At 50.7% G+C, this 140,205-nt stretch overlaps 6 protein-coding genes across 9 annotated transcripts; 4 read left to right on the top strand and 2 right to left on the bottom strand.

The window, feature by feature from the left end:
- Window positions 1-50,830: 50,830 nt before the first annotated feature.
- Homer3 (homer scaffold protein 3) lies at window positions 50,831-61,348 on the top strand. 2 transcript variants are annotated; one of them, XM_052752658.1, is made up of 10 exons: window positions 50,831-51,195; window positions 53,370-53,451; window positions 53,540-53,696; window positions 54,175-54,306; window positions 57,742-57,849; window positions 58,440-58,561; window positions 59,076-59,232; window positions 59,377-59,487; window positions 59,575-59,661; window positions 60,977-61,348. In XM_052752658.1, exons 2-10 carry the CDS (start codon window positions 53,438-53,440, stop codon window positions 61,166-61,168), a joined length of 1,080 nt encoding a protein of 359 aa, XP_052608618.1. In that variant the 5' UTR covers window positions 50,831-51,195; window positions 53,370-53,437; the 3' UTR covers window positions 61,169-61,348. The 2 variants fall into 2 exon arrangements, with proteins under 2 accessions (XP_052608618.1, XP_052608619.1); XM_052752659.1 differs by lacking the exon at window positions 50,831-51,195 and adding an exon at window positions 51,499-51,613.
- A 116-nt stretch (window positions 61,349-61,464) lies between these two features.
- Window positions 61,465-69,896, bottom strand: Ddx49 (DEAD-box helicase 49). Of its 3 annotated transcripts, none has more exons than XM_052752655.1 (13): window positions 69,644-69,896; window positions 68,060-68,183; window positions 65,898-65,983; window positions 65,694-65,815; window positions 64,856-65,043; window positions 64,625-64,765; window positions 64,062-64,137; window positions 63,447-63,565; window positions 63,204-63,301; window positions 62,560-62,634; window positions 61,924-62,012; window positions 61,772-61,843; window positions 61,465-61,631 (listed from the first exon to the last, which is right to left on the bottom strand). In XM_052752655.1, the coding sequence occupies exons 1-13, from the start codon at window positions 69,756-69,758 to the stop codon at window positions 61,482-61,484; spliced, it is 1,455 nt and encodes a 484-aa protein (XP_052608615.1). In that variant the 5' UTR covers window positions 69,759-69,896; the 3' UTR covers window positions 61,465-61,481. The 3 variants fall into 3 exon arrangements, with proteins under 3 accessions (XP_052608615.1, XP_052608616.1, XP_052608617.1); XM_052752656.1 differs by having other exon boundaries at window positions 63,447-63,523; XM_052752657.1 differs by having other exon boundaries at window positions 68,060-68,112; window positions 69,644-69,758.
- Window positions 69,897-70,016: 120 nt separating this feature from the next.
- Cope (COPI coat complex subunit epsilon) lies at window positions 70,017-81,931 on the top strand. The gene is made up of 10 exons (XM_052752660.1): window positions 70,017-70,191; window positions 73,673-73,735; window positions 74,901-75,001; window positions 75,747-75,899; window positions 76,750-76,803; window positions 77,239-77,320; window positions 79,168-79,323; window positions 80,709-80,777; window positions 81,638-81,712; window positions 81,803-81,931. The coding sequence occupies exons 1-10, from the start codon at window positions 70,066-70,068 to the stop codon at window positions 81,848-81,850; spliced, it is 927 nt and encodes a 308-aa protein (XP_052608620.1). The 5' UTR covers window positions 70,017-70,065; the 3' UTR covers window positions 81,851-81,931.
- Window positions 81,932-84,540: 2,609 nt separating this feature from the next.
- Window positions 84,541-97,959, top strand: Cers1 (ceramide synthase 1). Its single transcript, XM_052752653.1, has 7 exons — window positions 84,541-84,875; window positions 86,923-87,082; window positions 90,515-90,695; window positions 91,819-91,980; window positions 92,532-92,679; window positions 92,762-92,871; window positions 97,845-97,959. The coding sequence occupies exons 1-7, from the start codon at window positions 84,627-84,629 to the stop codon at window positions 97,885-97,887; spliced, it is 1,053 nt and encodes a 350-aa protein (XP_052608613.1). The 5' UTR covers window positions 84,541-84,626; the 3' UTR covers window positions 97,888-97,959.
- Window positions 97,960-98,267: 308 nt separating this feature from the next.
- Window positions 98,268-99,896, top strand: Gdf1 (growth differentiation factor 1). Its single transcript, XM_052752652.1, has 2 exons — window positions 98,268-98,568; window positions 99,013-99,896. Exons 1-2 carry the CDS (start codon window positions 98,268-98,270, stop codon window positions 99,789-99,791), a joined length of 1,080 nt encoding a protein of 359 aa, XP_052608612.1. The 3' UTR covers window positions 99,792-99,896.
- Window positions 99,897-100,858: 962 nt separating this feature from the next.
- On the bottom strand, window positions 100,859-123,214 carry Upf1 (UPF1 RNA helicase and ATPase). The gene is given in 26 exon segments (XM_052752654.1): window positions 100,859-100,885; window positions 100,887-100,979; window positions 101,188-101,405; window positions 101,492-101,653; window positions 102,171-102,252; window positions 102,350-102,524; window positions 102,906-103,048; window positions 103,821-103,977; window positions 104,182-104,299; window positions 106,394-106,607; window positions 106,889-107,032; window positions 107,581-107,695; window positions 107,771-107,935; window positions 108,236-108,354; window positions 108,434-108,593; window positions 108,691-108,761; window positions 108,763-108,800; window positions 109,129-109,210; window positions 109,212-109,228; window positions 109,403-109,487; window positions 109,973-110,134; window positions 110,907-111,081; window positions 111,432-111,599; window positions 112,908-112,997; window positions 113,915-114,054; window positions 122,722-123,214. Coding segments are annotated over 26 exon segments (3,336 nt in total). The 5' UTR covers window positions 122,938-123,214.
- Between the last annotated feature and the right edge of the window lie 16,991 nt (window positions 123,215-140,205).

Here is a 140,205-nt window from a genome sequence, read left to right as displayed (position 1 = left end):
CGGGCGGTGGTGAAGCACACCTTTAATCCCAGCACTCCGGAGGCAGAGCCAGGCGGATCTCTGTGAGTTCGAGGCCAGCCTGGGCTACAGAGTGAGTTCCAGGACAGGCACCAAAACTACACAGAGAATCCCTGTCTTGAAAAAAAAATCCAGAGTATGTATCAATGGTATGGTGAGTAAATTTTTACTTTCCAAATTTTGTTAGGAAACACATCTATTAGTCAAATTTTATTTTTCTGTGTACCTTTAGGATTAGTTCCTATAGATAAAGGAACTTGATTATACAAAGAACAAGTAGGACAGTTTTGGGTTTTTTATTATTATTTTCTTAGCTTGTTGCCAGGTAATGGTGAAAGGTTTAAATTCCTATATTGGGACACCCTAGTGTTTATTAAACTTGATATACTGGCCACAGTCCAGCAGAGGCAGGGATTCCAGAAGGGGGCAGAGATGCATAAGCTCCCTCAGTAAGCCTGGAAGGGCAAGAGTTCCCAGGAGTCTATGCCAAGGGTCTGTGCCCATCAGAAATATGTGGTGACATTTCTCCTGTCTTCAGAACAGGGATTCTTGATCTTGGGTGCCTATTAGTTCACAGTTGGACAGAACACATAGTCTGCATTTTTGCAGATGAAACTGAATGTCAGGGAAGCTTTATAAACTACCCAAGAGATTTCAGAGTTCCTCCAAGGTGAGCACATAGGTCTAGAGCAATGCTTGCCTAAGCAAAGTTCCAAAACCTCAGCACTGGCATCACCTGGAAAGTGTGAGGTCTCCCCAAATGCATGCTGGGAACCCACGCACTGCTGCCTCAATCCCTGAGTTGTGTGACTCAGGCCATAGGCTCTGGATTTCAAATGGAGGAAGCAGAATGGTCTGAGTCCCCATCTCACTCCTGCCCAGGCATCAGGCTTTGCCTCTGGGAAGCACTGAGAGACGCGCCATTGGAAACAGGGACAACCTGTAGGTGCAGCCTCCTAGATCCCAAGATCTTAGAGGGATGAAGCTGTGGGTGACATTATGGACCCAAGACAGTCATCGTGGAGTTTGAAACAATGAATACCTACTGCCCAAGGCTCCTCCTTCAGTGATGAAGATCAGGTGATCTCAGGGCTCACTTCACTGGTCATCAACTGCAGCTGTGTGCTCAGCTTCTCCACTTTCTTCTTCACCTGCTTCTTGCCGAGGCTGATTGGGGTGGATGGTGACTCCCCAGAAGTCCCTGCAGGAAAATGAACACAGATGAACTTGCATAGTAACAAGGCATAGAGCATGGACAGAGCACCCTTAGTCCTAAACAGATGTTTGAGAAACCATTCATAGCTGTGACCCAGTGACATCCGAAAGGATTTTATCCTGTTGTGTGATATTTTGTTTTTTTGTACTGACAAACTAAGTTTCCTTGGAATCAGAGGGTGGAGTTAGCCACTATTAACTGTAGAAGTCTGGAGGACTCTGCAGAGAGGTGACAGGAAGTGATAAGGCAGGGTGGAGACAGTATCTCAGACCTTTAGGTCAGAGAAACCAGAGAGGTAGGAGGCAACTGTCGCTGCTCCCCTGCTTCTCTGAGCTTTCAGGCTTTTCCCCAATCTCTGACTCCTGTTTTTTATTGATAAGATTAATTAGATTCATGCTTCATCTGGTGTCCAACTTTTGGGGCATGAATCCATGAAAAAGCCACTTGGCAGTAGCTTTGCAGCCACTGGTACATGCCAGAGTTGCACATGGGAATTGCACCTGATGGAGACACTGGGCCACCAGCTGACTTTTCCTTTACTTCCCCAAGCCCTCTGAACAAGTCTGGGATTTTTCTTTTTTTTTTTAAAGATGTATTTATTTATTATGTATACAGTGTTCTGTCTGCATGTATCCCTGCATGCCAGAAGAGGGAGTCAGATCTCATTACAGATGCTTGTGAGCCACCATGTGGTTGCTGGGAATTGAACTCAGGACCTCTGGAAGAACAGCCAGTGCTCTTAACCTCTGAGCCATCTCTCCAGCCCCAAGTCTGGGATTTTTCAGTTGCAGCCTCTCTATAGCAAACTCCACAGTGCTTGGGCTCCAAATGCTGCTGGAGTTAACCCCTCACCACTGGCCAGCTCTGCCTCTGGCAGCTCTGTGCTTTCTCTTCCCACTGGTCACACATGATGCTTTAGCACATTCCCCCGTGCAGACAGCTGGCTCTTTGGCTCCTTTTCCCACGTGGGTTATGGGCTTTCCCTGGACCCCCTCCTCAGGCTGCTGATATGCAATCAATGGCAGCTGTCCTCAGCCAGGCTGTGACTCCCTGTGTTATCCACTCAGATGTGCTACACAGCAGCAGTCAGCCTCACACTTCACCATCATCATCAGTAGATTTGGTGAGACAACTGGGAATTCTTAAAGGGTGGAATTAATTTTAAAAAGAGAGGGGGAGTTTTTTCCCACATTAAAAAAAAATTGGGCCAGGTGGCAGTGGCACATGCCTTTAGTCCCAGAACTGGGAGGCAGAGGCAGGCAGATCTCTGTGAGTTCAGGGCCAGCCTGGTCTACAGAGTGAGATCCAGGACAGGCACCAAAAATTACATAGAGAAACCCTGTCTCAAAAAACAAAACAAAACAAAAAGAAAGAAAGAAAAAGGGGCTGGAGAGATGACTCAGGGGTTAAGAGCACTGGCTGCTCTTCCAGAGATCCTGAGTTCAATAACCAGCAACCACATAGTGACTTACCATCATCTGTAATGAGATCTGGTGCCCTCGTGTGGCCTGCAGGGATACATGCAGGCAGAACACTATATGAAATAAATAAATGTTTTTTAAAAATTGGAAACACTGCCGGGCGGTGGTGGCGCACGCCTTTAATCCCAGCACTCGGGAGGCAGAGCCAGGCGGATCTCTGTGAGTTCGAGGCCAGCCTGGTCTCCAAAGCGAGTTCCAGGAAAGGCGCAAAGCTACACAGAGAAACCCTGTCTCGAAAAAAACCAAAAAAAAAAAAAAAAATTGGAAACACTATTACAATGGAGGGAGTTAGGTCTCTGAATGATTATACAATGGATAGTTTAAAAATGGAACAATTAAATGAGGGGATAATCAACTTATCTGGGATTGACATGTTAATTATCATTTTGATAATTCTTGTTTTATCCCTAAAGAAGTTGATTGATATGAATGCCATGATACAGACCTTAGAAAAAGTTACTAGAGAAAATATTGCCATTTTGACTGATAAGTTATAAGCCTTAGAAAAATGTACTAACACAGATAATAGAGATATTCAGACAAAGACAGAGGAATTTGAAGGAGAACCAACCTCATCATTACATTATAAAATAAGATAGGAACAGCCCAAGGTTATCAAACAACCAACCTTAATTTATCCAGTCTCCTTATGGGAACAACTGCCAAATGACAGGCATCCCCAAGGCTATGTAAGAGCTGACTGGATTCCTATGGAAATGTTAGATTTGAGGAAATTTAAGGAAGCAATAGTCTCACATGGCATGCATTCATCAGCAACAGAATTGTCCCACAAGACTGGAAAGACTTGGTTTCAGCAGTGTTGGAACCTAGTCAATTACAGTGGAGGACCTAGTGGAAAGATGAAGCTAGGACCATTGAACCATGAAGTTGAGCCAGAGGTATTGAAATTTCCCAAGATCAACTTCTTAGAGAAGGCAATTATGCTGATATACAAAAACAGTCTCTATATGATGACCACACCCTGGCCTCATGCTGTGTAGCAGCTTTGAATGCATGGGACAGAATTAAAGAAGTCACAAAAAGAACTGGATCATTAACTAAAGTTATACGGGGTCCAAAAGACACTTTCACTGATTTTTTTTCACAAAGATTGACTTCAGCTGTAAATAGAATGATACCAAATTTGGAAGCTATACAAATAATAATTGAATCTCTGGCTTTTGAAAACACTAATTCACAATGCAAAAGGGTAATTTGGCCTTTAAAGGTAAAGGATAGAGGAATGGATCTGAGATACAGGCAATATTAAATCTTATAACTATGATGATGCTTGGATAGGAGAGGTGATTTCCAGAGGCTTGAGGAAAAATCAAAATGTGCCACAAAATTTAATTGTGGCAAACAAGGTCACCTAAAAAGGGATTGTAGACAGGGCATTCCTAAAAACAACATTTTTTCTAGGCATAATCTAAACAGAAGGCCCCTGCTTCTAGAGTATGCAGCAGGTGCAGCAAAGGTCAACACTGGACCAATGAATGCAGATCAACAGGGGTGGACAGGTGACCCTTTGCCATCTGGAAATGCCTTGCCGGGGCTCTTACAGGCCCCCATGTCAAATTTGGTTCACAGATTCCCTATTACCATGAGGGAAACTCCTCCCCAGAGCAATTAAAGTAACTAATGCCTATTGTAAAAAACCATGCTGCTCTGGATGTTATATTATTTGAAAAAATAAACCAAAAATTTCAGGAGAAATCACAAAGCAAATATTTTGGTAAACTTCTATAAACGATCAAAGACCAAAGCTAAAAATATGAATAAATGATATTGTAACTGAAGGTTTTGTAGACACTGGGGCAGATATAACAATAATTGCATCAGAATCTTGGCATCCAAAATGGCCTCTTCAGGAGATAAATACTCACCTTTTAGGGATTGGAAATTTATCTCAGGTCAAATAAAGCATGTGTTGGGTCAAATGCATAGGGCCAGAAGTCCAGAGAGGACATTTAAAGCCATATATGGCTAAGATAGCAATGAATTTATGGGGACATAATTTGCTACAGCAATGGAATACCCAGATGAACATTCCTCCAATCTCAGAAACAAACCATAAACTAATGCATGTTTCTGGGAAAAATATTGAAAAGTATGATAAAGAACAGTCACCAAGCATTCAGATTGTATAAAAGCAGGACACAATAGCTGTTAATCTTTCGAAGATACTGACAGCTCTACCTTTAAAATGGTTAAATGACAAACCAGTCTGGGTGGAACAATGGCCTTTGACATCAGAAAAATTACAGGCACTAGAACAGCTGGTACAGTAGCAGCTAAATGCTCAACATAATGAGGAATTTACCAGTCCTTGGAATTCTCCTATATTTGTTATTAAAAAGAAACTGGAAAGCTGAGAATGGAAACAGATCTAAGAGCAAATAATAAGGTGATTCGGCCAATAGGGTCTTTACAGCCTGGAATTCCCCTGCCTTCTCTATTACCTAAAGGATGATCTATTATAGTTATTGATTTAAAAGTTTGTTTCTTCATTATACCTTTACAAGAAAAGGATACAGGAAAGTTTACCTTCACAGTGCCTACTTATAATAATTCTCAGCCTGTTAAGAGTTATCAATGGAAGGTTCTCCCACATGGGATGTTAAAAAACTCCACCCTATCCTATAATATTTTGAACAACATCCATTGAAAATGATTTGTGTACAGTTTCTTTGATCTATAATTTACCATTATATGGATGATATATTATTAACTGATTCAAATGTAGATACTTTAGAGAAATTTTTTGAAGAAGTAAAGAAATTTTTGCCTTGTTGGGGATTACAAATTGCTCCTGAAATAATATAAAGTGGAGATTCTATTAATTACCTAGATTGTTAAATAGGTTTACAAAAATTTCAGGAGAAATCAATTGCAGATTCTAAATGACTTTCAAAATTTGCTGGGAGACATTAGCTGGCAATGGCCCACAATTTGATTAACAATTCAAGAACTGAATAATTTGTTTCAAAACTTACAAGGTGTCAAGGACTTAAATAGTCCAAGAAAATTATCAGCTGAAGCTGAGAGAGAATTGACTTTGGTAGAAAAGAAATTACAGGATGCACATGTGTATCATTTTGAATCCAGAGCTTGATTGCATTCTGGTCATTGTACATTCTGTGTATTCCCCTACAGGGTTTTTAATGCAGAGAGAAGATAATATCTTAGAATGGATATTATTACCCCATAAAGAGAGTAAAAATTAAAGATCTAAGTAGAAATGTTTTCTGAAAATTGAGACTTCGTCAATTAGCAGGAATAGACCCAGGAGAAATTGTAGTGTCTTTTACTAATTCTGAAATTTCCTCTTTAAGGTCAGAAAATGAACATTAGCAACGAGCTAGCAATAATTTCTAGGAGAGATTAACAACAAATATTTCAAAAGCAAGAGATTTCAGAATATAAAGAGAAATAATTGGATCCTTCCTCACATTGTATTGGAAACACCAACTTCTGAAGCACCTACATTGTATACTGATGCAAATAATCAGGAAAGGCAAGTTACAAATCAGGAAATTTTAATAAAGTAGATCAAAGCCCTTATGATTCTGTTCAAAAGTCAGAATTACATGCTATTCTCATGATATTTTATATTTTCCAGAACCTCTTAATATAGTTATTGACTCTCAATATGTGGAAAGAGTCTAAATGACCATTAAGATCATGACAAAATTTTAAATATATTTTTATATATATATAAATTTTATAAATTTTGAAATAAAATTCATACCTTAAGAAGAATTTTTAAAGATTCAAAATAAAACCACCAAATTATGAGATTAATGGCAATAGAATAGTCCCTGAATTTTGGTTTTCTTCTGCCCCATATCAGAAGACGGCTCTTTCCTCTGACATGACACAGAGATTTTTGCATTTTCCTTTTAACAAACATACTGGGGTTTAGAGAAGGAGAGAGCCATTCTCCAACTCCAAAGCCAAATTTAATTTTTAATAGAACTGGAACTACATAAAGACCATTTGTGTTAAGTGTCTGTAGAGAACAGCAGAAGCAAACATTAGGAAGACTTATGAAAATGTATATGTGATATACCAATAGGCCAATTTACTCCTTTTGTTGGGACACTTTTTCTGGATGATTTGTCCCTTTTCTTCAGATGTCTCATTTGTCTGGTCTTCTTCAGATTCCTTAGCCTTCATTCTCCTGAAAGACAGAAAAATTCTCCCCCAAGTCTAACTTTGGGGAGGTTCCCTTTTGACAAGTTATATCTGATTAAATGAAAAGCATTTGTCAGTGGTATAAGTTAGTTTAAATTGGATGGTCATGCTGGTTGATGAACCTCTTCTAATTAAGAGGTCTCTCTCTTGTTCAAATCAAACCTTTATCAATTTTGATGGTATACATAGCTTTTCTTCTCCTGTAGAAAAAAAGCAAAACCTCATCCCCAACATAACACATATCCTGGTTTCCATTCTGAGGTCAACACATCTTTAAAGTATACAGGCTTATTTAATTCTGTAGTATTTTCTATTATCCAATGTCTCTCTGCAGCTGTTGTTCCTTTCTCATTAGCACTGAGAAAATTGAAAGTTCATAGAGAATTATGTAACCTATTTGGGGGGGGTGTTACCCTTTTCTGTTTATTTAGCATATCCTTTAGAGTTCTGTTTCATCTTTCTATGACTGTTTGGCCTGTAGGATTATGTGGTATACCTGTAATATGCTTTATATTGTAATAAGCAAAAACTGTTTCATTTTACCAGAGACATATGCTAGAGCATTGTCAGTTTTAATTTGTGCAGGTATACCCATGATGGCCATAACTTCTAGCAAATATGTGATAACAGAATCACCTTTTTCAGAACCCAAAACAGTTGCCCATTGAAATCCTGAATAAATATCAATGTTGTGGTGTACACATTTCAGTTTTCCAAATTCTGCAAAGTGAAATACGCCCATCTGCCAGATTTCATTCCTCTGAGTGCTTTTTGGGTTACATCCTGCTAGTAATGGATTCTGATCGTAAAAAGAACAAGTAGGACATTTCCTTACAATTTCCTTGGCTTGTTGCCAGGTTATGGAAAAATCCTTTTTTAAACCTTTACTATTGACATGATGCTTTTTATGAAATTCTGAGGCCTCCAGCACATTTCCTATCAATAATTTATCAATCTCATCATTACCTTGTACTAGAGGGCCTGGAAGACCCATATGGGATCAGATGTGAGTTATATATAAGGGATGCTTCCTATACCTGATTATATCTTGTGAAGTTATAAATAGTGAAGTTAATTCTGACTCATCAGGTATAAACTCTGCAGTCTCAATATGTAAGACCACTCTTTCAGCATACTGAGAGTCAGTAACTATGTTGAAAGGTTCAGAAAAATCCATGAATACCAACAGAATAGCATACAATTCCGATTTTTGAACTGAAGTATAAGGACTTTGAACCACTTTATTTAAATTTTCTGACTTGTAACCTGCCTTTCCTTGTTTGTTTGCATCTGTATAAAATGTTCGAGCTCCAGATATTGGTGTTTTCCATACAATGTGAGGCAAAATCCAATCAGCTCTCTTTATAAGTTCAATTCTATTGCTTTTGGGATATCTGCTCTTAATCTCTCCCAAAAAATTACTGCAAGCTCTTTGCCAAGGTTCACTTTCTGCCCATAATTTGTCAATGTCCTCCTTTGTTAAAGGTAGGACAATTTCTGCTGGGTCTATTCCTGTTAATTGATGAAGTTTCAATTTTCCTTTTAAAATAAACTCAGGGATCTTTTCCATAAAAGTTTTTAATTTTTAGCCGGGTGATGGTGGTGCACACCTTTAACCCCAGCTCTTGGGAGCAGCCTGGTTTATTACAATAGGCATTTGGTTATTTAATTGTTCTGAGAGGGGTTTATTCTATGATGGCAGGAAAGGTCTGAGCTGAATTTACTGTGGGGGCCTGCATGAGACCCCTCTGGGAGTTTCTCAAGGGCAGAAGCCTAGGATTACCTTGTCTGCTCCTTGTTGATCTACATTCGTTGGCCTGATATTTACCCTTACCACGCCTTCTGCATAATCCAGAAGGGAGGGGCATTCTGTTTCCATTGTTCCTCGAATAAACATTCTTTCTAGGAATGCCCTGTTTACACTCCCTTTTCAATGACCTTGTTTACCACAACCAAAACATCTGACATTTTTCCTCAAAGCTTTTGATATAAACTCTCCTATCCACATCTCATCATGGTCATGAGACTAAATATTAATTGTGTCCTGATCCAATTCTCCAAGGGTGCCAATCTTGCCTTTAACAGCCTAATTATTCTTTTGCATGCTGCATTCGAATTCTCAAAAGCCAAAGATTCCATTATTATCTGTCTAGCTTCTGAATTTGGTATCATTCTATTTACTGCTGAAGACAGCCTTTGTAAGAAATCAGTGAAGGATTCTCTGGGGACTTGTATAACTTTTGTGAATGATTCTATTTTTTCCTGCTTCCTCAATTCTGTCCCATGGATTCATGGCTGCCATGTGGCATAGAATTAAGGTTTCATTATCATATAAACATTGTCTTTGTATATCAGTGTATTCGCCTTTTCCAAGAAGCTGATCCTGGGAAATTTCCACACCTCTACTTCTACATTGGTGTTCCATTGTTTTAGCCTCCTCCTTAAGCCATGTTCTCCACTGTAATTGTGCTCTAGACTCCAGGACAGCTGTTACCAATTCTTTCCAGTCCTGAGGAATAATCCTATTACAAGTTGACCACAAGTTTAACATTTGCTTTACAAATGGAGAATGTATCCCATATGATACTACAACTTCCTTAAATCTCCTTAAATCTAACATTTCCACTGGAGGCTAATTAGTTTGTACACACCCTTGAGCAGGGCGTTCCTGTAAGGTTACCAGATAGATTAAGTTTTGTTGTTTGAAAACAGGCTGTCTTTGTGTAGCCATATAATTCAATCCTGAAATAATTTCACCTTTAAATTCTTCTGTCTGGGTCTGAATTTCTCTATAAGTCATTTTAACAGGTTTTTCTAAAGTCAATCCTGAGTTAGTTTCACCTTTGAACTTTTCTGTTTGGGTCTGAATTTCTCCATGATTCATTTTAACAGGTTTTTCTAAAGCTTTTATCTTGGCACTTAAATTGACCAACCTTTTTAATACTAAAATAAGGATGATTAAACAAATAATATTCATAATTGATGTTATATACATCCCATCTACATTAATTATCCTCTTATTTAATTGTTCCATTTTCAGACTACCTAATGTATTACCAAACAAAGACCAATTCCTTCCATTGCAAAAATGTTTCCCATTTTTTAATGTGGGAAAAAATCTCTTTTAACTAGTTTCTCCCTTTAAGATATCTTAATTGACTTACTAAATCTGCATAGAACAGTAGAAGTTCAAGGGAATTTCAAAACAGCTATCTAGTGTGGTAGCAGTCTGAGTGTGGTAGAAGTCTGAAATGGGAATCCAGAGAGGGAGAGAGAGAGAGAGAGAGAGAGAGGAGAGGGAGAGGGAGAGGGAGAGGGAGAGGGAGAGGGAGAGGGAGAGGGAGAGGGAGAGGGAGAGGGAGAGGAGAGAGAGAGAGAGAGAGAGAGAGAGAGAGAGAGAGAGAGAGAGAGAGCATATCTATGTACCAGGAGAAAAAAAAGCTAAAAGCTAAAGTAAGTCCAGCCACATGCTCAGGCCTGAGCCAGGGGCTCTGTAAACCCACAAGCAGTCCAGCCACTTGCCACTATGGCTGCTTGCAGCTAACATATGGCCCCTTGCAGCTCCAGCTGAGTGCAGCTCTAGCCATGTGTTCCGGCCGAGCTGGGGCCCTGCAAGGCCACAGCCAAGTGACTTTTTTATGAATTCCTGCCCCACAGTTGGATGCCAAATATAGATGAATTTCTAAGCAGTCTTATTAAATAAAAAAAAAATGGAGCCAAATATAGGGGTGAAAGCCTTAGAGGTCAAAGAAATAGTGAGAGCCACCAACCAACCTTACCTTACCACCTAGTATATAGTTTCCTTCTCCATCATCTTAAATTATTTTGGTTGTAGTCTATTTTTTAGATATTAAAGTGGTTACACCAGCTATCTTCTTAGGTCCATTTTCTTGGAATATCTTTTTCCAACCTTTTACCCTGAGGCAATGTCTATCCTTAATGTTGGGGTGTGTTTCTTGGATGCAACAGAAGTATGGATCCTGTTTTTTTATCCATTCTGCTAATCTACGTCTTTTTTTTTAAGGGAATTGAGATCATTAATATTAGGATATATCAATGACCAGTGATTGTTGATTCCTGTCCTTTGTTGTTGTAGTTGGTGGTGTGTGTGTGTTTGCGTGTGTAAATGTGTCTTTTGGTTTTGCTGGTGTGAGATTATTTATTCCCTGTGTTTTCATGGGTATTGTTAACCTCCTTAGGTTTGGGTTTTCCTTCTAGCACCTTCTGTAGGGCAGAATTTATAGATAGATATTGTCTTTATCATAAAATATCTTATTTTCTCCATCTAATGAAATTCTTGCTAAGAATATTAGTCTGGGCTGGCATCTTTTGTCTCTTAAGATCTGCAGGACATCTGTCCAGGCCCTTCTGGCTTTTAGAGACTCCATTGAGAATTCAAGTACAATTCTAATAAGTCTTCCCTTATATGGTACTTGGTTTCTTCCCTTGTAACTTGTAATATTCTGTCTTTGCTTGGTATATTTAGTGTTTTGATTATTGTATGGCAATCTATATGGTGTTCTATATGCTGCTTGTACCCTTATAAGCATCTCCTCCTTTACATTAGGAAAATTTTCTTCTATGATTTTTTTTGAAAATATTTTCTAGGTCTTTGACCTGGGATTCTTCTCCATCCTCTATTCCTATTGTTCTTTGGTTTGGTCTTTTCATAGTGTTCCATATTTCCTGGATGTTTTGTGTCAGGAATATGTTAGGTTTAACATTTTCTTTGACTGGTCTATCCATTTCTTATATTGTATCTTCAATGTTTGAGATTCCCTCTTCCATCTCTTGTATTCTGTTGGTAGTTCCTGTTCAAATACCTAAAAATTTCATTTCTAGAATTCTCTGTTTGTGTTTTATTTATTGCTTCTATTTTCATTTTCAGGTCTTGAACAGTTTTATATTTTTTTTCTTTAAGTGTTTTTTTTTTTTTTATTTTTCCCTGGTTTTCTTTAGGGGATTTATTCTTGTCTTCCAATTGTTTGCATTTTCCTAGATTTCTTTAAAGGCTTCATTCATTTACTCTTTAAGGACCTCTGTCATCTTCATATGGTTACTTGCAAGGTCTTTATCTTGTGCTTCAGTTATGTTGGAATATTCAGTGCCCGCTGTGGTAGGATAGCTGAGCTCTAGTGGGGATATATTACCCTGGCTGTTATTGAACATGTTCTAATGCTAACATCTAGGCATCTGGGTTTGGGATGATTATAGGTCTAGGTGTTGATTTCTGGGTTTGTCAATTGGGTGGGTATTATGTTGTTGGTTTTTTGTTTCTTTTCTGGGTTTTCCTATGGTGTGAAAGCTGTGTATTGCCTGTTTTACTGGCCTGTTCAGCTGGTGTATTCACAGGAAATGGCTGCTGGTATTGGATGCTGGAATGCAATGATGAGTTGGGGGGAGTGAGGTTAGTAGGAGATGGTCTGCGGGTTCCACAGGAGAGGTGGGCTGGGAGGAAAGGAGGCTGTAATTGGTGATCTGTTGATGCTCTGGAGAAGAGACTGAGTGATTGGATCTAGAAGAACAGAGAGAGAGAGAGAGAGAGAGAGAGAGAGAGAGAGAGAGAGAGAGAGAGAGAGAGAGCTGAGAAGGTCTGTGAGCAGCCTAGCTGGTTTTCTGGCAGGTGTGGCCTGTATCTCAATAGGAGGCACCTGCTTAAGTTGAGGATTGGGGTACAATGAATTGGGGAGGGATGTTAGGAGTGGATAGTCTATGGGATCCACAGAAGATGTAGATGGGGTGGGGTGGAAGGATGAGAGACTTGAGCTGGTTCTCTTGTATCACTAAGGATGAGACTGAGCCAGGTGGTGGTGGTGCACGCCTTTAATCCCAGCACTCGGGAGGCAGAGCCAGGCGGATCTCTGTGGGTTTGAGGCCAGCCTGGGCTACCAAGTGAGTTCCAGGAAAGGCGCAAAGCTACACAGAGAAACCCTGTCTCGAAAAACCAAAAAAAAATAGGATGAGACTGAAGGATTTGGTCTGGGGGAACAAAGAGAGCAGGAAAGGTCTGCAGGTGGCCTACCCGGTCATTATAAAATATAGTTTTCTTTTATATTTGAAGTGGATATGGATAACAATATTGAACAGAAGTCTTTATCCAGGTAAGACTATATAAATTAGAAATACATGAAGTAGCCGGGCGGTGGTGGTGCACGCCTTTAATCCCAGCACTCGGGAGGCAGAGCCAGGTGGATCTCTGTGAGTTTGAGGCCAGCCTGGACTACCAAGTGAGTTCCAGGAAAGGCGCAAAGCTACACAGAGAAACCCTGTCTCGAAAAACCAAAAAAAAAAAAAAAAAAGAAAAAGAAATACATGAAGTAATTGGTGAGTCCAAAGATAAGGAAGTATTGTTATTGAGTGTACCTTGAGATAGACACAATACTATGTGTTCAATGCTTGCTGTGTCCACAGTCAGTTTGCAAAGTATCTATGTTACTAAACCCTCTTTAGAACTGCTTAGACAACTGCTGCCCTGATTATTTGGTCTATGGTCCTGGCTCTGCAATGCATCTCTTGCCCTTCTGTACAGATCAAAGTGCAGAACCACCTCATATCAATTCAGAAAGTTAAGTTGTGTGACTTGGTTGTGGTCTATCCTCAGAAGCTAGGTTATATAGCCAGACAGCCTGTGTGAATAGTTTTGACAACTGCAGTTGGATCTCACGCTAATGTTTTATCACTGAAGTTTTTTAAGGCAGATCTCAGATGTGGCAGATATCCATAGCTTTTACATGGGAAGAATCAGGTGACCTTTGTCAAACCGCAGGAAAACATAATGGAATTCAGCTACTATCACAAAAGCTACTACTTAGAAAAGTCAAGGACTTATCTGAAGGTCAAGCCATGGCTTAAGAAGTCTTGATGATATTTTAGCTTTTGTATGTATATTAGCTGGTTCCTGCAGTGATTTTCTTGTAATGCTATGCATGCTTCCTAGAACTCCTAACAGTGTATTTATCTAAAATACCTATAAGCATCCAAGGCCAAACAAAATAACACCTGTTTCCTAGGTCAGGAGGATAGCTTTATTTCTTGTGCAATTTAGGGTGAGACCCTCCTTTCTTATACAACCTTACTAATAGACCCCTAACTTCTTACCTAACCACTTCTAGGAATGTAGACTGAGCACATAGATCCCCTTCTTGATATACTAACTGATCATTAGCACTCTATTGACCTCCTCCTTTACCATTCCCATTTTGGGTTGTAAAAGAAAGCCTGGTGGTCACTGCTTAAGTAAAATTCTTACCTGCCTTTATGACCCCATAAGAATTCAAGCCTGGTGACCTTGCTCTGCCAGAGGATTGCTATTGCTTGGCATTATAACTGGATTCCTGAGAGATTTAGAATGGAGAGAATAAGGAGAGAGAGAGAGAGAGGAAAAAGAGAACGGAAAAACTAGATGGGTAAGAACTGGAGAGGAATGGACTAGATGGAGAAGAACTAGATTGAAGGGCTAAAATAGAATACTAGAGGAACAAGATGGAAGATGGGGAAGAACAAGATGAGAAAGAAGGAGATGGGAGAGGAGCTAAGATGGGAAAGAACTAGATGGATGAGAACCTAGACAGGGGCAGAACTGAGATGAGAGAATTAAGTTAGAACTTAGAGGGGACAGCAGATAAATGTAGATAGAAATCAGGCAAGAAAGGAGCTAGGCATGAGAGCAGAATAGAAGCTGTCTATAGAGAGAACTGACACAGAACAATAAAGTGTATGGACTAAGGAGTTTCCTGTACATAGATTCATTTCTTTTCATCAAAGATTAAATTATCAGCTAGTTGTAGATTCTTCCCAGACCCTAGGAGGGAATTATCAAGGGGCCAGACCCCTCTAGTCCCCAATATCTGGCACCTGAACAGGATACTCATAGGACCAGGGTTTTAGCTATGTTGCGGATCTCGCCAAGGGTGATACAGACCCGGGTATTTTCATACCTCGTGAGTGGTGAGTAAAACTGCATAGATAGGATTGGCTTAGAAGAATAAAGTAAATGGACTAGAGAAAGCTATATAGAAAGAATTGACTGAGAAGAGTGAAGTGAATGCACTAAAGAACTCCATGTGCTTAGATTCATTTGGTATCCCTCAGATTAGTATCCTTAGCTGCATGTAGCATCTGTTCTGGACCCTGATAGAAATCTCCTCAAGGTAGCACTTGGGGGAAATTCAATACTTTGTAGATGAATGAAGAGTATCAATATGTAGATTATATGTAGATCTACCTAGGCCATGTAGATCATGGCCTATGAATACTAGTTAGCATTAGCTTAGAGGAGTTGTTTTTGTTTTTGTTTTTAAGAGAAAGAGGGTCCTCTAAATATCCCTAGATGGCCTAGAACTCACTTTGTGACCAAGGATGGACTCAAAAACCATAGAAATACACTATCTTCTGCCTTCTGAGTTCTGGGATTAAAGGCATTAAGTACTAACTTTTGACTTAAAGGATATTTGTAATTGATTACTTACTAATGTTGTAGATTTCTGTTTCTAGAACCACACCCTTCCTTGATTTTTTTAAAAAGCATTTTTCTTTTCTATTTTTTCATTTTTGAAAATTAAATATTCATTTTCATCAGTACACAGATTAAAAGCATCTAGAATTTCAGGATTTTAAGGACTCTTAGAATACGTGTTAGTATTTCTTGTGTTTCATTTCCTTCCCAAGTGATGCTTCCATTGGGGAGGCCTGAAGTTCAAACATGAAAGTAATTTATGTCGACAGAGCACATGTCACAAACGAGATTTTACTCTAGCTTCTGAGTTGTAAAGCTGGTAGTCTGAAAACCCACCTGGTAGTCTCCTCACTTATCTACAGGTATGTGAGTGTTTAGTAATAAAATGGGAGAGCACAGGAAATGAAACCCATGGAGGAGGTAAGTGTGGGCTTAGCAGGTTAACCTCCTAAAGGAGGATGGGACTGAGTTTACAGTGGAAAGTGGAGCTTGAAGAACATTAGTTTGGGTAGCAGCGAGGGTTCTAGAAAAGCGGTGAAAACAATGGGGTGTGTAGCAGATGTGACAAGGATAACAGGGAAACTCAAGTTAAGAGACACTAAAATGATCACAAAAGCACATTAAAACTGGGAATTGAAGAGAGTCCTGAAAATGTGTTGCTGTTTAGACTGCCTAGTTGGAGGACCTGAAAATGTCAAGGTGTCTGTTGAAAGGTCCCAGTTTGGGACTGGGGAGACAGCCCTGTCAGTGGAGTGCATCTTCTGTAAACATGAGACACTGATTCAAGCACACAAATAAAAGCCCAGGCATGATTGCACACGCTTGTCCATCCATCACTGGGGAGACTTACAGTTATTCCGATTGCTTGCTGAAAACCAAATAGAATAATGGATTTGTTTTCTTGTGCAGTGAGACACCTGTGTATGGTGGATGGTACCCGAGGAGGAAGCACACTGATGTCCACTGTCCTCCACACACACACAAACACCAGCACATGTATCTATACACATGTGCAAACACACACACACAAAGATGTGAATGTGATTTGAACCCCTTAAAGAGGTCTCTGTAGCAGATATGCTTTCGGTACCCAATACTCTTTATCAGTTTACATAAATAATTAGTCTTCGCCCAGGTGTAGACAATGGACAGGGCATAGAGTGCTTAGTCTTCAACCAGAGTCAGCCATTGGGGAAGGTGCCGACAACCTTCTGTCTTGTTTTAGCAGTGGATTCATTTCAGTTCAGGTAGCAAATGTATGTACTCGTTAGGGGAATTATCAGCTCCAACTTTAAGAGAGGCAATTTGTACAGGCAAAAGTCAATACATTGGTGATTGACTCTCTCTCTCTCTCTCTCTCTCTCTCTCTCCTCTCTCTCTCTCTCTCTCTCTCTCTCTCTCTCTGTGTGTGTGTGTGTGTGTGTGTGTGTGTGTGTGTGTGTGTGTGTGTGTGTGTTGCATATGTCTGTGTGCAGGCTTAGAGGTAAGAGGAGGATATTGGTATCTTGCTCTATCATTCTCTATCTTTTCCACTTGATATAAGGTCTCTCAAGAACATGGAGCTAGACTTGCAGCCAACAAGCCCCCATGATGCCCTGTCTCTGTCACCCACAGTCCTGGGGCTGCAAGTACATGCCCAGTTTTTTCTGTGTATGATGTAGATTTAAACCCAGGCCATTTCTGAGCCTTCTCCTAAGCTGCTGACTTTTTTAAAAGACTGGGACTATCAGTGAGTCTTTGTTGAATGGTTTATAGTTTGAAGTAAGTTAAAGCTCACAAAGTCAACCAAAAGTTTTAAAACATAGGATGACTTTGAATTACATAAATGTAGAAATGTCACTTAATATATTAGTACTGGATCTTTTCTCCAGAGTTTCTCAGATGACCAAATCCTGCCATTATTGCATGTTTTTTTCCTAAAGGCTCTCTGACAAACCTGATCCTGATGTCCCTGGGACTACAATAGAAGACAATGACAGTACCTCTGTTGTTAAGGTAAAAGGCACCTTAGTGAAATTTATTTTTTTATGATTTTTGTTCAAATGCAGCAGTAGTCTACCTATCACAGTTTCATATAGAAAGTTGGTCTGGGTTGGCATCCATTTTATATGTATGAAAGTTCCTTTCCTTAACCTTCAAGTAAGCAGCAAGTCCCTTCAGGTAGTGGTGGCCAATGAAGAGAATGGCCTGGAAACACATAGTGGTAGAAGATTGAGTGCTGGTCTCCGATAGTAGAAGATGTTTGATGTTTGCCCGAGGATTGTTTGCAGAAATAAATGAACATTGGAGTGATTTTAAAACACAGCTCTGGCAATACACCTAAATACATAATGGTTCCGGTTAGTGATTTCAGTGATCTGGGAGTCTCCCAGTTGCCTTTACTTTTAGCATAAATGCAGGTAGGTTCTATTTTCCCTTGGATCTCCTATTTTATGACCATATATGAGAGCATCTCCTATATTTCTGTTTTTGCTTCTGTATTCAGACTAACAAGAAATTGTGGAAATTTAGACATGTGTAATCTGTTCATCAAAATTTGCATTATGGAGAGCTTGCACCGTGTTTTCATTTGATTCCATTAAGAATATATTTTGCCGGGCGGTGGTGGCGCACGCCTTTAATCCCAGCACTCGGGAGGCAGAGCCAGGCGGATCTCTGTGAGTTCGAGGCCAGCCTGGTCTACAGAGCAAGATCCAGGAAAAGGTGCAAAGCTACACAGAGAAACCCTGTCTCAAAAAACCAAAAAAAAAAAGAATATATTTAAAACTCTTCATCTAGTTAAAAAATATGTGATTTTCTCCAATTAGCCACCAGTTTTGGAAATAATGATTCATACTATATAATTATATTTTAAGTTTTGATTTTTTGTTTTTCATTTTAAAATAATATATACTTACATTCTAGGATTTGAAATAGAAGAAGGCTTTTACTTAAATATATAATATTCATGTTAAAACTACTTCATAACCATGAGCTCCTAGAGGTATGTGTAACCTGGAGCCCTAGAGTGAGGGTTTGTGTGAATCATAAGTTGCATTTTAATTGAGTGTGAATAATGGACAAATGAGTTTCTAAAGCAGTTTCACAGCTACCTTGATAAGGATCGCACTAGTAATTAAATCAGTGTTTCCTTCTAAAGAAAAATAGAAATGGAAAATAATGTACATTTCACTTCCCAACCATCAAAGAAGAGAAAGATTGATGAAAGTAGGGTGATTAATATTAATAATCAATCATCTTATACAGAATTTGGAAGGTCTGAAAGCATAGTGAATTAAGTTTAGTTTGAACCACAATGGACAAAAAAAAAAAAGCACGGTGGTGGTGGTGGCGCACGCCTTTAATCCCAGCACTCGGGAGGCAGAGCCAGGTGGATCTCTGTGAGTTCGAGGCCAGTCTGGTCTACAGAGTGAGTTCCAGGACAGCCAAGGCTACACAGAGAAACCCTGTCTCAAAAAAACAAAACAAAACAAAAAAACCCACAATGGAAAGGACAAGATTCTTAGTTCATGATTTTCTCATAATCCAGGCTAGCATAAATATTTTTACTTGATAATGATGTCCTAGTAATTTGTGAAAAGGTAAATGTGTTTGAAGATATTTCATTGTTAAATATTAGTTTCTGTTCTTTATGTGTCAATACTCCATGAGTACTAAAGAATAAAGTAGTTTTGAAAACATGCCCCTTAAAACAACAAAAGTTAATTTCAGAACCAAACCAAGAAGTTAATCCTCTACCTTTCCATGGCAGGAAATATGTGAAGATGCAGAAGTGATGATAAATGGCATAGACTATATCCACAAGGAAACTTCATCACAGTTTTTACGTCAGAACAGACAAGCCAGAAGAAGTGTGAAGAAGAGCATTTGGAAACTTTTAGGAAGATGTGTTGTTTGTTCTCAGGGAGAGCCACTAGATAATACCTCTGAAGGACAAATAAAGGTAATTCCCACTCATTTGAAAAGTAAAATATTTGCTTGTCAGGGGAAAGATGCATCTGTGTGCTATGTCTGCAGTTTCACAGATGGTGTCAGAAAAGAGGAGCCTAGCCTCAAACATGTTCTGCACCTCCTTCACATCCTCATTCCCAGGAACACCATGCCAGTCACCTTCTAAGGTATAAGTGAAAATAAGTTAGACTACGGAAATAAAAAATCAGAAAGTGAACATGCTTTTAACACAAGTCAGGAGAACTCATCAAAATACAGAGAATAAATAATAAAGACTCCTGGATTAGTTACAGTCAATATGAAAGCAACCAACATGTTTGTGTGCTTTAGATTTGTTTATTTTATGTATATGAACGTTTTGTCAGCATTCTGTCTGTGCACTGTGTGTGTGTGTGTGTGTGTGTGTGTGTGTGTGTGTGTGTGTGTGTGTGTGCTGCCCGTGGAGGTCAAAAGAGGGCATTTGGTCCCCTGGAACAGGATTTACAGATGGTTGTTGGCTACTGTGTGGATGCTGTGAATTGAACCTAGTCCTCTGCAAGAGTAACAAATATTCTAAACTGATGCTCCATCTCCAGCCCCAGAACCAATGTTTGATATACAAATAATTAGAGTATAAGCCAAGATATCCTAAGTGGAAACAAGTAGTCAGTCTCAAGACGTTTGCTAACTTCCTGGAGCCCAGATATCATCATCCTGCCAGTTTTACACACTGACATCCAGAGAACATATGGGCAGAAAGAACAGCAATAGGAGGCTGGGCATGTTGGCACATGACTTTAATCCCAGCACTGAGGAGGCAGAGGCAGACAGGTCTCTGTGAGTACAAGGACAGCTTGGTCTCAGTTTATTTGGGGGAAGAGGGAAGGCAAAGAACATGTGTGCCATAGCAGAGGTATGGAGGTAAAAGGATAACTTGTGGAAGTCAGTTCTCTCCTCATACCATGTCAGTCTCGGGGTGTAGTGGGTAGCCATTCCAGCTTTGATCTGGAAGTTCCAACCCCCACTGAGACTTCGGCAACTGTCACGCCTACAAGGCGGGGCCAAGGGAGGCGCCTGGGGACCCTAGATCTGGATCAGGGAGCGTGCACTCGGTTGCGGGACCCTGTATGGTGGAGGTGGCCCAAGCAGAGCTCCAGAGAACACTGCTGGACTGTGATGCACTTTCCCCAGACCCTGCGACCTACCTATCCCTTAATTTGTAAGTTACGCCATTAAATAAATCTCCTTTTAACTACATGGAGTGGCCTTAATAATTTCACCAATATCGGGGATCAAATTCAGTTGTCAGTCTTGCTTAGTCATCTCATGGTCCTCTGATTTACAATTTGACTAAAACTATGTTAGCATTAACACACACACAGAGGCTCATGTATTTGAACACTTGGTTACTGTTTGGGGAAATTGTTTAACCTTTGGGATATGGCCTGGCTAGCAGAAGAAGGTGGCCTGTGAAGGGTCTTAATGGTCATCACTAATTCTGGTACCAGTTCGGAGTTGTGTAATTCCTGGTCTACCAAAATATAAGAAGCAACAGAGCACCGCCACAGACCAAGGCACCCTGTTTGTCTTCCGTACTGTATTGGACTGAAATTCCTGGCAGCCTTCCTACTGTTGGACCCCAAAGGTTTAGGGTCTCGAGTGGGTGCCCCAAGAACCCAGACTCCAGTCCAGTTGATGCAACAGCACGAGGTTTTTATTGAAGCGACTGTACAGACGGGCAAACTCTGCTCCTAAGAGCAAGAGTCGCATCTTACTGCAACTACATGGGGCTTTTAAAGGAAAAACCCACAAAAGCCATAAGATTACAATTCCCATACAGTTTCGTTTCACAAGATCATGGTCTGATCACAGAGTGGGTACAGTTATGTCAGTGTGCACATTTTTCCCGAAACCTCAAGGGGGGTATCAGGGCGGGAGTGGAGTTTACACAAAGGTCACAGTGGTCCTTCCTGGAACACTTGCAACTATCCCAGTCACAGTTGAGCACATCTCTTAACAGAAATCTTTTTTCACTGTTACATTGTTACAGGTTGAATAATGGCTGAGTCAGGTTGCCCTTGGAACTAGTTTTCTTTTTAGCTCCTTATTTCCTGGGGCTTGAGGGTGTAAGCCTGAAGGGTTCAGGTCTTTCACTACATTAAGTAATTTCTGTTAGATTTTTGTCAAAACAACTAGAAAATTAACAGCCCTCTTCTCAGTTTTAATACCCCACTCAAAAGATATAAATCAAGAAGAAAGATAGCTCTTTTTGCAGACCTCACTTATATGAAATGCTCATCTCTATGCAACAAGTTAATTGCCTTGAAGCATCTAACTTCAACATTAGAAAAGAGGCTGATTAGATATAATCATTACACTTAATGAAACCATTATTCACTGTGACTTTAATATGGTCAGAAATCAAACTCAAATGTTCTTTCTTTTAAGCCTAATTCAATTTGGTTTCCAAATTAACAATAACTTCCACATGTGTGGTTGCTTGAAAGAAAATGGACCTGATAGACTCATAGGGAGTGGCACTATTAGGAGGTGTGGCATTGTTAGGCTAGGTGTGGCCTTGTTAGAGGAAGTGTGTCACTTTAGGGGGCTTTGAGGTTTAAGAAGCTCAAATGAGGCCCAATGTCTCTTTCTCTTCCTACTGCCTGCCAATCCAGATATAGAATTCTCAGCTACCTCTCCAGTACCATGTCTGCCTGAGTGATACCATGCTTCCTGCCAACAAGGGAATAAACCTCTGAGCCTCTCAGCTGACCCCAATTAAATGCTTTCCTTTATAAAAGTTGCCATGACCATGGTATCTCATCATAGCAATAAAACCCTAACTAAGACAATACTTGATCAAATTCAGTAATTTTTGGTCAAGAGAGGACTTAGCAGGGCGATAGATCTCAAGTACTTTTAATAAGAAAAGAAATCAGCAACACCGTCTGAACCAATGATATCTTAGGTAAGACAGAATGAATGATCTGTCTGTGGACAGGCATGCTGTCCTTGATCCTTGAGGACAGAAGAAGGAAATTTTAGAATCTATGTAGGTTATTTAAAGACTCTAATGAGGAGCTGGAGTGAGTGCTCAGAGGGTCAGAGCACATACTGCTCCTGTAGAGGAGCCAAGTTCTGTTTTCACCACCCATGTCAGGTGACTCATAACTGCCTGGAATTCCAGGTTCAAAGAATGCAACACCCCAGGCCTCCATAGGCACATGTACTCATTTACACGTACCCACACACATCAAAAAAATCAATCTTAAAAATGGAAGTGAACATTGAAGACGTATTTTTGTTTCATTTTCACCTTTAAAACCAAAGTTGACATTTATCTCAAATTTCCAAAAAATTTAAATTCAAGATTTTTTTCATTTTAGGTTTAAAAAAAGCTCTATATCATAGAAACATTTGATAATCATAAACTATGTTTATCTCTGGTAACTTCAAGGCAAATTCTATTTTCAGAAACATCTTCATACTCATGGTCAATTTCTTTTCCTGAATAGACTTTCTGTGTTCATGTGTATAAGTTCCTGATAAGATGAAGGTGTGATGAACTTTGAGACATGAATTAGGTGATTAAAGTTATGAGCAGTGTGACACTGATGGCCAGTGGGTTAGATCTGAGGAAGAGGAGTTCCTTCCTGCTTCCTTAAATCTGTAATTCCATGTTGTGAGTGACTCCTAAGTTCAGAGAGCTACTTCTGCCCTGTAGTTCTAATTGTCTTAAGTTTTAAGTCAGTTTTCAACATTTCAGATAGAGTGGGGTAAAATCTTTTAATGCAAGGATTGCTTTCCCAAGTTAAAATAATCTAATTTTTTCAAACTTAATGTATATTTAGGTGTGTTTATTCCAATCCCACTAAGTTATGTTTGTTGGTTTTGTGGTTTGTTGGTGTTTTGCTCCTCTATAAAATATTCTGACTTCTAAATGAAAGACTTGTGTGAATAGCAAAGCATATACAGAGATATTTAACTGTTAAATACTAATTTGCTTCTATTTTTGTTTTGAGCATACCTCATGACTCTGAAGGATTAAGTCATCTTGAAGACAAGTACTCTTAAACAAAAACAACAAAAAGTTTGGCAATGAAATCAAGAAAACTAATCATCCACCTTCTCACCTGCAGAATATATCTACAGATCCAGAACTAAAAATACTTGATAGAGAATCTGTACCTCCAGGACTTCCTCCTGAGGACAGGAGTGAGGATATGTTGATGGGGCAAAAGTATACACAGGGTGACAGCCCCATCAAAACAGAAACACCCAAGGTAGATTGTAGGCTTCCTGGAAAAACCGAAGTTAGTGTCCTTGTAGAAGAGCCCCTACCTAGTGCCTCCGAAGGACAAACACACTACACAGTAATCCCCACTGATTTGAAGAATACTATGTAATACTAATTCTGTGTAAAGAAACACAAATATTTAGAAAGTAGTTTGAGAACATGTCCATTTAGCAAGACAACACTATTAACTTCCTCCCTACAGCCTATGACTTCACCAAGCCATGGGTTATAGTACCAGGCATGAATTCCCACCTACGGAACAGGACTCAGATGCAATCCAAAACTGGCTGGTTATGTATGTCCTTAACCTTTGGGGCACTTTTATACCAATGTGTATTTTTGGTGTCTTGGTTGAATAGCATGTGGCTTTAGTTGCATGCCTTATATCCAGGTTCTCTATTCTGTTCTCTGAGTTTGCTTCTGTGCCAGTATCATGCTGGTTTTATTACTATGGCTCTGCAGCATACCTTGAAATCATATATGGTGACACCCCAGACTGGTCTTTTTACTTGCAATGATTTTGGCTATCCAGGTTCTTGTGTTCTTCTGTTGAAAATTCTTTCCTCCATTTCTGTGAAGAATAACATTGGAATTTCAACTGGAATTGCATTGACTCTCTAGACTGCTTCTGGTTAAAAAAAAAAGCCATTTCTCGCAATATTGAATTCTTCTAATCCATAACCATGAAAAATATTTGCAACTTCTAGTATCTTCTTCAAATTTTTTCTTTGGTGTCTTAACATTTTCATTAACAAGGCCTCTTTGACATCCTTGGTTAGGTTTATTCCTAGGTATGGTTTTTGAAGCTATTTTGAACGGGAATGTTCCCAGGATATCCTTTTCAGGATGCTTGTTAGTGCTATATGAAAATGCTACTCCTTTTCTAAGATTATTATTTACTGTATTTGTATTATTTTATTACATTTCTGAAATTTTATTTTTTGTGCATATTTTCCTGGATTTTAGTATTTGACTACTACTGGCTTCACAAAAGGAGTCTGGAAGAGTTTCTTCCGTTTCTGGTTTGTTTGTTTTTTTAATAATTTAAGGATTGACTGTAAATCTTTGAAAGTGTGGTGGGATTCTGATGTGAATCCATCTGGGCCTGGGCTTTTTTTTTTTTTTAGTCAGAAAGATTTTTATTACTTCTTTTAATTTTCTCATTTGTTATGGGTCTGTTTAGGTTGTTGATCTCATTCTGGATTAATATTTTTGGTGGTTTAGATGAACCTGAAAATTAGTGCATTTCTTTTAGAATTTCCAATTTTATAGAGGACAGGTTTTTAAAATAATTTTGACCACCTCATTTCTTAGTATTTTTATGTGCATGGGTCTTTTGCCTGTATGTGTATCTGTGCACTATGTGCATACAATATCCATGGAGGCCAGGAGAGGGCACTAAAGCCCCTGGGACTGGAATCACGGACTGCTATGAGCTACCATGCAGGTGCTGGGAATTGAACCCCAGAACTTCTGGAATAGCAACAGGTGCTCTTAACTTCTGAGCCACCTCTCTATTCTCAGAACAAAGGCTGTGAAAGCATTCCTTTATTATGTTCTGAATTTCTTGGTGTGTGCTGTAACGACTCCCTGTTTACCTCTTTCCTTCTATCAGTTTGTTGGACAAAGGACTGTTGATTTCTCTTCTTAAAGAACCAGCTCTTAGATTCATTGCTTCTTTCTATGGTTTTATTTGCTTCTATTCCATTAATCTCTGGGCAGATGGACTTCCTTCTTTGGTTGTGTGTCTGATGTCAGATTTTAGCCTGCCTTAGATAAGGCCAGTGCCAGAGCTGTGTGGCCAGTTAGGCCAGCAAAGCTGGTGCATGAGCTACTTGACTGGACCTTCATCAGGCAAAGCTAATGTGAGCCATGGTCTGGAGCTATGCCTATGAGTGTGGGTATGGTAGGGGTGGGAGGTGGGAGTAAGGGAGGTACTCACCAGCTGAAGTCAGAGCCTGAGGGTCCAGAGTAGGTCTTTGGGTGCTGAGATGGCAGCTGTGGGTGTGGCTATGGCAGAGGGAGAGGTAGGATTTATAAATAAAGTCAGAGACTGAGGTCCAGAGTAGGTCTTTGAGTGCTGAGATGGCAGCTGTGTGGGTGGATGTGACTATTTTCACTTCTTAATGATAGGCCAGTAATTGTGAGTAGCTAAGCATTTATAAGGACATACAATTATTAAATGATTAGTAGTGTCTATTTTTTTCTGTGTCAATATCTGATGACTACTAAGAGAAAAAGAGTTGTTTGAAGACATACATCTCAAAACAAAAAATATGAGCAAATGTATGTTCCATCTTTCCTATATGCAGAAAATAACTCAAGACCAAGAAAAAACTAAATGTGACAGTGAATATAAAACTGTCCATCTTCAGCCTCCCTCTGAGGACTCAGATGAAGAAAAATGGGTACGGCTAGTTGCAACACAGTATTCATTTCTTAACCAGTACCTCAGAGAAAGATCAAAGGAGATGATGAGAGAAGGTATTGAAAAAACTGAATCTGTAATTCTCCTTCTTTGTTGCATCTTTGTGTGGTTTGGGTATCAGGGTGACTGTAGCCTCATAAAAGGAATTTGGTAGTGTTCCTTCTGTTCTATTGTGTGGAACAATTTGAAGAGTATTGGTATTAGCTCTTCTTTGAAAATCTGGTAGAATTCTGTACTGAAACCATCTGGTCCTGGGTTTTTTTTTTTTGGTTGGGAGACTTTTAATGACCATTTCTATTTCCTTAGGGGTTATTGGTCTATTTAAACAGTTTATCTGGTCTTGATATAACTTTGGTATGTGGTACCTATCCAAAAAATCATCCATTTCTTTCAGATTTTCCAATTTTGTGGAGTACAGGTTTTTGAAGTATGACCTGATGATTCTCTGGATTTCCTCATTGTCTGTTGTTATGTCTCCCTTTTCATTTCCTATTTTGTTAATTTGGATGTGTTCTCTCTGCCTATTGGTTAATTTGTATAAGAGCTTTTCTATCTTGTTGATTTTTTTCAAAGAAGCAACTCTTTGTTTCATTGATTCTTTGTATTGTTCTCTTTATTTCTATTTCATTGATTTCAGCCCTCAATTTGATTATTTCCTGGTGTCTATTTCTCCTGGGTGAGTTTGCTTCTTCTTGTTCTAGAGCTTCCAGGTGTGCTGTTAAGTCATTAGTGTGAGATTTCTCCAACTTCTTTATGTGTGCATTTAGAGCTATGAATTTTCCTCTTAGCACTGCTTTCACAGTGTCCCATAAGTTTCAGTATGTTGTACATTCATTTTCATTGAATTCTAGGAAATCTTTAATTTCTTTCTTTAATTCTTCCTTGACACATTGGTGATTCATTTGGGCATTATTCAGTTTCCATGAGACTGTAGGCTTTCTGTTATTTTTGTTGTTGTTGAAATCTAACTTTAAGCTATGGTGGTCCAATAAGATACAGGAGGTTATTTCACTTTTTTTTGTATTTGTTGAGATTTTTTGTGAACAAGCATGTGGTCGATTTTGGAGAGGGTTCCATGGGGTGCTGAAAGGAAGGTATATTCTTTTGTGTTAGGGTGGAATATTCTGCAGATATCTATTAAGTCCATTTGAGTCATAGTGTCTGTTAGTTCCCTTATTTCTCTGTTAAGTTTCTGTCTGGCAGACTTGTCCATTGGTTAGAGTGGGGTGTTGAAGTCTCCCACTACTAGTGTATGAGGTTTGATGTATGATTTAAGCTTTAGTAATGTTTCTTTTATGAATGTAGGTGCCCTTGTATTTGGGGCATGAATATTCAGAATTGAAACTTCTTCTTGTCGGATTTCCCTGTGATAAATATGTAATGTCCTTCCCAATCTCTTTCAGTTGATTTTAGTTTGAAGTCTATTTTGTTGGATATTAGGATAGCTACACCAGCTTCCTTTTTAAATCCGTTTGATTTGAAGGTCTTTTCCCAGCCTTTTATTCTGAGGTAGTGTCTGTCTTTGAAGTTAAGGTGTGTTTATTGTATGCAGCAAATAGATGGATCTTGTTTTCGTATCCATTCTGTTAGCCTGTGTCTTTTTATAGGTGAATTGAGACCATTGATATCAATGGATATTAATGACCAGTGATTGTTAATTCCTGTTATTTTTTAGTGGTAGTGTTGCATGTTTCCCTTCTTTGGTATGGGACTATCTCTTGCCTGTGTTTTCATAGGTGCATCTAACTTCCTTAGGTTGGATTTTTCCTTCAAGTGCTTTCTGTAGGGCTGGATTTGTGGAGAGATATTGTTTAAATCTGGCTTTATCATGGAATATTTTGTTTACTCCATCTATGTTGATTGAGAGTTTTGCTGGGTTGGCATCCATGGTCTCTTGGTGTCTGCATAACATCTGTTCAGGACCTTCTGGCTTTTAGAGTCTCCATTGAGAAGTCAGGTGTTATTCTTTATATGTTATGGGTCTGCCTTTATATGTAACTTGGCCTTTTTCCTTTGCAGCTCTTAATATTTTTTCTTTATTCTGTATGTTTAGCGGTTTGATTATTATGTGGCAAGGGGAGGGTTTTTTTTGTTTTTTGTGGTTTTTTTGGGGGGGAATCCAGTAGATTTGGTGTTCTGTAACCTTCTTGTATCTTTTTTTTTTTTTTTTTTTTTTGGTTTTTTGAGACAGGGTTTCTCTGTGTAGCTTTGCGCCTTTCCTGGAACTCACCCTGTAGACCAGGCTGGCCTCGAACTCGCAGAGATCCACCTGGCTCTGCCTCCCGAGTGCTGGGACTAAAGGCGGGCGCCACCACCGCCTGGCCTTCTTGTATCTTTATAGGCATTTCCTTCTTTAGGTTGGGAAAGTTTTCTTCTATGATTTTGTTGAATATACTTTCTGTGCCTTTGAGTTGGTATTCTTCTCCTTCTTCTATCTCTATTATTCTTAGGTTTAGTCTTTTAGTGGTGTCTCAAATTTCCTGGACATTTTGGGTCATGACTTTGGTGGCTTTAGTGTTTTCTTTGACTGATGAATCTATTTCCTCTAACGTATCTTCAACACCAGAGATCCGCTCTTCCATCTCTTGCATTCTGTTGGTTATGCTTGCATCTGTAGTTCCTGTTCATTTACTCAGATTTTCCACTTCCAGCATTACCTCAGTTTGTGTCTTCTTTATTGTATCAATTTCAGATTTCAAATCCTGAACTGTTTCCCTCAGTTGTTTGGTTTCTCTTGGTTTTCAAGGGATTTACTGATTTCTTCCCATTTTTGTTTGACTTTTCCTCGATTTCTTTAAGGGAATTTTTCATTTCCTCTTTCAAGATCTCCCTCATGAACATTGATGAAAAAATACTCAATAAAATACTGGCTAACCGAATCCAGGAACACATCAAAAACTATGATCATCTCGTTAGATGCTGACAAAGTCTTTGACAAAATCCAACACCCCTTCATGATAAAGGTTCTAGAGAGATCAGGAATACAGGGAACATACCTAAACATAATAAAGGCAATTTACAGCAAACTGACAGCCAACAACAAATTAAACAGAGAGAAACTCAAAATGATTCCACTAAAATCAGGAACAAGACAAGGCTGTCCACTCTCCCCATATCTATTCAATATAGTACTAGAAGTTCTAGCTAGAGCAATAAGACAACATAAGGAGATCAAGAGGATACAAATTGGAAAGGAAGAAGTCAAACTTTCACTATTTGCAGATGATATGATAGTATACATAGGTGACCCCAAAAATTCTACCAGGGAACTCCTACAGCTGATAAACTCCTTCAGTAATGTGGCAGGATACAAGATTAACTCAAATCAGTAGCCCTCCTGTATACAAATGATAAATGGGCTGAGAAAGAAATCAGAGAAGCATCACCCTTTACAATAGCCACAAATAATATAAAAATACCATGGGGTAACTCTAACTAAGCAAGTGAAAGACTTCTATGATTAAAAACTTTAAGTCTCTGAAGAAAGAAATCAAAGAAGATATCAGAAAATGGAAAGATCTCCCATGCTCATGGGTAGATAGAATTAACATAGTAAAAATGGCAATCTTACCAAAAGCAATCTACAGATTCAATGCAATCCCCATCAAAATCCCAAGACAATTCTTCACAGACTTGGAAAGAACAATACTTAACTTTATATGGAAAAACAAAAAACCCAGGATAGCTAAAAGAATCCTGTACAATAAAGCAACCTCTGGAGGCATTACGATCCCTGACCTCAAGCTTTACTATAGAGCTATAGTAATAAAAACAGCTTGATCCTGGCATGAAAACTGACATGTGGATCAATGGAATCAAATTGAAGACCTTGACATTAATTCACACACCTATGATCATCTGATTTTCGACAAAGAAGCCAAAACTGTACCATGGAAAAAAAGAAAGCATCTTCAACAAATGGTGCTGGCATAACTGGATGTCAACAATGTAGAAGATTGCAAATAGATCCATATCTGTCACCATGCACCAAACTCAAGTCCAAGTGGATCAAAGACCTCAACATAAATCCAGTTACACTGAACTTGATAGGAGAGAAAGTAGGAAGTAGTCTTCAACACATTGGCACAGGAGATCACTTCCTAAACATAACACCAGTAGCACAGACACTGAGAACAACAATTAATAAATGGGACTTCCTGAAACTGAGAAGCTTTTGTAGGGCAAAGGACATGGTCAACAAGACAAAATGACAGCCTACAGAATGGGAAAAGATCTTCACCAACCGCACATCTGACAGAGGGCTGATCTCCAAAATATATAAAGAACACAAAAAGTTAAACATCAAAACACTGAACAATCCAATTAAAAAATGGGCTACAAAGCTAAATAGAGAATTCTCAAAAGAAGAATCTCAAATGGCTGAAAGACATTTAAGGAATTGCTCAACATCCTTAGTCATCAGAGAGATGCAAATCAAAACAACTCTGAGATACCATCTTACACCTGTCAGAATGGCTATGATCAAAAACATTGAAGACAGCTTATGTTGGAAAGGATGTGGAGCAAGGGGAACACTCCTCCACTGTTGGTGGGAATGTCAACTTGTACAGCCACTCTGGATATCAGTATGGCAGTTTCTCAGAAAATTGGGAATCAATCTACCTCAGGACCTAGCTTTATCACTCTTGGACATATACCCAAGGAATGCTCAATCTTACCACAAGGACACATGCTCAACGATGTTCATAGCAGCATTATTTGTAATAGCCAGAACATGGAAACAACCTAGATGCCCCTCAACTGAAGAATGGATAAAGAAAGTGTGGCACATATACACAATGGAGTACTACTCAGCAGTAAAAAAGCAATGATATCATGAAATTTGCAGGCAAATGGATGGAACTAGAAAATATCATCCTGAGTGAGGTAAAGCAGACTCAGAAGGACAAACATGGTATGTACTCACTTACTAGTAGATACTAGATGTAAGGCAAAGGATAATCAGACTACAACTCACAGCTCCAGAGAAGCTAGCTAACAAGAAGGACCCTAAGAGGGACACATAGATAGCCCAGCGAAAGAAAAATAGATGAGATCTACATGAGCAAACTGGGAGTGGGAAGGTAATGGAGGGCAAAGAATGGGGGATGAGAACATAAGGAAATGGGAGGGTCAAACTGGAACAGGGACAGAGTGGGAGAGCAAGGAAAGAGATACCATGATAAATGAAGACATCATGGGAATAGGAAGAGGCAGCGTGCCAGGGAAGTTCCCAGGAATCCACAAGGATGACCCCACCTTGGACTACTGGCAATGGTCGAGAAGGTGCCTGAACTGGTCTACTCTGGTGACCAGGCTAGTGAATACTCTGTCATCATAGAGCCTTCATCCAGTCACTGATGGAAGCAGATGCAGAGATCCATGGCTGGGCACCAGGCTGAGCTCTGGGAATCCAAACAATAAGAGAAAGGAGGGATCATAATGGGAAAATGTGCAGAGATGACCGGCCAAACTAGTGGTAGCCCATGAACTGTGGACTAATAGCTGTGGAGTCCCCATAGGACTAGACTAGGCCCTCTGGATACAGGAGACAATTGTTTAGCTTGAAGTGTTTGGGGGTCCCCAGGCAGGGGGATTGGGATCTGTCCCTGGTACATGGGCAGGCTTTTTGAAGCCAGTGTCTAGGGTGTGACACCTTGCACAGCCTTGGTGCAGGGGGGAGGTGCTTTGACCTGCCTCAGCTGAGTGTGCCAGGATCTGCTGAGTCCCTGTGGGAGAACTTGACTTGGAAAATGTGGGGATGGGGGGCTTGGTTGGGGGGGAAAGCTGGGAGTTGGGAAGAAGGAAGAAGGGGGGACCTGTGATTGGTATGTAAAGTGAATAGAAAATTTCTTAATAATTGAAAGAGAGAGAGAGAGAGAGAGAGAGAGAGAGAGAGAGAGAGAGAGAGAGAACCATCACCAGTCAGTCAGCAGGATAGACCACTGAGCTAACTCCTGATATCTGAGTTCCCACTGGAAATAATTTATCCTAGGTGAATTCATAGGCCCCTAGGGTAGGGAGACTCATGGGAGCCTCCCTCACAAAGAATGTCACCTAGAACAGCCTTGTGCTATAGACTTCTATGCTTCTTTCACTGTGGTAGTCAAGCCTGAGAGCAAAGGGCACAGAGCCAAGCTCACTGCAGGTCTCAGAGTAGAAGATTAACACAGGAGGTCCAGTGAGGCATCATCCAGATACTAAAAATGATGACATAATCAGGGTAGTCTGTATGTCTAGCTGCTTGCTTTTTCACATGGTAGTTGCAGTATTCATTCACATAAAGTGTGCTGCAGCCTAGCCCACTGCCTGTAAGATGAATTGCTAAACAGTCTCATTAATAAAAAACCTGGAGCCAGATATTGGGGTAAAAAACTGAGAGATCAGGGAAGCAGAAAGAAGCCAGCCATGTTCTTACCACTAGAAATCATCATCCAAAAAGAGAGAGACCTGCTTCCTGTATACCCATGCCTATATGCTTTTCTGTCCCTGCCCTCTTACTTCCTCTCTCCACCCAGTTACATCACTTCTGTCTGTCTGTACAGACCTCCAGACCTCCATGGTTAGTGCTGGGATTAAAGGCATGTGCCACCATACCTGGCTCTGTTCCCAGTGTGGCCTTGAACTCACAGAGATCCGGATGGATATCTGCCTCCCAAATGCTAGGATTAAAGGTGTATGCTACCATTGCATGACCTCTGTGTTTATTATAGTGGCTGGCTTTTCCCTCTGATCTTCAGATAAGTTTTATTGGGGTGCACAAATAAAATATCACCATATTTCCCCTTTTTGTCTAAAATAAAAAAAGTTATAAGAAAAACTATATACAATAAGTACAATAACTATATACAATATATACAGGCAATAAATACATCAACAATGTCTAGTTCATTTGCATTTGACAAATTCAGCAAAAACATTTCATTATCCATCCTACTTTAGTGAGTACAAAATGTACCTAATTCACTTTCTATCCTAACTTCTATTACCAACTGAAAACTATCTTTTGATGTCTTTCAAACTTCAACACTTTGCACCTATTTAGTGAGTTTCTTTTCTGAAATTGTTACCAAGGAAAACTATATCTAATCTTCAACTCCCTCAGAGACCTGAGAAAGAAATAATATTACCTAGTAAAACAGGAAGTGCAAACAAGCAACTTCCAACAAATGTGAGTTATGACAGAAACAGCCAGCTTCCTGGACAGTCACCCAAGGTTTCTCTACAAAATTGGGGCATCCATTCTTCAACCTACAGTCTTAGCATATCTGACAGACTCATCTGTGAAACAGGATTTTCAAAAGAGCCTTCCTACCTTGTCTTGGCAAGGTTTGGCAGTCCTTTCTTTCGTGTCCATTTTGGACAGCATACTGTCAGCATCAATTTGAGGGCACTTTCTTGCCCTATGGCTAACTTTACAACAATGAAAGTAAACTCCATATGGAGTTTCTTCAATGCCCATCATCTTCTCTGAAGTGGATTGGTGCTGCAAGAGCAGACATGTCTCATAGTCATAAAAAAAAAAAAAAAAAGAATCAGAGCAGACGCCGGGCGGTGGTGGCGCATGCCTTTAATCCCAGCACTCGGGAGGCAGAGCCAGGTGGATCTCTGTGAGTTCGAGGCCAGCCTGGGCTACCAAGTGAGTCCCAGGAAAGGCGCAAAGCTGCACAGAGAAACCCTGTCTCGAAAAACCAAAAAAAAAAAAAGAATCAGAGCAGACATGTCTCATAGTCATAAAAAAAAGAATCTATGTTATTAAAACATCTTAAATGTCATATTCTACAGATATCTGAAGTGTTTGAAGATGATCTATCTAAAATATATCTCTGACCTTGGAAACATACCTAATATGACTAGAAGTTCAACTGTAATGACTACTAACTTTCATTTCTTTATATTCTAATTAGTTGATATAATAACTTTCAAGGGCTAGCAAATTGCATTACATTGTTAAATGAACTGTATAGGTACAATACCTTGAACAAGATTAGAAATATATGTACAGTATTTTCAAATAAAATCAATCTCAAATTTGTATCAATATGCAAAATTTGTATAAAATATACAAAAATCCAATCCAATGTAAAACATTTAAAACTAGTAGTTGCCTTCTAAAAGTAGATTCAATAATCTAGATTTATATCTTAGTATATCCATATTCTTTTTTCTTTTCAGAATAGATTCAATAAACTACCCTTTATTCTATCATTTCTATGTCTTTTTTTTCAGAGTAAGATTCAATAATCTACCTCTTATCTATATCCTCCTCTTTTTTCAAACAAGAACCCTGAATCTAATTTCCTTTGTTTAACTTTTTTCCTGACCATTAACAATTAACAACTTAAACCATTTTAAACAATGACAATTATCTGAAACCCATTGAAAGACCAAGAACCACCCACCTATGGTGATATTTTATTTGTATTAAAATGTTATTTGTATGTTAATAAATAAAGTTGCCCGGGGGTCAGAGCTATTAGCAAACCATAGGAAAGCAGGGCAGTGGTGGTGTACGCTTGTAATTCCAGCACTTGGTAGGCAGAGCTGGGTAAGTCTCTGTGTGTTCAGGGATACAGCCATTATTGGATACACATGCCTTTAATCTTAATACCAATCATGGAAAACCTAGAGGCCTATACAGACAGGCCGTGAGGAGGCGGTCATGTGGTTGGGTTTACAACCAATGAGAAGGCAGGACAGGAACTCTATATAAAGACTTTAACACAGGGGTAGCTCTGGTTCGGAGAGGTAGGACCACCGCAGGAGGAAGGGTAAGGTTTTAGCTCTTAGCTCTGACCTCTTGGCTTTCTTCTTTGCATTGGTTCTGTGTTTCTTATTTAATAAGAAGGTTGAATACATCTACAATTGGCGCCCAACGTGGGGCAAGAGTTTCCACCTAAAAACTGAGAAAAAAGATTCTAAAATGGAGCTAAAACAGTTCCTAATTGTCTCTCTCAAATGAGCAGCAGCTGCCGGTTTGAGCTACTTGTGGGTTCCTAGCATACACCCTGTGGCGGGAATGAGACCTCTGCAAGTGGCACATTAAGCTGCATGGTGGATTTAGACTTTGCTAGTACAAAAAAAAAAAAAAAAAAGAGGTTTCTGGGCTACACGCTGCTTGGCTAAAAGCATAGACCCATGATAGCTCCCAGAGCTGGCGGTAAACCACCGCCATGTTGGGAAGCTGAGGTGGGCGGAGCCAGCAGCCACAGCTGCTGCAGTTTAAAGCAATAGATTCACAATAAGACAGATTCAGATGTAATAGTTTACAATGTGTGTAAAATATACGTAGGCTTAAAAGAGACAAAAAAGGTGATATATACAGTTATAGAAACAAATACAAAGTTTTAAAAAATAAAGTCTTTAAAGAGACAGTAAAATTAATATAAAAAATAAGCCACGTGAAGATGAATATTACACTGAGAATCTGGATTGTGTTGTCTTTGGGATTTTTAACTGCAGAAAAACATTTGATTGTAAAAGCTGTTGAGTTATGCCAAAACGTATATTTTAAAGATACCTTGACTTCAAAATTTGGATGTAAGGATGTGTTACTTTGGAAAGGAGACTCTGCTTTTGTTCCCACAGAAAGCCAGAGGCTATGGATTTGTTCCAGATTAAGATACATCAGGTTTGACCAGCCAAGACCCCCTGAAAGGTCTCCGATGACACCATGGCCCAGATGATCCAACATCCAGAATGGTTTCAAGGCAACTAGCTCAGACAATACAGCCTCATGGACTATTCCATAATCCTAAAATTTTCTTTGTTTCCCCATAAGATACAGCGCCCCCCTCCAGTAGGAAGTAGTAAGAGAAGCTATGCCCAAATTCCCAAATTATATGTAATTTTACTTTGTTAAGGTTAAAACCTTCCTTTTTGAAAAAAAAAAGGGGGGGGAAGTGCTGTGGGATGTTCTGTATGGCAAATGTGTTGCTGATAGGTCAATAAATAAATCACTGATTGGCCATTGGCTAGGCAGGAAGTGTAGGCGGGACAAGGAGGAGAATAAAGCTGGGAAGTGGAAGGCTGAGTCAGAGAGACACTGCCAGTCGCCAGGATGGCAAACAGCATGTGAAGATGCCGGTAAGCCACAGCCATGTGGCAAGGTATAGATTATTGGAAATGGATTAATTTAAGATATAAGAACAGTTAGCAAGAAGCCTGCCATGGCCATACAGTTTGTAAGCAATATAAGTCTCTGTGTTTACTTGGTCAGGTCTGAGCGGCTGTGGGACTGGCAGGTGAGAGAGATTTGTCCTGACTGTGGGCCAGGCAGGAAAACTCAAGCTACACCCACCCCACCTCTTAGGAATATGGGCATTGTATTCTTAAAATTACTTCCTGCTGTCTAGGGATGAAGGCATCTTTAAGGGATCCTGAAAAGAAAATTTTTTGGATTAATTGTCAAGTTCTGGGAGAAGTAGCTGTATCATTTGTTGTCCAGTCTCTACATAATATGAAAGTGCAGGACTTGTCTCAAGTCCTTGCCAGAATAGTCTGTGAGACTGGATCATCTCAGCTAGTCATCTCAAAATTGTCCTGAGCAGTTTGTAGTCCAAAGCCAGTCTTTGGGTGATGTTTGTCAGCTTAGTGGTTTTATCATTGTCCTGATGGAATTGTCATTGTGGGGGGACATCATCTTTTTGGAGACTTCAAATTTGCTGTTAGGCCTGATATTGATTCCCTGCAGAAAACTGATAGAGACTCAAACACAAAAACATGTAGAGGCAGCTAAATGAAGCCTTTTTTCTAGAATAAGTTAGTACTCTATATGACCATTAATATCATGACAAAAGTTTAAAAATATATACATATAAATCTTATAAATTTTGATATAAAATTCATACCTTAAAAGTTTTAAAGAATCAAAATAGAACCAAAGAATTGAGGTTAATGGCAATAAAATAGTCTCTTAAATTTTTGGTTTTCTTTTGTCCCATATCAGAAGATGTCTCTTTCTTCTGACATGATACAGAGATTTTGCATTTTCCTTTTAACAAACATACTTGGGTTTAGAGAAGGAGAGAGCCATTCTCCAACTCCAAAGCCAAATTTAATTTTTAATAGAACTGGAACTACATAAAGACCATTTGTGTTAAGTGTCTGCAGAGAAGAGCAGAAGCAAACATTTAGGAAGACTTATGAAATTTTATATGTGATATACCAATAGGCAAATTTACTCTTTTTCTTGGGACATATATTTCTGTGTGATTTGTCATTTTTCTTCAGATGTCTCATTTGTCCAGTGTTCTTCAGATTCTTTAGCTGGATGCCTTCATTTTCCTGAAAGACAAAAACAAAAACCCTTCCCCAAGCCTAACTTTGGGGAGGTTCCCTTTTGGCAAGTTATATCTGATTAAATGAAAAGGCATGTGTTAATGGTATAAGTTAGTTTAAAGTGGATGGTTATTCTGGTTGATGAACTATCACCTCCTCTAATTAAGAGGTCTCTCTTGTTTAAATAGAACCTTTATCAATTTTGATGGTATCCATAGCTTTTCTTCTCCTGTAGAAACAAAAGCAAAACCTCATCCCCAACGTAATATATATCCTGGTTTCCATTCTGAGGTCAACACATCCTTAAAGTATATAGGCTGATTTAATTCTGTAGTTTTTTCTATTATCCAATGTCTCTCTGCAGCTGTTGTTCCTTTCTCATTGGCATTAAGAAAATTCAAAGTTAATAGAGCATTATGTAACCTATTTGGGGGGGGGGTGTTACCCTTTTCTGTTTATTTAACATATCCTTTAGAGTTCTGTTTGATCTTTCTATAACTGCTTGGCCTGTAGGATTATGTGGTATACCTGTAATATGCTTTATATTGTAATAAGCAAAAAACTGTTACATTTTACCAGAGACATATGCTAGAGCATTGTCAGTTTTAATTTGTGCAGGTATACCCATGATGGCCATAACTTCTAGCAAATGTGTGATTACAGAATCAGCCTTTTCCAAACTCAGAACAGTTGCCCATTGAAATCCTGAATAGTTATCAATGGTGTGGTGTACATATTTCAATTTTCCAAATTCTGCACAATGAAACACATCCATCTGCCAGATTTCATTCCTCTGAGTACCCTTTGGGTTACATCCTGCTGGTAGTGGGGCTTGGTTATAAAAGGAACCAGGAGGACATTTCCTTACAATTTCCTTGGCTTATTGTCAGGTTATAGGAAATTCTTTTTTATATAATAGAAAAACCTTTTTTATTCTTCTCTTATATATTACATACAGACCACAGTTTCCCCTCCCTTCTCTCCTCCCAACCACTTCTCCCACCTCTCCAAACTGAGAGATTAGGGAAGCAAAAAGAAGCCAGCCACGTTCTTACTGCTAGAAATTCTCAGCCAAAAAGTGATGGGGGAGTGAGTGATGGGGGAGTGAGTGATGGGGAGTGATGGGAAGTGATGGGGAGTGATGGGGAGTGATGGGTGAGTGATGGGTGAGTAAATGATGGGGAGTGATGGGGGAGTGAGTGATGGGGAGTGAATGAGTGAGTGATGGGGAGTGAATGAGTGAGTGATGGGGGAGTGATGGGGAGTGATGGGGGAGTGATGGGGAGTGATGGGGGAGTGATGGGGAGTGATGGGGAGTGATGGTGAGTGAATAAGTGATGGTGAGTGAGTGATGGGGAGTGAATGAGTGATGGGTGAGTGAATGATGCGGGGGTGAGTGATGACTGGGTGAGTGAATGAGCGATGGGCTGGCAGAAGCCAGGACCTCCATATCCTCATCTGTTGACTCATGTGGACACTTCCCATTCTGGAAAACTTCAGATGCTTTGAGAACCTGCAGTCAGAGCCAAACAGACAGCCCAGGCCTGTGGGTGCTGAGGCTATAGTGAGGGGATAAGTACGCTGGCTGTTGAAGGGTGAATAGGAGTTGGTTGGATTCAGAGAACAGAAGCTGAAAGCAGGGAACCATTAGGCAGTCAGGGACCACAGAGGCCCTCCCTCTGCCTCAGACACACTCAGCCCATCCAGTGCCAGAGGTGGAGCTCACACTTCAAGAGCGTTCTGAATGGGTTTGCAGCTTCTGCTAGAGGCTCTTGCTTCAGGGGTAGGACCCAACATCCATCGTCACCCAGGGTTTCCCAGGGCAGAATGGCCCAGATGGCTTCATTCAGTTTCGTGGAGTGGGTGAGCCTAACCAGGGGTCCCCAGCACAAGAGCTTTGGAGGTTGACTGTGAGACGAGTGGACTTGCTCCCAAGGTAAAAGGTTCCCAAGGGAGTGGCACTGTTAGGAGGTGTGGTCTTGTTGGAGGAGGTGTGGTCTTTTTGGAGGAGGTGTGGTCTTGTTGGAGGAGGTGTCACTGTGCGGTTTAAGGTCCCATTTATGCTCAAGTCATGCCCAGTGACACAGACCACTTCCAGTTGCCTTTGGGATCAAGATGTAGAACACTCAGCTACTTCTCCAACACCGTGTCTGCACCATGTCCTTCCATGATGATAGTGGACTGAACTTCTGAAACTGTAAATCACCCAATGAAATGTTTTCCTTTATAAAAGTTTCCGTCGGGCAATGGAGGCGCACGCCTATAATCCCAGCACTCGGGAGGCAAAGGCAAGCGGATCTCTGTGAGTTCGAGGCCAGCCTGGTCTACAGAGTGAGATCCAGGACAGGCTCCAAAGCTACACAGAGAAATCCTGTCTCATAGTTAGTTGGAGGCCAGCCTGGGCTACATGAAACCCTGACCAAAAAAGGAAAGGATAATATTCTGATACCCCAGCCATGTCGGGGATGGACCCTGGGTGGATCACCATCCTCTCTGTGCCTTGGCTGTACCTCCTCATCCAGTTTTTCAGTGTTTGATTTGAAACACAAAACAAGGGCTGGCCCGGCTGGCAGAGTGCTGTGCTCACACACTAGGCCCTGGGTTCCATCTCACCTGGAGCAAACCTCACTGTGACCAGGGAGCATTTCCCAGGGATATCTCAGTGGGTCTGGGTGTGTACAGGGAGAGGTAAGGACCCAGTCCAAGGTTACTGGGTCCCAGGTGGTGCCCAGTTGGTCTGGAACACAGTCCTTGCCCCGCCCCCGCCCCCATATCACACAGCCAGTATTTGTTAACACAAAAATACAACTCTCACTTCAAAGGGGATAAGGAAGTTTGTTCTGGAGCCAAATGTGTGGCCATGACCCAGGAACACAGATACAGGCCACCCTGAATTCCATGTCCAACGTGGTGACAGCAGCGAAGTTTTTATAGTAACAGGACAGAGACAATCATTAATCAAGACACTTTTCAAACACATCGGTGGAAGCACCCGCCAGGTGGGTCACAGCAGTGAGAGTTCTGAGATGCAGGTCGGATGCTCTCACGCATGGGTGGGAATTGGTGGTCTGCTGAGTTAGTTCACTCTAAAACGTTTGTCTGATAATTAATGGCTCATACTGGGATGCGATTAGGCGCTAAAGGTTCAGTCAGTTCCGCAGTCTTGCAGAAGGTTCACTGACAGGTGTAGCCTCTTTCCAGAACCTTCCTTCACAGATGCCAGCCCACGTCTTTCCAACTCAGCCCATGTGGTCAGGACTCCGCCTGCCTCCACGGGTCCTCAGTACCCTCAAGGCTGGCTGAGGGACTTTGCTTAGTCAGCAAAACTGAGCGTGGCTGCCCTCCTTCCTGCAGCTCTGACCCAGCCTTCAGGGGCAAGGTCACCTTGTCCAGCTGGAATGTTCCGGAGAGGAGTCAGCTGGGCTGTGGAGTGCACAGGCTAACGCCCCCACCCCTCCAAATCTCCCAGATCAGTGCCCAGAAAATCCGCTCTCCCTAAACTCCTCCCTCAGCCTCTAGAACATTCTTCCACTTGACTAGCCTCCCATGCCCGCCCCCCCAGTGAGCCAGCTCACTCTTGGCATCCTTGACAGCACCGAGTATAGTACCTTCTTCCTGTGGCAGGTGCGGGGAACATTCCAGAATTTTCAAGCCTGTCTGTCTTACTGTTCTATTGCTGTGAAGAGACACCATGACCAAAGCAACTCATAAACAAAGCGTGGTAAGTGGGCTTACGGTGGTGGTGGGGAGCGGCTTCAGGACCGGGCTGGAGCTGAGAGCTCACACCCAATTCAACACAAGCTGGAGGCAGGGGTCGGGGAAACTGAGACTTTTGAAACCTCAAAGCCCACCCCAGTGACACACCTCCTCCAACATGGTCACACCTCCTAATCCTTCCCAAACAGTTCCACCAACTGGAGAGCAAGCATCACATGAGCCTGTGAGACGGTTCTCATTCAAACGGCCACACCCTCCAAACTCACCTGTGGCTTCCAGAATAGAGCTGGCAGTCTCCTTCAGGCAGCAACCCCAGGACCCTCATCTGGGCTTCAACTCCACCTCCTCAATATTCTTGGCACACAAAGCGACTTCCTGCCTCAGGACCTTTGCACATGCCCTGACCTCCACCTGGGGAGTGCTTGGTTCCTGTGTACCTGGCTTTTCGTCTGCCAGCTCTCAGCTCAAATGTCACTCCAGTGCCCGTGCCCATGCCAGACACAGTAGCTCCCCACCCGAGCTCTTCCCGCCAGCTACACTCACTTCCTGTTTGAATTCCTTCTCTAACAGACCATGCAAACTCTCCTATTTATTTTAAATTACATGTGTGTGCAAGTGTGTAGGTGTGTACAGAGGTCAGAGGCACATCAGCTGTCTTCATCAATCACTTTCCACCTTGTTTTCGTTTATTTTTCCCTTTATTTTTATTTTATGTCTGTAGATGTTTTTACCTGCGTGTATATCTGTACAGCACATGCATGCAGTGCCCACAGCAGCCAGAAGAGGGCGTTGGGTCTCCCTGGGACTGGAGTTCCAATGGTTGGAAGCTGCTGCATGGGTGCTGAGAATTGAGCTCAGCTTCTCTGCAGGAGCAGCCAGTGCTCCTAACCACCCACCTGTCTCTCCAGCCCCGAAACCCTAATTTCTGGAGTCTTCAGGGGATGACAGGAAACCTGAGTTTTAACAGCTTCCATCCCAACTCTACCCTCTATCAGGCCACAACCTGGAGATTCCCATCAGACCCTCTGCTGCTGGGCAGACCTACACCTCATAGCCAGCCTCAGTTTCCCCAGCTGTAAGACGCATCCCATCTCATAGCAGGATTCTGAACTTACTCTTAGTTTTTAGTATTTGGATGGCAATTTACTCTGTTTTGGTTTCATTTTTGTTTTGGTTTGGGTTTTTTTGTTTTGTTTTGTTTTTTATTTGTTTGTTGTTGCTGGGTTTGTTTGTTTGTTTGTTTGTTTGTTTGTTTGTTTGTTTTTTTGAGACAGGGTTTCTCTGTGCAGCCCTGGCTGTCCTGAAGAGGTAACATGTGAGCAGTGGCTTCCAGGCACGCTCTCTCAGTTTAGTTATGTCTAACCCAACCGCTGGGCCAGAGCAAAACTGTCTCTTTCTGGGGGTTCAGTACCTCTCCCCAGCTCCTGTCCGGCCTCCAGCACATTTAATGTGTGGCTTGGTCACCTTTCCCTCTTACCAGGCTTGTCCCAGCACCTAGAACAAGCCCAACCAGGCACAGATCCCTTCCCAGAAAACGGGTCTCCTGACCCCAGACTTGCTCTGTAGACCAGGCTGGCCTCGAACTAAGAGACCCACCTGCCTCTGCTTCCTGAGTGCTGGGATTAAAGGCACCACCATCTGGCTGACAATTTACTCTTAATATTTTTTCTGTTTGGTGTTGGGAGGGAACCTAGGCCCACACATGCTCAGCAGGTGCTAGGACTCTGAGTCACACCGTGGGTGAATATTCATTCATTCATTCGTTCATTCGTTCATTGAGACAGGGTCTCATTATGTAGCTCAAGAGGGCCTGAAATCACTGTACCTCAAACTAGTACAGACCTGTTGTTCAAATCTAGATGGTCTTATAATAAAAATCCAAGAGCCAGATATCAGGGTGAAAGCTGAAAGATCAGAGAAGCAGAAGAGCCAGCCACTAGTTCAACCTCTATGAAATTCTCAGTCTAAAGAGAGTGAGTTCCTGTTTCCTCACTCCTTGTATACCTTTCTCTGCCCTGCCACATCACTTCCTGGGATTAAAGGCGTGTGTGCTTCCCAAGCAAAGGCTTGGGAGATCTCAAGTGCTGGGATTAAGGGTGTGTGCCACCACTGCCTGACCTCTGTGTCTAATCTAGTGGCTGGCTCTGCCTCTGATGCTCAGGCAAGTTTATTAGGGTACACAGTGTATCACCACATAGACCTGCCCTCCACTGTGTCCCAAGTGCTGGGATTAAAGGGCCTAGTTATTTAAGACAAAGTTTCGTGTACTCCAGGCTGACCTCAAACTTGGTTAGTACCCAAGGCTAGCCCTTGAACTCCTGACCCTCCTGCACAGTCTCCTGGGTGCTAGAATGACAGATGTGTGCCCCTGTACCCGCACCCTGCTTCTAAAACACCCATTTGAGTATCTACCTGTCACCAAACCCAAGGCCCCTGGAGCACCCTCCCAGGAAGCTCTCGGGCTGGCAGAACATACGCTCTCCCAGCCCCCACCCCTGCCAAGCACCTAGCCAGATCTCAGAGGATGAGTCAAACCCAGGCCCCTGGCGATGACAGGTGTCTCCTTGTGCAAACAGTAGGCACCTAATGTGGGGATCACTTTTCTCCTCCCTTCAGTGGTCCTGCTGCCGCCATGCAGGGACCGGCACCCTCAGGCTGGGGTGCCCTTCTGCTCCCGGAAACAGGTGTTTTTCCTGCTCCTGTGGCTGGGACTGAGTGATAAGACCCAAGGGTCTCTTGGAGAGAGGAAGACAGGGACAGGAAGAGAGCTCCAGGGATGGACTTCCTTCCCCGGGTGGGAGGGAAGTGAGCTCAGGGCTCATCCCTGAAGAGGACAGCACAGAGGGTCAGCCCTCATCTTCTGCCCCAGGCCTTGGGCTGCTCCATCCCCAGCTGTGGAAACAAAAAAGGAAGGAAGCAGGGTGTGGTGGGCGCTGTCACCCCACTCAGGAATGGCGGAGGCAGGAGGATCAATTCTCAGCCAGCCTGGGCTACATGAGACCCTGTCTCCAAACAATCTCCAAAGAAAGGGGCGTGAAGCATCTTCCTTGGGCATGTGCTGTGCCTGAGGATTCTGAGCTGAACATGGAAAGGTAGATGGGCCTCCTCTTCTGCTCAGGGGCCTTCAAGGGCTCCCCAGGGCCTCCTGGACCGTATGGTTTTCAGTCACTCACTCTGATGTGGCCAAACAATGTCCTCAGCTCCTGTGTCTGAGCACTTCCCACCTCAGGACTGTGGCCCTTGCACTGGCCTGCACACACACACACACACCATACAGACACACATCCACATCATACACACATAGACACCATACAGATGCACACATACACACACACATAATACAGATGTACACACACACCATACAGTCTTTCCACACACATCATATAGATGTACACACACACACACACACCATACAGATGTACACACACCATAGACACCCACACACCATACAGATGTACACACACACACACACCATACAGATGTACACACACACACACACCATACAGATGTACACACACACACACACACCATACAGATGTACACACACCATAGACACCCACACACCATACAGATGTACACACACACACACACACCATACAGATGTACACACACCATAGACACCCACACACCATACAGATGTACACACACACACCCCACACACACCATACAGATGTACACACACACACACACACCATACAGATGTACACACACACACACACACCATACAGATGTACACACACACACACACACACACACATACCATACAGATGTACACACACCCCACATACACCATACAGATGCACACATACACACACACATAATACAGATGTACACACACACCATAGACACCCACACACACCATACAGATGTACACACACACACACACACCATACAGATGTACACACACATCCCACACACACCATACAGATGTACACACACCCCACACACACACACACACCATACAGATGTACACACACCCCACATACACCATACAGATGTACACACACACATCCCACACACATACCATACAGACGTACACACACACACCCCACACACCATACAGACACCCGCACACACCATACAGATGTACACACACCCCAAACACACACACCATACAGATGTACACACACATCCCACACACACACCATACAGACACCTGCACACACACCATACAGATGTACACACACACATCCCACACACACCATACAGATGTACACACACACACCCCACACACACACACCATACAGACACCCGCACACGCACCATACAGATGTACACACACACACACACACACTCCACACACACTTCTTTCTTCCCCTCCTCTTCATTTTCCTTTTTCCTCTTTCTCCCTTGGTGGCCAACTTCAGCCATGCCTGGTGGCGCACACTGTCATCCGTGTGCCTGAGACAGGAGGCTGAGACAGGAGGATCACGAGTTGCGGGCGGCCTGGCTGCAGACTGAGACTTTCACAAACACCAACCATGGGAGCCAGCCACAACAACCAACCGTCAGGAGAGGTGGCTGAGGGCCGGGCGCTGGGGCGCTGGGGACACTCCGTGGGGGACGTGGCTTGGGGCGGTCTTCTAGTCTTGCTTGGACCACAAACAGCTTAGTCCCCTCTTTGAGGCCCGGGGAAACCTTGGAACATTCTGGAGCAGAAGAACTGGAAGAGGGGTCCCCTGGGAGCGGCTGGTCCGAGGAAGCCCCTGCAGACTACCGGGTCACCAGCCCTGCTTGGGGCCAAGGAGGAGCTGGGCCGGCCGGCCTCCCTCCGCAGACTGGAGCAGGAGGCTGCGCCGCTGAGTCACCAGGCTGCTGGGGGAACATTCGGCGCCCAGAGGCCCCGCGTGGGCTGCCACGCAAAGGAACGCAGCCCCGGAGCCCCTCCAAGCCGCCTTCCCCACTCGCTGTTCCCACAGCTGCTCCGCAGAAGGATCGTGGGAGGTGGGAGGCAGGCGAGAGCAGAGGCAAGGCCAGCAGCCCCCGGGTTCCAGCAAGGTGCAGCCTCTGTGTATCTGGGGACTCTGTCCAGAGTAGAGAAACTGAGGCTCTGGGAAAGGCAGGGTCTGTTCTCATTCTCCACATCCAGAGTTGAAATCCTGCCTCCCTCTTTCTCTGCTCTAAATTCTCCCATGACTCCCCAGCACCCTCAGAACAAACCCACACACACCCCCTCCCCGTGTTCCCCAAGACCCTGCTCAGCTCCTGCAACTTCACCTGAGGGTTCACCCCCACCTCATGGTTCCCTGGGCTTATTCACCTCTGGCCACCCCAGCTTCCACATTGGTCTTTTAGTAAAACCAGTCCGTCCGTTCCTCAGGACCTTTGCACGTGCTGTGTTCCCTCTGCTCCTAGTCCATCTCTCAAAGAGACAATTTTAGAAATCATGGATGGTCATGCGGAGAGCTACCTGGGAGTCAGGATTCGAACCCAGGTCCATCTGAGACTCTTACCTTTCCAAAGTACCCTGCAAGGCAATGTCATAGTTTGGGTTTGGTTTAATTATTTTATTTTATTTTATTTTTTATTTTTTGGGTGGGTTTCGAGACAGGGTTTCTCTCTGTAGCTTTGGAGCCTGTCCTGGAACTCACTCTGTAGACCAGGCTGGCCTAGAACTCAGAGATATGCCTTCCTCTGCCTCCCGAGTCCTGGGATTAAAGACTTGTGCCACCACTGCCCGGCTATTTATTTTCAGGATATCTCTATGTAGCTCAGACTGGCCCTGAATTCACAGCAATCCCCCTGCCTCAGCCTCATGAGTGCTAGGATGAGGGTTGTGAACAAGGCCACGTTTGAAGTTCTCTTTCAGGTCCACTGCCCAATGAAGCTGGCTGACCCCCAGATTCTGAAGTTGCCTTGCCTAGGTGCCAAAGACCCTTGGGGCCCCTCCTTCCCAAGCTCCTCCTCCCATTCCTGCTCCCTAGAGTCCCTCCCAATGTGGCCACAATTCCTCGGCCCACTTTCTGCCCTTCACAGGCCTGGATGCTGGAGCCTACAAGGAGTATTAGCCAAAAATAATCCTTCGACCTACCTCCTGAAAATGGGCCAGCCCCACCCGGCCACCTGGCAGCCAGGAGGCAATTAGCGCACGTGGTAAATGAGGGTAATTAGATCTGCGGGAACTCACTGCCACCCAGATCCCAGCACCATCCCCTGCTCTGCTGCACAGCAGGGCAGCCCCTTGTGCCAACACGTGAGCAACCTGAGTTCCACTGCTTCCAGGATCCTCTCACCAACCAAAATTTTCCTGGGAGAGAAACCCAGGTCTGCAAAATCACCAACACGCTCCACCTTCTCCTTGCCCCCAGGGCCCACCATGTGCTACTGAGGCACACTCAGACCGAGGGAGTCAGGAACTGGACACAAACACGTTCAGTCTCCTGGGGTCAGACCTGAGACAGATGAGAAAGGACTCCTTGGAAAAGAGGGTGTTGGAGGTAGACTTCTGAGGAATGGAGAGGGGACGGCTGAGGACGGCTAGAGGGGGCTGCCTGAGGGGAGGGGAGTTGGTGAGGATCACACCACGTTGGACCCTTTTTTTTTTTTTTTTTTAATGTGATACAGAGTCTCACTATGCAGTTTTGACTATTCTGGAACCATGTAGTCCAGGCTGGCCTCAAACTCACAGAGATCCCCCTGCCTCTGCCTCCTGAGTGCTGAGATTAAAGGTATATGCCACTGCCACCCAGCTAAGAAATTATTTTTATTTAAAAAATTAATTAAGACCAGGCAGTGGTGCCTTTAATCTCAGCACTCAGGAAGCAGAGGCAGGTGGCCAGTTCGAGGCCAGCCTGGTCTACAGAGCAAGTCTGGGGTCAGGAGACCCGTTTTCTGGGAAGGGATCTGTGCCTGGTTGGGCTTGTTCTAGGTGCTGGGACAAGCCTGGTAAGAGGGAAAGGTGACCAAGCCACACATTAAATGTGCTGGAGGCCGGACAGGAGCTGGGGAGAGGTACTGAACCCCCAGAAAGAGACAGTTTTGCTCTGGCCCAGCGGTTGGGTTAGACATAACTAAACTGAGAGAGCGTGCCTGGAAGCCACTGCTCACATGTTACCTCAGTGCTCAGTGAGCTGACCTGGCCCCTGCTTGGTTTCTCCTGTGGACAGGAGGCTCATTCCTTCACTGTTCCTCAGCCACAAGGACAGGAGCCACACTCAGTCAAGTAAGGACATCTGAGATCCTTCGAAGAGAGTCCTTAGGGTTCCCTACAGCCTGTCACTCAGGGGACAGAAGGCTGTGGGTGCTGCCTGGGTTCTCCATCCCCTCACCTTGCCTCAGTCCATTGTCCAAGTGAGAAAGAAAACCCTGCCACATGGAGGAAGCCACACCCCTGGGCTTGCTCCAGGCTAGCCCTGTTCTAGCCCCAGCTAAGAGGCCAATACCAGGTTCAGGTGAGGAACCCTTGTTTGTTTTTGAGACAGGGTCTCTTTGAAGACCTGGAACTTGCTGTGTAGACCTTGCTGGCCTTGAACAAACAGAGATCCACCTGCCTCTGCTTCCTGATTGTCCGTCTCTGTTTTTGAGAAGTGTCTTACGTAGCCCAGGCTGCCTTTGAACTCACATTGTAGCTGAGGACGATCTTGATCTCCTCCCATCTCCACCTTCCTCCTGGGAAGACAGACACCTACCATGCCTGGTTTCGGGAGAACTCTCAACTCTCAAATTCTTTCTTGTGCCCACACATAGTACAAAGCCTGCCTGGGCCCTCAGCCACTGCACCCAACCCCCTCTGCCGAATAACCACATGTCTCGGTTCTGCAACCAGCCAGCCAGTGCCTGACAGACCAGCAGGGACTTCCAGCCTGTTGCCCCAAACTCAGATACTTAAAAAAAAAAAAAAAAAAAAAAAAAGGTCGTTGGTAATAAGGAAAAAGTCACTCTGAACACAGCAGACGGTATTTTCTTTGTTCCCAGTGTTCACACGTTCTGTGGCTCCGGGCCTGAGAAAGAAGAAGCCAAATCCTTCGCCTGTACATACGCCTCTCGATGTGAGAGCAGTCGGAGGGGCCTGTTTCCTCCAGCTGGGAATGAGTTGTGTCAAGGAGTCTGGGGGCTCAGGGAGGGGTCACCACCACTGCCTGTGACTCAGAAATAAATGGAAATATATCCACATGTACTAAATATATCCAGAGCATCAGTGGCCAGCGGGCCAGGGAGAGGCTAGGAGCCCCATACGCTCCCAGTTTGGGCTGTTGAGGCTTTGGGGAGGGCAAGGAATGACAGAGACCCCTGGAGAGGGCATTCCTGGGAGGACAGAGAAGGAGACTCACCTCCTGGCCAGAGAATGTCCCCCCTGAGAGTTAGCAGCTTGCTCAGATGCCCATACCAGGGAGCAGACACAGAGGCCTTGAGACGAGGAAGAATGTCTGACATAGGAATTTCAAAGCCAAGAGCTCCAGGGAATCACAAGCTGTCCACTTGTCCCCAGAGCACTGAAGCCCTTGCAGAACTTTCTAGAAAAGGGCAGAAGGGGATTTGCAAGGGGGACCTTCACAGGGCTGGGGACCTACAGGCAGATAGGGTTCCCTAAAGGACCCTTGGCTGGCTGCTGTGGGCAGACAGGCTCCCAGGGCCAAGTGGCAGGTCAGCCTACAGAGCTGCAGGGGGCTGGCCCATTCCACGGGAAGAGGACATTAATGTCCCCAACACTTGGGTCCTGAGACCCTAAAACGATTAAAAACCCAGTTACTCCCAGCAATTTTTTTTTTCAATCAAGGTCTCACTATGCAGCCCTGGATGGCCTAGAATTCACTGTGTAGTCCAGGTGAGCCTAGAATTCAGAGATCTGCCTGCCTGTTCCGCTCAAATGCTGGGATTAAAGGTGTGCACCACTCTGACCAACCGATGGTGCTGGGATGGAGGCCAGGGCTCCATGGAAGCTTGGCAAGGGGGCTACTCCCTGAGTGGCAGCCCCACCCCCTCCTGCATTTGGGGGGCTGGGTGCAAGTTGTTTTCCTGCCTCAGTTGCTAAGGGTCCGGGAAATTTTTATCTTTCCGTTTTGAGGGACAAGGTCTCAGTGTGTGACGCAGCCTGGTCTCAGTAAGGCAGTCCTGCCCCAGGCCCCGGGTGCTGGAATGTCACAATGAGACATCCAGCTAGGCCTGGACCCTGCTTCCAGACTCTGGCAATTGAGCCCCTACTGTATGCAGCCCACGAGCATCCACATGCTCTCCTCCTCAGCCTCACCGCCCAGCCCCACAGCGGCAGTGGCCAGACTCCAGTCAGCCAGGAAGCCACCTGAAGGCTCAGGGCCACCCTTGGCACGAGGCAGGAAGGCGAGGGGTCATTGTCCACCCGTTTTCCGTCTCTCTGGCTCATCCAGGATGTCTGCTTCTGTCCACACACCCTAGCCCACTACACCAACACCCACCCTGTCCTCTCAGCCCATCACCCTGGGCTCGGCCCCACGGCCCTTGCAGACAGCCTCTCCCGCGCCCTTCCTCCTCCACCCCTTTTCCCACCCCTGCTACCTTCTGCCTCTTCCCTGGTATCCCAGAAGCTCCGCCTTATCTTCGGCCCCTGCCTCTAATCCCTTCTGTTCCAACCCCCTGACTCCATGGGTCCCTCCCCTTCTTCCAAAGGCCCAGCCCTCCCTATGACTTCTGCTCCCTCCCACAGGGCTCCCCCGCTTCGGTCCCCCCTCCTGGACCTTGACTTTCCGGCCCCTCCCTCTCTCCCCTACCCGCCTCAGCCCTCCTTGTCAGTCCCCTCCCTCACTTTGCCTTGCCTTCCCGACTCCCTCCCAACCCCACCCTCCCTCCCTTGACCATCTCACCCGCCTCCTTCTTCCTTCTGTTTCCTCCCTCTGCCCCCCCAGGAGTCCCTCCTCCTGACCTCCTGGTGCCCTCCCCTTCCTCTGCCCCTTCACCCCGCCCCATTCCCCTCTTTCCCCTCTGCTCTGTTCCCCAGCTGTTCTTGTCCCCGCCCCCAGCCCCTCGGCAGACTCCCGCTGGAGCTCCCCTCCCCCCAAGTCCGCCCTCCCCTTCTTCCTTCTCCGGGTCGCCTCCCCCCTCCCCGCCCTCACTCGCTAGCCGGCAGGGGGCGCTGGGCAGAGGCGGGGCGGCGCGGGGACTGGCCGCGATGGGACCGGAGGCGGCGCAGACAAAGGCGCGGGCGGCGCGGGGCGCGCGGAGGGCGCGGGCCGAAGGCAGCGGCGGCGGCGGCGGCGACGCGGGGTGAGCCGGGCGGGGGGACCCCAGCTCCCGAGACGCGATCGGAGCGCGGGGGGCTTAGGGGGCACGGGGGGCGCAGACGGTTCCCAAAGTTGCAGACTGTGCGGCCGGGGCGGGGTGCTGTGGGTTGCAGGCTGAGGGGCTGGGGTCCTGGGGTGAGGGCTGGGGTCCTGGGGCGCGAAGCGCAGCTGCACTGGGTCCCCCAGCCCCGGGTCCGGGTGTTGGAGGCGCCGGATCGCGAGGCTCCGCTGCTTGGAAAGTTGCTGATCGGCGGCTCCCGGAGTTGGGGCGCACGGGCTGTCCCGGCGCGGGTGGGGACCGGTCCCAAGTGGGATTCGGGTGCGAGGCTTCTGGAAGGAGCCCCGCCGCGCAATCGTGATCCCCTGCCCTGCGCCGCCGCTCCGAGGCGCGTGACTACTTGGTGAGTAACTTTTCCCGATCTCAGCAAGTCCGGGCAGGAGAGGCCGGACCGGAAGGGCCTGGGTTCGGGGACTCCTTTTCCCCAATCTCCGCCAGTCCTAATCGCGTCCCCGACTCGAGTCGAGTCGCTCCTCCCCGGCGTGGGGGCTCCGGTTTCAGACCCGATGACTGCGACAGCAGCTGCCCAGGACAGCATGGGGGGGCTGACCTCAGGAGCCTGGTCCTGTTCTCCCGCATCCGCAGTACCCTCCTCCAGTCCCTTCGGATGCAGATGTGGGGATTCAGGAGGGTACCCAAAACTCCCGGGTGATGGGTACAGACACCCACAGGAGGCTGGGCAGCCCCCTTCTCCAAGTCTTGTTCCCTGCTCACGTGGTGGGAACTGGGATGAGCCGCTTGTCAACTGTGGGGGTGCGCGTGCATTGCGTGTGTGTGTGTGTGTGTGTGTGTGTGTGTGTGTGTGTGTGCGCGCGCGCGCGCGCGCGCGCGTGCGTGTTAAGGTCCCAGGTTAGCCTCAGAGTCTCAACAATCTTGCCTCATCCTCCCCAGTGCTGGAATGACAGACATGTGCCACCATGCCAAACTTTTGTTTTGTCCTTTTTATATATATATATAAAAAAAAGTTTATTTAACGTATATGAGTGACCTGTCTTCAGGGACACCAGAAGAGGGAATCAGATCCCATTATAGATGGTTGTGAGCATGTGGTTGCTGGGAATTGAACTCAGGACCTCTGGAAGAGCAGCCAGTGCTCTTAACCACTGAGCCATCTCTCCAGCCCCTTGTTTTGTCCTTTTAAATAGGCTAGGGCTCCCTGGAGACTCGACTTGGACTCCAAGGTGTAGCCTTGCCTTCGAGGTGTGTGCTAAGCAGTCCTTTTGTGGAAGCAGAGAGGTCCTGAGTTCTCTGCCCTCAGGTGTGTGCTAAGTGGTCCTTTTGTGGGAGCAGAGAGGTCCTGAGTTCCCTGCCCTCGGGGTGTGTGCTAAGTGGTCCTTTTGTGGGAGCCGAGTCCTGAGTTCCCTATTAGGCCCCGGAAGCATTCCACTTTTGTTCTCTGACATGGGGATCTGGCGAAGATATCCCAGGTGGCCTTGAACTCCTTGGCCTTCTGAGTAGATGGGACCGCTGGTTCTCACCACTGATCCAGCTTTGTCCCACTTTTTGTTGCAAGGCCTTCTGCGGGGCTGCTGGATGGGAGGGGGTGGATAAGATGTCCCACTCACTTGATCTTGGCCTCATGCCCAGTTCCTGTGGGAAGACACTTTCCCCATGGCTGGTAACCTGGAGTGTGAGTGTGACTTTGGCATGCCAAGGACCACTTGGCTGTTCTTGGGCAATGTGGTAGTGCTCTGTCACCTCTCTGATGGCACTAGAGCCCTAGAGACCCCTCAGCCCGGGTGTGGGGGCTTCTCCTCAAACGGAGACAAGCAGGGTCTGTGGGCTGGGGTACAGCTCCATTGGTGGAGGGCTCACCTGGCACACAGGAAGCTCTGAGCTCCACCCCCAGCACCATGTGAACTGAGCATGATGGTGCATGCCTGTCACCCCAGCACTTGGGAAGCAGAGGCCAGAGGATCAGGACTTCAAGTTCATTCTTGGCTACATAGTGATTTCAAGGCCAGCCTGGGCCGAGACTGGTGTGGCTGTAGGACATGCTACTGTCCCTTTCCTTCCTTGCTGCTCTTGTGGAGGAAGTCGCCTGGATGACCCGCTTCAGCACCCCCGGATCCTTGCTCTCAAGCCCTTTCTCTCCCCAGAGACCAAACGAGTGGTTCCTGTCACCTCTCTGGGTACCCCTTAGACTCCATCCCGCCCAGCCTGACCAATGTCCACAGCCAGGTGAGCGCCCACCCACTCTGGTCGGGTCTAGCCCTCTGGGTGGCCAGCCTCCTGAAGAGAACAGCCCCCCTGTTCTGTGCCCCTGCAGGGAACAGCCAATCTTCAGCACCCGTGCACACGTGTTCCAGATCGACCCCACTACCAAGAGGAACTGGATCCCAGCCGGCAAGCACGCACTTACTGTGTCCTATTTCTACGATGCCACCCGAAATGTGTACCGCATCATCAGCATCGGGGGTGCCAAGGTCTGGGCGGGGACCTGGGGGCAGGTGTTGGCACCAGGATGTGAAGCCACAGGCCATGCTGGGTGACTTGTGAAATGGGGATCAGTGAGTCTCTCTGGGACCTAGCTTCTTCCAGAAATAGCTCAGGCTGGGATCTCAGAGAGGGGCTAATCTGTTCAGACCTTCATCATTATTGTCAAGATAGGGGTACTAGACCTCAGTGGGCCAAGAATGCTATACTAGCCTCTCACTGGGATATCCTAGGCAGGGGCTCCACTCATAAGCCATGCCTCAGGGGGATTCTGGGTAGGGATCTACTACTGAGACAGGTGCCTAGAATTATTTTTTTAATCCACTATGTAGTCTAAGGCTGGACCTAAACTTTGATACTCCTCCTCAGGCTGCGGGCTGGCGGGCTGGCGGGCTGGCGGGCTGGCGGGCTGGCGGGATGATCACTGTCATTCCTGCAGATCTTAAATCTTGCTCTCCCCACCCCCAGGCTATCATCAACAGCACAGTCACCCCCAACATGACCTTCACCAAAACCTCTCAGAAGTTCGGGCAGTGGGCAGACAGTCGAGCCAACACTGTGTATGGCCTAGGCTTTGCCTCTGAACAGCAGCTGACCCAGGTGGGCAGGGGCACGGGCAGTGATTGGCATCTGCGGTCCTTGGGGTGGGTTCACAGACAGTAAGACCCCTTGAGTGCCCTGGGTAGTGTGGTCCTTTGCCACCTTACTCCAACTTTGCACACTCCTTGTGCCTCTTAAGGGCATCGAATGGAAGCCTGGACTGGGCACACCCCTGCCCAGCAGCGCCTCTCTCCAGTTCTGCCATGGGTCCATTCTTTTTTCCAGACTTATTTTTGTTTATGTGTCTGTGTGTATTTGTGTGTGCTGGTGCCTGCAAGAGGTAAGGAGATGGCATTAGATTCCCTGGAGCTGGAGTTACAGGAAGTTGTTGAGGTGTCCGATACAGCTGATGGGAACTGAACTGTCTTTTGGAAGCACTCTTAATTGCTGAGCCATCTTTAACCCCCTCAATTTTGTTTTATTTTGTTTGGTTTGGTTTGGTTTTTGTTTTTTGGTTTTCTGAGACAGGGTTTCTCTGTGTAGTTTTGGTGCCTGTCCTGGATCTCAATCTATAGACCAGGCTGGCCTCAAACTCACAGAGATCCGTCTGCCTCTGCCTCCTGAGTGCTGGGATTAAAGGCGTGCGCCACCACCACCCTGGCCCTGCCTCAATTTTTTTAAGAAAAAAAAAATTATTACTTTTTTTTAAGATTTATTTATTTATTTTGTATACAGTGTTCTGCCAGCATGTATGCCTACAGGCCAGAAGAGGGCACCAGATCTCACTACAGATGGTTGTGAGCCACCATGTGGTTGCTGGGAATTGAACTCAGGACCTCTGGAAGAGCAGCCAGTGCTCTTAACTGTTGAGCCATGTCTCCAGCCCAAATTGTTACTTTTTTATTTGCTTTGGGTGTGAATGTGTGGGCACACCTACAGAGGGCAGATAAAAACATCAGGAATCAGTTCCCTTCACCCACCGTGTGGGTTCTGGAACGATCTGCAGGCTTGGCAGCAAGCACCTTTGTGGTCACTGAACCATATTGATTTTTTTGTTTATGTTTTGGTTTTTTTGGTTTTGGGTTTTTTTGAGACGCAACAGCCCTGGCTGTCCTGGAACTCACTCTGTAGACCAGGCTGATCTTGAACTGATGGAGATCTGCTGCCTCTGCCTCCTGAGTGCTGGGGCTAAAGATGAGTACCACCACCACCTGGCCCATGAGCCATACTGCAACCTCGAATTTTGTTTTGTTTTGTTGTTTGTTTTTTGAGTCAGGGTTACCTCCATGTATCCCTGCCTGTCCTGGAACTCGCTCTGTAGACCAGGCTGGCCTTGAACTCAGAGATCCACCTGTCTCTGCCTCCCAAGCTCCGAGATTAAAGGTGTGTGCCACCATAACTAAACTTTTTTGAGTTTTATGGCAAGGTCTCACTCTGTAGCCCAAGCTGTCCTTAAACTCTCAGCCATCTTTCTGCCTCTAGAGTGCTGGGATCTCGGGTGTGTACCACCACACCGGCCTTGTTTGTTTAGCGGCTCTCTGTCTCCAGCAATCCTTCCTCAGCCTTCTTAGTGGTGAGGATTAGTCCTGGGGCCTGGTTTAAAAACACTGGCTGCTCTTGCAGAGGACCCAGGTTCAGTTTGCAGCAGCCACATGGCAGCTCGTGACCATCTGTAACTCCAGTTCCGGAGAATTTGATAGTTGGCCTTCGGGGCACCAGGCACACATGTGGTGCCCAGATGTACATGCAGGAAAAACACTGATACACGTAAAATAAAATAAATATGTCTTTAAAAAATTATTTTCTTCCTTTATTTTTATTTTTTGTGGGTATTAGGGTCTCACTATATGTATGTAACCCTGGCTGGTCTGGAACTTGCTATGTAGACAAAGCTGGTCTCAAACTCACATTATAGCTAAGGCTAACCTTGAACTCCTAATCTGCCTGCCAGCACCTCTCACATGCTTAGACAACAGGAATGCACCACAGAGTGCAGTTTAAACATTATTAGGGGGTGGGAGATGTCTCGGTGGTTAGGAGCATTAGCTGCTCTTGCTCAGCACCCATATGGCAGCTCACAACCTTCTGTAACTCCATGGAGGGTAACTTGAGGCCTCTAGTTTGGGGGGGGGGGGGGCACTTACACATATGTACATATAATTAAAAGTAATAAAAATAAATTAAAAACAAAGTTTTCTTTTAAAGGTTTTTTATTACATTTATTATTTCTGTGTTGTGTGACTGTGTGTGCATGTGTGCTGTGGAAATCAAAGGACAGCCTGTGGGAGTCAGTTCCCTCCTGTGCATGTCCCTCAGACCAAACTTAGGTCATCAGGCTTGACACAAACTTAGGGAGCCAGATCACTAGCCTCACATTTTTTATAATTACCGGGCGGTGGTGGCGCACGCCTTTAATCCCAGCACTCAGGAGGCAGAGCCAGGCGGATCTCTGTGAGTTCAAAGCCAGCCTGCTCTGCAGAGCGAGATCCAGGACAGACACCAGAACTACACAGAGAAACTCTGTCTTGAAAGAAACCAAACTTTTTATAATTAATTAATTAATTATCTTTTCTTTTTGAGACAGGGTTTCTCTGTGTAGCCCTGGCTGTCCTGGAACTTGCTCTGTAGACCAGGTTGACCTCGAACTCACAGAGATCCACCTGCCTCCCGAGTGTTGGGATTAAAGGCGTGCGCCACCACAGCCTGGCTTTTTCTTTTTTAAGAAATGTATGTGTAGTTGTGTTTATGCATGTGTGTGGATGCCCCCAAGAGGCCAGCAGCGGGCACTGCATCCCCTGGAGTCACAGCAGTTGTGAGTTCGTTGCCTGAGGTAGTGTGTGACCTGTCACGGTTTCCCTGTGACAGGAGCCTTCCCTCCTAGACACTGAGTCATTGCTCAGGTCTGCACAGATTAGTTCTGATAAATGAAAATTAATTTAATTTAATTTTATGTGCATTGGTATTTTATTTGCATTCATGTCTGTGTGAGGGTGTCAGATCCCCTGGAACGGGGGTCACAGACAGTTGGAGCTGCCATGTGGTTGCTGGGAATTGAACCCGGGTCCTCTGGAAGACCAGCCTGTCTTCTTAACCATTGAGCCATCTCTCCAGCCCCTGTGGAAAGTATTTTAAAGTGAAAAGAAAATGCATTATCATAGCCCCAGAAGCAGCGTTAGTTGTCAGGTGACCCACTTAGGAGGAGGAGTGACAGGAGGCCCACTCTCACTGTGGATGCCCTTCCCTGTGCTGTCGATACTGGCAAGTGTGAAGGACAGATGGGCGCCAGCCTCAGGCTGTCCATCTAAGCCATCCTGACAGGAACAGGGAGTCCCTTTCCATGTGGCTCACAACCTTAATGTCACCTCTGTGGTACACCACACCCCCTCCATGTGTGGTCACAGGGTTAACCTTTTACAACCTCCCCCGAAGGCTCCAGGGTGACAGGACAGGTGATGAGGGAAATGCTTTCTGACTGTCCCCCTGCCTCACCCCCAGTTTGCTGAGAAGTTTCAGGAGGTGAAGGAAGCTGCCAGGCTGGCTCGGGAGAAATCTCAAGATGGTGGAGAATTCACTAGTCCTGCCCTGGCCCTGGCCTCCCACCAGGTAGGACTGCACTCCATGTCTACTGGGCCCCATGCCTACCACACTCCCGAGGCAGCTGTAATATGCTTCTCATGTCAGGGGTCATGGCATTGTGCTGGGGTCTAAGGCTAGCTGATGGCTTTACTACATTTATGCATGTGTGTGCACACACATGTGCATGTGCCTGGATGCACATGTGGAGGTCCAAGGACAATTTGTGGGAGTCAGTGGTGTCCTTTCAGCAGGGCATCAGGCTTGGTGACCACCTCCTTTACTGAGCCATCTCCACAGCCCATGCCTCAGTTTTAAGTGTGATGCTTGATGCCTTTGTACCCAGGGGAAAACTGTTAGTAGAGAACAGTTGAAAGTGTTCAGATCCCTGTTTGAGGGGTTAGTGAAGACTGGGGGGGGGGGGGTCCCCATCCAGGAGCCTGGGGAGCTATGGAGGGTGAGGAGGAGAGCCACACTGGGCTTCATGGGTCAGTTCGAACTCCCTGATCTTAATCAACACCCCAGTGACCCCAGTCCTGGACTCAATCAACCTTAGCTCCTACTGCGACCTTGACTGAGGCAAGCGCTCACCGTGACCCAGTCCCGCCTCCTATACACAGGTTCCCCCGAGCCCCTTGGTCAGCACCAACGGTCCGGGAGAGGAAAAGCTGTTCCGCAGCCAGAGTGCAGATGCCCCTGGCCCCACCGAGCGGGAGCGGCTGAAGAAGATGCTGTCAGAAGGGTGAGGGGTGGGGCTTTCAGGACAGGTGTGATGGGCAGAACCTGCTTGAAGCCATGATGGGCGTGGCTGGGGCCTAAGGGGTGTATTGGAACTACGACTGAGCTTTAGGGTGGCAGGCGTGATATTGCTGGGGGCAGTGCCTTGACTGGCACTAACGGGCACGGCTGGCACCAGGGGTGTGCCAGGGAATCCCCAGGACAGACCTTTAGGATGCAAGGGACTTGGTGTTGCTGGGGTCAGGGTCCTGACTGGGATTAAGGGGCATGGGTTTTGGAAGTAGGCTCTTGCTGTGTATCCCAGTCTGGCCTGGAACTCATTATGTAGCCTAGACTGACATCGATCTTAAGGGGATCCTCCTGTCTCAGTTCATGAGCTACAACTCCCTACTCCACATACCATGGTCTCCACTCCCCAGCTTAGTTCTGCTTTGGCCCTGCTCCTAGCCCAGGAGGTCCTTCACCAAATGCCACCCGCTCTTACCACGCACACCCCTAGCCTGGTGTCTTCCCCGCAGCTCCGTGGGTGAGGTCCAGTGGGAGGCCGAGTTCTTCGCACTCCAGGACAGCAACCAGAGGCTGGCAGGGGCCCTTCGCGAGGCCAACGCAGCCGCCGCGCAATGGAGGCAGCAGCTGGAGGCCCAGCGTGCAGAGGCTGAGCGCCTGCGGCAGCGGGTGAGGACCCCCACATCCCTTCTGCCCCGTGTCAGTCTCCAGAGAATTGTTTCTCACTGTAAAAAGACTTGAGACCATAAGAGCCTCACAGGGGTCATCAGGCCCTCCATGTCCCAGAAGGACCGCTGAGCTGTGTGTGTGCAGGTGGCGGAGCTGGAGGCCCAGGCGGCTGCAGAGCCGGTCCCGACGGGCGAGAAGGAGGCAACCAGCCAGTCCGTGGAGCAACTGGAGGCTCAGGTGCAGACCAAGGACCAGGTGAGCCAGGGGCAGGCTCCAGGGTCTTGCCCTTGTCTTCCTGGGACTCCAGGCCCTCTGAGCAGACCCAGGGCCCTTTCTCTCTAGGAGATCCAGACTTTGAAGAATCAGAGCTTGGGGACACGTGAAGCTCCTGACACCACTGAGCGGGAGGAGACACAGCAGAAGGTTCAGGTTGGCTGTGGGATGTGGCATGTGACCGTGGCCCCTGAGGTAGAATGGGTTCCGTCTGCCTGTGAGCAGGATGGTAATGCCTACCCAAAGTTATGAAGCCTTAGCACATATTAGCCTCATACCTAGTCCTCCCACACCTGAGCAGTCTGTGACCCAAGGGAGCTCTCAGAGACCTCACCCAAGAAAGTACCTGGAGTGAGTGTCCCCAAGATTCCTGGGGAGAAAGTTGGGGAGATGACTGCTGTCCTTGGGGATGGGTGGAGCTTGTGTAAAGGTCTAGAGGTCAGGACCCCAGAATTGGTGTACTGCCTGGGGGACAGTGAGAGGATCTGCAGGAAGATGGTGTGCGCGTGTGCACACACAGGTGCTCCCATGTGGATGCGGGCTCACGGACATGAGGCAGCCAGAGGCGGGGGCCCGTCTGCCGCTTCGTCTCGCCTCATCCTTTGAGACAATCTGTCACTGAGGGTGACGCTCAGATCATCTAGGCTGGGTGCTGAGGCAGAGCAGCAGGGATTTGCTCCCCTACCCTCGGGGTTACAGCAGCTAGCAAGCAGTACGTGGGGCACCGGATTTTACATGGGTGGAGGGACCGAAATTCAGGCCCCTCAGGTTAGAGCCAGGTACTTTACAATCTCTTTAGCTGTAGACTACTCACCTGGTTAAAAATGTTCCTATGTCTTTGATATTTTTCCTGAGTTTGCAACTGGAGGAGTCAGTTCCCTCCTTCCACCATGTGCACACTGGTGATTAAACTTTCATCTGGGTATTTTTGTTTTTGATGCTGTGTCTTTAGCTGCAGTTGGTCAGTAACTCACAGAGATCCACCTGCCTCTACCTCCCAGTGCTGGGATCACAGGTGTGTGCCACTACACTTGGCCCAGGTTTTAACATTTAATTGTGTGTATGTGTGTGGGTTAGTTACACTTGTGCAGATTCCCTCCAAGGTGTTGGATCCCCAAGGAGTCACATATGGTTGAGTCGCCCCATGTGGGTGCTTGGAAGCGAATCCAGGAAGTTCATACTCTTAAGCACTGAATCATGTCCCCAGCCTTTCATCTTGCTCTTAGAAACAGCCTGGGAAAGGCTTAGGTCGGCCAGTGTGCTCCAGGGAATCCTGTCTCCCAAGCACTGGAATGCTTAGCTTATGTGGCTGTTGGGCTCTGAACTCACATCGGGCACCTCAGACTTTAAGACTTTACTGTTACAGTCTTACTGTGTCCCAGCCTGTGGGAGCCATGGACCACACCCAGCAGGAAGGGCAACCAGAAGCGTCATAGTTTGCCCCACCCCACGCTCCTTTCTCCCCCTGTAGGATCTGGAAACACGGAATGCCGAACTGGAGCAGCAGCTGCGGGCAATGGAGTGCAGCCTGGAGGAGGCGCGGGCGGAACGCGAGCGCGCGCGGGCAGAGGTGGGCCGGGCCGCACAACTGCTGGACGTGCGGCTGTTCGAGCTGAGTGAGCTGCGCGAGGGCCTGGCGCGCCTGGCAGAGGCGGCGCCCTAGTTGGCCCCGTGGGTCTGTGACCCCAAGGTGCCCTGGCCGGGGACCAGGGCTGCCCCTGAGCTTTGCACTGTGTAGAGTTTCCTAGAATCCATGGGTGGCGCTGATACCCGGATTACATTTCTACGTGGCTGTACAAGTGCGTGGCGTTGCTGGCACCTGCTGTCGCTGGCTGCTGCCACCCTGCGTCCCAGGGATGCGAAGGAGGGCCTCAGTGGTCATCCCCATGGGGCAGCAGAGGCTTTGGGGACCAGAGACCCGCAGCCCTGCACCCATCCCGCCTCATTCTCAAGTCAGACTGACAGGTTCAGAGTGTTTACTGAGGTCCTCTGAGGCCCACCCCTCGGCCGGCGCTCCCTGCTTTCTGTCGCCGCCGAAGCGTCTGCCCCACCTTCTCCTTGAAACGGCGGTTCTGTTGCTTGATCTTGGCCAGCTCCGCCTTGCGCTTAGCCTCCAGGTCCGGGTCCTGAGGAAGGGAGCGTGGCTGAGAAAGGAGCAGGGTAGCTTCCCAGGAAGCAGCTCCTGTCCCCAAGCCCAGCCCACCCTTACTGGCCACACCCCCATGCCTGGCCCTGCCCACCGAGCCCTCCCCACCCCTAGGTCCACCTTCCCCTCCAGAATCAGCTGCTTCCGCTTGTTGATCTCCTTCTTTTCATCAAAATGCGAGGCCTCCAGTTTCTAACAGGAGAGAGCACAGGTCAGGACAGGCCTGCAGGGAGCCCCGCCCCACACCCCCCTACACCCGAGGCCACACTCACGATCTCGCACTCTCTGCGCACCACGTTGACCTGCGTGAGGATGTTCAGGACCTCGGCCTCCTCCACCGCCAGCTCCTCCAGCTGCTTCTCTGCGGAGCGGGGTGGGAGAACCAGACAGCAGCATAAGTGGGGCTGTAGGTGCCATTGGCCCTCCCTCTGCGCCCCCACTTCTGATGTCTGCGTCCAACCATATGTGGACTGATGACATTCAAAAGAAGCAAAATTGTGCCTGTTATCACAACACTGGGAAGGCAGAGGCAGGGGGATCACTGTGAGTTCCAGGCCAGCTCTGTAGAGCAAGGATCTCTGTCAAATAAATGAATGAATAAAGGACGGAGTGAATGAGGTGAGATCCAGGCGCCCGTGATCCCAGGACTTTTGGGCCACTGTGGCTAAACGGAGAAAGCTCAGGAAAGCGTGCTGCAGGGTCCAGATAGTGTGTCTCAGGGGCTCTCGTCCTGGCCCACCTCCTACCACAGATGCACCTCCGGGGTTGGTGGCCCTGTGCACAGCAGGCTTTTTTGTAGTGCGGGCTGGGCACCAGGAACACAGCACTCTGCAGGTCTAGGATGGCCCAGGCGGGCCAAGCGAGCTCCCAGCCTTGGGCAGGTTCCACCCATAGACCCTCCCACTTACTGATCTGCTCCTCGATGGCATGCAGCAGGTGGATGTCATACTGCGTCACCAGTGTGATGGCCCGTCCCTGCCGCCCTGTGGGGACACAACCAAGTGGCTCGTCTCAGCTGGTCAGCTCAGAGGACCAGGCTCTACCCAGGGCAGGGCCTGGATATGGGAGCTGGAGGATGGTGGGCAGCTCTGCTAAGCCGGCCTTCTGTGAGGGCTGGCAGCATGCTGCTTCCCCTCTAGCTGGGCCGCCAGGAAGCCAGGGCTCAGCCCTGCTCTGCTGTCCTTTCTCCAGTCAGTGAGCAAGCTGATGCACGATGGGCTGACGGGGCCAAGACCCACGGCAGCCGCAGACAGGCTCCTCGGTGCTTATTATTTGTTAAGGCGGGGCCCCTCAGAATTCCCTAAAGCCACAGGATCAGACTGCCAGCCCCGTCCAGCCCAGCAACCCTGTCTCTCCTGCTTATAGGCATGAGGGAGTATCAAAGCAGATGTCCCCCTGGTTCCTGGGTCAGCATGCCAGTGAGGTGCCAGGCTGGGGATGGATGCCAGGCCGAGAGTGCACTGGGTGTCTCCCCGAGTCTTTGATTCTGAAGACCTGAGATCCCCAGTGTCTCTCCCTGCAGCTGGAACCTCCTATACCTGGCTCGGCTCACCTGCACGAGCTGTTCGGCCAACTCGGTGGATGTAGATCTTGGGGAGCCCAGGGGTGTTGTGGTTGATGACCACCTGCACAGTGGGGATGTCCAGGCCCCTGGAGGAACAGAGCACTCAGCTGGGGAGTCCATGTTGGGAGACCAAAGCTGACACTCAGCCATCCGCATGCCTGAGTCCAGCTTCCTGGTCTCATGGTGGCTCAGGCCACCGGAGGAAAAGCATGCTGCACTGGGCCGACTCACCTCGAGGCCACATCAGTGGCAATAAGAATCCGGTAGACGCTGGACTTGAACTTGGCCAGGGCTGCGAAGCGCTCTTTCTGTACCACAGGTGGAGGAGGGTTAGTGAGCCGACCCAGGGGCTGGGATGGGGCAGAGACCAGGGAGGAGGCAGTCGCAGAACCAGAAGGCTCTCTGAGAGTTTGAGACCAGTAAGAGTTCCAAGACAGGACTACATAGAGAGACTTTGTCTCAAAATACCAAAAAAAAAGTCCCCATTAGCCTAGGCTGGCTTTGACCTCCAGAACTTCCTGCCCCACCTCCCGAGTGCTGTGTCAAGGGGTGTGTGTGTGTGTGTGTGTGTGTGTGTGTGTGTGTGTGTGTGTACACACACACAGAACAGGCATATAAACTATGCATCCAGGTATATATAGAGAGAGATATAGATATAGGACAGGCATATAAACTATGCGTCCAGTAGACATATACGGAACAGGCATCCAAACTCTACCCAGTTTATATGGCTGAGGATGGAACCCAGGGCCCCATACATGCTGGGCAAGCACTCTACCAAGTGCGCCCCGTCCCCAGGCTGAGCGGTGGCATGTGAGACTGGAGACTGTGGCCACGACCCATCACCTGCTTCATCATGGAGTGCAGCGACACTGTGGGGAAATTGAACTTCCGAAGCATCATGCAAAGGATTTGGCAGGTCCTGGTGGGAAAAGGGTGGTTGTAGGTGTCCTGTCCAACCCACCAGGATGTCACACAAGGGACCTAGGAGTCGTAGAAAGGCTAGGTCTGATGCTGCTGTGCTTCTCAAAGCCTGAACCAACAAGGACCGGCCCTGACCTGGTACTGACTTCCAGAATAGTCTCTCAAGTCCTGGGTGCTGCTGTGCCTGACGGCTATGCCACTCCACAGCCAACACTTCCTCCTCTGCGGACAGACACCCACCCTCCTGTCTCTGCCCTCTAATTGACACAGCCAACAGCTATTTTGAGACTCTGGTTTGGTTTGAGTCAGGGTCTCACTATGTAGCTCTGGCTGGCCTGGAACTTGCTATATAGACCAGGCTAGCCTCAAATTCACAGATCTGCCTGCCTCCTGGGTGCACCAGCAGGCCAGGCCTAGCAGCTCACCTTCCCATGAGGGAAGCTGGCCCGTGCTTCTGGCACAGGTGGCAGAAGCCTCTCACTCACTTGCAGGTGTTGGTGAAGATGATAATGGAGCAGTCCTCCAGCTGGTCTTGGAAGGTCTGGACCAAGTGCACCAGGTAGGCATCCTTCACCTTCTCCGGCACCAGCAGGTAGTGCTGGTCAAGCTGCTCCACTGTGCGCACCCTGGCGGTGGAAGGGCAGAGCAGCACACCTCAGTTTCTCATTCTGCCTGAACCCTCTGGTCTGACCCTCACCCATAGCTTTGGAACTCACGGGGCCTGCGCCTCCCAGAAGAAGGGCTGGTTGGTGGCCAGGCCCTGCAGCTCCTTGAGTGTGTCGGTCAGTGTGGCACTGAACAGCAGCGTTTGCCTGCGTGCTGGAACGGAGGCCAGGATTGTCTCCAGGTCTGTGGTGAAGTCGGTGCAACCCTGCTCCAGTAGCCGGTCCGCCTCGTCCATCACCTGCATCAGAGGGGTGGGACAGGGGGCTGGGCCAGTGCAAGAGCAGAAAACACCGCGCAGGACCTGCCCCAAGCTCAGCACACCTGCTTTTCAGGGACTATGCAATGGGCTCCTCAACACTGTCCCCAGCCTCAGGCCATGTCACCCACTCTGCAGGCCCTCTAGGGAGCCCCCCTTCTATATGCTGTGTCTCTACTGGGCTTTTTGTTTGTATGAGGCAGGGTCTCGCTGTGTACTCCTGACTGTCCCAGAACTCACAATGTAGACCAGGCTAGCCTCCAACTCAGAGACCCTTCTGACTCCACCTCCCGAGTGCTGGGATGGAAGGTGAGTGCCACCACGCCCAGGTGGCCCTTGTCTTTATTTCTAGCCCTTTGCCCAGTGATCTATGAAACCAATGTCAAGAATGGATGTCAGTCGAGCACAGTGGCTCACATCAACATAGAGTTCCAGAACAGCAGGGCTGCACAGAAAGACCCTGCCTCAACCGGGAAAGGAAAGGGAAAGGGGGAAAGGGAAAGGGGGAAAGGGAAAAAGGGAAAGGGGGAAAGGGAAAGGAAAGGAAAGGAAAGGAAAGGAAAGGAAAGGAAAGGAAAGGAAAGGACCCTGGCCTCTGGCTCCAGACCCTAGGGAGAGTGCAGCCTGCTCACCAGGAACCGGATCTTCTTCATGCTGAAAGTGCTGGAGCTGCGCAGGTGGTCAGCCAGGCGCCCAGGGGTGGCGATCACCACATGCGGCCTCCGAGAGAGTTCCAGCGCCTGGGCCACCATGTCTGGAATGGAGGGAGAGGTGAGGCCGGGTGGGCGGGGTCAGCAGGGACCCCGTGGCCCACCCCAGCCTCTCAGCCCCCATACCCATGCCGCCAACGATAATGCAGTCCTTCAGGCCCAGGGGCTTTCCCAGCACCCGGAACTGCTCAGCAATCTGGTAGGCCAGCTCCCTGTGGGTGAGAAGGGCCAGCTGGGTCAGTGAGCACCTGTGCCTGTCTCCCATCCTTCCTCCTTCCCGGGCTCCTTGTGGCCTCCACCTCCCTGATGTTGATGGCCTCCTCAAAATCAATTCTAGCGGGACTGGCAATGTGGCTCAGCAGGTATGGTACAAGCTGCCACCCTGAGTTCCACCCCAGGACCCACATGGTGCAAGGAAGAACTGATTCCTGCAGGTGATCCTCTGACCTCCACATGAGGTCATGGCATGCACATACAAACAGTAAATCAACACATAAGGAGAACTGATTCCTGCAGGTGCCTCTGACCTCCACATGAGGTCATGGCATGCACATACAAACAGTAAATCAACGTAAGAGCAGTGTTCACTGCTCAAGTGTGAGGACCTAAGTTCAGCTCTGCAGCATTCTGGTAAAGGCTGGGTGAGCTGCTGTTATCTCTCCTCAGTGGGGGGTGAGGAAGGGCAATGAGACAGCAGGATGGCTGGGGCTCACTGGCCACCCAACCTCGCCAATTAACGTGCCCTAGTTTTGGTGAGAAACCCTGTCTGAATTTTGATGCCCTCTTCGAGTGTGCAGACAAGACACATAAAACAATAAATCTAGCTGGGAGGTGGTAGTGCACGCACGCCTTTAGTCCCAGCACTCGGGAGACAGAGACAGTGGATCTCTGTGAGTTCAAGGCCAGCTGGGCTACAGAGTGAGTTCCAGGAAAGGTTCCAAAGCTACACAGAGAAATACTGTCTCAAAAAACAAAAACAACAACAACAAAAAATCAATAAATCTTTGGCTGGGCATAGTGGTGCACACCTTTAATTCCAGCACTTGGGAGGCTGAGGTAGGAGGGTCTTTTGTGAGTTCAATGTCAGCCTGGTCTACACAGTGAGTTCCAGGACAGCCAGGGCTACATAGTGAGACCCTGTGGTGTGGGGGTGGAAAGGACTTCAGAAGAGGACCCAATGGGTCAGAGACCTGAGTTCAGTTCCCAGTACCCACATTAGGCAGCTTATAATAGCATGTAATTCCAGGAGACCTGACACCCTCTCCTGGCCACTGTGGGTACTGCACTCACATGCATATAACCACACACGAACATATATCATTAACATAAATCTTTTTTTAAAAAGCAAATAAGGTGGAGGGCAATTAAGGAACATGCCTGACATTACCCTCTGGCCTCTACACAACCTACATCCACACGCACACACATACACAACCTAACCTTCGGTGTGACACTTGAGACTCACATTCAAGGTACTCTAATAGTGCTCCAGCATCCTTTCTGTTTCCGGGCCTCTCAACCTCTGTACACAGGAACCTATAGGCCTACAATATCCTTTAGCAGTGTGTATGTATATGCCATGGTGCTTCTATGGTGGTCAGAGGCCAATTTGCTGGAGTCAGTTCTCTGCTTCTACCGTGTGTGTGTCCCTGGGGATTGAACTCAGATCATCAGAGGCTTGTAGACACCTTTCCCTGCTAAGCAATCTTGCTGGCCGAAGAATATCTTTTTGTTTCCCTAGCTGTGAGATTGCTTGTAGCTCCCCCCTGGCTAGCCTTTCCTGAGTCCTAGGAACTTATCACACATACCATGAGTCCTGCTTGATTCTGCATCCCTACAAAAAGGAGTGATTCTTATCCTATTTTATACAAGAAGAAATGTTGTGGGAGACTGTACACTGTGTGAAGATATATCACTGTAATAAAAAGCTGAATGGACAATAGCTGGGCAGGAGGTTTAGGTGGGATTTCCGGGGAGAGAAAGGAAGAGGAGGAGAATCTAGGCACACAGGAGATGCCAAGAAACAGGAGGCGAGGCGCAAGATAGAGAAGAGAGGTAATGTCACATGATAGAACGTAGATTAATATAAATCAGTTAATTTAAGTTATTTATAAGAGCTAGTTGGGAACAAGTCTAAGCTATAGGCTGAGTTTTTATAAATGAGTAATAAGTCTCCATGTCATTATTTGGGAGCAGGTTGGTGGGAGAGAGAAAGACTCAGGGGCAAGGCACTCGCTTCGAAAGCACAGCCAGATTAGTCACATGCAAGGGGTGTGCTGGAGGCTCACCTGGTGGGTGTCAGGACCAGGCAGAAGATGCCGTAAGGGTCCTCAGACAGCTTCTGCAAGATGGGGAGCACAAAGGCGGCTGTCTTGCCACTTCCTGTCTTTGCGCAGCCCAAGCAATCTCGACCTGGGCAGACGGCAAAGCGGTAACATGAAGCAGGGCTCACAACCGCTCCATTGGGCATTCCCTCGTTATTGTAAGAAACAGATGTTTATAGTCTGTTTTCAGTATGAGGTGCACTTAGAGTTCATCAAAGTTACAGATGAGCAGGAGGTGCTGGGCCCCTTTCCCCTAGTTGGTGGCTACTTGTCTTAGAATTCTAAGGCTTGGCTGGGCAGTGGCGGCACAGGCCTTTAGTCCCAGCACTCGGGAGGCAGAGACAGGTGGATCTCTGTGAGTTCCAGGGCAGCCTGGTCTACAGAGTGAGTTCCAGGACAGGCTCCAAAAGCTACACAGAGAAACCCTGTCTCGAAAAACAAAACAAAAAAGAATTCTAAGGGTTGAAATTCTAAGGGTTGGTTCTAAGCAGGTGTCTGCTATGTGACTGAGCCCATGATCGGAAAAGGAGGGCAGCCTCAAGCTCCAAACCATTCATTAGATAAGGTTTGGGGGTCCTAAACCCATGGGATGGAGAATCTGGGAAGGGGACAAGCCCTGCTGTTCCACGGAAGGAAAGGTCCTGAATTTTTCCAGATTTGGGGAAAGGCTTCCAAACTTGCTGGAAATCGGCACACCAGACATTTTTGCCTTTTCTCTGTGCTGGCACCTTTTCCACAGAATGGAATATTAAAAACTGTTTCATTTTTTACTAGTTCCTTGAATTTGTTACTATCTAATGTAACAAATCTAATCATGTATCTAATCATTATGATTGCTTCTTTGAAACATAGCTATGTAGCAAGTTCCAGACCAGCCTGGGCTACTTGAAACTTGATCCTCCCGCTTCCACCTGCTGTATATTGAGATGAATGAGTCACCACCCCTGGCTCCGAGGATGTCTCTTTTTTGTTTTGTTTTGTTTTGTATTTTTCGAGACAGGTTTTTCTGTGTAGCTTTGGAGCCTGTCCTGGAACGCGCTCTGTAGACCAGGCTGGCCTCGAACTCACAGAGATCCGCCTGGCTCTGCCTCCCGAGTGCTGGGATTAAAGGCGTGTGCCACCACCGCCGCCACCGCCCGGCCCAGGGATGTCCCTTTAATGGCAAAGGTGAATTGGGACGAAGAGCACTGACACAAACCCGGAGCCCTGATTTTTACCTGTAGTTTGACGGCTCCTGTTTCTGTTTGCTAAGTCAAAACGACCGCCAGCTCTACCCTATTTTTGCAGTGCCACGGATTCATTCACCAAACTCTCCCTATGCTCGGCACTACGAAAATTTCAGAGGTGCCATTGCCTATGTGACAATGCACACGAGTCAGTCGCAGCCTGAAAGTCAATACTGCGGGTCAGGGTCCCGGAAACGACCAAAGCCGCGCCGGGAGCCGGAGGAGCCCGGAAACGACCAAAGCCGACCCTGACTCGTGGGACCTAAGTTAGACTAACGATGAGGGGACAAAGAAAGGCACGAGAAGAGCGGAGAGGACTCACCCTCCAGGATTGCCGGGATGCAGCCGAGTTGCACCGGCGTGGGCTGCTTCAACCCTAGCTGCCGACATTGTTCCACGAGCCACGAGGATAGCCCGAGCTCAGCGAACCCCGCCATGCTCCGGACTGGCGCGGAGAGTAACTGACGGGCACTTCCGGCGCGCTAATATTGCGTCACGTTCACCTATACTGGTTCCTCAGCCAATCCCAGCCCCGACCGCTTTTCTGGCGTTTTCTGCCTGAACCCGTCTTGTTCGTAGACTAGATACGAACTACAATTCCCAGGAGGCTTTGCATCACGCGGCTTCAGTTTCAATACCGCCGATTGGTCCGGTAGGGCTATGGTTCCCACAGTTCCTGGCGGCGGAGTCCTTCTTCCGGCCTACGTGTCTCCCAAGAAGAGGGCTGGGTATAGGTGTGGCGACATGGCTCCTCCGGCTCCCGGCGCGGCTTCTGGCGGCTCCGGAGAGGTAGACGAGCTGTTCGACGTGAAGAACGCTTTCTACATCGGCAGCTACCAGCAGTGCATCAACGAGGCGCAGCGAGTGAAGGTGGGCGGCGGACAAGGCTGCTTCCGGCGCGCGCTGCGGCTCTGGGTGGACGCGGTTTCTCTAGAAGCAAAGGCTTGTTTTGAACATACTGTATAGCGGAGGCTGACCTTGAAGTCCTGCTCCTTCAGTCTCCACCTCTCCAGCGCTGGGATGACAGGCGTGCACCCCTGCTCCCAGTTTCCAAAACTATATTGGTTGGTTGACAGGGGCTCACTTTGTAGCCTAGGCTGACCTGAAGTCAGGTGGCAGGTGCGCGCCATTGCTTCCATCTTAAAACTTTTACTGTTTCGTCCCCCCACCCTTTTTTTCTTCCGAGACAGGGTTTCATTTTGTTTATGTCTGGCTGTCCTGGAACTCACTGTAGACAAGGCTAGCCTCGAACACAGAGATCCGCCTCCCTCTGCTTCCCGAGTGCTGGGATTAAAGGCATGGGCCACCACTGCCTCGCTTTTTTATGTCTAAAGCCAGGCACATCTTCTATCCCAGCACTTGTGAGTTCAGGGCCAGCCTGATCTACCTAGGGAGTTCTAGGCCAGTCAGAGGTACTATTGCAACCCTATCTTAAGCAATAATAGGCCACGCGTGGTGGCACACACCTTTAATCCCAACACTTAGGACACAGAGGCAGGCTGATCTCTGAGTTTGAAGCCTGCCTGGTCTACATAGTGAGTTCCAGGATAGCCAGGGGTACACAGAGAAACCTGTCTTGAACTGCCCCCTCCCCCCGTCGTCAAAAAGAGAAAAAAAAGCCATAGAGTTATAAAAGGAAGACAGGATCTCCTTTAGCCCAGGACTGTCCTCAAACTCCCCATGTTGCTGAAGAACACTGAATTCCTGATGTTCCTGCCTCTACTCCAGAGTGCTGGTATCAGAGTTGTACCCAGCCATGCCCAGTTATGCAGTACTGGGCATGGAAACCACAGCATTGAGGCAAGTGCTCTGTCAACTGAGTCCCAGTCCTGATTTTATTTGTAAAACAGTTAGCAATCTTGCTTCAGCCTCCCAGATGCGGGGATGACAGGCCTTTTTCACCATGCCCGGCCTGTCTTTTGTTCATGAAAGAGGAGCACAGCATCAGCAACAGCTGGGCTGTTCTTGACATGGTCACCCTGTCACTCATTCCTTCACAGCCCACTCCACTGGGCTCTGGGAGGTGGAGTTGACAGAATGCCTTGGTGACAGGCAGAGCAGGCAGTCAGGAAATGACAGGAAAATGTGTTATGGACAGTGGTGGTCTTAGGTTGGCTGTTCTGCGTGTGAAAACAGCCTGGCATTCCAGGTTCGGGGCAGTGAGGGGCTGGGGGCCTGGCTCCAGTAGAGTGCTTGCAGCATTATTCTTACCAGGCTAACATCTCAGACTTGGTGGGCTCCGCCTTGTTCGGGTTCTCCACTTCCTAGCTTTCCCAGTGATTATGCATTGGCTGACTTCCTAAGCTTCTAGAAGGTTCTCTCCAGTCCCTGGCTTTCTTTCATCTCAGAACAGCAGATGTGGGGTCCTCTCATCCTTAGAACCCCTTTGTTTCCTCTCCTATCACTTCCCTCTGTGTTGCTGCTCTTAAGGACTTGTGTGGTTACGTTCCTGATTCTGGACTCTGAACTCTAGGAATTCAGGACAATAAATGTTTAGTGTGTTAAGTCACCAGTCACTGGCCCAGCTACCTCAGTGACACTCTGAATACTGAACTCCTTCCTTCCTGTCCTTATCTCTTTGGGTTTTTGGATGACACCCAGCTCTCATGGACCTGTCGGTGCTCTTTTCTTCTGTGTGTGTCCTTGTCCAGTACTGCTGTAGCTCATGTTAACCACTTGCATCTCTTCCCTCTTTGTAACTTACCACCGTCCCCTCCACAGCCCTGCCTTAGACACCAGCCATCCCAGTTCCCACCTGGGACCTCAGGGTGTCTCGTAGTTCAGCCATGTCCTTCAGCTAAGTTCTCAGGACACCTTCAGCAGCCCTTCTAGAACCTCAGACCACAGGTGGCCCGTCACACATCTGCTCCTTCCTAGCAGGAGGCACTAGGGTTGTAGGTGGCTTGAGGCAGGCTCTCCCTGCGTCGGCTTCAGGCCCCATGAGAGCTGCTAGTTGCTAGAGTGCTGGGCACTGTGGTGATCAGGACCCCTCAGGGTATGTGGACCCAGCTACTCCAGAGGCTGAGGCAGGAGGATCAATAGAAGCCATCCTGTGCTTTGTCTAAAATAAATGTATGTATCCACTCACCATGGAATGGCCTGGCCTGTGTGCCAAAATCTTAGGTGGGTCTAGTCTCCCTGCCTGTGTCTTTGTTTCTGTCTGTCTCTCTTCCTCCATCTCTTGAAATGCTGGGGATAGAATCCAAGGCCTTCACACACTCAACATCTCTGTCATTTCATGGCTCCTCAGCCCATTCCTCTGGGGGTTCATTCAGCCACTCCCTTGCTGTCGAACACACAGGCCTTCAGCTTCAAATGAGCCAGCAGCTCTCAATTGCCTTACTCCTTCCAAAGCCTCTGTCTCCTTCACAGTCGGCTCTACAGGCTTTGAGGGATGGTGGGAAGGCCTGAACTCTTCTTTTTTTTAAAAAAAAAAAAATTATTTATTCTTATTTCATTTGCATTGGTATGTCTGTGTAAGGGTGTCAGATCTTGGGGTTAGAGACAGTTGTTAGCTGCCATGTGGGTGCTGGAAGTTGAACCCCAGTCCTCTGGAAGAGCGGCCAGTGCTCTTAACTGCTGAACCGTCTCTCCAGCCCAGGCCTGAACTCTTTATTCCCAGCAAAGTCTCAGTATGTTCAGAGTCCAGGCTGATCTTGAGATAATGGAAATCCTCCCGCTTCTGCATCTCCTACCAGCCAGGTCTGCAGGCCATCCTGTCCTCACACTTTCTGCTTCAGGGTCCTGGGGGCCTTGTCCCTGAAAGGTAGTGAAGCTGCTTCTCGTAACGCATGGGCAGCAGACACTGGAGGGTGGCCACAGGTCCCCCACCTTGCAGACACCAAGAGCCAGCGTTGGTGTCTTACCGAGGATGATTCAGGGCCCCCAGGTTGGCCATCTTTGATGGTGCCCTTCTCAGAGTGTCCTTTGAGATCATTTATTTAACCAGGCATGGTGGTGTACACCTGTCATCCCAGCATGCAGGAGGCAGAAGCAAGAAGATCCAACATTCAAGGTTGTTCTCAGCTACATTTGATACCCAAAACTCCCCCAAATGATAAAATTGAAGCCCATCTGAGCTGTGAGCAGGACTTGTCAGCACCCAGAGGGGCTGGAGCACACAGTGCTGATGTAGCTGTAGTGGTATTGCGCTCCGTGACACTTGGTATGGTGGTCCAGCCTCCAGCTCACATTTTTTGAGACAGTGGGTTTTTCATACTGTGAGCCCTCTGGAGGCTCTCGTGGGATTCTGGGTCTCCTGGATTCCAGCTGAGGCCCAGAGCTATTTAGACTGGGTACACCCTGAAGCTGCCCAGCAGCCTTCCACCTCACTCTGCCCATCTCCCCACAGCTGTCCAGTCCCGAGAGAGAAGTGGAGAGGGATGTCTTCCTGTACAGAGCGTACATTGCACAGGTCAGTGTGGGCCCAGCCTGGGGAGGGGCACAAAGCACTCTGCAGGAAAGCTGCTGTGGGCAGCCAGGCCCGGGGCCTGTGTCAGGATTCTTAATCATGGGGAGAGATGGTGTGTGTGGTCAGGGGACAGTTTGCTGCATTCCATTCTCTCCTTCCATTGTGTGGGTCCTAAGAATTGAACTCGGGTCACAGGCCTAGCGGCCATCTCACATAGCCCAGGCTGTCCTTGAACTCACTCTGTAGCCCAGGATGACCTTTCTCCTCCTCCCTCCAGCTCCTGTGTGCCACTGTGCTTGGCTTCATCATTACTCACATAAAACAGTGAGATGTAGGCCAGGCGGTGGTGGCGCACGCCTTTAATCCCAGCACTTGGGAGGCAGAGGCAGGCAGATCTCTGTGAGTTCGAGGCCAGCCTGGGCTACAGAGTGAGAGCCAGGACAGGCACCAAAACTACACAGAGAAACCCTGTCTCAAAAAAAAAAAAAACAAACAAACAGAAAAACCAGTGAGGTGTGTTTTCACATTCTAAAAGCAACCCCAAGCCATGTAGGGTGGCACAGACTTGTCACCCCAGCACTTTGGAGGCAGAGGCAGGAGCTCAGGTTTGTGGGTAGCCTGGGCTACACAGCAAGACCCTGCTCAAAAATACATATTTCTACTCATCTCTGAAAAGCTCTTCTTCACTCTGGCCCAGGGCGAGGCTCAGGTGCCCAAGAGTGGTACTTGGCAGACAGAAATCCCCCTGCCTCAGCACATGATCTGTGCCACCAGCCCCATCCTATCCCACACTCCTGTGTGTGTCAAGGGAAAGCTGGGTGTGACTCTCCAGCAGGGTGTGGTGACATATCTCTGGTACATGGAAGGCTGAGGCAGGGGGATTTCTGCAAGTCTGAGAGCAGCCTGGGTGAGAAATAGTACAGCAAGGGACAGGGTGGCTCCAGAAGTAGCTGTAGGCGTCAGGCGGTGAGGGAAAGGTAGGGCACTGCTGTCCCCACACTGCCAACACCATCAACCAGCTACAGCAATGGGACGTGGTGTGACAGGGGAGGCGCACCTGGCAATCTTGCTGCCTGCTGTTGGAGCAGCTGACGATGTCCTGGTGTGGGCAGTGTGTGGGCAGTGCTGGTGGCGGGTAGGAAGGACTGATGTGCACTTGTGACTGTAGAGGAAGTATGGCGTGGTCCTGGATGAGATCAAGCCCTCCTCGGCCCCAGAGCTCCAGGCTGTGCGCATGTTTGCTGACTACCTTGCCACTGAGAACCGGAGGTGAGCCTGGCTGGGGCAGGTCCAGGGTCTACTCCAGCCACAGAGGGAGGACCCCTTCTCCCCACCCCTTCACTTCCTGGCGTCTCCATTCCCTCACCTGCTCAGGGGAGGTAGTGGTAGACCCGCTGGAGAGAGCCCTTTGCAGGGGCAGGGTGGGGCTGCGTGTTAAGTGTGCTTAGCTGTACGTGGCCTTGGCTTCCATTCCTAGCATGGAAAAGGTCATGGGGGCTCTGAGAACAGTTCACTAAGCCCTGTCCCAGGGCCTCAGATGCAACCTATGAGGGGACCCAAGAATACTGTCCCTTCCTAGCAGCCATGCTGGCCACACCCAAGGCAGAGTGTCCTGCCTGCTTCACCAGCACCCAGGCCTACCCATGTTGGCACAAGTTCCTGACACAGAGGCCTTAGGGATTCCCGGCCCCCAGAGGTTGACAACAATGATTCAGTTCCTCAGCTGTCACGTGCAGCCTCCCCAGCAGGCCTGGAGTGCCCATGCCCTCTTCTCTCAACCTGTTTTGCCATCTACATGAGAATGCATGACTCAGGCATCAAAGGCTGGACACTGGTGTGGCAGGTTAGGGTGGCCTGGCACTCTGTAGAGATGGGCCAGGCCACTCTGCTGCTCGTTGGCATGCACCCCTGGGCTGACACACCTCCTCTGTGCTCCTGAAGAATGGGATCCCTCACAGTCACAGGGCTAAGGCCGGCTCCTGCCTTAGCCTCACTGAGCAGCCACATCTCACAGGGATGCCATCGTGGTGGAGCTGGACCGTGAGATGAGCAGGAGTGTGGATGTGACCAATACCACCTTCCTGCTAATGGCTGCCTCTGTCTACTTCCATGACCAGAATCCGGATGCAGCCCTGCGCACCCTGCACCAGGGTGACAGCCTCGAGTGGTGAGTGCCTGGAGCCTGCTCCCTTCCAGCTTTTCTGAGGAGGGTCTCACTGGGGCCTGGGCTAGCCTTGACTCCATAAAATCCCAGCTCCTAGAAAGCTGAGGGAGCTGGATCAAGGCTTTTTGTCTCTACATGTATTTATGTGGGGACAAGTTACATGTACCCACCGTATGGGTCCTGGGGATCAAACTCAAGTCACCGGGCCCAGTAACAAGTGCTTACCCTCTGAACCATCTCTCGGATGCATCAAGGTTTTGAGGCTAGCCTGGGCAACAGTGAGAGACCTTGTTTCTATGGGGCGGAGAGGCGAGGGCACTTGCCTGTCTTCCCAGCACTGGGAGGTAGAAGGACGAGGATCTGAAGTCCAAGGGCATCCCCAGCTCTTCTCGAATTCGAGTCTAGCTCAGGCTCCATGGAGTCCTGTCGGAAAGACAAGGGCAAATGACCGAAGGGTCCATCCTGGAAATGGAGGAAAAGGAAATAGGAGAAAAGGACGGAGCTGGCAACTGCTGGGCCTGGGGCTGGCTCCTGGCTAGAGGGAAAACAAGGGACAAGTGGCCACGGGTCACCTGTCTCCCCAGGGGCTGGGAGGGAGGCTGATGGGGGCAGGGGAAGGTGTCGTAGGGCCGGCGTTGGCGGTGCTACATGCAGTCGCCCCAGACAGACGCAGGGGCAGGTCTGCACCCTCTGCTCGCCCTGGAAGTGCAGCTAGCAGGTTTTCTCCCCAAAGTCTGGCCCTACAGAGCCCCAGGGAGACCCCAGGTCCCTGCGAGCTCACTGGCAAAGTGGGGGTGTTTCTCTTGGCAAGCCCAGATGCCTGCTGACCACTCTGTCTCTGCCCTGTCCACAGCACGGCCATGACAATTCAGATCCTCCTCAAGCTGGATAGGCTGGACCTAGCCCGGTGAGCACAGCTGGGACCACAGTGCCCGGACCTCAGCCTCAGCTTCCCTGAGTCGTCTCCTAATTTCTGTTCCATACAAGTGACCCACTGTCCTTTACCTGGCCTCTCCTGGAGTCCTGTGCTGGGGACGAGGGAGTGGGTACTCTGTCTGTTTCGTCTGTAAAGCTGAGCTGTGCGTGGAGGCTGTCCTGTCACAGTTCTTGATGGCGTCCGGGCCTGGGGAGGGATTTGTCACTGGGGGTGGAGTAACAGCTCTCGAGCATGCAGGAAATGTGGAGCTCGCCCTGGCGCTGCACAGCTGAGCATCTCTCTAGATTCCTCACCATGTGGGCAGCAGGTGGGCCAGCCATGTCTACTCCATGTCAGCTGGATACGGAGGAGGAGAGTGGAGGGTCTGTCCCCAGGCCACTCAGCACCTTGTCTCCTGTGCCCTAGGAAGGAGCTGAAGAGAATGCAGGACCAAGATGAGGATGCCACCCTCACCCAGCTAGCCACTGCCTGGGTCAACCTGGCTGTGGTAAGCTCCACAGGCGTTGGGGGCTGGGGACTAAAGTGTCGCTCGCGTGGCTGCATCTCTGTTTACCCTGCCTCACCCGCAGCCTAATGGCAGAGCCTGTGGACACTGGAGGAAGTGGTCCAAGCTGGGCAGCTGGCCTGCCCTCCAGGTCTCCTGAGTTTGGGGCAGCTTTGCTCTGCTCTCAGGGCTCCTTTTACTGAATGGTGACAGGCTGGGCGTCCTCAGCCCACACTGCCCGCCTCCTGGCAGCTGCCCTGTTCTGGTTCCCGGTTTGACCTCCTTTCCTGAGCTCTTTTGTCCATAAGCCGTTACAAGGGGACCCAGGCCTCTCGCCTCGCACAGCCCTCCTCCTGGGTGGAGAAGACCCCAGTCTAGCGTTCTGGAAGTTGGCTTATTGATTTTCAGTTTGGAGGTTTGGTTTTGTTGGTTTGTTTGTTTGTCTTTTTCTGGAACTGGCATGAAACCCAGGGCCTTACTCATGCTTGGCGAGTGCTCTGCCACTGTGCTCCACCCCAGCTGTATTTTACTTATTTTTAATTAAATTTAGCTTTGAGGGATTTTGTGTTTTTGCTGTGTTTTAAACACAGGTTTCACATAGCCCAGCCCAGGCTGGCATCAAATTGGCTATGTGGTTGGGGATGGTTTTGAACTGAGATACATGCCTGATCCATCTCCCTTGCCCCCTCCTCCACTTATTTATTTATTTAGGTTTTTCAAGGCAGGGTTTCGTTGTGTAGCTTTAGAGCCTGTTCTAGACTAGGCTGGCCTCGAAATCACAGAGATCCCGAGTGGCTGGGATTAAAGGCATGCACCTGGCCAAAAATTTATTTATTTGTCTACAATGTTCTGTCTGCATGTATGCTTGCAGGCCAGAAGAGGGCACCATGTGGTTGCTGGGAATTGAACTCAGGACCTCTGGAAGAACAGCCAGTGCTTTTAACCTCTGAGCCATCTTTCCAGCCTCCCTGTCCCTTTTAAAAAGTGGATTTGTTCTTAGCTATGTCCATGTGTGTGCATACGTTTGCAGTGCCCGAAGAGGCCACATGAGGGTGTCGATCCCTCACAGTTAAGGGTTACAGGTAGTAGTAAGGCACCCAGTGGGCGCTGGGTTGGGTCATTTTAAAGAGTAGCAAGCGCTAGGAGGTGGTGGTGCACGCCTTTAATCTCAGCACTCGGGAGGCAGAGGCAGGCGGATCTCTGTGAGTTTGAGGCCAGCCTGGTCCACAGAGCGAGTTCAGGACAGCTAGAACTACAGAGAAACCCTGTCTTGCAAAAATAACAAAAATTTGCACTTTTGTTTTGAGACAGGGCTTCATAAGGGCTGGGTTGCTCATGATGGCCCTGAGTTTCCCCTGTAGGCAGGCAGGGCTTGGGCTGTGTTCACACACATGTATTTGGGGTGGCGCATGTGCACAGGGAGGTGTGGCGGCAGCAGCACCTTTGCCTGCTGAACCATCGTCTCACCAGCCCAAGGCTTGAAGTCTGTCCTCCTAGGGTGGCCTCAGGGTAGCTGGAGTGACAGACGGGCAGTGACGGGCCCTTGTCCCTCCCTTCAGCTTCCTGAGGACCTGTCTGCACACCTGGCTGAGTTCTAGGTTCACAGCCCCGTCCCCAGTGTTAGACTGTGATGAGCACGGGGACAGCTCGGGCCTGATGGTCACAGGTCTTGTGTCCCTGTGGCCCCAGCACGTACACCACACCCTGGAAACCCTTTTGCACAGCCTCCAGCAGTGGTGGGAGCTGGGCAGTGTGTACGCGTGTCCACTCCCCTCTATACAGGGCTCTCTGCAGGGAGGGAGCATGCAGGGGGGAGCAGATGACCAGCAGTGACAGCGCTGTCCCCGCAGGGTGGTGAGAAGCTGCAGGAAGCCTACTACATCTTCCAGGAGCTGGCTGACAAGTGCTCACCCACGCTGCTGCTGCTCAACGGCCAGGCAGCCTGCCACTCGGCACAGGGCCGCTGGGAGACCGCGGAGGGTGTGCTGCAGGAGGCACTGGACAAGGTGGGTGGGGCGTGCTAGGACTACCGCGGTCATGCCAGCACCGTCACTACTGTACCCCAAACAAGTGGAAACCACAGTCATAGCTGGTCATGAGACTGAAGCCTTGGGTAGACTGATTAATAGCCACAACACGCTCCCCAGACCCCTGCCCCTCTGCTGCCTGCTGTGGGCGTCTCCAGGGTGGTCCTTCACCTAGCTCACTTGGGAGCTTTTCACACCCTGGCAATCCTTGTTCCTCGGCGTCCAGGTGCTGGGGTGACGTGCCTTACTTGAAATTAAAGAGGCATAGTGGGGCGGTGGTGGTGCACACCTTTAATTCTAGCACTCAGAAAGTAGAGGCAGGCACATCTCTGAGTTTGAGGCTAGTGTGGTCTACAAAGTGAGTTCCAGGACAGCCAGGACTGTACACAGAAACCCTGTCTTGGAAAACAAACAAAACAAAACTAAAAGAGACCTCACCAGTAGATTGAGGGCCAAGGGGTTTGGGCTAAGGCCTCCACCGGGCCGTCCTTGGTAGGACACGGGTGTGTCAGAGCCTCTTATGCACGAGGTTCTGAAATGGGAGAGGAAGGCCTGTCAGCACAGCACTCAGCAGTCTACAACAGGAGGATTGTCAGTTGGAGGCCAGCCTGGGCTACATACTAAGACTCTGTTTCACACGGTTAGAAACTAAAACCAAGAAGGTCATGTGTGGAGTGAGCACCCACAGGGAGTCTGCTCACAGTCTCTGGCTGTACCAGATCCAGATCTCCCATTAGGACAGTGTGGGTGCTGGGCTCCTGCACCACCTGAGGTCAGCAGGAGCCTTTGTGGCCACAGGCTTTGGGGAGCTTTTTTTTTTTTGGTGGGTAGGGGGGTCAAGACAGGGTTTCTCTGTAGCTTTGGAGCCTGTCCTGGATCTCGCTCTGTAGACCAGGCTGGCCTTGAACTCACAGAGATCCGCCTGCCTCTGCCTCCCGAGTGCTGGGATTAAAGACATGTGCCACCATGCCCGGCTGGCTTTGGGGAGTTTTGGGCACAGGTACACTGTTGCAGAACTTGGCAGCTGGTTAGCTCCTGTCTGTATCCCCCTACCCCAGTCCCTCCCCTGAGCTGGCCTCCCATCCCTGTCCAGATGGAGAAGGCTGGTGATGTAACTGATGGGGGAGGGGGCATGACAATTAACCAGCAGCTTCCAAGTGAACTTGGTGCCCCCAAAGTTGGGAGAGTAGACTCGGGCTAGGCTGAGCAGGAGTGCATGGGGAAGGACTCTGGGACAGCTTGGCCCCACCCCATCTTCCCTGTAGTGGCTTTGGCTGACTGACTGCTTTCTGGCGCCAGACAGATGTTGGTCTGTGGATTCAGGGCCTGGGTTTGCTGACTGCCTGTCCCCCATCTGTTTACAGGACAGCGGCCACCCCGAGACCCTCATCAACCTCATTGTACTGTCACAGCACCTAGGCAAGCCCCCTGAGGTAGGCTGTAGCATGACAGGCCTCAGCCCCTTCAGGGTGGTGGTGGGGACAGCAGCAGGACAGGCAGAGACCAGGGAGGCACCGTCCAGCGTCCTTATCTGAGGGGAAAGAGGAAGTTGGGGCACTTTCTGCATAGAACCTGCTGAGCCCTGAGCCGTCTGCATCTATTTGCTGTCCCAGCTGCGGAGAGACAGCTGTCCTCAGGGCTGAGTGGAGCCATCGTGGCTCTATAGCCTAGAGTGTTGGTTCTCAGCCTATGGGTCGTGACCCCTTAGTGGCTAAACAACCCTTTCTTTTCTTTAAAAAAAGAAAAAAAATATTATTCATGTATGAGTGCTTTATCTGCATGTACAACTTTATGCCAGAAGAGTGCTGGGAATTGAACTCGGGACCTCTGGAAGAGCAGGCAGTGCTCTTAACCACCGAGCCATCTCTCCAGCCCCCCGAACAACCCTTTCACGGGTCACATAGCAGATATTTTCATTATGATTCATAACAGTAACAAAATTACAGTTATGAAGTAGCAATGGAATGGGGTCACCACAGCGTGAGGAACTGTATGGAAGGGTCGCAGCGTTAGGAGGGTTGAGAAGCACTGCTCTAGGATGTAGGACGTGTTAGCTCACAGTGCTTCTTGAGCCCGTCTCCTCAGTGTGACCCACCCCATCTTGGTCACTCCCTCCCTGGGGCCTCTGTTCCACACCTGAGGCTAGCCCAGCAGTGTGTCCGATGTGCTGCCTGGCTCTAGGTTGGGGGTGGTGGGGGTCAGAGTCCCTCCCTTGCCCCTACCCTGCTCTGCAGGGCAGAGTGGCTTTTGGATCTGTATATCTGGCTAACTCATCCCACTGCACACTGCTCAGGTGACAAACCGATACCTCTCGCAGCTGAAGGATGCGCATAGGACCCATCCCTTCATCAAGGAGTACCAGGCCAAGGTGAGCAGAGCAGGCACTCCTAGGGATGGGAACGTCCTGATGGGAGAAGGCTATGCTGTCTCATGCACGGCATCTCATCTCCCACTGCAGGAAAACGATTTCGATCGCCTTGCACGGCAGTATGCGCCCAGCGCCTGAGGTGGAGATGCCCCTTGTGACCCCAACTGTTCCGGATGTCATCCTCACTTCCTTGTCTGCCAATAAAGTCTGACCATCTTCTCTCTGCCTGATACCTACCTGGCACTCACTCCGGCCACTCTGATAGGAGTGTGGGACCAGGACTTCGGAGGAAGGAGTCCCAGGGTCCCACTTCACTCCAGGCTGCAGCTACCCCACCATGGTCCCTAGCCTTCCCCTGGCCCATCAGGCACCCATCATGACAGATGTTGAGGCTCAAACTGAGGATCTTAGGGCTTATCGGGGCTGCCACTGTGCACAGCATGATGGGCACAGGGTCACTGGTAGGGTTGTCGCCAAGATTGAGACCGACCATGCTGGGCCCTGCTTACCAGAGTCTTACCTATAGTGAGGAGCCCCTGGGCAGGTAGGATCCAGCTGGACAGGAAGGAGGAGGGCTAATTAGGGCTGTGGGTCAGGCAGGTCTCTGTTGGGCTGTGTGCCATCAGTCTAGACTCTAGAGGACACACATTCCAGTGGCAAAAAACAGACCCCTGAGCTGGTCCTGGGCTCCTTGTGACCTCAGCTCACCTGCTGGAGAGGAGGTAAGATACTTGGCTTTCAGTCTGGTGTCTCATCTGCCTTGGGGGTAGGTAGCCATCTGACACACCACCTCAGATGCCACTGAAAAGCATCCACAGATACCTGGCCCTGTGGCAGGAGGGGACCAGGCATCATTATCGACTCAGCATGGGCTCCATTAGGGGTCCAGCAGCCTTAGCACTGATCCTGGGCACACTTGTCTGTGCCCAGGAGCCCTGGTCCCAGGCCAGGAAGAAACTTAGTCTGAGCAGGCTTCTTCCCTTACAGATGGGCGCTGGGTTTGCCAGATGGCCCAGAGGTTGCCAGGAGGGACTGGGAAGGCCCAGCCCCTAGCCTGTCACCTGACAACTCGGTAACAAGTGAAGGAACCCCTGTTCCACATGGGTCTAGTCAGGAACAGAGTGGTGTGGCGCACCTGTCATCTGGGCACTCCTAGGGAGACGGGGGAGCAGGAGTTCAGGGCCAGCCTCAGCTATATCATGACAGTCTTTCTCAATGGGCTGTGGGATGGCTCAGTAAAGTGCCTTCCCCAAAAGCATGAGAGCCTGAGTTGGATCCCCAGCACCCTGTAGCCAATAGCAGAGGTTCTGTAATGGAAGACAAGGCTCCCTCCTTAGGGCTCATTGGCCACCTGGTCTAGCTAGATCAATGAGCCCTACATCAGTGAGAGACCCTGCCTCCAAAAACAGAGCAGGGCCTGGAAAGGTGGGTCAGTGGTTAAGAGCACTAGCTGCTCTTGCTGAGGGCCCAGGTTCAGTTCCCAACATGTTCCAGGGCATCTGATGCCCTCTTCTGGCCTCTGGGCACCAGGCAGGCAGAACACACAAAAGGACTAGATCTTGCTCTGTAAACCAGGCTGGCCTTGAACTCACAGAGATCTGCCTCCCAAGTGCTGGGATTAAAGGCGTGCACCACCACCACTGTCCAGCCCAAGGACTCAATCTTTTGAAACAAAATAATAGCAGGGGCTGGAGAGAGGGGTTGGTGGTTAAGAGCACACACTGCTCTTGCAAAAGACTGGAGTTCTGATCCCAGCAACTATGTCCATCCAGCCCACAACAGCCTGGAACTTCATCCCCCGGGTACTCCACACCTTCTAGAACCCGTGGGCACCTAGACACGTGACAGATGCGCTCACACACACACACACACACACACACACACACACACACACATCAAAGTTTTTAAGTAGAGGTGGAGGGAGATAGTGGACATCCATCTCTGGCCTCCATACTCATGCACTTGGCATGCGTGAGTGCACACACATGGTGTGCACATGTATGAGGCTGGGGTTCTGACTCCTTTGGTGGAGTGCTTACCTTGCATGCACAGAGCCTGAGCTCTATCACCACCAGTGGATGAACTATGCATGGTGGTGCATAACTGCCTTCCAGGCACTCAGAAGGCAGAAGCAGGAGTTCAAGACCATCACCAGCTACACAGTGAGACCCTGTCTCAAAAACCAAAAAGGGCCTGAGGCCGAGGCCAGGGGAAGATCAGTGCAGGAGGCCTTGTGGCTGGAGGAGTCAGCAGAGTAGAGGAAACCGACCAGGCTAGTCTTGGTGGCTTTCCCTCCGAAAGATGGAACCGCGGGAGGCTGGCCTTTGAACTGTCCCCAGCCCTCCTCCAGGTAGCTCCCTCCCTAACGGCTGCACCCTCCCAGTCTACCAGAGATCCTCTAAGCGGTACACACAGGCTCCAGAGCTGGCTGGAAACACAGAAACAGGCGCTGTGTATTTCCAGGAGCCCAGTGGACAGAGGGTGGGTCCAGACCCAAGCATGGGCAGAATTTCTTTTTTGGGCTCATTGCATTTATTTATTTGAATGGGGGCCTAGGTAGAGGTGAGAGGATAATTTCCTAGCGTCAGTCTGTCCTCACCTTCAGGACGTTAAATTGATGGCAAGGCCCCTCACACCTGCTGAGCCATCTTGACTGCAGAAGAGCCCCAGGGCAGTCGCAGACTGAGCAAAGGACCACCCAGAGCTCTGGGACCACTTAGTCTCACAGCAGCACCGGAGGAGGGCTGGAAGGGCGGAGCCCGGCATTCTGGGGGCGGGGCCTGGGCCGACCACGCCCCCGTTTTGCTCTGGCGGGGGCCTGCGCGCCCCCGGCCTGGCTGCAGCGCGTGACGCGGGGGCGCGCAGCGGCTCGGAAGCTTGCGGGCAGCAGCGGGACAGCGGGCGAGCGGGTGGCATGGCGGCTGCGGCGACGACCACTGAGCTCGAGGCGCCAGAGCCCATGCCGAGCTATGCGCAGATGTTGCAGCGAAGCTGGGCCTCGGCGCTGGCGGCGGCACGGGGCTGCGGGGACTGCGGCTGGGGATTGGCACGCCGCGGCCTGGCGGAGCACGCGCACCTGGCTGCGCCCGAGCTGCTGCTGGCCGCGCTGTGCGCTCTGGGCTGGACCGCGCTGCGCTCGGCGGCCACCGCGCGCCTCTTTCGGGTCAGTGCGACCTGGGGGCCCCTATGAACTGCATGCAGGAGAGTGAGTGGGGTCACTGCTCACGTATCCCTATGTCCGTGGTGGCCGCTGGAAAGGGGGGGGGGGGGGCTGGAGATGCCCAGGATGTTGGGACCTCAGAGACTATCCCGAGTTTTTGCAACAAGACCGGGTGGGTGCCGGGGTGTGGCTGACGGGGTGACGCTATGACGGATTGGGGGTCCCATGTGGCGTGGGGTGTTGTGGGTGCAAGAAAGCTAGATACACACCCTATCCTGGTGTGATCAATAGAATCTAGGGCGATCCGCTCGGTACGGCCTCTAGGCTGTTGCGGACCCGAGGGCCGACCTGGGCACCCTTCTGGGGACCGACTTGGGGACCAGGGAGCCCAGCTCCTGTGCCAGGAGGCCTCGAGGTGCACAGAGGTCATCTGCGCCCTGCGTCACCAGGAGCTGCTGTGTCTACACCAAGTCTGTGCAGTCGAGGTCCCACCCCTGACTGGGATCCCCACCAACCCTGAACCAGGGATGGCACAGACCTGCGTGTCAAGGGCCATACCGAGGGGCTCAACCTTGGGAATGACCCTATCTGTGTCTTCAGGGTTGGATTCTGCCGCCCCCATCGGGCGATGGTCAAAATGCTCTGTTTCTGGAGACTGAGGAGGCCACCGCCCAGGTCTGAAGAGTGACCCTGGTAGTGATGACATTGGCACCTGACCCTATTCTTCACCTCTCCTGGGGGGACGGGTCTAGTACGTACCATGGTGGATACTCCCTAGGGGACTAGCTAGGGACATCCCGCCCCCATCTGACTGGAAGTAGCAGAGGGTGTGGGGACAGAGAGCGTTGTGCCAACAAAGGGGCCTTTCTCTGCTGATGGGAAGAGGCTGCTCCTTGTTAGGTCAAGATAGGGTGTTGTCCAGCTCCAGAGCCCACCCAGTCTGTTGTCACCCACGGGAGGGAGCGACAGCCCCCAACTGCTGGAGAGAGGGGGAGGCAAGAGTGAGGAGGGCAGCCCTGGTCCCCATCTGCCTTGGCCAGCACGCCCTCCCGGTGCCCAGCTGGGATGCTGGAGGCCCTTGAGGCAGCCTGACGCCAGCCACCCCACTTCCACCCTTCCCCTCCCCTAGAAACAGGCAGAGGGGCTGCCCCATTCTCCAAGCTCAACTTGGCAGCAGCCTGGTTGCTAGGGGTTACGGGAGCTGGGCTCTGGCTGTCTCCATGACAACTGCTGGGTGCTCTGGGCTCCTCTGGCCCCCTCAGCCTTGGTAGGAAGGGGGCTGGGTTTGGCCCACAGCTCTGGAGCTCCGCCCCAGGGTGCTGGAGCCTTCCCGGACTCTAGTCTGCCCATTCCAACCCATTTTTTGTAATTTTTGAGATAGTGTCTCACTCTGAAGCCCAGGCTGGTCAAATTTGTGGCAATCCACCCACCTCAGCTTCCCAAGCGCTGGGATGATAGGCATACACCCCTGATCTTCTAACTCAGGGCACGCTATCCTGTGATGTCTCCATGGCACCAAAATCAGCTTGCCTCCACCATCACATGACTCTCTTTCACTTTTGGCCCCTTCTCTCAGTAGCCTCCAACACAACCACAGCCTTTGGTCCCCAGCTTTCCCTCCCAGGCACCCTCCTATCCTCAATCTCTCCTCTGCCTTCCTCCCAGTGTGGGGGAGTCACTGTGTTTTCAAGTTCCCTTCCCCCAAAGTGTTTTCCTTCAGTAGTCATTCCCCCTTTCTCCCTTCCTGAGACACCCTCATTTCCTGCTGGAACCTGAGCCACCACCCCCCCCACTTCCCTGGGCTCCGTTGCTTTAAAACCTACATGTGTCATGACACCCCCCCCCTCGGATTCCCTTCCCAGGCCACACAGGACAGCTGGGTGCTAAGTTTAGCCCTTCATGGCCGCACACATGGGCTCTGGTTACCCCAGATGATGTGAGGCTGAGCCTTCTCAATGCCACCCAGCCTGGCAAGTCCCTGGGTCTTGCTTTCCCCCCAGAGGAGCACTGAGCTCCCCAATGATAACCATTCCCCACCATATCCCCACAGCCCCTGGCCAAGCGGTGTCGTCTGCAGCCCAGAGATGCTGCCAGGTTACCTGAGAGCGCCTGGAAGCTTCTTTTCTACCTGGGCTGCTGGAGTTATTGTGCCTACCTGCTCCTGGGTTCCCGTTACCCTTTCTTCCATGACCCGCCCTCCGTCTTCTATGGTAGGAGTCCTGTGGGACCAGCATGAAGAGTTCTGCTAGAAATAATGGAAAGGGGGCTGGGAAGATGGCTCAGCGGGTAAAGGGGCTTGCAGCCAAGCCTGCCCACCTAAGTTCTATCCTTGGGGCCCACATGATGGAAAGCGAGAACTGACTCTTAAAAGTTGTCCTTTGGCCGGGCGGTGGTGGTGCGTGCTTTTAATCCCAGCACTTGGGAGGCAGAGCCAGGAGAATCTCTGTGAGTTCGAGGCCAGCCTGGTCTACAGAGGGAGATCCAGGACAGGCACCAAAACTACACAGAGAAACCCTGTCTCAAAAAACAAACAAACAAAAAAGTTGTCCTTCGACCTCCACATGTACACTGTGGCATGTACACTGTTGTACACACACACACACACACACACACACACACACACACACACACACACGAGTTCTGGAATGGGCCTAATGAGATGCTTCTATGAAAGTCTTGATATCAAGCCAGCCCCAACAAAGGATGGTCATGGAACCCTGGGAGTGGGGTGGTCAGAAGAGGGCTCCTACCAGAGGCGGTGCTGGAGAGACATGTGCAAAGGCCCTGGGGTATCACAAGATAGTGCCATGAAGACTCAACTCCTAGCTGGAGTTTGAGTTTCATAGGAGATGGACAGGATGGGGATTCATGGGTGCAGAAATGTGCAGAGTGGGGAGGCTCCTTGCTGGGACCATGATGTGGGAATCATCAGAGCCCTGGGGAGTGCAGAGATACATGCTTCCCTAGCAGGACAGGGAAAGGGCGAGAGGACTCTGACACAGCTAAGAGCTTTCTTTCCCCACATGGAAAGCACCACACATTTTTTTCCAATGTAGTCCAGAATGGCCTAAAATTGGGGATGCCACTGCTCAGCTTCCTGAGTGCTAGGACCCAGGAGTGTATATCACCACTCCCATGAGCCACACCGGTTTTGAATTTCAAAAGGAGTAATGTTAGCTGTCATTCATGTAGATAACTCAGTGGTTTCCTTTTGTTTATTTGTTTTTGTTTTGTTTTTTGAGACAAGATTTCTCTGTGTACCTCTGGCTGTCCTGGAACTCACTCTGTAGACCAGGCTGGCCTCGAACTCACAGAGGTCCTCCTGCCTTGGCCTCCCGAGTGCTGGGATCAAAGGTGTGCACTGCCATGCACAGCTGACAACCCAGCACTGAATTAGATTCATGTTTGGGCCAGAGCTCTGCACATCATTGAGCACCCACTGGGTTTTTGTGTTTTTTTCCCTGAAGATGGAAGCAAAGCAGTTCCTGCGTGTGGGACAGTGTGCAGCAGCTGAGCACACCCTCCCCTCACCAGGGGGCTCTAGGCTGGCACTATACTTTTTTGGGGGGGGCGGGGTTCGAGACAGGGTTTCTCTGTGTAGTTTTGGAGCCTCTCCTGGATCTCACTCTGTAGACCAGGCTGGCCTCGAACTCACAGAGATCCGCCTGGCTCTGCCTCCCGAGTGCTGGGATTAAAGGCGTGCTCCTCCACCGCCCCACTCTGGCACTATACTCTTTACTCCTGAGCCACGCCCACAGCCATTCATTGGGCAATTCTAGGCAGGGGCTCCACCCCTGAGCCACGCCCACAGCCATTCATTGGGCAATTCTAGGCAGGGGCTCCACCCCTGAGCCACGCCCACTGTCATTCATTGGGCAATTCTAGGCAGGGGCTCCACCCCTGAGCCACGCCCACTGTCGTTCATTGGGCAATTCTAGGCAGGGGCTCCTGCCTAGGACAAGGACCGTATTGGAGGTGACTGGCTGAAGTGTGCCCCAAGTGGGGCAGTGCAGATAGACACACTGTTAGGATTAGGAGCTTGCTAGAGGATGAGGAGAAATGTGTGTGTGTGGGGGGGTTCTTCTGTCTGTTTTCTGTCATTGTGGGAGGGGACACCCGTGTGCCACAGTTTGCGCATGTGTGGAGGTCAGAGAACAACTTCTGGGAGTCACTCCTCTCCTTCCCTCCCGTGGGGCCTGGGGATCAAACTCAGGTCACCAGGCTTGGTGGCAAGGCCCTTTACCCACCAAGCCTTCCTGCTGGGTCTTTTTGGGATTTTGTACAGGGTCTCAGGTAGCCTGGAGTGGTCTCAAACTAAGCATCCTCCTGCCTCAGCCTTCAGAATGCTGAGTGGAGGTCGGGGGACAACACTGGGGTTACTTCTGCCCACCTTTATGTGGGTTCTGGGGTGGAAATCGGGTGGCCAGGCATTCGTGGCCAGCATCTCTGCCAGGAGCCATCTCACCGGCCCCACAAGTTCCTCTATAGCTTTCCACTGAGTGGCTGCCTCTAAGCTGGGGCTGATGCAGCTGGGAAAACAGGGTCGCTGAGGCTTAGACAGAGTGGGAGAGAGAGCATCGAGGAGCCTTGAACTCAGCAAGAGAGTGTAAGAAGCACAAGTGGGGGCTGGAGAGATGGCTCAGGGGTTAAGAGCACCGACTGCTCTTCCAGAGGTCCCGAGTTCAATTCCCAGCAACCACATGTTGGCTCACAGCCATCTGTAATGAGATCTGGTGCCCTCTTCTGGCATGCAGGGATACATGCAGGCAGAACACTGTATATGTAATAAATAAATCTTAAAAAAAAAAAAAAAAAAAAAAAAGAAGCACAAGTGGGGGGCAGTGGGCAGTGGGGGCTCACCTGGGGGGACAGACAGCTGTCTGAGTGAGGACAGACATGCCTGGAGGCATGGGAAGGCTGAAGGGAGAACACAGGCGTCAGGTAGAGTCCTCCACAGGAGACCCACCCACCCGTGCAAAAGTCCTGGGCCAGGTATTGCAACAAGAACCATCTCTGTCTGGAGGGTGGGCCCAGGCATGATGGTACATACTTGTTATTTCAGCACTGAGGAGGTGAGGCAGGAGCATTGCTGTGAGTTCTCAGGCCAGCCTGGGTAACATAAGAAAGAGACTCTCAAAAACAAAACAAGCAAACAAAAACCAAGCAAGCAAAATGGGGCTGGGGAGTTGGTAGGGAGCTTGCCTAGAAGCAAGAAGCCCCCAGTTCCGTCCGTTTTAACCAGGCATGGCATCTCCATGCTGGGCATCCCAGCACTCGGGGAGTGGGATGGGGGCAGATGGTGAGTTCAAGGTCATCATTTGCTATAGAGATTTTGAGGTGAGCCTGGCCTACATGAGACCCTGATTCAATAAAGGTGCTTGCGGCCAAGCCTGGTGACCTGGGTTGATCCTTGGGACCCACAGAGTGGAAGGAGCAGACTGACTTCTAGAAATTATTCTCTGACCTCCACAGGGACCCGAGACAGGCAGGTGCCCACATACATTCACACAGTAAATAAATAATCTTAAAAAACAAGACAGACTTATGGTAACCCCACATTCAGAGGATACATGTTGTGAGGCTGTGTTGGGAGGTGTTGGGGGACAGGCCCTGAACATGACCGTGAACATGGTTCTTCCCAGACTGGAGGTCGGGCATGGCGGTGCCCTGGGACATAGCCACCGCCTACCTGCTGCAGGGCAGCTTCTACTGCCACTCCATCTATGCCACCGTGTACATGGACACCTGGCGCAAGGACTCTGTAGTCATGCTGGTACATCACGTGGTCACCCTGCTCCTCATCGCCTCTTCCTACGCCTTCCGGTGAGGTCCTCAGGAGAGTGGGCAGGCCATAAGTGCAAAGGCCTGGGCTGGGTGGGGCCAGAGCAAGGACGGGTCATGGAGCAGGGGTGTGTAAGGCCTGGAGAAAGACCCAGAGACCCTCCCCTCACCCACTGTCCCCTGCCCTGGGCCTATGGCTGCATGACACCCCCCCCCCTTTTTTTACCTTTATTGATTTCAAAGGCTGGGGTCAGAGGACAACCTTCAGGAGCTGGTTCTCCTCCTACCATGCAGGTTCTGGGAGTTGAACTCAGGTTGATGACAAGTGCCTCTATCCACTGAGCCATCTTGCTGACCCTGTTTGACCCCCTTGACCCAGACACGGCAAGAGATGTAGAAACAGAGATCTGGTGTTCGAAAGCCCACATGTGTTCCCACCTTCTCAGGGGGCTGAGACAGGAGGATCGTTTGAGTCAGAGTTCCAGGCTGGGCTACAGTAGGACCCTATCTCTAACAGAATAGAAACTAAGCTAGGCTCCAGAGGCTGAGACAGGAGGATTTCTGTGAGCTACAGGCCATCAAGAGCTCTAAGGATGAGATAAAGGGGAGCAGAGAAAGGGTGCACAGTGCCGGTGGAGGTCGGTGACTTGGCTGCCCCCCCCCAGGACACAAGTCTCCCTCAGGGCACCCAAGTCACCGACCTCCACTGGCACTGCCATGCGCACACCACATAGAGACACCGTAACCAGCAGCTGAAGCCACGGCTCAGGGTTAACAGCATGTGAACTGTTCTTGTTGGTTTTTGATGTTTTTATGTGTATGGGCATTTTGTCTGCACAGAATGGGATCCCCTGGAGCTGGAGTGACAGGTGGTTGTGAGCCACCATGTGGGTGATGTGGGTGCTGAGACCCGAACTCGAGTCTCCTGTAAGAGCAGCCAGTGCTCTTGACCTCGGGGCCGTCCTTCCAGCTCCAGCGAATGTGCTGCTCTCGAAGCCGACCCGGGTTCAGTTCCTGGCCCTGTGTCAGGTAGCTCATGCTTCCAGGGGCTCCGCAGGCTGCACACAGGCACACACTCACACACAGCTAACCAGTAATACAAACCACACCGTGTGGCTGGATGGCCTGGCTCCGCAGTCCCGGTGTGACTGTCCCTACCCCACAGGTACCACAATGTAGGCCTCCTCGTGTTCTTCCTGCATGATGTTAGCGACGTGCAGCTGGAGTTCACCAAGCTCAACATCTACTTCAAGGCCAGGGGCGGCGCCTACCACCGTTTGCACGGGCTGGTGGCCAACTTGGGGTGCCTCAGCTTCTGCTTCTGCTGGTGAGAGGGGTTGGGCAGCTGTGGTGGGTGGGCCCGGACAGAGGGGTGTGGCTCAGCGGGTGGGTGGGGCCCGGACAGAGGGGTGTGGCTCAGCGGGTGGGTGGGGCCCGGACAGAGGGGTGTGGCTCAGCGGGTGGGTGGGGCCAGGCAGGAGGGGCATGGCTTGTTGGGTTGTGGGCAGGGCCAGGAAAGGGGTGTGGCTTGCTGGGGTGGAGTCATGCATGGGTGAGGCCTGTGTTTGGGTTAGTAGGATGGTAGATTGGGGCCTAGAATTCCGTCCAGCCCAGGGCCAGGCCAGGCTGGAGAGGGGCTGATGCTTGGTGGGGTGGGTGGGACCAGGAGGGTGTGGCCTAGTCCAGAGTTGTGGGGCCTGGGAAGAAATGGAAGGGTGCGAGGCAGGGAAGAGGCAGGGCTGTCGGGCCGGGTGGATCCTGGTGGATGAGTGACAGGTGATAAATCAAGGAGCAGGGAGGGTTGGCAGAGTCGGGGAAGGAGAGTGCAAGAGGGGAGCCCGACCTTCCTTCCCGGTCCCCCTGACCCCCCTCCTCCAGGTTCTGGTTCCGCCTCTACTGGTTCCCGCTTAAGGTTCTGTATGCCACCTGCCACAGCAGCCTGCGGTCGGTGCCCGACATTCCGTACTATTTCTTCTTCAACACGCTCCTGCTGCTCCTCACAGTCATGAACATCTACTGGTTCCTGGTGGGTCAGCCCTACGGGTCCTCCCTGTGCAGGCAGGAAGGGACCGGCAGCCTCAGGGTCTCACCGGTGCCTTCTCCCACAGTACATCGTGGCTTTCGCTGCCAAGGTGCTAACTGGCCAGATGCGTGAACTGGAGGACTTGAGGGAATACGACACTTTGGAAGCTCAGACCACCAAGCCCTGCAAAGCTGAGTGAGTGAGACTGGGTCTCAGGCCCCAGCTCCTTCCTTTAGGAACAGGCGTGGGCCCAGAGAATGCAGGGACCCCACAGAGAAAGTGCCTGAGGCAGAGGCGTGGATATGTAGCTAGTAATGCAACATCTGGGGATGAGAGTGGTAATAGGCCTTTCGGGGCTGGGAGTTGCTAGCTGGGCCGGAAGGAATGACCAAGAGATTGCATTGGGCCGGACTGTGACCCCCAGCCCAAAGGAGAGCAAGGCCTCCTCCACCTGCCCTGTTGGCCTGGGAGTCCAGGGTTGGCTCAGCAGCCAGGCGAAGGCTGGAATGATGCTGGAGTCTCAGTGGACCTCTGGGGCCCTCACCAGCCCCTAGGCTGGGTAGACAAGCGGAGTTCAGGACATGCAGCACCCCTGAGACAACGTGAAGGACATTGAGCAAGAGCAAGAGCAGGAGGCTGTAGAAGGTTCCAGAAGGTGCAAAACAGCCAAGACTGTTATATAAAGAAACCTTGTATGTGCAGTGCCCAAGAAGGCCAGAAGACGGTGCTAGATCCCCTGGAAGGCGTTAAAGATAGCCGTGACCCTTAATGTGGTTACTGGGAACTGAACCCAGGTCCTTTGAAAGGGCAATCAGTGCTCTTAACTAACCACTAAGCTATCCCTCAGTTTAATACAGTTCCTCATGTTGTGGTGATTCCCAACTACAAAATTATTTTCTTTCTTTTTTTTTTAGCTTAGTGGTTAGTTAAGAGCACTGATTGCCCTTTCAGTCTTGGCTGTCCTGGAACTCGCTCTGTAGACCAGGCTGGCCTCGAACTCACAGAGATCCATCTGCCTCTGCCTCCTGAGTGCTGGGATTAAAGGCGTGCGCCATCACTGCCCGGCTCATAAAATTATTTTCATTGCTACTTCATAACTGTAATTTTTGCTACTGTTATGAATCATGAAGTAAATATATGGCCCCGGTGAAAGGGTCATTTAACCCAAGGAGTCATGACCCACAGACTGAGAACTGCTTCTCTAGACCCTGGCCCGAAGTTGTTCTTCTTTTTAAAAATTATCTGTGCATTTATTTTGTTTGGATAGATAGTTCTCTGCCTGTGTATTGGTTCACTACCTGCGCACCTGACTCCCACAGAGGGGAGAAGAGGGCACCCAATCCCCTGGAGCTGGAGTTACAGACAGTTGTGAACTGCCATGTAGGTGCTGGGACTCAAACCTGGGTCCTCGGGAAGAGCAGCCAGTGCTCTTAACCATGGTGTGGACCTAAATTCTTGGAGTTGGGCCAGTTGCTACTGATGCTAGCATTCAGGAGGCTGAGGCAGGAGGATCCCCTTGAGTCCCAGGATGGCTTCAACTACAGAGACTGGTTTTTTTTGTTTGTTTGTTTGTTTTTTGGGTTTTTTTTTTTTTGTTTTCTGAGACAGGGTTTCTCTGTTTAGCTTTGTGCCTTTCCTGGAACTCACTCTGTAGCCCAGGCTGGCCTCGAACTCTCAGAGATCCTCCCGGCTCTGCCTCCCAAGTGCTGGGATTAAAGGCGTGCTCCACAACCGCCCGGCTTATTTTATTTTTTAAAAGATTTTTATTATGTAGTGTTCTGCCTGCATGTATCCCTGCAGGCCAGAAGAGGGCACCAGATCTCATTACAGATGGTTGTGAGCCACCATGTGGTTGCTGGGAATTGAACTCAGGACCTCTGGAAGAGCAGTCTCTCCAGCCCCTACAGAGACTGTTTTTAAAGAAAAACCTAGAAAAATAAATAGGCACATTTTCATTCCTACCAAATCTGGGGCTACAAAGGAAGTGTGCCGGCGCCAGCACCAGGGCATGGCGACATTCGCTTCCTGTCCCAGCTGAGCACAGAGAAGTCAGGCAGGAAGTGCATCAGACCTCACTGGTTTGCTCCCCATTGCTCACTCAGCCTGCTTTCTTACAGCACCCAGGACCACTCGTTTGGGGGTGGAACCACTCACAGTGGGCCAAGATCTCTCCCATCAATCATTAATCAAGAAAATGCCCCACAGACTGGCCTACAGGTTAATCTGCTGGAGGCCTGTTCTCGTTGAGGCTCTCTCTCTTCCCCATGACCCCAGTTTGTGTTAACGATAAAAAACTACTACAGTTGACCCCTTGTCAACCTGGCGCACAAACACATTAGTATTAAACCATAACCTCTCCTTTATTTTTCTCCCCAAGATCCCATGTTAATGTTACACTATAAAACACAGTCCAACTTTTAGAAGTTCCACAGTCTTTAGAAATCTCGTCACTTGCTAAGCGCGGTGGCACACGCTTTAATCCCAGCACTTGAGAGGCAGAGGCAGGCAGATCTTTGTGAGTCTGAATCCAGCCTGACCTACACATTGAGTTTCAGGTCTGATAAGTCTATATAGTGAGACCCTGTCTCAGAAAACAAACATAAATTCCATCACTTAAAAGTTCAACTACTCTGGGGTTGGAGACTTCCAGAAGACTGGGTTCAATTCCCAGCACCCACATGGAAGCTCACAACTGTCTGTGACTCCAGTTCCAGGGGATCTGGCACCCTCACACCAATGCACATAAAATAAAATTAAATAAATTATCCAAAGTCTCTCAACTGTGACTCCTGTAAAACTAAAAATAAATTAAACATTCCCTACTCTAGACATGATCGAAGTGTCAATTAAATCTGTACCTCAGTGTCTCAAATCTGGGGTTCACTCAAGATCTTCTGGGCTTGTCTCAGCTCACATTGGCTGCATTCCGCTGCTGCACTCCCATGGCCCTGGTATCAAACATGATGGCCTCTCTGCCTCAGCTGCTCTCCATGACCCCTTCATGCCTTGAAACTGGTACCACACAGGAGAGTCTCACACCTCACAAGGAAGGTGGCCCCCCTGGACCACAGCCAGTGTCTGACCCTGAGGAAACACTTGCAGGAAGGCTTCACAGCATGATGCTGGGCTCAGTGCAGCCGACCAGACCAAAAACCGTTGATCCCACTGAGCAAGAATAAGACCACTATCACAACTTTGGGGCCAAATTTGAAGCAGATTTTATTCAATACTGGCCAAGGTGATGGACACGGGCCAGGTCCATACTGGTGGTTCCCAGAGAATAGCCACAAATTACTTTAACCAGATGCTTATAAAGGCAAAACCCACAAAGCTACGTATTTGTACTTCCTGCCCTTGTCCAATGGCAGCAAGCATACATCCTGACGTACTTCCTGCCCGTGTGTGACCAAGCACATCCTGTGCAGTTGGGGCAACCAATCTCGTTTACTGAGGTGAAAACACACGGCTTGCTGTCTTACATGAACAGCCCCCAGCATTCCAGGAAGTTACCTGTCCTTGGACAAGTGGGGCTCACAGGCTAGAGGCATTTGTTTGATAGATCTCTTGAGCACAGTAATTACAACTGAAGACATAACTTTAGCCCCCACAAAGCCACATAGCCATAGTTCAAAAGATTTCATTTACAGGCCCGACAGACTCTTGCTCCGTAAGTGTCCGTCATGGTGGGAGTGATGTCAGCAAGCCCCACGGTAGCCAGAGCAGAAAGCTGGGGGTTCACATCCTAACCTGCAAGCAGTAGCCAGAGCAGAAAGCTGGGGGTTCACATCCTAACCTGCAAGCGGTAAGCAGAGAGAATATACTTCACATTGGATGAGGCCTAAAGATCCCAAAGACCACTCCCAGAAACATACTTCCTCCTAAAATGAGCCTATGGGGCACACTCTCATTCCAAGCACCACATCGAGGGGCCTGGGACTGGTGTGTGAAGCTTCTCCCAGGGCTATGAGTTCAGCCAGAGGATGAGGGCTGACTGAGCCCCCAGGAGGACAGCCAGTCTGTCTTACTCTGATGTAGGCAAAACTTCTAAAATCAAAGTGGAACAGCCACTTTGTGTTAGACCGAGAATCAATCAACTTCAGGCTGATTGAAACTGATGATTGTGTAACTGGGGTTCGGGGTCGGGTTGCATGCGCTGGGACATAGGGGCCTAATGGGAGTCTCATTTGGGATGTGTTGGATTGAATGGTACCCTTAATGTGGGCCGTGAGGTCTCTGAAGACATGGGAGGGCATATTGAGGAAGCTTCTAGAACATTCCAGAGGCTTCTACAAGGCTTAAGAGAACAGGGTAGGGAGACTCAAACAAATCTGAAACCAAGGAGGGCCTTCTTGCTGCAGAACTCTATATAGAGAAATGTTTGGAAATGCCGCACTCAGGGCTCCAGAAGCTGGATCCCTGGAGGGACCTGCTCTGTCCCGTTTGAGGAAGTCGGTGGTATGCCCCAAGAACACAAACTGCAGAGAGGGGAACACTAGCAACACCCTGCCAGCCACAACTCCCCATGGCCCTCCCTCAGGAGCTGACTGCAGAAGGCTGGGAGGGGGAGGGGCAGAAACCGCTGGGCTCCTCCCTTCTTGGGGAAACCTCAGTCGGCTGGAACTCCTGCAAGAATGGCCTGCCTAGCCATCCGGGTGTCATGAAATTTACTGTATTAATTAAAAACTCTAGCGCCTGGCTTGGTGGGCCATGCCTTTAATCATCCCAGCACGGGGGTGGGAGGAGTGGGGAGCAGAGGCAGAGACAGGTGGATCTCTGTGAGTCTGAGGCCAACCTGCTCTACAAAGGGAGTTCCGGGCTAGGGACCCGCAGAGAGGGACCCTATCTCAAAAGAGAAAGTCTAAAACTCCCTATAACTGGGGCTTGGGGTTCAGCTGGGCTGTAGAGCACGTGCCTAGCGTTGCCGAAGTCTGCCTTCCATTCCCAGCACTGGTGGACCCTCCAAACTTTCCCCAGACTCTGAATATTCTGAAGGGAGTTTGGGGGTAGGGCAGGCACACGGACCACAGCAGGGATGGTCTGGGTGGGAATCAGGGAGGGAGCCTGACTAATTCTACCTGCCAAGGTGGAAGCAGGGAAGGGAAGATGTTCAACAGGGAGAGGGAAGCGTGTGGTTCCCAAACTAATCTGTCCTGACTTCTGGTCCCCAGGAAGCCGCTGAGGAATGGCCTGGTGAAGGACAAGCTCTTCTGAGTCCCTGTCCTCAACTCGGCCATCCAGGACTCCTCCTATCCTACCTGGGAGACTGGCCCCGCCCCTGGAGACTCGACCCAGTTCCTGGAGGTCTGCTCCCGCCCCTGGGGACCTGGCCCCGCCTTTGGAGGCATGGCCTCGCCCCCAGGACGCCCGGGATGCCACTCTTCTCCAGGGACCCCGGCTGCCAGCAGCTCCGCCCTCCAGGTCAACTCTAGACCACCCACCTTGGGACCGCCGCCCAGTCCTGCCCTCCAGATCAGTGGGGCCCGGACACGCCCCCTCTAGGACCTCAAAGCCCCCCCGGACCTGTGGCCTCCAGCCTACTGGTCCCGGACACAGTGGATCCCGCTGACTCTTGGACACCGCCTGGGAGGAAAATGCTCCCTGTCCGCCACCATTCTGGTGGCCACCTCCTCTTTCTGCTCCTGCTCCTGCTCCCCTCAACGCCCCCTGCCCGCGCACCAGCACCCTCGGACCCCGCCTCCGCCCTGCTCCAGGCTCTAGGACTGCACGAAGCGCCCCGGGGCGTCCCCACGCTCCGGCCTGTGCCTCCTGTCATGTGGCGCCTGTTCCGTCGCCGCGACCCCCAAGAGGCCAGAGCGGGGTACCCTCTGCGACCGTGCCACGTGGAGGAACTTGGGGTCGCCGGAAACATCGTGCGCCACATCCCGGACAGCGGTGAGTAGGGGTTTGTGGTGGGACAAGGGCCCATGAGGCCGAGGGTCCTCCACGCGCCTAGTCCAGCCTGCTAGCAAGCTGGGACACTGTTTTCTTGGTCCTCTGAACTCAAGAACACATTCCCGGGGCTTCCCAAGACCAGACCCAACCTCAGCCCTGCCTCCAACCCCACCACCTCACACCCTTTGATGCCTTCCTTCAGGTCATTTTCCGGGGCCCCAGGTGCTGACTGGCCCATCTCCATCTGCCCAAGTCTCCAAGTGTAGGCACGGCGCCCCACAGTGTCTCTTCCTTGCATCTAGCGCCCTGCCCCCACCCGTCCGTCAGCAGCAGCGCCCTGCAGATGCGCTCCTGCCTCTGCACTCCCCTTCCTCCCCGTCCCGTCCCGTCCCAGTCCATTTGCCGGGACGCCGCGCCATGTCCGCTCTCTCCTCACCCTTCTAGGTTTGTTGTCCAGGCCCCTAGAGCCCGCCAGGACCTCGGGACTGTGCCCCAAGTGGACCGTCGCCTTCGACCTGTCTGGCGTGGAGCCTGCGGAGCGCCCGACACGTGCGCGTCTGGAGTTGCGGCTGGAGGCTGCGAACGAGGACATGCGCGGGTGGGAGCTAAGCGTGGCACTGTCGGCAGGGGCCGAGCATCCCGGGCCTGAGCTGCTGCGTGTGCCTGTGCCACCCGGGCTGCCACTACGCGCCGACCTCCTGGGGACCGCGGTAGCCGCCAACGCGTCGGTGCCGCGCACCCTGCGCCTGGCGCTGGCGCTGCACCGTGGAGCCGCCACGGCCTGCGCGCGTCTGGCCGAGGCCTCGCTGCTGCTGGTGACGCTGGACCCGCGCCTGTGTCCCCCGCCACGGTCGCGGCGCCACACAGAGCCTGGGGTGGGCGGTGGTCCGGGGGGCACGTGCCGCACACGACGGTTGCACGTGAGCTTCCGCGAGGTGGGCTGGCATCGTTGGGTGATCGCACCGCGTGGCTTCCTGGCCAACTTCTGCCAGGGCGCGTGCACGCTGCCCGAGGCGCTGCCAGGACCCGGCGGGCCACCTGCCCTCAACCATGCCGTCCTGCGAGCGCTCATGCACGCGGCCGCCCCGACTCCGGGCGCAGGCCCGCCCTGCTGCGTGCCCGCCCGCCTGTCACCCATCTCCGTGCTCTTCTTCGACAACAGTGACAATGTGGTGCTGCGACACTACGAGGACATGGTGGTGGATGAGTGTGGCTGCCGCTGACCACCCGGGACACCCTCGCAGGGACAGCCCCACGCGAAAGCAAGGACCATTTGTTCATGTTTTATTGGTGACAAAAAGCTTAAAACAAATTTGACCAAAAATTAAGTTCCATTGCGTTGGCGCAGGTGTGCCTGGGTAGGGGTCGGGTGGCCGCCGCGGGGTAGAGGTTGGGGGGCTGGGGCAGGGCGCCCAGCAATGAGGCCTCCACCCACGCTGGGGAAGAACCTGTGGGCTGTCACGCACTGGTCGGGCTCAGGAGGCTCAGGGGTGCGCCCGGGGCCTCTGAAGCTCAAATTCAAACAAATCCTCTGGCCGCGCGCGGTGCAGGCGATGATCCCAGGCTGCGGGGCTCAGGCTTCTCAGCGTTGCCTCTCTGGAAGCTTCTTGCATCTCCCAGGTCCACCACTAAGGTCTTAGAGACAAACTGATCAAAGTACTTGCCATACTCCTTTGAAAGAATCTTTGAGGAAAAAAAAAAACAAAAAAAACAAAACAAAAAGCAACAACAACAACAAAAAAAAACCAAAACCCTAAACACCGTATTTTCTTTAAATGAAACCCCTTGGCGCTGGGACCGCGCGATGACGCTCCTGGCCGCTCCGCTCGGGCACAGAAACGCGAAGTTCGTCCTGCTAAAACGTAGCCCCTCAATCACGAGAAACAAAGAAAAAGAACAGCGGGCCGGTGCTGGCGAGGCCTCCCCCTCCGGCGGGCGGGCGGGCGCGGCGCCGGGCCGGCCTTGCAGCGGTGCGGGCCTCTCTCCTCTCGCCGCCCGCAGGGGGCGCCCGCTCCTCGGCGCTCCGCTCCGTCGTCCTCCCTGGCGGCTCTCCGCTCGCTCTCGCTCCTCCTCTCTCCTCTCCTCGGCTGCTCACACAGTGGTGCTTCAGTTTTAGCAGTGGAAAACAGGTATCCATTTATTTTTATTTTTATTACCCAGAATAAGATGCTGATAGACTAAGCCACATAGCTTAGCTCCGCCGCCGCCACCTGTGATCAGGACAGGGCGAGAGGGGTCAGGGCCAAGCGGAAGCAGCACCTTCCCCACCCCACCCCATTGCACCTGCCTTCTAGTACTGGGACAGCCCGGTGACCCCCGCCGTGCTGGTATGCCCGCTCTCCCTGGTACGTGGAGTCTTGCGAGAGTGCCACGTCAATCTGTGATTTAAACTCATCGCCAAGGTAGCTGTCCTGAAAGGCAAAGCCAGAGTAAGCAGGCCGGACGCCCACCCACCCAGTGCCCAGATCCCGAAGCATGGCACGAAACCCACACCGTATACAGCCTTGGTGGCAGAGTGACAGCCCAGACAGAGTCACTCACCCTTCAAAAGGCCCCACAACGGTCCCGTGTGTGCCCCCCCTCCCCCACCCTTCTGCCGAAATGCTGCTGAGGGCCCACCTGGGACAGTTCCGGCTGGGAGAGGCCAGGCTGGCTCATCTGGGAGGGCTGGCTCATGGACACATAGCCCTGTGTGAGGGCACCCTGCGAAAAGGGCTGTGAGGCCACGTCCTGGCTGGCCTGGCTGTTGGGAAGGGTGGTCTGGCTGGGCCCAGGAAGCCCGAAGCGGTTTTTCTGGCGGCCTCCACGGCCAGTCTTGCTTTTTGGGGTGCCCCGGCCTGGAAGACAGCAGTGGAAGACTGTAGGCCCCACTAAGCCTGGAGTTCAGGTGAGAACCCAGGACGGCGATGACAAAGCCACTTACCCGCAGCCGGCCCATTGGCCTGTCCAAAGTACCCAGGTGGTGGCATGGGAGGCATGACCAAGTTGAAGGGAATGGGGATATTCATGGCGGCCACATGGCTGGGACCTGCGCTGATCATGCCAATCTGGTCGTGGGTCTGGAAGTACATGTTTGAGGGCCGGCCTGCAAGACACCTGGAGTCAGAGGCAGGGCGCCTGCGGACAATGTTGCAGCCAACTAGCTGCTGGGCCAGCCAAGCAGACAAACAGACGTAGGCTGAGCGTCTGCCACGCAGGACGTTTTTAGAGGGTAAGGATTGACAGAGGAGGGTAGGTGAGGCTCTGGCCATGACGGGAGCTTTCTGGGCAACTCAGAAGCTTCCAGAAAGCAGAGGCCAGCCTGGCTGAGGTGGACACTGGCCTGCCTCAGGGTACACAAGGGTGGCAGTACTCAGGCAGCTTATTGTAGACAGGAGGCCCTAGCCAGACCAGAGGGACCATGGCACAATCCACTAGTAAAGGCCAGAGCAGCCTGGATGCCTAGAAGGGGTCCAAGGGCCTGGCTGGAGAAGCCACAAACACCCACTGGGCAAGCTCCAGGCGGAGGCCAAGAACTGAGCCTGGGAGGCCACCCATGGGGTGACAGGACCAGACTGAGACATGGGAAGGTCAACACACTGGTGGTTGCCAGGAAGACTTACCCTGGCTGCTGCGGTCATAGACAGATCCAGGGATGATGGCCTCACGGGCATCATACATGGCTGTAGTCATGAAGCGGGCCCCCTGCAGGGTGGCATAAGAGCGAGGAATGTGTCAGTCAACAGCAGGAGGGGCTAAGAGCTCCCAGCTGTCCCAGGCCCGGGCCAGCCCGTTGGCCCACCGGGTTGACGGTGTTGACGAGCTTGCGAGGCTTGCTGAACTGCATGAGGCTCTCCCGCAGGTTGTTGAGGGGCCCTTCCACCAGTGCCTTCTGCTCCTTGTAGTAGCTCAGCAGGTGGTTCCACAGCGGCTGCTTCGACAGTGCCTTCGGGTTACCCACGATGATCACGCCGTATCTGCGGGCAACGGACAGATACGCTGCAAGCTCGGGTCACACCCACTGGCTCGAGTGTCTAGGATTAGTGCCCTGAATGTCAAGAGCTGGGTGCCAAGAACCAAACAACGCTGGTCAACAAATGAGGTGGCCTTAAAAAGCCGAGCCACCGAAACCAATTTAGAGAAGGAGGCCAGTCTCCAAGTGTCTGCAGTGGGCTGTCTGTAGGGTCATGGAGTTGTGTCCGTACTCCTGATCCAGCAAGGCAGGCCATAACGACCAGCTCTTGGACAGGGGTGCCAGATACAAGGACATGTCAGGTCTGAGTGCACTTCTGGGACAGACACGGGGAGCTTCCAGTTACTGGCTGGAGGGTGGAAGGTGGGAACGGGCAGATGCCTACCTCGCTCTGGTGAGGGCCACATTGAGACGCCGAGGGTCATTCAGGAACCCGATGCCCTGGTGCTCGTTGGCACGCACACAGGACAGGATAATGAAGTCCTTCTCCCGGCCCTGGAAGGCATCCACACTGGCAATCTCCACTTCCTGAAGGAGACAGTGTCCCATAAGCCACAGCCCCTCCTTCAGCTGCAGAGGCAGGAGCTGCATCACTGAGGTCAGTACAGCCAGATGCTACAAGTCCCCAGTGACGGAGACACCACACGCCCACCAGAGAGGCTGAGACTGCGTGGGCTGCATGATGCCAACTCTTGGCGCCGGTATACCCCAACACAAAACCACCAGAGCTCCACATCTGCCACATGCCCAGGACACTGTGCTGAGCTTCCATTAGGGTGCAAGTACCATGTCCCCCAGGCGGCATCAGCTGTCCTGCCCGTTTAATCCTGGCTGCTCTCTCTTTGAGACAAAATCTTACTGTGTCGCCCTGGCCATCCTGACACTCTGCTCATGCCACCAGAGTGCTGACACTAAAGGCACCACTTCCCACCACATCCTTTCTACTCTTGCCCTCAGCATAGTCCAGAAGCTACTCCGATGCACTTCCTGTGTCTCAAGGAGCTACCCTGCAGCATATCAGGCAGCCTTGAACATGATGCTGGCTAGCAATGTGTGGTCAGGTGCTCTCTCCTCACTGCTCAACACTTCCAGGCACATTTAAAATGCATTATTTGCTGTGTGCCCTTGCATATATCCCACAGCATGCATGTGACAACAGAGGACTTACAGCAGTCCTCTTCTTCCACTATGTGGGTCCCGTGGAGTACACGCTGGTCATCAGGGAGGCTGCACTCAGCCTCGGCCCTCGGGGCATCTTCTGACAGGTTCAAGTCAGGAGCAGGGCATGGGGAGTACGTACCTGGTAGAGCTTGGTGTGCAGGGAGCCACTGAACTGCATATATTGCACCAGGTAGGAGCGCTGGCCCTCGTAGGGTGTGATGATGCCAATCTGGTCAGGCTTGGCGCCCGCCTTCAGCAGCTTTGTAGTTATCTTCTCCACGTTGGCTGCCTCCGTCCTGAGACCATCTGGCTGTCAGTGACAGGGTCCCCACAGCCTGTCCCCAGCCCGATACACCTCCAGCAACCAAGGCGGCACTGGAGGCCACGTGACAGCCACCCACCCCTGCCCTTTACTGAGGCCCCTCACATGCTGTGACATGCACCACAACCCAGGGAGTGAGATGCTGTGGCGGCTCCAGGCATGGGCCGCCGCTGCACACCTGTTGAGGTAGGACGTGCCCGAGCTGGCAATCTCCTCCTGGCCCTGTGTCACGTAGAAGAACATGGGCTTGTCAGGCTGTGGCCACTGGAAGTCAAAGCCCTTCTTGACACGATCCGCTGTGTCAGGGAAGACAGAAGCGTCGCTGCTGAGGAGCCCCAGGGGCTCCAAGTGCACACACACTGACAGCAGGGGGGTCACTGTGCCAGTGACCCTGCCTCAGGGCTCCTGAGCTGGACAGGCCTGGGACAGAGCAGGGATGCCAAGGGGCCGGGCCAGCACTGTTGAAGGCATCCCCAGGGAACATGAGACGACACTCTCAGCCCTGGAGCCTGCACCACTGCACCTTAGTGGACCCAGAGCCCCCATGACTGTGGGGCCCGGGAGCTGCACATGTCACAATCGAGTGTCTATGCACAGGAATCTCTGCTCTCCTCCTCAGACCTGGGCCTGTCAGTACCCCGCTGGCCTAGGTACCACACTGTACCCCTTTCTGCTTGGCTGCCACCATTCTAGTTTTTTTCAGGCTGCTCACTGTGCGGATCCTCACACCCTAGATGCTAAATCCACTCACATCAGCTTATCCCATACCGGGAAGCTTCCTCCCAAGAGTCCCACGTGTCACAGCCTATCACCAGTGAAGGAAGCTGGCCCTAGAGGCACCTTGCCCTAGGCCTCCAGTGCACCAAGGAAGCACAGCGTGGTCGTTTGAACTTGTCAATGGAGTTTGGGGCATAACAGCCACCCATGGAGTTACACGTAGCCTAATGGGGCAGGCCGTGGGACCACAGGAGCTCTGGTGTCCACTAGGCAGGGTCTGTCTTGGCACAGCTTAGCGAGGGATGTGCAGGCCTGTCCCAGCATTTCACCTGTGATACCTGAGTGGTTAAGAGAGCAGACAACAGCAAACACCCGGGGAACCCTCCCACATTGGGGCAGCCATATAGGCCAGAGCAGGTACAGCCTGGCCAGCAGAGCAGTAGCATCGCCCCCTCTGGCTGCTGGAATCCACATGCCAGGCCACACAGCGCAGCTCTGAGCAGCTCCTTCCCTGTCAAGAGTTCATCAAACACAGGCATTCAAATCCACACTGACTCAATGAGAAATAAACCCACTGCTGAAGCTGTGTGTGTGTGTGTGTGTGTGTGTGTGTGTGTGTGTGTGTGTGTGTGTGTGTGTATGTGTGTGAGTGAGAGTGAGTGAGAGAGAGAGAGAGAGAGAGAGAGAGAGAGAGAGAGAGAGAGAGAGAGATGGGATCTCACTATGTAGGTAGCCCTGGCTGGCCTTGACCTCACAGAGATCCTGCCTTTGTCTGCTTCCTGAGTGCTGGGATTAAAGGTGTGCACCACCACCGCCTGGCTGATGTTATAAATTTTTATGAAAAATAACTTTATGCTGCAAAAAGGAGGCAGCGGCCTTTTCTTGCCTGTGGCCAAATCACTCCTCTTTACTGTCAGACTTAATGGAGGACGGCTGGGTCCAGGGTGCTTTCTGCATCAGCCTCCTGTAGCAGGTTCCAGTCATGAGGGAAGTCAGCTTCCACTCACAACACAAGCAGCTTGCGGCTGGGCAGGACAGGGTAGACACAGTGTCCAAGCCTTTCTGGGTTAACTACGGCTCATCGGATACCACAGCAAGGCACAGGCTGCTCTGTCTACTACCCAGCACCCTGGGTCCTCCCACTGCAAAGACCCTGAAGGGGGGTCACCATCATGGAGAGTATCAGGGCAGGGCCAGAAGCACACTCCAGGTGACAGGTGACCAGCTTCTGACCTCAGGAGACAGGCTCACACAGCTCACCTGCCCTGTTATGCTGTGATGACCCTCGAGGGTCTTGCCACCTGCCAGGTCTCCTCATCCTGTTTATCAAACTAAACCCTGCCCTCTTCTGGGCACCTGAGCACGTGATTCGTTGACACTTCAGTCAGCCACTACCCCAAAGGAAAGGGCTGGGCAGCTGTTGTCAGGGCGATTCAGTTCTAACCACAGGGACGCCACAGCCTGGGACTGACTGTCCCGGGCCTCTGTGAAGCACTCAGCCCACCACCCAGGACGAAGCAAAAGCCACGGGGGAACCCATTTACAGACCAGTATGGCCACCGGGGAGCCACCACATACTGCAGAACACCCGCACGGCCCAGCAACGCTGTGCCCAAGGTGCTGGTGTGACAGCGGCCTTAGGGAGGGCCGACGAGCCGCAGCCCAACTGTTACCTGCAGTGACGCCATTCTGCAATGAGCCCTCGTAGAAGATGTTGGACGGGAAGGCGCTGAGGGCGGGGTGCATGCGGTACTGCACCTGCAGGCGGATGGGCCGGATGCCCAGCACCACCAGGCGCTCAAAGAGCGACTGTGACAGTCCGGCCTTGGCTGCCTTCTTGCACATCACCACTGGGCCCAGCTGACAGTGGTCACCCACCAGGATCAGCTGTAGCAAGAAGTTCCTCAAGTCAACACCCCAGGCTCCAGGCAGCCTAAGTGCCCCCCACAAGGGACAGAGGTTCACCTCCACCATCTAAATGCAAGACTATGAGCGCCCCTGGGCGGCGGCGGGGGGACTGCTCAACGCGTACTGTGCCCACACACCAGGAGGTGTGGGCGGCAGTGGACCACATGGGGCTGAGCCCCCTTCAAAGACCTCTTCCAGGTCCTGTATCACCCAGCACCACTACAGGGGCACACGGGGCCACTCGAGTGGCAGGTACCCACCTGCTTGGCCCCAAGGACTACGGGCACCATGCACTCAGGCTCGGTGGCCTGTGTGCTCTCATCGATGAGGATGGAACGGAACTGCATCTTGGCCAGTCTTGGGTCACCAGCACCCACACAAGTGCAGCAGATGACATCTGCATTCTGGGGAAGGCACAGGCATCAGGGCACAGTCACAGTCTACCTCACCATGCCAGTTGGCTTAGGATGAGACCTGGAGGGCCCTGCTCTACACCCGCTCAGCAAGTGTATGTGTGTAGACACACCTGTGTGCACATGTGCACGTATCCTGCCAGGGTCTGTGCCGTGCGGCCCCAGGCTGGCTTTCTATGCACAGTTCCCCAACTGGACAAGCCGCTCCTTCTGCCACCCAAGCATCAGCACCACAGGCTACGAAGAGCACCAGTGTTCAAGGTGGTACAGCCTTCTGGGCACAATCCCCAGCTCTGTGTCTGCCAACAGTCTCCAGGACAGTGCCCAGCTGGTGGAACCCCAAGGCTGAGACTCACGTTTTGGAAGCCAGGTTTGCCAGAACTGGGAGGCTGACAAGTGGCAGTTGTGTGTCCCTGACTGCGGGCACAGACGTGGAGGCAGGGCCTCCAACTGCTCCCAGGCTCCTGACTTGGACAAGTCCCTCGAGCCCCTCTGCCCACAGAAAAGGCCCCACGTCCCTGGGCGGGCACCACACTCACCATGAGCAGCTCTCTCTCCGCTGTGCGCTTGAGCGCCCGATACCGCTTCTCATCTGCAGACGACAGTTCCCCTGTCTCATCCTTCAGCTGCTGCAGCTTCTGCAGCTCAGGCATGCTACAGAACACATGGCAGAGTCAGCGCCAGTGGCAGAGTGCAGCCTGTACTGAGGCCCCAGAAGCAGACACTCACCTGTCCATATTCCTGATCTGGTTGTGGAGAGCCAGGAAGGACACCGGGGAGTCAATGGCCTCGCGGCTCTTGGCACAGAGACGTACAACCTTCAGTCCGGTCTGGTGGATCTTCTCTGTGAGCTGGTCCACAGCGATGTTACTTGGGGCACAGACCAACACAGGCCTGCGGAGGAGAGTGGAGTGGGCTGTCAGCATTCCCCAGGGAGGCTCAGCAAGGGCCCACAGCAGAGCTGCACCGCTCTGATTCCAGCATGCACAGCCATGCCAAGGCAGAACAAGTAAAGGTTCCCACCGCCTACCAGCCGCCAGCACCCTCTCCTTCATGTGAGGCAGGCCTGTGGTTGTGGGACACACAAGGCACCTGCACACTGCATGTATTTTCTCTGTGGCCCTAGCAGAGCTGCAACAGCCCACCAGACACTGCCACTTCCCACTCACAGGGCTATTACTGTTGAGCACCTACCCATTGCCCTGCCGAGCAAGGTGGTAGACAATAGTGGCAGACGTCACAGTCTTGCCTGTGCCTGGAGGGCCCTGGATGAGGCTGAGTGGTCTCTGCAGCACGGTCTTCACAGCATACACCTGCAAGGATGTTGCGTCAGCAAAGCTGTGATCACTACAGCTCCCCAAACAGGCCCTGCCCCTAGGGTCCCAGTGGCACCTGAGAGTGGTTGAGGTCGGGGAGTCCCTGAGCTGTGAAGCGCTTTGGCAGCTGGCACTTGATGACCACATCCTCCACCTCGTGGCCCAGCAGCTTATGGTAGATGTATCCTGACACAGAGGTCTCGTCCACAGCGAAGGTCTTCAGCGCACTCTGCATCCTGAAAGGAGAGCCGGTGTAGGACCCATGTGGGCCACAGGGACTGGAGGTGGAGGGGTCCCCACGGCCCTAGCACCCTGGGGCATAGGCAGACGAACCGATCAAAAGAGGTCGACTTCCACACAAAATCCACCTGGAAGTTGTGGGTCACCTCCACAGGTGCGCCCACCGCTGCTGCGGAGCTCAATAGCAATCTCATCACCGTAATCTGGCCGCTGAGTTAAGTCTGCTTCCTGCTCAAAGCCGCTACCCTCTACAGGGCCACTGGCTTCTGGTCCTCCTGAGTGACACTCCATCCATCACTAGACCAGTTCCCCTTGGTGTCCACCCAGGGGACTGCTGTAGTCCGACCCCAGGCTGCTGCACACAGACATGTACATGAGCATGCAACAACAACAGCACTGGGGCGGGGCAGCTTCTAGCCAAGACATGTATGGTGCCAACACGTGCATACCCACAGAGGGAAGACAGGAAGGGATCGACAGCCAGGGTCCTGTCATGGCACCCATCCTCCCAACTGATATGGCAAAGGATACTATCAGGGACCTTGATGACGTGGCCAATCCCCTTCCACAGGGGTGCTAGGTCCCCTTTGTACCGCAGACAGATCTCGTCACCCCTGCATGAGCCGCATATCTTGCAGAAAGGAGCAGCAGAGTTAGCACTTTCCAGAGGGCCATGGCCTCCACCATACAGAGTTCACATAAGGACATGATACAGGGGACTAGGAATTTTATGCTACTTATGGTCACAAATATTTTAAAACTTAAAATCACCTCTTAACCCAAATTATGACTAAATCCTCATTACCAGAGTCAGTCTTGGGCAAAGTGAAGAAGGCGATTCTCTTCTTGTTAAGGCCCAGGTCCCACCTGACTGTGATGTTATCTTGAGTCTGAACATACGAGAAACAGGGGCCTGGTTAGCCCTCCACCCACTCACGGGCTGGGCTCCCCACAGGCAGGGGCCTCCAGGAAGGCCATGCCTGTGCTGTGCAGCCTCTGGAGTGCAGTGCACAGCACCCAGGGCCAGGAACGCCAACATCTGGGAAAGAAGCAACAAGGATGCCCCAACACCTACTGCCTAAGCCAGTCCCAGCCGCAGGCTTTGCAGAGAGCCTCAGCAGACCCGAAAAGGAAGGTGCTTGGGGGACCGGTGGCACGGGGCCCACCTCCCAGAAATGTTGCTGGAGCTGCAGACAAAGCTGTTAACCAGACACAAGGGGTTCTCTCTGATTTTAAAACCAAGAAACACTTTAGGCCTTCTTTCAAAATGCCCAGAGCCCTGGCCTAAGGCCGTTTACGTGCCCGGTTCCGTCCAGGTTCGAGCCCTCAGGAGACGCTTTGCTAGAGACCCAGCCTACATGCTGCACCACGTCACCTGTGACTCCTTCAGTTTCTTGTCGTAGTCAGCCTCTAGCTTGACCAGGGGCCCGAAGATGTTCTGGTACTGGTAAGCATCCTCATACCGCAAGAGCACATGCTGTGGCTCCTCATCCACACCTGGCTTCTCCAGGTCCTCCAGGGTAGCCGAAGGGTTTTCCTATGGCCGAGAATAGCACTGTGCTCACCCTGTTTAACCCATAGCCAGCGATCAAGAGCTCGGAAGGAACCCAAGGCTTGCATGGCCTCTTGGCACAAACCCTCATGGGTGGAGTGTGGCCACTGTGCTGTGAGCCTGTGCTTAAACCTATTGTCCTGATGGTTGTGGGCATGTCTGGCAGCATTCTGATCCCAAGAAACCTGGAGAGAGCATCCCCAGCGCCCAGCACAACACACAGGCCCACAACCAAGGGCTCGTAGAGTCCTGGACTTCCTCCAGTGAGCTGGATCCATCTCCTGTATCCTGCACCCTCATGCCTCCCCTGGGACCCACTGCCTTCAATAAGCCCCACTGTTGAGACAGGACAGAGTCTAGGCACACCAGATAACTGGAACCTGGCCACCAGGTGCAGACTGAGATGGACAAGGCTCACAACGCTTTTGTCCCACACTACTTAGGATTCCTGGTCAAAGGTGCTCAACTGACATCCCTAACGAGATGTGAACAAGGTAAGAGCCTGAAGCTAGCCCCAGCAGGGCCTAGGGAAGGCAGGGGCCAGAGCCCCATACCTGACCTGGAGCCCTGACTCGTCCTGAGACAGGGACAGGTGCTCTCTGAAACAGGAATCTCATGACAACCTAAACCAACGACTCAGACCGTCTGCTCTGTCCCCTTCAGCCAGCATACAAAGACCCCACAGCCCCACAGGCCCCCGTGTGTGTCAGGCTGGCTGTGTTGGGCTAGTGTCTCTGCAGGACAGCTCACCTTCCACAAGCTCCTCCAGCTTGTTGATCTGCTGTGCCGTGATCTGCCGTGCCCGAAGCTGCTCCTGCTCCGAGGGAATCTTGACCAGCCATGACAGGAAGCACCGGTCCTGGATCAGGGGCTGCCACTGGGAGCTGTCCCAGTTGATGTCCTTCAGGCTGCTCTGGCTGGCACAGGGCTGCCTGTGCAGGGGTGGGGCAGGAGAGCGGGTTGGGACCTGGCCCAGGAAGCCTCTGACTAGCCTGGAGCCAGCAGCATCCGCGCACTTCAGCTCTGGCCCCAGCTCACAGCAGACTTGCTTGCTTCCTTCCTTTTTTCGGTTTTTGGAGACAGTGTCTCATCTACATAGCCCTGGCTGGTCCTGGATTCTCTATGTAGACCAGGCTGGCCTTGAATTCAAGATCCTCCTGCCTCTGCCTCCCCAGTGCCGGAATTAAAAGCCAGACTTGGTTTTCCAATTTGACCGGAATACACACAAGAGCCCCTTGGGTCCCAGCAGTCCGCCCCCCGCCGCCCCATGTGGGCAGCTCACCTGCACAGCAGCACCACCACCGAGTCGGCCTTCGCAGGGATGAAGCCCAGCAGGAAGACGTTGCGGCAGCCGCAGTTGTAGCACTCCAGCACTGTCTCGCCCAGCGGCCCGTCCTTATGCAGCGTCACCTCCTTGCACTTTGCCCTCACCAGGTGATTTACAATGTGGCTGGGACCAGGAAACCATTGGCAGTTAACACCCAAGCCTGGCTCTTCACCACTTCCAGTTCTGTAGCCCCAAGGAACGCTCTGGGTACTGTTCATGGTTCTTTAGCACAGGTAGTCATACCTCAGGCCTATGCACCCGGGAGCCACAGCCTTGCCTCACCCCATCTGCCTGCAGAAATCGTTCACCGTCTCACACAATCCCGCCATGTCCCCCACTCCCGTTTTCTTTAGCCCCAGTTCATGGTCCTAATCCCTCTAACAGTCGAGTAGGCGGGCACAGCATGGCACCCCCAGGAGGCCCTTTTCTCCCGTGCACAGTCTCTGCAGCAAGAGGCTGCTCTGAGGAGCACAGCTCCCATGCCTTCCATATAGGAGGACATGGCCTACCTCAAGGGTGGCCCACGGGCTCTGCCAGCTCTTCCTGACTGTCATAGGAGACACTAGCACGACCCCATGACAACCTTCACCAGAGTCCTCTGGTGGTCATCCAGCTTTGCAGACCTGACTCCTCCTAAACAGTGGTCACTGGATGCCTTGTTTCAAGTGGCCAATTTCCCCATCCCAATCCAGGACAGGCCTTCCTCCTGCCTACGGCGAGCTTTATTCTATTGCTTCTTCTGCACAGAAGGAGCTGATGCCAACAGAGCAACACTTCAGCTATCTAGAACCTTCTGAGAATGGGACGTGCTGATCCCTGAAGGTGACTATGAGACCATTTAAAAATGCTGGCCCCTGCCTCACTGCTCCTGACCCTTCTGCAGACCTGGCATCTACAAGTCTCTGTGGCATTCTTTCTAAAAAATGTCCTGAGATACAGACCGCTGCTGGTAGTGAGGCACAGGCACACCAGACTCAGCTCTGCTTCTCCCCTGCTGGCAATGGGAGGACCCTGACACCATCACGGAAAGCCAGCATGGAGTGGGGCTCAGCAGCAGCACCAGGATGTAACGATACGACTTGGGGTCTGGAACCATTCTCCCAAGACAATCAAGTGAGGTGGGCCAGCTGGATGCCCATGGCCTCCCAGGAACGAGGACAAGCAGGCCATGCCAGCCTCATCTCACGAGAGACAGGCGCACACTGAGAACGAAATTAAGCCAAACTCCTCGCATAATGAGCAAGCCAGAGAATCAATCAAGGGTAAACATGCCGAGGCGTTCACACGCCACCATCTGTTTCAAGTTACACCAGGCAGAGGGGGAGCCCAGGTTCACCAGCGCCATTTCACTCCACGCCTCACTCCAACGTCATCCTAGCTCCCAGCACCCAAGCACCACTGATTAAACACACATGCATGGCTGTCAGCTACCTGCCAGAAGTATTTCCTCGGCCGTTGCAGAACCACTTCTTGCTGGTATTGCAGTAAACCACGCAGGCAGGATCATGGATTCCGCAGTAACTGGAAAAGTCCAAACCCACAGTCAGCGCTGGCCCACAGCCTCTGGGGTAAATCCTGCCTCTTACAGAGCTTCTGGTTTCCATTAAACACAAACTCGACCCCAGCAAGTCAAGTAACAAAGTCACCTCCACTGACACGGCAGAGTGAGGGCGACGCAGACGCCAGGCAGCACCGGCCAAGGCGGTCCCGGCCCCTCTCCTCAGCCTGCAGGTTAGGAACAAGGCTGTGGTCAGGGGAGCACCTGACTCCGGCAGAAGGCACTGTGGGCCCAGCGAAGCCTCAGGCCCAGCTCAGAGGCTGGTGGTGCTATGAGGTGCCCCACGCACCCTAAATCACTGGTTCTCCCTAACTCCCCATAGCTCTGCTGTGCACTGGGCAGGCAGGGGCAGGAACTGTCCAACCAGAACATGCTATCACTGGCTCTCTAGTCTAACGTGGTCTAAGGAGGACTAGGGCGCCCAGCTCAGCCTGCCTGTGGCTCTGGGAGCACTTGTCAATCAGGAGAGCCATGAGTAATGAAGGTGGTAGGTCTGTGGGGCAGCGAGGCCAAACTTGTCCTGCAGAGGGTAGCAGGTGGCTGCAAAAGACCCAGTGGGGACACCAGCTCTGGCCTTGGGGACGGACAAGCCGAGCTGGGTGTGTGCAGCCAAGACAGGCCAACTCTTTAAGCCTTAACTCCTTTGTGTGCCTCTGATGGAGCTGAGGACCGTAGTTGACCAGGACACAGGCCAGACTGTCCATGCCCCACCTTTTAGAGCGGCTCTTCAGGCTCCCTGTGGCTCCTCTCTAGCTCCTAACAACCAAGGAGGACGGGTAGTGCAGGGGAACCCGTCAGAGCTACATGAATTCAGGGTGTCGGGCACTGAGCCCAGGGTCCCGACAAGCAACAGAGACTCTGGAGCCACCTCGTGACCTACCTGCAGGCGTGGACTGGGAGGTCCTTGGTGTAGTATGTGTCTTCTTCATCTTCTTCAAAGTTCAGCTCAGCCAGCAGTTGGCTGGTCTTGGCCACACTGTCATCCACAGCCCCATTCTGCAAGATGCCCTCTGGTCCAACCTACAGCAGAACACAGGGGTCACCAAGGCAGCCCCAGGGTGCCAGAGCTGGCTGACAGCGTGGTGTCCCACTGAGTCTGACCCCACCTGGCCATGGAGCGCACAGCTAAGCAGCCAAGAGAAACTATCCCCACAGATGAAGTACGCAGGAGTAAGACAACTAACCTTTCCAAACCCTTTACACACACCCTAGGAATAGCTGTGTACCATGAAGGCAGAAGCCTCAGTTAAACTACCATGGAGGTGCTGCAGGCTGAGACAGAAACCAGACATCCATGCCCAGTTTGTGCCTTATGGAGAGGGACACACCACCAGGGAGGGCCTCCAGGTCATGGCACAGGACATCTGCACTAAAGTCCCACCGAGACCTGCTGCTTTGGCTGGCCTGAGGGGGCATAGCTCCATCATCACCCCAGGAACCTCAGCCCCAGAGCACCAGCCCCTTTCCCCAGCAATTAGCCACCAGGTGGCCAGGCAGCTGGGTGTCTCCAAAGACCCAGAAGTAGCAAAGCCACCAGTCCAAGCACCAGGACTCAGACCCAAGAGGTAGAAACAGACACGTCCTGATCAACCCATCAGTCACGTGGTTCAGCACCAGGTTCCCACCTTCAGCCACCTCCCAGCTGATGCTTGTGGATGAAGCCACATGCAGGTATTTACTAGTCACTTCTCAGACCCTAAAGACAGGGTGCCCATGAAAGGCCAGGATCCCGGGGGCAATTCCCAACACCAGCAAGAGGCACTTCTATGGCTGGGCATGTGTCTGTGTGTGCTCAGCCAGGCCGCAGTCACCCCATGTCTATACTGACTCCAGGGGTAGGCATGGGGAGTGTGCTCTGTGGTCTACACGCATTTTTAGACAAGAAGACCCAGAGTAACTTCTAGACTCATCTTCCTCAGCACAAGGGACAGAGCCAGGGCCTCCTGTGTGTGGCAGGAGCTCTCCCAGCGCTCTCTCCAGCCCTGGCCCTTTATAATGTATGTCATTACAAAGAAACCCTTTAAAACTGTGACAAAAGCCGGGCGGTGGTGGCGCACGCCTTTAATCCCAGCACTTGGGAGGCAGAGGCAGGCGGATCTCTGTGAGTTCGAGGCCAGCCTGGTCTACAAAGCGAGTTCCAGGAAAGGCGCAAAGCTACACAGAGAAACCCTGTCTCGAAAAACCAAAAAAAAAAAAAAAAACTGTGACAAAAAACCCAGAGCAGGCCAGGTGTGGAGGCAGGATTACCACAGGTTCCAGGATGGGCTGGATCAGGGCTGCTTTGTTTTTTGTTTTGTTTTGTTTTTTTGTTTTTTCAAGACAGGGTTTCTCTGTATAGTTTTGGTGCCTGACCTGGATCTCGCTCTGTAGACCAGGCTGGTCTTGAACTCACAGAGATCTGCCTGGCTCTGCCTCCCGAGTACTGGGATTAAAGGCGTGCGCCACCACCGCCCGGCCGTCAGGGCTGCTTTTAAGTGAGCATGTCAGTAGCATTCTCACCCTGTGACATGCCTGTCCCACGATGGCCACTCAACACCCACTTCTCCAGAGCCACGACCAGTATGAACTTTGTGTGCTAGAATACTAGGGAGCGCCTGTAAGTGGGGCTCTGACAGAACCTGCCTGGTTCACTTCCCTGAGCCACGGCCTGTGAGTCACCAGCTTGGGACCCCCACCTTACTCAAAACCCAGCCATGCTAGACAAAACCTCCTGTGAAGTCCATTGTCACCGTCTCTGAGCTCCAGGCTGGCAAAACTGAAGAGCACAGTGACCCAGTGCCACATCAGCTTCCGGGAGGCTGGCCGCGCGCTGAAGCACAGGCAGGCAACAGATCTGCTCACACTCTTTGGCAGGGACTTGCACCTCAATACTTTGTGGGCTCCATGGGCTGACACACAGAAGAGCTCAGAGCCTACCTGGGACCTGAGCTCTAATAGGGGCAGGCTCTGGGTGACTCTGGTGGTCGGTCATACAGGCCTGAAAAGCAGTGAAGCAGGACTAGGAGTCTGTCATGACTGCTGTGACTATGGCTACTACAGAGTCCAAGGCTACGTCTCAATTCTCCTGCCCACACACCATCATACCTGCTGCTCCGAGGAGCCACCAATTCTCCCCAGGTCACATCATTTTCCATTCCCCCCACGAGCACAAGAGCTCCAATTTCTGCCTGTCTCTGCCATGAACGGTGTCCTCTAGCCATGCAAACGGGGCTGAGATGGAATTCTAGGGTGGTCTTGAGCCACCATCCCTATGACCATGCAGCTGATGCCTATTGTGACCATGCATGAGCTGTTGCCAATCTGTCCCCTTTCCCATGTGTCTGAGCCCCCCAATCCCCACTCCATGTGGTGCCTGGCCTGGAATTTTGACAGATGGTCCCCACTGTGCACAGAGGCTGGGCTGCATCACAGGGATGGGAAGGAGGTTGATGTCTCAGTGGTCCTGACTCAGCTTTTTAAATAATTTTTTTTTTGCTTGTCTGTGTGGGGGTGTCAGATCTTGAAGGTACAAACAACAGGTGTGAGCTGCCACATGAGTGCCGGGGAGCAGCCGGTGCTTTCAACTGCAGAGCTCTCTCCCCAGCCCCTGACTCAGCCTCTTATTCCTTTAGGGAAGCTGTCTAGTGACAGGGGCGGTGGTTCTTATTTGCTCCCGGGGTGCTGGGATGGACGGAGTACTAAGACTTCTGGGTGGGCACACACTGCTGAGCTGCGTGGCAGCCACAGATTCGTGTCAAGAACAGCTTTTCCAGGCCAACTGTAGTGGTATAGGAGGGAGAGAGAAGCAGATCTCTTCAAGTCCAAGGCCAGCTGCATCTACAGAGTTCCAGGCTAGTCAGAGTGCCACAGTGAGATCCTCTCTCAAAAATAAAGTTTTCAAAAGGAAAGAGGGAACTATCTTTTCTGCATGTGGAGCAGTCAGTTGTGGGACACCACCAGGGCACCGATGTCCTAACAGCACTGTGCTTAGGTCCCTCATGCAAGCTACGGACAGGAAGCCCTGGTCATCCCGAGAGGCAATACAAGACAAATACAAGGAACATTCTCCAGCACTCCCACAAAGGCCAGGCTGGAAAGAAGATTCCAGACTCGCTGCAGAGCCTAGCAACGGACTGGCCACTTCTACACATTCTGTGACTGTTGAGGACAAACATCTCACACTCTCAGAGGTGCATCTGGTCCCAGATGGTAACAGAATGAGCTAAGAGCAAGGGATGGCACCTGGCACAGAGCAGGGACAGACCCCACAGCAGGCAACGCAATAAGGCTGCATGAACACTATTGCCTTGGCCAGCACAGGGCTGTAAGCCCTTGCCCCATGAGGAGGGCCAGGGCACACTGCCAACTCAGCAGACCCAAAGGCATGCCGTAGGTTCCCCAGCCAACTCAAGGCCCCAGGCAGGGCTGCTGGGTGTCTCAGGCCCCACTCCAGGAGAAAGTGCTCTAACACAACACTTAGGCTCACCCTGAAGCTGTCAAGTGAATTAAACCTACAAGGGTCACCTTCCTGAAGACTGATTCCTACAAGCCACACAGAACTCAGACCTTGGAACAGAGCAGTGCAGAAAGGAACTCTGCTTCCAGAAGAAACTTGTACAAAGTCTCCACTGTGTGGTGCTGTGACCTCAGACTAGAGGTGTGCTGCAGGACTCACGGGCATCACCCCACTTAAGTCTGCTGGCTGGTGCCCCAGGGCCTTGGTTGGCCTATACTGCCCTCAGCCTCAGCTAATCTGGCTAAATGCCTCGAGGTGCAGAGCACCTGCCAGGGCAGCGTTGAATCCATATCTGGCCCCAGGGCTGCTGTTTGGCCTGCTCCTTGCAGAAGCCCCACCCCTGAAGAGAGCCTGCCCTCCAGGAGGCCCCAAGAGTCTTAGCCAAATCCACTTCTGCCCTCCAAAACACAAATGCTGGGATGTAAAGTGAGTCATCTCTTGTTCTTCCAGGCCCTAAGCAGGAGATGAGTGGGAGCTCCATAGCCCGGGGTACCCCTCCCCCAAACCTACAGAACAGCCACATCCCTTCAGCTGGCCTTTCCAGCCTCAGGAGAACAGGGCTTAGTTAGTGTCTGGATCAAGACCCAGCTGGGGCTGCTCCTGACCTGTGAGGCTCTGAACTTCCTTAACCTTAGTTTGGACCCAAGCTGAGTCATACCTTTTTGACCTACAAAGAGGGTGACCCCGCTGGGTCTGGCTCAGCAAGAAGTCCCCCTTTCCCCATCCTGTGGCCTTTGACCTTTATTCTGTGTGGTATGAGCTCACCTATCCCTCACAGGCACACAAGGATGGGACCACACAGGTAGCAAAAAAGCACATGTACGGGTCACCACAGCCAGAAAGAGCCCATCCTGGGTGACGGTGCAGCCTAGCACCCCGGGGAGCCGCACACCTCTCTCAAAGCACCCTTGCGTCCTGAGGAAGCACCAGTGCTGCAGGCATGCTGCCCACCAGGACAAGGCTGGACAGAGCTGGAGCAGACTGTCCCAAACCATAAAACATCCCACCTCAGTGACCAAACTCTTCACACCGTGGGCCACCAATCAACACCTAGACTCTAGGGGCCTTTTCTCTCACTAGACCAAAGGGCAGGGTTACTTGGCCGTCTCTGAGGAGAGGGCTCCAGTGCCCTGGTCATTCAGAGACCATGTACACATGTCCAGAGGCATGCACACAGCACACAGCATGGCCATGGCATCCCCTGCTTCACCTTCTGCCAGTCCTCTGCTTCGCCCTACTCAGGCCTTTCTGCCTAGGGCAGATCAGAGTGCCCACAGCCCCTACCACCTCTAGGCCATGCTCTCTCTCACCCAGCTTAGAGGCCAGTGCCCCCAAAGGCTTCCACAAGCACTCAGGTCTCCCTGACTGCCACCATCCTCACAGTGCTGAGTGGGCACCATGAGCAGCTGGCCGGGCCTTCCTCCACCAGTCAGTCCTCCATACAGGAGGAAAGAAAGGCGCCTTTGGGGCTAAGGGTAGAAGCCAGGCCACAAGCTGTCACGAGGTCATGTGGTGCACAGAAGACACCTGAGGTGCAGAGGGGGTGCCAGTCCCAGCCAGGAGCATGGCGAGGGCCTCGGGGTTCCCATCTGCCTCACGTGTGACTACTGGCTAGTGGGCATTGTGGTGCAGGTGTTGTCTAGAGGAGAACTAGAGCGCCAAGAGCCACGGTGGCTGCAGCCTCTGAAGACTGCTGCCCCAGCATCCGAGGGCCTCTCAGAGGCACAAAGGGGCTGTCCGGGTTAGCTCACATCTCCCCTGGCAGACAGACTAGGTAAAGAAGCTAAATAAGACAGATTTCCACCCGCAGTGGGACACTGCGGAGGCTGGACTCAAGTCTTCAGCTCTGGCAGTAGCAGGTGTGATGTGGCCCACTAGGCTAAGGAGCCACCCATGGACAGTGAAGCTGGGCAGGATGGAAGTTCCCTGAGAAGAGGACAAGCAAGCTGGCCCTGTGTCCTGCGACCAGGCCTGGATGGAGTGCAAGAGTCCCAGAGCTCGAGCAGCACTGTCCCCAGACAGTGATGTCCCTCCCTGAACCGATCCCACTTCAAGGGCAGCTGAGGACATCGAGCCAGCGGCCTGTAGGCCACTTTTCTCTGCACGTTATCATCATCCAGACCTGTGTAGACACGACACCTGCACCCTGCTGGTTCACCAGGAGGTGGTAGGTACTGGAGGATCCACAGCAGCACACCAGAGTCCCAGGTGGTACCTAGAGCCACTAACCCCCCAGGTCACCAGTACGGGAACACAGTGGCATCTGTCTCCTAGCATTTTCATTTTCACCATTTCACTTACGACGGAAGGTCTGTGTGCTGCTAAGCATGTGACAGTGGGGACAGGTCCCCAAAGACCCATCACATCACAACAAAGGAGCCAGCGCACTCACCCTCCTCCTGCAGCTCCTCCATGCTAGCTCTTATCCTGACAGGTGCCCACACCCCCTGACCCTCCACTGGTCCTGTTTCCACCAGATTTCACTGTTAGAAAGAAGGGCAATAGTGGTGCTCAGGAGGTGAGCAACCCAGGAGTCTTCCCCACCAGCCAGCACAAACGACAGATATCTGAAATTCCCTTTTGGTCCTCACAGAGGAAATAGGGACCTGGATGCGTCAAGAACCAGAAAATAAGAAGCCTGGCCTATCTCAGAGACTCTGCAGGACAGTGCCAGCCCATTCCATCTGGACCTCAGGGTTCTGTCGAACACTGGGGCCTTTCACACTAGAAATGGGGGTTCTCTAACACTGGCCCAACAGTCCTCTACCTCTAGACTTCAGAGTCAAATCCCCACCGAGCCAGCATACAGAGCCATACACTGGGCAGCAGCCCCTACAACCCCTCAAGCAGTGGGAACATGGAACTCCAGGACAAGCTTCTTCCCCCAGAACACCTCCCACAGGTGCTAACCCTCAGCAGAAAAGTCAGCAGGGATGGGTCTGTGCAGCGAAGTCATTCAGTCACAAAAAGGACACAACACATGCCAGCACATGGATGTACTCTGAGGTCATGACAGCAACTGAAGAGCCAGGCACAGAGCTGGTGAACAACAGTTGAGTGTCTGCCCAGCACAGACAGGGCCCGGGTTCTGTCTGCACTCCAAAGGAATAAGCCACAAAAACGACAGACACGGGACCACCACACCATGCCATCTATACAGCAACAGAAAGGGTCCATGACCCTGCTTCAGTAAAGCTGGGGAGGACCACCACTGGACCAACAGGAAAAGCTCAACCTACTGGGTGGGTGGCCCAGCCTCCTAGGAGCCCCTGACCAAAGCCCCAAATCCACCTTGAAAGATGAGTAAGGGAAAATAAATCAATGTTTCTGGTGGCTAAGCCCACTAGGTGTGCAAGGGAGGACTTTTTCCACTTTCCAACTCTGTTCACTTTCTGCCCACAGATGCAGGGCCTCCTAAAACAAGATGGAAGGCGTTCCCTCCCTTCCCAGACGCCGATTTGATGTTAAGAGAGGCCACAGGCGGGTGGAAGCTCACGGCTCAATCTACAATCTCAACTGGCAGAGCAGGGTACATCCATGTGAGCACAGGCACAAGTCTGCTGCTGCACTTCAGCTGCAGCTCAAAGACCTGCAGATGAAGCAGCCCCCCCCCCCCCCCCACACACACACTCCTGGTCTTCCAGCTGCGCCATCACAGCCTGCTGCATGGTGGGTGACCCCACACATCTCTCCCCTCTCCAGATAGATGAGGCTGAAAGGAAGGTCGGTCTACACAGCTGCCCAGCGGGGGAAGTGACAGAAGGCCTGGCCTTCAGGGCCACCTCACTCCTGTTCTCTCCCCACCTCCCCACACCAAAGGTAAACAGCGAGAAACAGCATACACCTGTGCCAATGCAGATGCCGCTGTGGGGCTGAGTCAATCCTCTCCTTCTATTAGGGCTGAAAATGAGCCCAAGTGGGTGGTCTACCCACAGGCATGACTCAACCAGCCAGCTCAAAGGCCCTCCCCCAACAACAAGGTCTGAGATCACTGATGAGGACTGGTGGTGTCTCCCTAGCCCCAAGCACAGGGACACCTGTGGCTCCAGCCTGTAGCTCCTCCCCGAGAACACAGAAAAACAAAGCCCAGAGGTGCCCAGCACCAAGCCAGCCATAGGGAGAGCCATCTGATGAGGTGGTGGCCAGTTCCCAGCCCAAGCTGAAATGCCTATGCCGCCTGTCATTCAAAACAAAAGTCCCTCCCAGAGGCACAGTCACCCATGTGATACCCACTGTCGATGCCTCTGAGGAGCAAAACTCAAACCCAACTTTTCCAAGCAGAGCCTAGGAGTTACATAACACTGGTTTCAGCAACAGGCAAACCGAAGAGGAAAAACAAACCGGCAATCGCCTCTCTAGCCACCCCAATCAGCCACCGAGTGCGCTGCTTCCCCCGGAGGCGCCAAAACCCTGGCTCTGCTCCGCTCCAGGGACCCCCAAACTTGAACTGGAGTAGCCTGGCTGGAGGGGTGGTGGATGGAATGGCGAGAGGGTGGGATGGGCTGGTTGGAATGGCTAAAGAGGTGACCCCGGAGGGCACTTTGGGCCCAGAGGATAGCAACTGTGGACAGGTCACCTCAGGCCTGAGAGACTAGGGTAGGTTACCACAGACACACCCAAAAGCGGAGTGAGGGCAGCTCTGGCTTGAGGCTTGAGCAGATCCTGCGCTATAGGAAGAAGAACATTTATGCAGGTCACTGCCCAGCCTAGATGGGTGGAGGCAACAGGGCAGGTGGCTGGGACAGAGGTAGGGAATCAGAGGAGATGGCAGGTAGCTGGGCCAGAGCACCAAGAAACTAGAGCGGGTGGCAGGGCCTGTGGCAGGTAGACGGGACCTGGGATGGGTAGTTAGGACTTCTGAGGGTGGAAGCAGAGATCTAGGGAAGGAGAAGTAAACAGGAACCAGGGTATGGCACCCAAGATCCAGGGCAGGTTACAAGGACTCAAGGCAGGTGGAGACACCTGGGGCAGTTAAACAGCTATCCAGAGTGGGTATCTAGGGCCAGTTAACAGGGACTTTAAGGAGCCAGAGTATGAAGCGACCCCCGGGGCTTGTTAACTGGACCTGGGGCAGGTTCACAGGGGCCCAGTGCTGGCTAACTGAGACCTGGTACCGCAGCTCCCGAGCCCGCCCGCCTGCCCGCCCGCCCGCCCGCCCGGCTTCCGGCGCCGCCATGCGCCGCTCCGCTCACTTGCGCGTCGAGCTGGCCCGCCGCGCCGCCTGCGCCCGCTCCGCCCGGGCCTCCCGCGCCTCCGGGGCCGCCGGGGGGCGTCTGCGTCTGGCTGGGGAGGGTGAAGTCGGTGAACTCGAACTCGGAACCCTGGGTGTCGGCGCCGAGCAGCTCGGCTTCCTCAGTGTCCAAGAAGGTGAGCGTCTGCGAGCTGGGGCCGTACGCCTCCACGCTCATCCTGCCGCCCGGGCCGCGCCCTTCGTCGGCGCCTCGCCGCACTCGAGCCCGAGGCTTCGTCTAGGCCTAGGCCGTAATCCGGAGCAGCCGCCGCCGCCGCCCCTCGAGCCGGGCAGACTCCGAACCCGCCTCCGAGAGCAGAGCAGAGCCGCTGGCTCCAAGCGCTGAGTCGCCGCCGCCGCCGCCGCGCCCCTCCGCGCAGCCGCTCGCCTCAAAGCCCACCGCCGCTCTCAGGCCCCTGGACAGGAACCGCCGCCGCTGCCGCCGCTGCCGCGGTGCGCGTGCGCGAGCCCGACGCCGGCACAGGTGCGCGTGCGCGAGCCCGACGCCGGCGCAGTCGCGCGCGCTCCTCCGGAAAGCAGCCAACCGCGCCCGGGCACTAGAAGCTGAGCGGGAGGACAGAACTCGCCGTGCGCCTGCGCGTATGGGCGGGACTTCAACCGCCTGGAGGGCTAGGGCTCGCGAACTTGGCCCCGCCCCAACCGCTGCCTGGTGGTGCGCATGCGCGGCTACGACGTCCTAGCCGCCCGGCCTCAGGGCTGGCTGCTTCTTAGGTGCTGGCTGGGGCCGTCTCAGGGTGCAGGCTGGGGCGCAGGGACGGTGCACCTCCGCTCCTTGAGCCCCGGTTACCCCGTCTGTCTTTTGTCTCGTGGCCGTCCTCGGTGTTCATCGATTAATGAGTAGGGAGTGGGGACCCCGACAATGGTGGTCTCTGCTTCTCGTGCGCTCCTGAAGCCTGTGAAGATCACTGCTGCTTTCTTTGGTCTGGAGACCAGGTCTCACTACGTAGGCGGGCTAGCCTGGGAATCGCTGAGAAGAAGGGGTCAGATCCCCTAGAACTACAGATGGTTGTGAGCTACCAGGTGGGCGCTGGGAGCGCAACCCCGGCCCTCTGCTGGTGCACTGTGCTCCCTAGCCTGAATAATAATACTGTAATCCAGGCTAATTTGGAACTCTGGTCAATCCTCCTGCCTCAGAGTCCCTGGTGCCGGGATGACACGTGTACATCACCACTGGCTATTGAAGTGTTGGCCCCAGAACCCAGGGCTTTATGCATGCTCGGCAAAGACTACTGACTGATGTTCATCCTGTGCTTGCGTCCCACTCTGGGCAGGGAGTCAAGGGCACAGGACGCATCCTGCATCTCCCAGTCCTGGGGCACACTCCTTAAACTCAAACACCAGGAGGCAGAGGTAGAAGGCTCTCTGTGACTCTGAGACCAGCCTGGTCTACATGGCAAGTTCCAGGCCACCCAGACCTGTCTCAAAAAACAAAAGAAAAGGTTTTTTTTAAAAATACGTTGAATGTGGTGGCACAGGTCTTTTTTTTTTTTCTTTTTGGTTTTTTGAGACACGGTTTCTCCGTGTAGTTTTGGTTCCTGTCCTGGATCTCACTTTGTAGACCAGGCTGGCCTCGAACCCACAGAGATCCACCTGGCTCTGCCTCCTGCTGGGATTTAAAGGTGTGTGCCACCCCCAAGCCGGCAGAGGCCTTTTATGCCAGGACTCTGGAGATGGAGGATTGGGGATTCAAGGTCCTAAGTTACATAGCAAGTTTGAGGCCAGCCTGGGCTACATGAGAAATTGGCTAAAAAAATAAATAACAAATAGGTAAATGTTCATGAGGCCAGGATTAGCCTTGGTCACTGCAGCCTTCCACCAAAGGACAGGGCACTGCCTGTAGCTGCTGCTCCATACAAGGTTCTTAGATGCTGTATTGTTGTTCGATTCTTATTACATTTGTTTGTTTGCATATGGGCACACTTGCACCTGCATAGCACATGTGGGGCCAGGGGACAGCCTGCAGGAGTGCTTCTCTCCTGGGGATGGAACTCGGGTTTGGTGGCAAGCCCCTTTACCCACTGAGCCATCTCGCCAGCCCCTTGGCCGTTTACATCCAGCGTCAGGATATGAGATTAAACCACCCAAGCGGGCGGGGGTGGTGCACGCCTTTAATCCCAGCACTCGGGAGGCAGAGCCAGGCGGATCTCTGCGGGTTCAAGGCCAGCCTGGGCTACAGAGCGAGATCCAGGACAGCCAGGGCTACACAGAGAAACCCTGTCTCAAACCCCGCCCCCCAAAAAAAGTATAGTGCCAGCCTAGAGCCCCCTGGTGAGGGGAGGGTGTGCTCAGCTGCTCCTCCAGGTTCCTACCCTGCATGAGCTCCTGCCCTGATTTCCCTCAATGACTGCGTGTCTGGATCTGTAAGCCAAATAAACCCTTTCTTCTCTGAGAAAAAAAAATGAGATTAAACCAACCAAATCCAGACCTCAGTTTTCTGTTTTGTAAAGTGTCTTGGTGGATTCCCTCACCTACAGCACCAAGATTCTGGATTCTCTTTGGGTTTAAACTCAGCACAGAATGCCTGGCACGTACCCCTGATTTCAAAGCCTTCTCCAGGTTTTCCAGTTTTCCCTTTTATTGTTATATATATAGGGGAAAGCCACACTTAGTTAATTTAAGTTTTTATGTGTTTATTTTGTTTTTCCAGACAGAGTTTCTCTGTGTAGCCCTGGCTGTCCTGGAACTCACCGTGTAGACCAGACTGGCCTTGAACTCACAGAGACCCGCCTGTTTCTGCCTCAAAAGTGCTGGGATTAAAGGCGTGCACCTGGCAATAATGATAATCTTTAAAAAAACAAAACAGACCCGGTGGTGGCAGTGGTGGTGGTGGTGGTGGTGGCGGTGGCGGCAGATGCCTTTAATCCCAGACTTTTCGAGGCAGAAGTTGGCGGATCTCTGTGAGTCCAAGGCCAGTCTGGTCTACATGGTGAGTTCCAGGACAGCCAGGGCTACACAGAGAAACCCTGTCTCAAAGAACAAAAACAAACAAACAAACACAAACCCCCAAACAGTGAATGGACGCAGGGCTCCTCTCCAGGAGCCCTGCGCTGCCCAGTAGCGGGTACCTTGACAAACGCAGCGGGCTCTCAGCCCACTGAAGTGCGTGGAGAGGACTTTCAAGACCAGCCGCTAACAGACCTGGTTTGTTTGGTTTTTATTTGTTTTATTATAAGGAGTCACGTGGTGCCACCACAGACCTGTAGAGATCAGAGGACAACTTGGGGGCTCCTTCCCCTTCCTACTGTTTGTTGGGTCATCAGCCTGAGCATCAAGTGCCTTTATCCACGCAGCCACTGGCCAGACCGTGGAGGCTTTGGTTCTATCGAGTGGGCATGTAGAAGTCAGAGTGGATGTCAGATGTTTCCCTCACCCTCCGGCTTGTGTTTGGAGCCCAGAGCCCACTGCTTCCCATCAGCTGGCTAACCAGCAGACCCAGCCCTTCCTGCCTCAGGCTTCCCAGCACTGAGGCTGCAGGTACCCCACAGTTTTCAATGTGTTTGGGGCTCACCTTGATTCAGCAGTTCTGAATCAATAGGATCTTCTTTCTTTTCTACAGATGTATTTGTGAAATGACCTGGGGTGTTGGTACTCTGGAATACAGTTTAATGCAAAAGTCGGGCTGGCCGGGCGGTGGTGGTGCACGCCTTTAATCCCAGCACTTGGGAGGCAGAGCCAAGTGGATCTCTGTGAGTTCGAGGCCAGACTGGTCTACAGAGGAAGATCCAGGATAGGCTCCAAAGCAACACAGAGAAACCCAGTCTCGAAAAACCAAAAAAAAAAAGAAAGAAACGTCAGGGGCTGAAGGGACAGCTCAGGGGTTGAGAGCACTGACTGCTCTTCCAGAAGACCTGGGTTCAGCTCCCAGCACCCACATGGCAGGTCACCACTGTCTGTGACTCCAGCTCCAGGGGATCTGACACCCTTTTCTGACCTCCACAGGCACACATGTGCACACACCTACACTCAGACATGCAAATATTAGACATATTTGTCTTATGTGTGTAGTGTTTGCCTGCATGTATGTCTATGCACCATGTGTGTGCAGTGCCCTTGGAGGCCAGAAAAGAACGTCACATCACCTGGAATTAGAGTTATAGATGGTTGTGAGACATCACATGGGTGCTAGGAACTGAACCTGAATCTTCTGGAAGAGTAGACAGTGCTCTCACACGTAATTTAAAAGACTAAAATCTTTTTTTTCCCCCAAGACAGCGTTTCTCTGTGTAGTTTTGGTGCCTGTCCTGGATCTCGCTCTGTAGACCAAGCTGGCCTCGAACTCACAGAGATCCACCTGGCTCTGCCTCCCGAGTGCTGGGATTAAAGGCGGGCGCCACCACCGCCAGCCTAAACTCTTTTTTTAAAGGCTAAAACAAACAAGAGACTGCAGACATGGTTCAGTGGAGAAAAACACCTGAGTGTGAGGACCTGAGTTCAAATCTCCAGACCCTAAAAAAATTGGGCATGGTAGTACTTGCCTACAGTCCCAGCTCACCTTTGGGGAGATGGGTGGCAGAGACAGGAGGGTCCCCAGGAGCTTGGGGGCGGGGCTAGCCCGCTGTCTGCAGCCCAAACAAGAACCCTGCCCCACACAAGGCAGAAGGTGAGGAGCCACACCTGGCGCTTTTTCTGATGTCACAGGCGCTCCCTGGTATAAGTGTGCCGAGTGCACTTACACAAGTGTGTGCCCGTACTGTGCGTGTTAGAGTCCCCTCAGCAGTGTTCTGGAGCAGAGCAGCACAATGTCACAGCAGTGTGCGTCTTGCCAGGCATGCAGAGAAACGGCCAGACCTGTCATTACACACTGGTTCATAAACTGTGACTTCAGGCCGTGGTTTACATGGAGGACCAGCACTTGAATGGGCCTCAGACTTCCTCAAGACAGGAAAATTCCATGATGAAGTGCTGGAAGGCTGCCACTGGGGCTCAGCTTGTAGTTCAGTTCAGTTGTAGAGTGCTTGTAGCTGAGTAGCAAGAGTACTTGTAGCTCAGTTGTAGAGTGCTTAGAGCTGAGTAAGAAGAGTACTTGTAGCTCAGTTGTAGAGTGCTTAGAGCTGAGTAAGAAGAACTTACTAAATGCATAGGACCCTGTATTCTAGCCCCAACTTCACAGATGCTGGTGTGGGGGTGTGCACCTGTCACCCTGGCACTCAGGAGGTGGAGAAAGAAGATCAAGATTTCAAAAGGGGGCTGGATCTGGGTTTGGTTCCCAGCACACACATGGCAGCTCTAACTCCAGTCCCAAGGTGTCCAATGCCCTCTTCTGATCGCCATGGGCACCAGGCACGAACATGATGCATGAACATGCAGGAAAAATCCATCACATAAGATAATACTTTATAATATAATACAGTATTTTATAATATTTTTAAAATCGAACAGATTTTTTTAAAAAAATCCAAACAAAAGATTTAGGCCTCTAGTTCCAGTGCTCTGGAGACAGAGGCAGAGGCAGGTAACTGAACTCCAGGCCAGCCTGCTCTACATAGTGAGACTGTATCTGAATACAAAAATAAAAAATGGAGCCTAAATGAATCATTTCACTATTAAGATAAGAATACACACTGTATCAAGCTGATAATAGAAAAATAAATTAATTAATTAATTTTAAAAAATAAAAAATAAAAGAAAAATTTGAACTATTAAAAAAAAACAAACAAACATATTTTACTAAAGTAAAAAAAGGGGGAACTAGGGACTCATCATTCCTCTCCACATTCTATTCTTTCCCTTGTTTTATATATTTTAAATTTTTTATCAGTGGATTCTGCTGGAGTATCTGCTGCAGATAAGCACTGGAGGGCTCCTGTTGCAAATCACCCTCTGGAGTGATGGAAGCATCTTTCTACTGGCACTTGGAGGAGACCTGATCTGGTGTTGGTGTGGGCCCGGGGTTCTGTTTATGTCTTTCCTCAGGACAATGAGGTGCCTCTTTGGATTCCTGAGCGCTGTGTGCACCCTGTAGCTGCTGCTGAAGCCCAACATGGCAGAGACCTATTGGGCCTTCATGAAAAACTCTCCCCTTCTGATGCCAATGGGGATTGAGAACCCAATACGGCCAGCCTTGGCAAGCATTAACGTAAGCCTAGGAACTGTAGCCATGCGGTTGGATTCTCCAGAAGGTAATGTATGGTAACTGCTTTTTCAAGTGTGTTTGAGAACGTGTCACCCAGACACCTTGGAGATAAGGATAACCCTGAAGGTCACTGACCTCCATTTGTTAACAGTAGCATGCCAGCTAAGCCTTTTCATTTTCACAATCCTCTTCAAGCTGGTGTAGTGCCTACTTTTCAGAAGTGGCTCTGTGCAACATTTATTGGCCTCCTGAAATTCATTTAGCCCCCCCTTTGAAGATACCTTAAAATTTATGAGCCTGAATGTAGCCATTATGAGACCATTAGTAATGCTCCTTGTGAGCTGCCTGTTTTTCTTTTTCTTTCTTTCTTTTTTTTTTTGGTTTTTCGAGACAGGGTTTCTCTGTGCGCCTTTCCTGGATCTCACTTGGTAGCCCAGGCTGGCCTCAAACTCACAGAGATCCACCTGGCTCTGCCTCCCGAGTGCTGGGATTAAAGGCGTGCGCTGCTGCTGCTGCTGCTGCCGCTGCCGCCGCCGCCGTCGCCGCCGCTGCCACCGCCGCCCGGCTGTTTTTTCTTTATGGTTCTTAGTTGTTCTTTTGCAGAGCTGCCAGCTTAAGTCGTGCTGAGATCAAGAAAAATGGGCCTTGGTGGTTCGTGTTCCTGGAGTTGTATCCATGCCAGTGGATGTCCACACGCTCCAGAAGAGAATTTGACATTGCTGCTGCCATTGTTGCTGTTATAGCAGAGGCAGCCACCGATGCTACTGTTTCTGGGATTACCATATCATAATTGCTTACTACAGCTAGCACAGTGGAAACCCTGGCAGCAAAAGTAGCTACCACAGTTAGTTAATCTTTCATTCTATTGGGCATGATAAATTTAATTCAATAGTTATATACATTTCGATTGGCTTTGAAAGTTATAAATTTATAAACTCAAGTTCCATTTGCTTTTGGGTTACCATCTTACAAGGACTCCAGTTTGCAGTAAGGCTCATTAAGGAAGTAAAGGCTCAGTTGCCTTTGGCCTACTGGCTATGGGCCCACCCATAGGGATAGGACCTCTGTTGGACTTTTCTGTGTCGAACACACAGATTGCAAGCCCAGTGCCACTTTGAGATCTTTGGCAGCAGTTAACTCTGCGGCTCACACATGATTGAGTCTGTATGATAATGAGTATTCAGAGATGGGTAATGCCTGGGGGGGCGCTCACCAACCTAAGAAAGAGCGCCTGTGTGGCCTGGACAGGTGTCTCCATGATGGGTAAGGTGACCTGTGACGTCCCACGCAACCTAAGTCAGAAGCTCATTTATTAATAAAGGGGGGACCTGTAGGGTTCTGGCCCCCGTTTTGGGTAACTGTTGCCTTGCTTGCTGACCTTGACCTTGATGTCCTCCCTATGCTAATTCCCTGCCGGGTTCCACCCTCCCGAATGCTTAAGGGAAGTTTCGTGTCTGTGTATCCTGCATAATGGGTGTTAACAGCTTAGATGCAAGATTGTAAAACATCGGTATCGAACTTCTGCCCTCCGGTGGTTCTCCCATTGTTCTGTAAGCCTGTATTTAAGACCTCTTCCCTCCTTCAATAAACAGCATTCGGCATTAAATAATTTAAAAAAAAACATAGTCCTCCCGCCTGGCAGTGGTGGTGGCACACGCCTTTAATCCCAGCACTCGGGAGGCAGAGCCAGGTGGATCTCTGTATGAGGCCAGCCTGGGCTACAGTACAGAGTGAGTTCCAGGACAGGCACCAAAACTACACAGAGAAACCCTGTCTCGAAAAACCAAAAAAAAAAAAAAAAAAAAAGAATAAGCCTCCGTGTATGATTTATTTGGGAGCTGGGTGGCAGGCCCTTCAAAAGAGTAAAAAACAACCAACAACTGTGTAGCCCTGCCTGTCTTGGAGCTCACTCTGTAGACCAGGCTGGCCTCGAACTCACAGAGATCTGCCTAAGGCACGCATTCCTAATTACTAACTCTCTCTCTAGTCCTGCCAAGGAGTTTTCTCTTCAAAACTGCACATATTGGGGCTGAAGAAATGGCTCAGAGGTTAAGAGCACTCACTGCTCTTCCAGAGGTCCTGAGTTCAGTTCCCAGCACCCACATGGTGGCTCACAACCATCTGTAGTGAGATCTGGCACCCTCTTCTGTGTACATAATAAATAAATAAATCTTTGAAAAAAAATGGAAACAGGAGTTGAGAGATGGCTCTGGTGAAGGACACTTAGGACAGTAAGTTCTGTTCCCAGCACCCACAGTGGGCAACTTGGCTTCCTGAGACTCCAGATCCAGGGGATCTGATGGCCTTTTCTGACCTCCAGTGTGCCGCCTGCACCCATGTACACACACACACACACACACACACACACACACACACACACACACACACAGAATTAGAAATCTAAAATAAGATGGGTGGTGGCGGCACACGCCTTTCGTCCCAGCATTTGGGAGGCAGAGGCAGGAGTTCAGTTCAGCCTGGGCTACTTGGCAAGATCTTGCCTCTAAAAGAAATCAATAAAGCCAAGGGTGGTGACACACATCTTTAATCCCATCACTCAGGAAACAGAGGCAGGAAGGATCTCTGTGAGTTTGAGGCCAGCCTGGTCTACATGCAAACTCCAAGCCAGCCAGGACTGCCTGTCTCAAAAAAACAAAAACAAAACAAACAATGGTGTTGCCCGTGGTCTGCATGGCTGTTATGCTGTCTCAGCCATCACAGACAGTTCCAATGGCCCATGGGAGTCCCCATGATCCACACAAAGGAAGAGAAGATTTGGCCTGTTTTCTAGATGGTTCTGCACCAATGCAGCCCCCTCCCCCCAGCAGACAGCTGTGGAGCCAAAGCCCTGCTCTGGGATATCCCTGGAGAACATCTTTGGAGGCTGATCTTCCCGGCTGGCCGGAACTGCCCACACACCTGGTGCTCGTTCTGGAGGGAGCCCAAGTCAGGTCTGTAATTCCACACTGATTCACGGGCCATGCTTGCGGCTTTGGATGGAGGACCAGGAAATTGGAAGGAACAAGCTTGGAGAATTGGTGAAAGGAAACGGGGGAGGAGGGAGCCGTGTGGACAGATCTCTGTCCACTGACGGAGAACCTCAGCACAGGGGGCGTTTTTAAAATGACACTTACTTTATTGTTGAGGTGAGGAGCACTTGCCCCATCACATGTGGAGGTCAGAGGCCACTGGCAGGAGCCAGTTCTTCCCTTCCACCGTGTGTGTCCCAGGGATCAAGCTCCAGTTGTCAGCCTTAGCAGCAAGCCCTGTTACCTGCTGAGCCATCTCGCTGGCCCAGCACAGGAGGATTTTCACATCCAGTGCAGAGAGTGCCCGTTCTCTAGGCAGTCATCCTCCTTCCTGGCCATCCCTGTCATGGCCCAAGGTGCCCGTGGATGAGGTGGCCATGGTGGCAGGGATGGGAGTTATGCATGGAAGCAGCAACCTGGATGTCTATTCACCAAGGGTGACCTGGGCTGTGACTGTGGCTGAGTACCAGGTCAGCCTGCAGCAGAGGAGCATCAGGTACCCTGGTCTGTCATTCTCCCTTCCTCTCCAGCTGTGGTGTCTCAGTGAGCTGCAGCCAGTCAGCTGCAGCGGTCCTGCTGCGCCTGGCTCAGAAGCATTGAGGTTGCGGGTGTGTGACTATGTGCAGCTTCCCGACCCCCCCCCCCCACCACCACAGGGTTTCTCTGTGTAGCTTTGCGCCTTTCCTGGAACTCACTCTGTAGCCAGGCTGGCCTCGAACTCACAGAGATCTGCCTGCCTCTGTCTCCCCAGTGCTGGGATTAATGGTGTGCGCCACCACTGCTAGCCTGAGGTTTTGGAACTTTTAGGAGGTGGAACCTTGCTGGAGGAAGTGTTCACAGAGGGCTTTGAGGGTCTATAAACTCCAACTCCTGTTTTCTCTCTTTGTTCCTGTATGTGTGTGAGAGTGTGATCAGTTGGGTGTGGTGGTGCACGCCTTTAATCCCAGCACTCGGGAGGCAGAGGCAGGCAGATCTCTGTGAGTTCAAGGCCAGCCTGGTCTACAGAGTGAGATCCAGGACAGGCACCAAAACTACACAGAGAAACCCTATCTTGAAAAACAAACAAACAAACAAACAAACAAACAAAAAGAAAGTGTGATCATCAGGTGTGGTGGTGCACGCCTTTATTCCAGCACTCATGAGGCAGAGGCAGGCAGATCTCTGTGAGTTCCAGGCCAGCCTAGTCTGGCCAGTGTGAGCTACTTAGTGAGAACTTGTGTTTAAAAAAAAAAAAAAAAGCGTGGGTGATTTTCCATCGCTATGGCGCCTGCGTGAGTAACTGAACATTCCTTTTGGTTCAGGTTTTCCAAGATTTCTCTCTATGGTCACGTGACCCTCAGGCTTTGGAACTGGGGTTCATGGTAGAGCAATTTGATCACCTCACAGTGGTTGGAAGGCCGAGGAAACCAGGAAGGGTAAATCCTGGCGTCCCTGTGATCTCGTTTCCTCCAGGTCCCCACCTCTTCAATCATCATTATCTCCCAAGACCTCCGCCCTGGGGACCAGGCTGTCATAAATTTATTATTTGTTGATTAAGTGACCTAGCTTCCTGTCTACGGACGCCTGCTGAACTGTCACTTAGGAGGCAGACGCCATGGACCCTCAGTGCAGCATCACAGAAGTCAGGCGTGAACATCTAGGTTGTTCTCTACTGAGTTCTTTTTCTTCTTCTTCTTTTTGTTTTTTTGTAGTTTTTCGAGACAGGGTTTCTCTGTCTAGCTTTGGAGCCTGTCCTGGCACTCACTCTGTAGACCAGGCTGGCCTTGAACTCACAGAGATCTGCCTGCCTCTGCCTCCCGAGTGCTGGGATTAAAGGTGTGCACCACCACCACCGCCCTGCCCGGCTGCCGAGTTCTCTTGTAGTGTGGTGGTGTTAAGGGTTAAACCCAAAGCCTCACACAGGGAGGAACAAGGCCATGCCCCAAGCCATGCCCTTCCCCCCTCCCCCACACTGCCTGGAGCTCTCTAACTAGGGATGGGGACTGGTCATCAGCCCTCAGGGATCCCTTCTATTTCCTGAGCTCTGGTATTTCTGGGGTTCACCACCAAGTCCTGCTTCTTCTGTGGGTGCTTTGGGATCCAAACTCAGGTCATCTCCCCAGCCCCCCACCTTTTTCTTGTGATCAGGTCTCATTGTACATGAGGCCCAGGTTAGCCTAGAGATCTGAGTCTTCCTGCCTCATTCTCCAGATTGCCTCTGTGACAGTCATGGTGTCAACCCCCAGCTCCAGGCTAGTTTCCTCCTTAGAAAACCTAGATAATTACCATCTTGGCTGCATAATATTCCAAATGTGCCAATGCACTGAACTGTAGCTAAAGTGGCTAGCCTGGCGATTATATATATATATATATATATATATATGTATATGTGTGTGTGTGTTATATTATATAATATATATTACAATGGTTTAAAAAAGTTTTAAAACCCTGGTGAACATGAACTAGCCCTGGACAAGTGAGCACCAGGCATGGTGCTCAATCCCAAGACCACACACATGCACACGCACGCACGCACGCACGCACGCATGCACGCATGAACACACAACTCCACTAACAGATCTATGGCCAGGCATGGTGGCACACACTTGTAATCCCAGCCTACAGCAGCCAAAGCCGAGAGATCTCAAATCAGACCCGTCCAGGCTTCTTCACACAGAGCCTGTGCAACGTTGAAAACACAGAGAAGGCCAGCAAGAGGACCCAGCAAGGAAAGATGCTTGCTGCCAAGTCCAGCCATCCGAGTTAGGTCACCAGGACCCAAGGCAGAAGGAGAGAACTGACTCCTGCATGTTGTCCTCTGACCTCCGCATACTCACTGTGACACATGTGCACCCCCCCAAAAACAAATGCATCCATGATGAGAGAATGGAAAGCGGGGCAGCAGCTGGATTGCCTCCAGTCCTGGCATGGAACTTTACTCACTGGGCAAGTGTGGGTCCCTGATGGCCAGGCTCCATCTGCTGGCAGTGTGACCTCTCAGCAATGGCTTGTCTCTGTGTCTTGCTTGTGAATAGGGTTCAAGTGGCCCTGACACCCCACAGCACGCAGTGTACTGACCATTCGCTGTACCGAGCAGGGACCCATGGGGGCGCACTTGGCCATGTGTGGTTGTGTCCGTTCTAACAGTTCACTTGGTATTCAAATAGAAAAGGGAAGCCCTAAGGGCTGGGGAGATGGCTCAGCGCTTAAGAGCACTGGCTGCTCTTCCCGATGATCCAAGTTCAATTCCCAGCACCCACACAGCAGCTCACGACCACCTATAATGGGACCTGATGCCCTCTTCTGGCTGCAGGCAGAGCACTTACACAGTTAAAAGGAAGGAAGGAAGGAAGGAAGGAAGGCCTTGCTGACCACTCAGACTGAGGGCAAGGTCTCATGTCTCCACCTTGGAGTCTCTCTCTCTCTCTCTGTCTCTCTATCCCTTTCTGTTTCTTCCTTTTTTATTAATTCTTTTGCTTTTTGTTTGTTTCTTTTGTTTTTCGAGACAGGGTCTCACTGTGTAGCCCTGGCTGTCCTGGAACTCACTCTGTAGACCAGGCTAGCCTCAAACTCACAGAGAGTTCTGGCTCTGCTTATAAGTGCTGGGATTAAAGGCGTGTGCCACCACCACCACCACCACCACCACCACCACCACCCAGCCTTTTAAATTAAATTTTAAAGATTTATTTATTTTAATTTACATGTATGTACATTTTGCCTGCATGTGAGTCTGCCCACTATGTGTGTGCGGTGCCAGAAGAGGCCAGAAAAGGGAGTCGGACCCCTGGGAACTGGAGTTATAGGTGGTTGGGAGCCACCATTAGCTGCTCGGAACTGAACCCAGGTCCTCTGCAAGAGCAGGCAGCTTTTCATTTTTTTTCCTGTCCTGCCTCTCTGTTTCTCTCTCTCTCTCTCTCTCTCTCTCTCTCTCTCTCTCTCTCTCTCTCTCTCTCTCTCTCTCTCCCCCCGTCTCTTTTCTCTCTCAGTCCTACTGTATTCCAGGTAAACTGAGGTACGGTCTAGTCCTGGTGATCTAACCCACTCCCCATGCGGAGCTCCAGCCTTGCTCTTCCTGGCTGTTCTGGAAGTTCTAGGCATCCTCCTCCTACTCCAATTTCCAAGTCTGGAAAAACAGCACTTTTCTCCTGAACCGAGAGAGGTCCCTGGAGCACAGAAGCAGTCGTGGCCAACAGTGCAACAGTGCCTCCTCCCAGTCGCCTGGAGCTTCCTTGCAAGAACTTCTGCTTCCTAGCTGGGCAGTGGTGGCGCACGCCTTTAATCCCAGCACTCGGGAGGCAGAGCCAGGCGGATCTCCGTGAGTTCGAGGCCAGCCTGGTCTACAGAGTGAGATCCAGGACAGGCACCAAAACTACACAGAGAAACCCTGTCTCGAAAAAAACCAAAAACCAAAAAAAAAAAAAAAGAACCTCTGCATCCTGGCGGAGGGAGGCGCCCTCACTGAGTGCGGCCAGGATGTGCCTTGGAGACTCTCCTGTCCTAGAAATAGCAGCTGGCTGTGGCTCTCCTTGCTCAAAGCAGCCTGTTGTCAGCCGGGTCACACCCAGCTGCCGGAGGGGTTTAAGAACTGCTCTGAGAGGCTTTGAACATGATGGTGGGCTCCGCAGCCGGGGGCCAGCTGCACTTAAAAAGCCATTGTGGCTTTATTGGAGACGTGCTGGGGTGTCAGGAGCTGGCTTTGGGCTTAGCCTCAAAGCCCCACTTTCCACAGAGGCTCAAGGCTGCCTTTCAGGGTGGCCAGGGTACAGAAGGAAGGCATGCCCTGGGCTCCTTCTCCTCCAAGCCACCGCTGGGAGGAATCTTTAGACGGATTTCACCATAGACAGTGAAAGGGAAGGAGATTAAAGACCATGTCTCTGTCAGTCTGAGGCGGCCATCACTGCTGCCAGTTTGAGTGGAGATGGCTGTGGGCTGCGTGTGTCTTGCTGCTTTTTGTGACAGGGGCTGGCTGCATGTTTACTATGTAGCTGAAATGACCTTTGAACTCCCAGATCCTCTTGCCTCTACCTCCCAAGTGCTAGGATGGAAGACGACCAATGCCAGGCTTCCTACTGGGACAGCACACAAGATATATCAGCAATAGGAGCTGGACCAGTGTTTGTTGAATGAATAAACAATTCCATATGCATCAGCTGCTTGTCTGTTTCTCTCGGCTGCTTCCCAGTCAGGGGAACTTAGGGGTGGATTGGATGGGATTAGAAAGACAGGCTTTGAGGGCGGGTCAGGTCCCAGTGTTTGGCAGGGAAGGCTGCAGTGTGACCAGGCCTTTCCACTCTCTGGTCTGACTCTGGGCCCCTGACGGCCATAAAATCACCCTGCTTAGACTGGCAACATTTTCCTTTAATATGTTCCTGAAGGCTCTGGCAGAACCTGGAGGAAAATTCCAAAGTAACAAGGAGAGAACTCTTTTACGTCCTTGGGGACCAGTAGGGGTGGGACCCGGGGGCACCCCGCAGCCCCGCCAGGAGGCCCTGAGATTCCCAGGACAGTGGCTGTCTGCCCATTGTCTGGTAGAGGGACAGACAGACCTCCCTGATGTCTGTGATGTGGGGATGGCGGGCAGCCTTGACACCTCGCCACAGGAATTCATATAAAACTGCATCAAGGTGTTTCTACCAAGCACGTCATGGAGCCTGGAGCTCCATGTCTCCATGTCTTCACACACTCTTCCATCGATCCCTATTGCCCGGAGAAAAAGCTGACTCCACCTTCTCAGCTCCCGATCTCACCCAGTCCAGAAACTCTGCCTTCTCTCTCGCCTCCATGTCTCCCCACACTGGACCCACACTCAGCACGGCCTGTGGTCCGACTCTTGCTGTTCCTCATGACCACACTCCGGTAGCTGCCTGGGCACCCCCACCCCATCACGACTCTAACCAGTCTGGTTGACTGGTGGTGAATTCTGGGTTATGATCCTGGAGTGTTGTTGTGGCCCCTGAGAAGACACTGTCACAGCCCTCCCTGCTCCGTTAGGTTAGCACCATCTAAACTACATCTAAGTCAAGACCTATTCAGCAGAAGGAACCATGGAAGCAGGGAGGAAGAACTTTCTAGAAAGAGATGGCAGCTTGTGCAAAGGCCCTGGGGTCAGGAAGTGCCAGTGGGCAGTGGGCAGAGATCAGCTCACAGGAGGCCTTACAGGAGGTACGGCAGTGAGGGGGATGTGTGAACAGGGGAGAAACATGGCCTAATTTATCTTTTTCTGGTCTTGAACCCTGGCCATCTTCCTGTGTTTTCCTCCCAGGTCCTGGGGTTATGGTCTCTCATCTTCCAGCTGGGACCAGGGTGGGGCCGTGGGGAGAACAAAAGGGAAGGTGTCTCAGGCACCTCCTGGATCTTGGGGCCAGCACTGAGGGTGTCAGGGTTCTCGGTTGAAAAGAACATACTGGGGGAGGGAACGCTGAGGGCCCCTGAACGCAGCACCCCCGGGCTGAGCCACATGCCTGTCTGAGCTGCAGGTCTGAGCTGAGTCGACCCAGCCCTGGATGGCCCAGCGAGCCTCACGGATGAAGAACAGCTGCTGTGGCTGGACCAGGATGGTGTCCGCTGTGGCGAGGTGACAGAGGCTTGCCAAGCTGACCTCTGACCTTAGTGCCGAAGGGAAGAGGCTTGTGTTTTCCTCATCCTGGATCTGTGTGCTGTGGCTGGACGCCAGGATCAAGTCCAAAATCCAGATGTGGCACTGGCTGAGCCCCCGGGGCCATGTGGTAAGGTGGGCCGGGCCAGGAAGGTCAGGCGGCTGTGTGGTGCTGGCAGCAGCCCTGTGAGCATAAGGGGGCAGGATAGTTAAGACAGCAAAGGTTAGAAACGCCCTGTTGCTAGGCTACGCTGTCGCACACTGAGGTACCAACCCCAGCACCCAACCAAGAAAAACAGGCCTGTCCGAGTGGAGACATTCCTAGGCTCTGTCAGGGGTGGGGGTTGAGGAGGGCCAGACCCAGCACCCAACCAAGGAAAACAGGCCTGCCTGAGTGTAGACTAACCGTGGAGATGTTCCTAGGCTCTGGGGGTGGGAGGGCAGTGGTGAGGAGGGCCAGCGGCTTAGAACCAAGCTTCAGGCACAACACCTTGGGGCTCTGTAAGGGCAAGCTGTATGTTTACCCAGGATCTCACCATGCGGTGTAGGCTGGCCCCAGCACAACACAGTACATTTTTTCTAAGACTTATTTATTTATTATGTACACAGAAGAGGGCACCAGATCTCATTATAGATGGTTGAGCTACCATGTGGGTGCTGGGAATTGAACTCAGGACCTCTGGAAGAGCAGTCGGTGCTCTTAACCTCTGAGCCATCTCTCCAGCCCTCACAGTAAATTTTGAAGTTGAATGCACTATAGTTTTTAAAATAATAACGAAATTATATGGAACTCATAATCAAGCTCATCTCTCTGCTCTGCCCCAGACAAATGTCTTGTCCTCTCTTGGCTTCATTTGCATACTGCCACCCTGGGCCCTGGGGCATCGTGACTGGCACAATCTTGATATTCCCTGTGACCTGATGAGGCTTCACATACCCATTTCAGCCTCTGGGAGCTCCGGGTGAGGGAGATGAGCATCTCTTGAACACTGCTGGAGGCTGTGACGGCGTGAGGAGGGCATGGACACCAGTCCCTGGCACCTCTGCTGACCGCCAGGCGTTTTGGACACAACATGCTGAGGCGGCTCCAGGCAGGATGTCCCCTGATACTCGTTATGGTCGCCTGGTGCCCAGTGCAGGTCAAGAAGGCAGCGCCCAAGGCCAGACCTGGGGCTGTGCCCAGTGGCAGCTTTCCTGTGGCCGAGACGGTCACCTTTCCACAGGGCCAGCTACAGGCAGAGGCAACCAGCCCAGTTTGGTATCTGCCCGGATCACTAGCTAAAATGACTGAGTCCCCAAAGGCCACATCAATGAAGCTGGCCCAGGTGAGGGGTGACGGCATGTGTCTAACCCTCCCCTGCTCTCACCACACCCCTGCTCTGAACCCAACACTTCTCCCTGCTCTACCCACCACCCATGCGCTCACCACACCACACACTTTCATCTCCTCCGGGGACCACCGTGATCCTGGTGACATGTAGAGTTGTGCTGGGCCTTGCCGAGGGCGTAGTGAAGGCCCCCAGATGACAGGGGCAGTGAGAACAAGCCATTTGGAGGTGACTGTGCCCACAGTCACAACCAGATGATGCCAGGGTGTAGGCTGTGAAGGCCTTCGGAGCCCAAGCCTGGCTCCCGTGACCACCCTCCCCTCCCCTGCCCCATCCGTCATCCTTCCATAAATGGGTAACCACTCATCTGCCTCAGACACACGGACCGGGCTCACCACAGGACCTCGGCATCTGCAGTGCC

Source organism: Peromyscus californicus, unplaced genomic scaffold, assembly GCF_007827085.1.
Source record: "Peromyscus californicus insignis strain IS unplaced genomic scaffold, ASM782708v3 Scaffold_23__1_contigs__length_62951481, whole genome shotgun sequence".
Taxonomy (NCBI): domain Eukaryota; kingdom Metazoa; phylum Chordata; class Mammalia; order Rodentia; family Cricetidae; genus Peromyscus; species Peromyscus californicus.
Note: the sequence above shows the minus strand (reverse complement) of the source record. Positions and strands in the feature narration are given on the sequence as shown.

Excerpts from the sequence above, each read along its gene's own strand:
- Cope (XM_052752660.1), top strand. The coding sequence starts at position 70,066 with ATGGCTCCTCCGGCTCCCGGCGCGGCTTCTGGCGGCTCCGGAGAGGTA. Across the intron at positions 76,804-77,238 it reads GATAGGCTGGACCTAGCCCG|GAAGGAGCTGAAGAGAATGC; the intron begins GTGAGCACAGCT and ends CCTGTGCCCTAG. Across the intron at positions 79,324-80,708 it reads TGCAGGAGGCACTGGACAAG|GACAGCGGCCACCCCGAGAC; the intron begins GTGGGTGGGGCG and ends ATCTGTTTACAG.
- Gdf1 (XM_052752652.1), top strand. The coding sequence starts at position 98,268 with ATGCTCCCTGTCCGCCACCATTCTGGTGGCCACCTCCTCTTTCTGCTC. Across the intron at positions 98,569-99,012 it reads GCGCCACATCCCGGACAGCG|GTTTGTTGTCCAGGCCCCTA; the intron begins GTGAGTAGGGGT and ends TCACCCTTCTAG.
- Homer3 (XM_052752658.1), top strand. Across the intron at positions 58,562-59,075 it reads AAGAAGATGCTGTCAGAAGG|CTCCGTGGGTGAGGTCCAGT; the intron begins GTGAGGGGTGGG and ends TCTTCCCCGCAG. Across the intron at positions 59,662-60,976 it reads AGACACAGCAGAAGGTTCAG|GATCTGGAAACACGGAATGC; the intron begins GTTGGCTGTGGG and ends CTCCCCCTGTAG.
- Cers1 (XM_052752653.1), top strand. The coding sequence starts at position 84,627 with ATGGCGGCTGCGGCGACGACCACTGAGCTCGAGGCGCCAGAGCCCATG. Across the intron at positions 91,981-92,531 it reads CTCAGCTTCTGCTTCTGCTG|GTTCTGGTTCCGCCTCTACT; the intron begins GTGAGAGGGGTT and ends CCCCTCCTCCAG. Across the intron at positions 92,872-97,844 it reads ACCAAGCCCTGCAAAGCTGA|GAAGCCGCTGAGGAATGGCC; the intron begins GTGAGTGAGACT and ends TCTGGTCCCCAG.
- Ddx49 (XM_052752655.1), bottom strand. The coding sequence starts at position 69,758 with ATGGCGGGGTTCGCTGAGCTCGGGCTATCCTCGTGGCTCGTGGAACAA. Across the intron at positions 63,302-63,446 it reads GCCACTGATGTGGCCTCGAG|GGGCCTGGACATCCCCACTG; the intron begins GTGAGTCGGCCC and ends CTGTTCCTCCAG. Across the intron at positions 62,635-63,203 it reads TGGCCGAACAGCTCGTGCAG|GGCGGCAGGGACGGGCCATC; the intron begins GTGAGCCGAGCC and ends GTGTCCCCACAG.